The 144179-nt window shown below is 41.6% G+C and overlaps 4 protein-coding genes and 2 pseudogenes across 11 annotated transcripts in view; 3 read left to right on the top strand and 3 right to left on the bottom strand.

Moving 5' to 3' along the window:
- SRPK2 (SRSF protein kinase 2) overlaps nt 1-600 on the bottom strand; it is a 246250-nt gene extending 245650 nt beyond the window's left edge. For 3 of the 6 annotated variants that reach the window (XM_073898682.1, XM_025872746.2, XM_073898690.1), the window contains exon 1: nt 361-600. Coding sequence is in view for 4 of the 6 variants with exons in the window: in XM_025872746.2 (XP_025728531.1) it covers nt 361-431 (71 nt within the window). In the remaining 2 variants the exon portion in view is untranslated. Of the gene's footprint in view, nt 1-70; nt 89-360 lie in introns of those variants that run through there. The other 3 variants (XM_025872743.2, XM_025872749.2, XM_073898688.1) reach the window with 1 other exon arrangement.
- Nucleotides 601-13661: 13061 nt separating this feature from the next.
- LOC112825202 (LIM domain and actin-binding protein 1-like) lies at nt 13662-24775 on the top strand (annotated as a pseudogene).
- A 22652-nt stretch (nt 24776-47427) lies between these two features.
- Nucleotides 47428-103712, bottom strand: PUS7 (pseudouridine synthase 7). Of its 2 annotated transcripts, XM_025872739.2 has the most exons (16): nt 103482-103712; nt 93117-93549; nt 92172-92256; nt 91938-92039; nt 88052-88196; nt 80697-80808; nt 78797-78874; nt 66901-67029; nt 66113-66238; nt 58470-58531; nt 57106-57266; nt 56024-56150; nt 54081-54182; nt 50983-51112; nt 49294-49385; nt 47428-48526 (listed from the first exon to the last, which is right to left on the bottom strand). In XM_025872739.2, exons 1-16 carry the CDS (start codon nt 103606-103608, stop codon nt 48390-48392), a joined length of 2148 nt encoding a protein of 715 aa, XP_025728524.1. In that variant the 5' UTR covers nt 103609-103712; the 3' UTR covers nt 47428-48389. The 2 variants fall into 2 exon arrangements, with proteins under 2 accessions (XP_025728524.1, XP_073754775.1); XM_073898674.1 differs by lacking the exons at nt 66113-66238; nt 66901-67029.
- Nucleotides 97844-98764, top strand: LOC112824808 (EKC/KEOPS complex subunit TPRKB pseudogene; annotated as a pseudogene).
- Nucleotides 103713-107483: 3771 nt separating the features above from the next.
- RINT1 (RAD50 interactor 1) lies at nt 107484-134506 on the top strand. 2 transcript variants are annotated; one of them, XM_025872737.2, is made up of 15 exons: nt 107484-107656; nt 108103-108148; nt 113509-113693; nt 117080-117321; nt 119951-120124; nt 120224-120373; nt 120928-121084; nt 122489-122599; nt 122697-122922; nt 123434-123571; nt 124638-124837; nt 130145-130359; nt 132871-133051; nt 133126-133244; nt 134155-134506. In XM_025872737.2, the coding sequence occupies exons 1-15, from the start codon at nt 107615-107617 to the stop codon at nt 134342-134344; spliced, it is 2376 nt and encodes a 791-aa protein (XP_025728522.1). In that variant the 5' UTR covers nt 107484-107614; the 3' UTR covers nt 134345-134506. The 2 variants fall into 2 exon arrangements, with proteins under 2 accessions (XP_025728522.1, XP_025728520.1); XM_025872735.2 differs by having other exon boundaries at nt 108103-108214.
- Nucleotides 134430-143594, bottom strand: EFCAB10 (EF-hand calcium binding domain 10). Its single transcript, XM_025872738.2, has 4 exons — nt 143442-143594; nt 136149-136313; nt 135948-136035; nt 134430-134526 (listed from the first exon to the last, which is right to left on the bottom strand). Exons 1-4 carry the CDS (start codon nt 143548-143550, stop codon nt 134490-134492), a joined length of 399 nt encoding a protein of 132 aa, XP_025728523.1. The 5' UTR covers nt 143551-143594; the 3' UTR covers nt 134430-134489.
- Nucleotides 143595-144179: the final 585 nt, after the last annotated feature.

The raw sequence follows: 144179 nt of genomic DNA, 5'->3' as shown, positions 1-144179 counted from the left end.
GCAATTTCACCCAGAAGTTAGTGCACAGTGCAGTAGACCCAGACTGGCAGAATTTAAATCCTAGTCTTACCATTTACTAGGTACACCTCGGGCTGGGTAACTTGGGCCTGTTACTCAGTTTCTCTGTGCCTCAGTTTCCCCTGCTCTGCAAAATGAGGATAGTAATATTAACTACCTTATAATCTTGTGGTGATTCAATGAGTTGTTTCATCTAAGATGCTTAGAGAAGGATCTGATTGTTCAATAAATATTAGCTGTTCTTATGTATATGCACATCAAGACATGTCTTACTAATCTATAGCTACAAAACAAATTTCTCCAAATTTAGCAACTTAAAACAATAAACATTTATTATCTCACGATTTTTGTGGTCCAGGACTTCGGGAGCTGTTTGGCTGGAGAGTGAAGTTGTCACCTGGGGCTGCAGTCATCTGGAGGCTTGAGGAAGGCTGAAAGATCTGTTACCAAGATGGCTCACTCACATGGCTGTTAGCAGGAGCCCTCAGATTCTCACTGGCTCTTGCAAGGAGGTCTCACTTCCTCAACCTGGATCTTTCCATAGGGCTGCTTGGGTGTCTGGCCTCCCCCAGAGAGCAAGGAAGAAACTTCACTGCCTTTTGTGACCTACCCTCAGAAGTCACAATCCATCATTTTCACCACATTCTATTCATGAGACGCAAGTCTAGCCCATGCTCAAAGGAGGGGCATGAAACCACTTCTTGAAGGAAGAGTGACAGAGAATATGTGGACATATTTTTTAAACCACCACAAGGGGTCATTCCTTCTTTCTTTTAGTGGCTCTGATTTGCAAGCAAGAATCCTTACAGACCCCTCATTTGGCTATTGTCTAAACAGTAGAAATGAAAGAGAATTTTCAGTCCAATGTTCACACTAAATAAAAAAAAAAGGGAATGTAGTCTAGATTATCTAGGGAAAATCAACAATAGGAATAGATGTGTTATAAATAAAATGCCTACTGTATATAAGACTCTTACATAAACTAGGGCTTATGGAGCCAGGTTAAAAATGGCTCCTAAAGATCTGCCCAGGGCTCTAGTAGTAGGGATTTAGAATATTGACTAACATGCCAGCATATATCTAAACAAATTAAATGGTCTGGCCATAGTAAACTATGCTGAACTCTCGCATCATGGGCCCCATTTCTTTCAGGCATTTGGACATGGATAGAGCCATGATAGAATACTTGTTTCTCAAATATATGAACTCTGAGTATAAGAATTCTGTTTTCCATTTTATGGTAACTGATTTAAAAATCCAACATAAAATCCAATGTAAAAATAAACTGAATATGATTTTTCTCAGAGTTAAACATGAATTCTGTTCCAGCATAATTCACAATCAGTTGTTCAAAAATGTGTATTTATAACTTTCAGGTAGATAGAGACATTGTGTATGGAGATAAAATATACTTTATCATTAAGAAACAGCTTTCTAGGGGCACCTGGGTGCCTCAATTAAGTGTCAGACTCTTGGTTTCAGCTTAGATCATGATCTCAGGGTTGTAAGATCAAGCCCTGCATTGGGCTCTGTGCTCAGCATGGAGTCTGCTTAATATTCTTTCTCCCTCTCCCTCTGCCCCTCACACTTGTGTGCTCTCTCTCTCTAAAATAAATATATAAAGCTTAAAAAAATGGCTTTATAGTCGGGGTACCTGGCTGGCTCAGTCAGTGGAGCATGTGACTCTTGATCTCGAGGTTGTGAGTTCAAGCCCCATATTGGGTATAGAGACTACTTAAAAATAGAATCTTTTTGGGCGCCTGGGTGGCTCAGTTGGTTAAGCGACTGCCTTTGGCTCAGGTCATGATCCTGGAGTCCCGGGATCGAGTCCCGCATCGGGCTCCCTGCTCGGCAGGGAGTCTGCTTCTCCCTCGGACCCTCCCCCCTCTCATGTGCTCTCTCTCTCTCTCTCTCTCTCTCATTCTGTCTCAAATAAATAAATAAAATCTTTAAAAAAAAATAGAATCTTTTTTTCATTTTCTAAGGCAGGGGAGGGACAAAGGGAGAGGGAGAGAGAATCCTAAGCAGGCTCCATGCCCAGCACAGAGCCCAAGTTGGGACTCAATCTCACAACCCCAAGATCATGACCTCAGCTGAAATCAAGAGTCAGATGCTTAACTGACTGAGCCACCCAGGTGCCCCTAAAAATAAAATCTTTTTTAAAAGATTTATTTATTTATTTATTTATTATTTATTTGTCAGGGGGCGGAGAGAACACAAGTGGGGGGCATAGCAGAGGGAGACAGGCTCCCCACTGAGCAGGGAGCCCGGCGAGGGGCTCGATCCCAGGGCCCTGGGACCATGACCTGAGCTGAATGAGACAGCCAGGTGCCCCACATTGGTTTCTCTGCTCAGTGGAGAGCCTGCTTCTCCCTCTTCTTCTCCCTCTGTGCTCTCTCAAATAAATAAATAAAATCATTTAAAAAACAATGTCCCTCCTGTCACTAGTCCCACCCAGGTAACCTCTATTCTAACTACTAACACTGCCGATTAATGCTGCCTAGTTTTTAGGTTTATGGAAATGAAATCATACACTAGGCCTTTGCATCCGCTTTCTTTTGCTGGACCTGATGTTTGTGAGACTGAGCCATGTGTTACATGCAGTAATACTTTCATTGTTATAGAGTGTTCCATTTTGTGAATATACCACTTGTTTTTTAAATCCACTGGTGCCATTTACTTATTTCTTTTTTTTTTTAAGATTTTATTTTAAAGTAATCTCTGCTCCCAATGTGGGGTTTGCACTCACAACTCTGAGAGCGGTCACATGGTCTACCGACTGAGTCGGCCAGGTGCCCCCACCGGCACCACTTACTAAACTACCGTGTCTTGGTGGGCGCCCGGGTGGCTCAGTCAGTTAAGCGTCCACTCTTTTTTTTTAGATTTTTTAAATTTATTTATTTATGAGAGGCAGAGAGAGAGAGAAAGAGAGAGAGAGAGAGGCAGAGGGAGAAGCAGGCTCCTAAGGAGCAGGGGAGCCCGATGCGGGACTCGATCCCAGGACGCTGGGATCATGGCCTGAGCCGAAGGCAGACGCTTAACCATCTGAGCCACCCGGGCGCCCCGAAGCGTCCTACTCTTGATAACGGCTCAGGTCCTGATCTCAGGGTGGTGAGATTGAGCCCCACCTCAAGCTCCACACTGTGCGTGGAGTCTGCTTAAGATTCTCTCTCCCTCTCCCTTTGCCCCTCCCCACCACACTCGCTCTCTCAAAAAAAGCAAAACAAGGGGCACCTGGGTGGCTCCGTCAGTTAAGCGTCTGCCTTCGGCTCAGGTCATGATCCCGGAGTCCTGGGATCGAGCCCCGCACCGGGTTCCCCGCTCCGCTTCTCCCTCTCTCTCTGCCCCTCCCCCTCACGTGCTCGCGCGCGCGCTCTCTCTCAAATAGAATCTTTTTTTTTTTTTAATCTTATTTATTTATTTGAGAGATAGAGAGCACGAGAGGGAAGAGGGTCAGAGGGAGAAGCAGACTCCCCACTGAGCGGGGAGCCCGATGCGGGACTCGATCTCGGGACTCCAGGATCATGACCTGAGCCGAAGGCAGTCGCTTAACCAACTGAGCCACCCAGGCGCCCTCAAATAGAATCTTAAAAAAGAAAAGCAAAACAAAAAAACAAGTCCTGTGTCTTAACCCCAAACTTGCCCTTCTACTCTCAGCTTTGTAATGAGGCGTCTGTGACTCAGCCACAGACTACAATTAGTTCTGCCAGCTGGGGGCGCTAGAAGGAGCCTGGAGGATGGAAAAAGGAGAAAGCGCTTACCCCTTCCGGTCGGCGGGCGGGTCCTGTCACCTGTCACAACAGCAGTGGGTTTCAGTCTCAAGTTTTATAGTGCCCCTCAAACCAGCCTCATGGTGTCCCCTTAGAACGACAGTCAACGCCAGGCAGTACCCCCTCCTCAGACCTCTGGGTCCCAGCTCCCTCCTCTGAGCTTCTGAGGTGGAATTCCCCAGCTCTGCACTTGGTTCCCCAGCCCTAGAGATGGGTGCTGCTTCCCGCATTATTATCGTGTCACCACAGTGCCCCCTTTATCCTTTTTTAGTTCTCCAGTACCTGCTCAACTGAACGATGCCTCGTATTCACTTTTTGGTTAAAGTAGCAGATCTAAAAAAAACAAAAAAAGTAGCTAATCTAATTGCAACAAAAAGGAATTTCTGCTTTCGCTCTAGGCTCTGCGGGACTCATGATTCTACCAGTAGCGGGTGGTTCCCATGTCTCCAGTACGGACTACTATGAGTAGCAGTGCTATGAACGTTCTCGTCCCTGTCTTTTGGTGAATATGTGTATATACCTAGAAAATGGAATTGCTAAGTCATAGGGTAGGTACGTGTGTGTTTACTTTTAGCACATACCACCAGCGTATTTTCCCAAATGGTTGCCGCAGTCTTCCCCGGCTCTCACACCTGATTCTCAGGACTTTTAAAAGTCAGTAAGTGCCACAGTATTGTAAGTTACTCTCTACGTCAGGATTTTTACACTGCAATGCTAAAGAAAACTAGACTCTTGCTTAAAGAGGGACTGTACATCCTTAACTCCTCTGGGAGTGCCTGGCACGGAGTAGGTGGTGTTGAATCAATAATGAGAATAAAAGGAAGTTTAAGTCTCTCCCTTTGTACAGTTGAACTAATGTGAAACAGTAATGTAAATTGAGGTCAGTCCTACCCTAGGGCATACTCAGTAACCTGAGAACTCATTCGCCTGGGCAGCTGTAAACAGGCCTCGCTTTCCACAGGCAAGACCCATTTTACTGCTCACAGTCGGCTTAAATGAATTGATAGAGGAGCAGACCCAATGCAACAGTGGCAGGGGGACTGCTTATGGGCTGGGGCAGCCTTGTGTTTGGCACGTCAGTCTCACTGCTTAAACCCTCTCTCAAGAATCTTTTCTTGGGGGGCACCTGGGCGGCTCAGTCAGTTAAGTGTGTGCCTTCGGCTCATGATCCTGGGGTCCTGGATGGAGCCCCGCATTGGGCTCCCTCCTTCTCCCTCTCCCCCTGCTTGTTCTCTCCCTTCCTCCCTCTCTCTCTTTCTCTCTCTCTCTGTCAAATAAATAAATAAAATTTTTTCAAAAAAAAATTTTTAAAAAAAAAAAGAAAAACTTTTTTTTTTTAAAGTAAGCTCTATACCCAACATGGTGCTTGACCTCACAACCCTGACATCGAGAGTCACAAGCTTCACCACTGAACCAGCCAGGCGCCCCCTTTCTCAAAAATCTTTAATGGAGATTCCAAACTGAATTGAATCCCCTGGAGATTTATTCTCAGAGCGACTCAGACTTCAGGGTGTTCCCCTCAAACTTCCTCAATGTCTTAAGAATCACCAATACAAGTCCCGAGGCAAACAACCCACATCTGCAGACCCCACCTGAAACCTTTACAAGCCAAACTCTGAAGAACCAACAGGTTTCTAGCACCTGCTGGGAATGCAGGGCTCCTGACTTCAGCTGCTCATGGAGAAACAGTCGCAGCTTGCTAGAAAATGTTGGTACAGGAAGCTGGCCACTATCTAGCACTTCAACCTGCTCAACAAACATCAGGGCAAGGGAAAGGAGGAGGAGTGAAGGCAACATACACATTTGTTTATAAAATAACTTTTTTTTAAGATTTTTTTTTTTTTGACAGTGAGAGAGGGAACACAAGCAGGGGGAGCGGGAGAGGGAGAAGCAGGCTTCCCGCTGAGCAAGGAGCCCAATGCGGGGCTGGAGCCCAATGCGGGGCTCAATCCCAGGACCCTGGGATCATGACCTGAGCCGAAGGCAGATGCTTAATGACTGAGCCACCCAGCGCCCCAAAATAACTTTTTTAGAAGTAATCTCTACACCCAACATGGGGCTGGAACTCACAACCCTGAGATCAAGAGTCACATGTTCCACTGACTGAGCCAGCCAGACACCCCTATCAAATCATCTTTATGTGTTCTAGAACAACACAATTTCCAATGGCATAGATCTATTTTTATATAATATAGGATTGTTAGAGTGATATTCCTCTGACTTTACAAGTAATATAACCTTATTGAGGTTCTATTAATAGAATAGTCAAAACAATCCATAAAGTGGGGATTTTTCATTTGACAAACTGGTGAGGAAGCAGATATACCTAACTACGAATTAAAGACAGTGGTATAGGAGCACCTGGGCAGCTCAGTCAGTTCAGTGTCTGCCTTCGGCTCAGGTCATGATCCCGGGTCCTGGGATCAAGCCCCACATTGGGCTCCCTGCTCAGTGGGGAGTCTGCTTCTCCCTCTCCTTTTGCCCCTCCCCCTCCTTGTGCTCACACTCTTTCTCTCTCAAATGAATAAATAAAACCTTTAAAAAAAATAAAAGCTTAAAAAAAAGACAATGGCATTTTGGGGGGCACCTGGGTGGCTCAGTCGGTTAAGCACCCAACTCAGGTTGTGATCTCAGGGTTGTGAGATTGAGCCCCACATCGGACTCCATGCTGGGCATGGAACCTGCTTAAGATTCTTTCTCTCTCCCTCTCTCTCTGCCCTTCCCCACCACCACCCCCTGGGCATGCTCTCTCTCTCTCTCTCTCTCAAAAATACATACATACATACATACAATGGTATTTTTGAATCTCTGGGTATGTAAGGAATGTTTTTGTGATTCATGATAGCCAGTGACGTACAGCAAATGGATGTCTCTTCTCATGTACTATTTGTCACCAGAGAGGAAGCCAACATGTTCTGTTGTCATCGTGCAAGGTGATTGTAAGTACCTCCTATTTCTGACTCAGACATTTCTTCAGGTCTCACTTTTTCCTTCTCCTTTCCCCTTCTTGTCTAATGCTAGATTCACAGACAACTAACACCTAAAGAATCTGGTCATCTCAAGTTGAGAATGGACTCAGTTGTCTATTACTGCATTAAAAAAAAAACAACCCCAAACCCTAAAATTAGTAGCCTACAATAATGATTTCTTATTTCTCGAAATGTTGTGGTTCACTAGTCAGTTCTTCGGGTCTCATCTGGGCTCACTCATGCTGCTGTATCCATCCAGTGGGTGAGCTAGAGCTGGAGGGCCCAAGATGACCCCATTCCTATATCTGAGGCCTTGAACAGACAGGAAGACTGGGACTTCTCTTTCTCCGTGGGGTCCTTTATCATTTACTGGTCTAGCTCAGCTTCCTTGGATGGCAAGTCTCAAGAGAGTGAAGGCAAAAGCTGTGTAGGTTTCAGAAAACTCACACAATGTCATTTCCACAATATTCTATTGCTTTAAGCAAATCCTAAGGCCAGATTTATTGCAAGAGGCAATGATACCAAGGTCGTAAATTTAGGGAGGTGTGATTCACCAGGGGCACTTTATAGCAATCTAACATAGGGGTGTGTGTGTGTGTGTAAATACCTTTGGACTTCATTTGAGGCATGCTTGCCAATGCACTTAAACCCCTGCAAGGTCAATCCGTCAACAGTTTTGTTTTGTGGAACAACCACAAGGAACAAAGTAATAGGCTTGGAATATACATTACATTTATCTTGCAATTTCTGGCAAAAAGAATGCTTTCAGATCCATTAAAAAATTTCTTCCAAATCCATCCTGTGAACTAGGTAAAGTGCATATCCCCATGATATAATAGGATATACATTTGGTATTTGATCCCAGTTCCTGGCTCAGAGCTTCCAAAACATTTGAGATTTCCTGAGTATGAGAAGTGTCTTTTGTTTTTCATGATGAATCCATTTACATCACACGTGGCCAACTTAGGGTAAAGCTCCTAGAAAGCCTCAAGATAAGGCTGGTCACCAGAAAGACCAAGTGATAAGAGGGTTGAAAGTTTCAGCCCGGGGGTGTGCCTGGGTGGCTCAGTTGTTAAGTGTCTGCCTTCAGGTCAGGTCATGGTTCCAGGGTCCTGGGATGAAGCTCCACATCCGGCTCCCTGCTCAGCGGGAAGCCTGCTTCTCCCTCTCCCACTCACCCTGCTTGTGTTCCCTCTCTTGCTGTGTCTCTCTTGTCAAATAAATAAATAAAATCTTTAAAAACGAAAAAAAGAAAGTTTCAGCCCTACCCCTGACCTCCTTGGAGGGAAGGATTGCTGAAGATTGAGCTCTTGAAGATAGAAAGTCTTGAATACAATTTGAACTTCCAAGCTGGTGAAGCATCAAGGTGCTGGGAGGGTGGTGTGACCAGAGAGAGTATGGAAGCTCTGTGCACCCCACTACCCGAACCTTGCCCTATGCCTCACTTCTGTTTGGCTGCTCCTGAGTTGTATCCTTAATAATAAATCAGTAAAATGCCCTCCTGAGTTCTCCGAGCCATTCTAGCAAATTATTGAACCTGAGAAGGGGGTTGTAGCAACCCCTGCTTTATGGCCAGTCACTCAGAAGCATGGGTGATGTCTCTAAGACTTGCAACTGGTCCTAAAGCCGGAAGGGGGGCAGTTTTGTTGGGTCTGCGCTAATCCCAGGTAGTTAGCGTCTGAACTGAAGTGAATTGATGAACACCCAGTGGGTGTCCTGAGAATCAGAGAGTTGGTTGTTGGCCTTGGAAAACACTCCAGAGGTCCCATTTTTGCAGTAGGTAGGAGAGCTAGGACACAATCTTTTGACCCAGCATATACTTTTTTCCACTTTGGTTCCTCCTCTTTAAAAATAAAACATTATTTTGGGGCTCCTGGGTGGTGCAGTAGGTTGAGTGTCCAACTCTTGGTTTCAGCTCAGGTTGTGATCTCACGGTCGTGAGACTGAGCCCTGCATCAGACTCCGTGCTCATGGCAGAGTCTGCCTGAGACTCTCTCTCCCTCTCCCTCTGCTCCTCTCCCCCTCAAATAAATAAATATATCTTTAAAAAAATTATTGGGGCACCTGGGTGGCTCAGTCAGTTAAGCAACTGCCTTCGGCTGAGGTCATGATCCCAGGGTCCTGGGATCGAGCGCCACATCAGGCTCCCTGTTCAGTGGGCAGTCTGCTTCTCTCTCTCCTGCTCCCCCTGCTTGTGCTCGCTCACTCTCTGTCAACTAAATAAATAAAATCTTAAAAAAACTAACATTATTTCATAAGTCATAAGACATACCCAATGCCCTCTCCCTATATGTAAAAGAACTAGAGACCATTAAACCTAAGACTGAAAGAGAAAAAACGAAGAACAAAAGTTCTCATGATAGCCACAACAATAGGCAGACTCTCCTGTTGCAGCAAAAATTCTGGAAGGAATCAAAACTCTTATAACCCAATCCAAAGTTTCAAGGAGAAAATTGAGTTGACAGTCATATATTTATATACATGCACATATAGCACCACTAGAAACGAGGCATCTAAACTGTCTGAAAACAAACTGAATATCATGACAGCAAACGTATCTGCTAATAGTTCCTGGCAAGCGTTAAAATCAATTTAGAGCAGATAGTGGTGCTGGATGTGTCCAGAAGGTGAGTTATGCTGAGAAATATAAAACAACAACAAAATGCTTCCTATAACATTTTCAGTGGGACAAGGTCTGAAAAATCAATCAGTATCTTCTAAAAAGTACAAATAGGCAGTTCTGTAATGACAAGCTACAATTAGAATATCGTGTTAAGTTCTAAATGCAATTTGGGAGCCCCTGTCACTTGCAGCACCTTGGACAGAGGATTAGCTGGTTTCCATTAGCTTCAGCAGCCTTCTGGGGCTCTTGTTTAGTATTATAGCTCAGATCCTACATGGGCCATGAACATGCTCCTTCACTTCTTCATTTTGGAGAAAAACCGTTTATTCTCCTACATCATTTTGCTCAACTCCATAAAATTATGATTTTTTAAAAAAATGTAAATGTGGGGCGCCTGGGTGGCTCAGTTGTTAAGCATCTGCCTTCGGCTCAGGTCATGATCCCAGGGTCCTGGGATGGAGCCCCGCATCGGGCTCCCGGCTCTGCGGGAAGCCTGCTTCTCCCTCTCCCACTCTCCCTGCCTGTGTTCCCTCTCTCGCTGTGTCTTTGTCAAAAAATAAATAAAATCTTTTAAAAAATGTAAATGTGTAATCCAGGGAAAAAAGGTACAAATATTTTCATACTTAATGCACTAGTTAACCAGTCTGCTAACACAGTCTTTCTCGCTACAGATATCCTGTGCTACTCTAACACGACAGCCGGACTTCCCTCATCCCCTGCTTCAGACTGGTCACTGCTAATCAGTCTTCTATAAACTCACCTCCCATAGCCATAATGGAAGAAAAAGCTTGCTTGTTCTTATTTCCCTTGAGCCATCCTTACACTTTCCCTCTTCTTTAGTCACATTCCAGATCCAAACCACCTTCCTTTGGTAGCAGTCATCATTGGATGCCTACCCATGAACCACTTCCCTTTTCCTCCATGCCGGCAGAGCTCTATTTTTTTGTTTCTGTGTCCACTATCCCTCCATTATTGGACTATATTTTGGTTGATCTAAGCCAGTGGTTCTCACACTTTTATATTTTGGTTGATCTAAGCCAGTGGTCTCAGGATCTCTTGACACTCTTTTTTTTTTAAGATTTTATTTATTTATTTGAGAGAGAGACAAAGAGAGAGCATGCACGGGTTGGGGAGGGAGGGGCAGAGGGAGGGGGAGAAGCAGACTCCCCACTGAGCAGGGATCCTGGCGCGGGGCTTGATCCCAGGACCCTGAGATCATGACCTGAGCTGAAGGCAGACCCTTAACTGACTGAGCCACCCAGGCACCCCACTTGATACTGTTAAAAATGGTTGAGAACCTCAAAGAACTTTTGTGTTATATGTCGCTGCTTACCATATTAGAAATTAAAACCAGAAAATTATTTATTGATTGATTTATATTAATATAATAATATGCCCAGTATGTGAATTTAATAAATATGCCCAGTATGTGAATTTAAATAACAACTTAATGAAACAATAACTATATTTTCCAAAATGAACTACTTAGTTAAAAGAGTGGCACTGTTTCACATTTTTGCAAATCTCTCTAATGTCTGACTTAAAAGAAGACAGAATCTCATATTTGCATCTGCATTTAATTCATTCCCATCCCATCTCATATAGCCTCTAAAGGACTCCACGGCCCACTCTTGAGAGAATGAAAAGGAAAAGGAAAATATAAACAATGAAAACAGTTTAAAATTACCAAAAAGGATCTCCCAGGCTTCCCAGACCACCTGTTAGGTTTAAACAAATCATGCAGGTCCCTTAGGGGTGAGCACGTGACCCAGTTCACCTGAATGAGGCATCTGATTCAGTTCTCAATGACACACGAAGGGACCTCTTCTAGAGAGCTTATGGGAAAGGCTTCTTTCCTCTTTAAAGGGAAAGAGGTATTTATCAGAAGAGATTGGTTTAAGAATAGAAACCACTAGGGGCGCCTGGATGGCTCAGTTGGTTAAGTGTCTGCCTTCAGCTCAGATCATGATCCCAGGGTCCTGGGATAGAGTCTGACTCCCTGCTTGCTGGGGAGTCTGCTTAAGATTCTTTCTCTCCCTCTCCCCCTCCCTCCACCCCCCCAATGCTCCCTCTCTTAAAATATAATAAAATAAAATGGGGTTTATAATAGCATCTATGTCAATGGGTTATTGAGAGGAATAAATGAGGCAAAATCTGTCAAGTGCTTAGAACAGAGCTGGGCACATACTAAGAGCAAATAAGCATTTGTAATCAACATTGGCATCATCAGTATCATTTCCTTGGCTCCAGTAAGCATTTAAGTTTACCATCCCTGGCTCAGATTCTCAAACTTCAATGCATATTAGAAGCACATACAGTTTAGCTTTAAATGCAATTTATCAGATCCCAACCCAGTCTTGTTCAGTAGCTTCAATTTGGGGACCAAGGGATGTGCATTTTTACAAGCAGCCAGATGGTCAAACATTTTTTTGATATTGTACCCCATCAGTAAACATTTCAATAAAGCACCCTCAACATAACATTTACTTATTTTTATGCAATTAATTACATCAATCACAAAACCAATATATTACTTGCATTATAAATTGTACAAAAACATTTTAGAAGGACAAAATAATGGTAAGATAATTTTAAAAATAACTCTATTATTCACAAAATCAAGACTTTTTATTCTTACTAAAAATATTGTCAGTACTAACTTTGTAGTGAGAGCAAAATGACTAATTTTAAAGGACCATAGTCCTTTAAAATTTTTTTAAATCTTGTTTTGACCCTGTGTGAGACAGCAATTCATAAAAACACTTCTAAGTTCAGGTTATTGTGGCATTTGATTTTAATGGCTATCAAAACCAAAAATATATTTCATAAAGATTTGATATATAATAAACACTTAGTGCAAAGTCTATCAATAATGATAAGGGATAGAAATCCTTATTTAAAATAGTCCTCATAATTTTCTGTATCTGGCCCAATTCTTGTCAGATCTGATTAGATCATCATTTTTATCTTGTAAAGTAGCTTTCTATGTGTCTGTCATTGTAGGTCATTTCCTTGTTGTTAGCTTGTGTCCACAATGTTAGTGTTATCTTCAATCTGTGATTTCTCAATTTTTTTGGTCTTGGAACCTCTTTCTACATTAAAAATTATAGACCTCAAAGAGATGTTTTTTGGTGTGGTTATATATCTATTGATATTTATCATACTGGAAACTAAAACAGAGAAAAATTTAAAAAGAATTCCTAAGCACACATTCCATTTGTAGCAGAATGATGACGTCATTCATGTCATGGAGCCTCTACAAACCTCACTGCATACTCGGGAGAGTTTGAGAGTGGAAACAGGCCCATAACATCTCAGTGCTATGTATCTGGGGCTCACAGATCTCCTGTGGGTCCCCAGACCACACTTTGAGAATCCCTGCTCTGCAGAGGGATTGTGTAGGGATCTTTTCTAGCACCTACACTTTTTTTTAAAGTAGGCTCCATGCCCAATGTGGGGCTTGAACTCACGACCCAGAGATCAAGTATTGCATGCTCCACCAACTGAGTCAGCCAGGCGCCTCTCTTGGGGGAATCTTTTTAAAGCCATAGATTAATTTTGTTAGGGTTGGTTTCGTTAAACTAGATAATACAACCTATAAATCTAGTAATTAGGCTTGTGTAATCTGCAATTGGCTCATTATTCTAAAGTGTGATGATGCCTCCCTGTCAGGAACTCCAAGTCTTTCCTTTTTTTTAAGATTTTTATTTACTTATTTGACAGAGAGAGACACAGCGAGAGAGGGAACACAAGCAGGGGGAGTGGGAGAGGGAGAAGCAGGTTTCCCGCGGAGCAGGGAACCCGATGCGGGGCTCGATCCCAGGACCCTGGGACCATGACCTGAGCCGAAGGCAGACGCTTAACGACTGAGCCACCCAGGCGCCCCACTCCAAGTCTTTCCTAAGAATAACATATTTGACACTGAATGACTGATGTATGAATGACAGGTGCCAGTGTAAAAAATCTACATACTAACTACTAATTGAGCTTAATTTGACATTTACACAAAAGTAAACATAAATACATGATATACTACTTATTCCAACATCCCAAGTACCCTACACTCCACTTTAGACCACTAGGTGCAGTTAGTGCACAGGGTACTGCCTAAGAGAACAGCCCAGGAGGGGCCGCTAGGGTAAGTTGAATTGGGTCCCCTGAAAAGATATTCTGAAGTCTGAACATACCCACTCTTCACCGCCATACCTGTGAATGTGACCTTACTTGGAAACAGTTCTTTGGAGATGTCATCAAGTTAAGATGGGGTCATACTGGACTAGCATGGCTCTGAATCCAATGACCGGTGTCCTTATAAGAAGAGAGAAATCTTTGGATACAAAGATACAGAAGACACAGAGACAGAGGGGAGGAGGCCATGTGACCTCGGAGGCAGGGGTCGAGGTAGTGCATCTACAAGGCAAGGAATGCCAAGGGTGGGTCAGCCACCAGAAGCTAGGAAGAAACAAGGAAGGATTCTTCCCTAGCACCTACACAGGGAGCATGGCCCTACCAACGCCTGGATTTCCGACTTCTAGCCTCCAGCCCTGTGAGGGAATACATTTCTGTTCATTTGTTGTTTTAAAGTAAGCTACACCCAATGTGGGGCTTGACGCCACAACCCTGAGGTCAAGAGTGGCATGCTCTTCCAACTGAGCCAGCCGGGCGCCCCACTATTTCTGTTGGTTTAAGCCAGTTTGTTTGAGTTACAGCCGCAGCAGGGAACTAATAAAGGGCCCCATGTCTGAAGAGGTCTTTTGGGTCTTTGAGAAAAAGATCGGAGGGCAGGGCCGGGAAAGACAAATTCAGGCGCTGTGGCTCAGTTTTGTCTTTCAACAATCTACTAGCACAACTCTTAATTCTGGGTCACATTCTTTTTCTTCTTTTTTTAAGATTTTATTTATTTAATTGACAGAGAGAGAGACAGTGAGAGAGGGAACACAAGCAGGGGGAGGGTCAGAGGGAGAAGCAGACTCCCTACTGAGCAGGGAGCCCGATGCGGGGCTTGATCCCAGGACTCCGGGATCATGACCTGAGCCGAAGGCAGTCGCTTAACCAACTGAGCCACCCAGGCGCCTCTATCTGTCCACTCTTTGACAATCAAAGCAAAAATCTATTTTTTAAATCTATTCTTTATTGTGTATTTCAGTATGTTGGTTTGACTCTGCAACTCTGAGGCTTTAGTAAATATTTGTTTTCTAACCAGTGTAGGAGATGGGGAAGGTCTTCTAAAGGATACATAACATACAAAGACATTTCTGCATCTTAGGGAGAGTCCATAAAAGAGAATATCCTCTTTTATGCTGGATGTGTTGACTTAATTTTTTGTTTGTGTGTTGACTTAATTTAATGTATCTTATCCATAAATTTGAATAGAAGCACTCTGCAACTGATAAGAAATTTTAATTACTTTTTTTTTTTTTTTTGCTTAGGGTATTTCAAAACCACCAAAGTGTTCAGATGACTTCATTGTTTAGAATACATCACATCTAAGTGTCATTTGTTTGAATGAAAAAAAGCATTTAAACATATTTCATCAATATGATAGCCCAAAACAGAGACCCTATTTTTATATGGGAGATTTGAAGATATTAAATTATTTGTTCAAAGCAGGTTTTTAACACTGTATGTTAACTATACTGGAATTAAAATTAAAACAAACAAACAGGTTTTTAAGAAAAAGTGCCCAATCTCTGATGATCCGTGTGCGTGTGAAGTTAAGCTTAAGCATTTTATCAAAAAAAGTAAGTGAATTCAGATGAGTTCCTGTAAATGGTTGTAAGCTGACAGCCAGGAGATGGAGAGTCCCATGCTCCCTTGACTGAGCCAGCCACGTGCCCCTGGGATCTCTTATTAATTAATTTCCCTGAGTTCTTCATAAATTGATATGGAATTTTGATGGTTATACTATCTCTACTAGTAACATGCTCCATAAACGTGCCTGTGTTATAAAGTAGTACTTCTGTTTTTTTTTATCCCTAAACGAACCCTTTCAATTTACAAGATTTTTCTCATTCTAATACTGTCATTGAAAAAATTATGAGGGGTGCTGTGTGGCTCAGTTTGTACAGCATCTAACTCTTGATCTCATGGTTGTGAGTTCAAGCCCCACACTGGGCGTGGAGCCTACTTAAAAAAACAGAAAAAGAAAGAATTATGAAATGATGTACTTAAGCAAAAAGAAAAGCAGATGCAAAGAAGAAATAATAGCAAGCTCAGATTGAAAAAATATGAATTGTCTTCTATTGAAATAATTATATATAGAGAGAAAATAAAAATGATTTCTTGAATTTTTGACATACCCTATAGTGGTCTTTGATTTGAAATAGAAGTTTTTATAATTCTTAGAGGCATATATATTTTATAATATATAATACATATGTATATGTAGGCATATATAATAAATAATGCATATATACATATATAATTCTTAGAGGCATAAAACATTTTAACCAGGAATGAGGTTTAGCTTATTATTCATTCATGAAAGAACCCTACAAATTGAGAATATTTCAATAAATGATGTTAAAAGATAAACTGAGGTACATGAAGATTTTGAAGAGTTTATATGAGCCAGTATCAATTTGATTGGGCAGTGCCAAATGAAGAATGGTTAAGAGCACTGCATTGAGGGCGCCTGGGTGGCTCAGTTGGTTAAGCGACTGCCTTCGGCTCAGGTCATGATCCTGGAGTCCCGGGATTGAGTCCCACATTGGGCTCCCTGCTCAGCAGGGAGTCTGCTTCTCCCTCTGACCCTCTTCCCTCTCATGCTGTCTCTCATTCTCTCTCTCTCAAATAAATAAATAAAATCTTTAAAAAAAAAAAGAGCACTGCATTGAAAGGAGAAAAGCTTTTTTTTTTAATTAAAGATTTTATTTATTTATTTGAGAGAGAGTACGAGCAAGTGAGCGAGAGAGAAAGAGAACACAAGCAGGGGGAGTGGGAGAGGGAGAAGCAGACTCCCCGCTGAGCAGAGAGTTCGATGTGGGGCTTGATCCCTGGACTCCAGGATCATGACCTGAGCCAAAGGCAGATGCCCAACCAACGGTGTCACCCAGGCGCCCCATGAAAGGGAAAGGCTTTTATAGAGCATGCTAAAGCAAAGCAAGGAAATTATTTGATTGGCTATAGCTTAGAGTAGCCTTATTTGGGAAAAACTACTTGGATTTGTGATTAGTTGTTCTTAGGTGTCGATTTCTTAACCCTGAGGCTTTTACAGGGCTTGATTCTGGCTTAAGCTTCCATTTGCTTATGTAGGTTATCAAGATGTTAGAACCACCTCAGTCTAATGGGCTCCGTGTTTAATTACTTTAATGATGGTAATATTACATAAAATATCTGAAAATCATCTGCTCTTCTTTAACTGAAGAAGCATTTAGCTAACAGTTTGGGGTAAATGTTGTGAACATCTAAAAATTACAATGACTATAAAAATTGTGGCTACAAAAATACTATGTCACCAAAGGTAGGTCACTCCATGGTGGTTTCAATTTGCCTTTCCCTGATGGTTATTAGTGAGGTTGAGCATCTTTATAGCAGCATTATTTACAGCAGCCAAGATATGGAAGCAACCTAAGTGTCCGTTGATAGATGAACAGATAAGGAAGACCTGGTATTCATATGATTTCACTCATATGAACTTAAACAAAACAAACAAGCAAAAAAAAAAAAAAAAAACCAGAGAGAGATGAACCAAGGATCAGACTCTTAACTATGGCGAACAAACTAATGGTTACCAAAGGGGAGATGGATGGGAGGAATGGGTGAAATAGGTGATGGGAAATAAAGAGGACACTTATTAAGATGAGAGAAAAAAAACAGGGAGTCTTGTGTTGATGGAAACGTTCTGCATTTGACTGTATCAATGTCAAGATCCTGATCATGATATTATAAGCATAACAGGTAAAGGGAGTATGGATCTCTCTGTATTATTTCACAGCAACATGTAAATTTATAATTAGCTCAAAATAAAAAGTTTAATTTAAAAATATAAAATTAGGGGTGCCTGGGTAGCTCAGTCAGTTAAGCGTCTGCCTTCAGCTCAGGTCATGATTCCAGGGTCCTGGGATCGAGCCCCACATCAGGCTCCCTGCTCGGCGGGAAGCCTGCTTCTCCCTCTGCCTGCTGCTCCCCCTGCTTGTGTTCCCGCTCTCATTGTCACTCTCTGTCAAATAAATAATAAATAAAATCTTAAAAAAAAAGAAAAGAAAAAGAAAGAGAGAGAGATAGGTGGGTCACCCCTTGATTTTTGGCAAGCTGTGATGTAATAGGACCATATTCTACAAAGAGTTCTGATTTAAGAAGCTGAGTGAAGACCAATATTATTCAGATGAGGGAATACATGAGGAATTACTTAAAGAACATGGCATAAGAGTGTTTTCGTAATATGGTGATTAGGGAGGAAGGAATGCAAATTGGTTCATTATACTTTTAGTTCTAATTGTTTATTTAAAGATTTTATTTATTTATTTGAGAGAGAGCAGGAGCAGGGAGGAGAGGGAGAAGCAGACTCCCCGCTGAGCAGGGAGCCTGATATGGGTCTCGATCCCAGGACTGGGATCATGACCTAAGCCCAAGACAGATGCTTAAGCAACTGAGCCACCCACGTCAGGCTTCCCACTCAGCAGGGAGTCTGCTAGAGATTCTTTCTCTCCCTCTGCGTGCTCTCTCACTCTCTCAAATAAATAAATAAATCTTTTTTAAAAATTAAATTTTAAAATTTGAGATTGTTGTAGATTTACATTCAGTTGTAAGAAATAATACAGAGAGATGGTATGTACCCTTTACTCAGTTTCTGCAATGGTAACATCTTGCAGGACTATAGTACAGTATCACAGCAAGGATATTGCCTGATAGAGTCAAGACACAGAGCATTTCCCTCACCTCAAAGATGCGGCATGCAGCCATGTTGTAGCCACACCCATTTTCCTCAAGACCGTCGCCTCCTTCTTGAGAGCTTGTTTGGAGGTTCTAGCAGGGGAGCGCAGCTACTCGTATACCCTTGACCGAAGAACGGTCCTCTCCTCTATCGGGGAAGGTCGTCCTCTTCGACCGAGCGCGCAGCTTCGGGAGGGACGCACATGGAGCGGTGAGGGAGGAAGGGGACACCCGCCTAGCCAGCCAGATCAGCCGAATCAACCCTGGCGATCAATGGGGTGACAGATGTCGCAGCCAGATCGCCCTCACATCCGCCGTCGCCTCCTTCTTAATCCCTGGCAACTATTAATCTGCTCTTCATTTCTGTTTTGCCATTTCAAGATTATAGAAAAGATGGGGCGCCTGGGTGGCTCAGACAGTTAAGTGTCTCCCTTCGGCTCAGGTCGTGATCCCAGGGTCCTGGGATCCAGCCCCACATCAGGCTCCCTGCTCAGCGGGGAGCCTGCTTCTCCCTCGCCCTCTTCCTGCTGCTCCCCCTGCTTGTACACTCTCTCTCTCTGTCAAAAATAGATAAAATCTTAAAAAAAAAAAAAGATTATAGAAAAGAATCATATACTATATAACCTTTTGGGATTTTTTTTTTTCATACAGCATAATTCTCTGGCATTTCATCCAGGTGAGATGTGAACAATCTTCTTCTTATTTTTTTTTTTGGTGAACAATCTTACTTAATTTAAATTTCCTTATCAAAAGGCCTATCAATACCCAGTTCCTCAAATACCCTTTGAACTAGCCTTATCATTCTGTTTGCTCCCTCCCTGATGAGTGGACAAAAACCTTCTCCCTGTGTTCAGACACATTACTTTTTTTTAAAGATTTTATTTATTTATTTGAGAGACAGAGAGAAAGAGTGAGCACAAGCAGGGAGAGCAGCAGAGGGAGAGGGAGAAGCAGACTCTCTGCTGAGCAGGGAGCCTGATGTGGGACTCAATCCCAGGACCCTGAGATCATGACCTGAGCCAAAGGCAGACGCTTAACCGACTGAGCCACCCAGGCGCCCCTTTTCCCTATGTTGGTTCTCTATTTGTAGGAGTCATATATATGTCATAAATAAATATATACATTGTTTAAGTATAGTTGATGCACAATGTTACATTAGTTTCAGGTGTACTGCATAGTGATTGGACAAGTCTACACATTATGCTGTGCTGTAGCTACCAGCTGTGCAACAGCTGGTTGGTGTTCCCCATGCAGTACCTTTCATCCCCATAACTCATTCATTCCGTAACTGAAAGCCTGTACCTCTCACTCCCCTTCGCCCACTTCGCCCATCCCCTCCCTGCCCCTCCCCTCTGGCAACCACCAGTTTGTTCTCTGTATTTATTTCCTGCAAGAGTCAGATTTTTGACTTTTTGAAAATAATACTTTGATGTAATTACATATCCAGTGCCTGCTCCCTAGAGAGAGTTTCCAGTTGGCTCAATGTTTTTTTACTTAGAAAACTTGTATCTAGTAGAAAAGATCAGATCACCTTTTCTCTCCTACAGCCAGAATAAAAATGTAATTTGCTTTGAGTTTCAAAGTTATGATAAGAAATATGTTCTCTCTCCAGTGACAGGTTATTTCTGTGAGATTTGGGGGTGAGTTAAGAAGAAAGAAATTTTTAAATAGCATTTTTATCCTATGCCACTGGCTCACTTTTTACTTTTTAAGCAATGATTCCAACAGCATATCAGTGTACAGATTTACAATTAATTGGTCAAAAAAAACCCCATGGGTATTTCAGACTTCAATTTTTTGCTTCTAGTGAGAAGCAATAGTTTATGATAGAGATCATCACTTAATAGAAAAGGTATGTTTTCTCAGATGAGAAGATTAGAAGCCACTTAGTCCACTCCACTGTTTTGGAGCAGGACTAAAATAATCTTTTTTTAAAAAACCAAACGAGCAACAACAGAAGTTTATTATGGGAAACCTCAAAATACACATGAATAGAAAGAATGGGGTAACAAGCCTCTATGTAACTGTCATTTAAATTCAATATATATATATATATGTATATATATATATTTTTTTTGACAGAGAGAGCGAGAGAGCGCATGCTCAAGTTGGTGGTGAGGGACAGAGAGAGGGAGAGAGAGAATCCTAAGCAGGGTGAATAAAATCAGTATTAGTAATATTTGGCTAACTTTGTTTCATACATACCCATCATTTCCTCCAACTCAGTAAATCCCAGACATCATATAATTTCATCCATAAATACTTCAGTATGTATCTATAAAAGATAAGACACTTTTTAACATAACAGTCCCCTTATCACACTGAAAAAATCGTAACAGTTCCTTAACATAATCTAATATCCAGTCAGTATTCAAATGTTCTCCAATGTCTCAAGCATCTTTTTTTTAAGGGGCAGAGGGAGACAGAGAATAGCAAGCAGGCTCCGCACCCAGCATGGAGCCTTACGCCAGGCTCAGTCTCACTAGCCTGAGATCATGACCTGAGCCAAAATCAAGAGTTGGACACTTAACTGACTGAGCCACCCAGGCGCCCCTCTCAAGCATCTTTTTACAAGTGATTTGAAACAGGATCTAAACATGATCTGTTGTGTATATTTGATTTTTTCTTTTTTTAAAATACCATTTATTTTTGAACAGCTTTATTAAGGTAAAGTTGACATACAAGTACATGTTCAAGTGTACAATTAGATAATTTTTGACATATTATTCACCTGAGAAATTATCACCACAATCAAGATCGCCATCACCCCGAGTTTCCTCATGCCCCCTTGGTAATCTCGTAATCCTGCCCTTCCAATGTCCCCACAGACGCCCATCCCCAAGCAACCACTGATCTACTTCCCATAGATTCGTCTGCATTTTCTAAAACTTCTTAAAAATGGAATCATGCAGGGGTGCCTGGGTGGCTCAGTCGAGCATCTGACTCTTGATTTTAGCTCAGGTAGTGATCTCATGATCTTGAGCTTGAGGCCCGCGTCAGGCTTTGCACTCAGCGCAGAATCTGCTTGAGACTCTCTCTCCCTCTGCCTCCCCACCCTGCTCTCTTGCTCTCTCTCAAATAAATAAACAAATCTTTTTAAAAAATAGAATCATATGTGTTCTTTTTAGGTGTGGTTTCATTCCCTCAGCATAATTATTTTGAGACTCATAATGTTGTCATATGTATCAATAGTTCATTCCTTTTTGTTGCCTAGTAGCATTGCATTGCATGGACATGTCACAATTTGTATATCCATTCACTTGTAGATGGATACTTGGGTTGTTTCCATTTTTTAGCTTTTACAAATAAGGCTGCTATGGACATTTGTGTAAAAGACTTTGTATGTACATGTGCTTTCATTTCTCTTTGGCAAATACATAGGATTTGGATCAGTGGGTCATAGGGTAGGTTCTGTTTAACTTTCAAGTAACTACAAAATTGTTTTCCAGAGTGGCTGTATCTGTTTACAGTCTCTCCAGCAGGAGTATGAGAACTCTGATGCTCTGCATTCTCAGTAACATTTGGTATGGTCGGTCTTTTAACTTTAAATATTCAAATTTTAAACATTCTAACAGGTGACGTCCCTGTTTTCCAACCACATTTCTATTTAAGGCCAGATCGTCTTTGTCATCTTTAAACAAACAACACATTGCAACAGATTGAATGCAAAAGCAAATATGAGAATCTATCTTCTATTAGATCAGACATCAGAGACTTGCCAAAATGTAAAAGTGTCATCCTTCTCACTTTTTTTTTTTGTCTTGGAAAATAGAGTTGTTTCTATAAAAATATAATATAAATGGGCTTACTATTCTTTTCTAAATTAAGATAAAATTCCTCTCCCGGGGTGGATGCTTTCTCCATGTGGCAGGGCTGTAACTGTTCATAGCTCTCTGGAACGCCAGGGGACCAGGAGCAGCTTAGAGTTTTAACTTTCATTTTACAAATAACAACATGTTTGGGGTGCCGGCTGGCTCCGTTGGTTAAGCGTCTGCCTTTGGCTCAAGTCATGGTCTCAGGGTCCTGGGATCGAGCCCTGTGTCAAGCTCCCTGCACAGTGGGGGTCTGCCTCTCCCTCTCCCCCCTGCTCCTGCTCTCTCTAACAAATAAACAAAATCTTGAAAAACAAACAAAAAAACAAAGAACACATGTTTAAATGTTTCAACAGGCAAGTTATAACTAGCACCTTCTTTTTTTTATGATTTTGTTTTATTTATTTGACAGAGACAGCAAGAGAGGGAACACAAGCAGGGGGAGTGGGAGAGGGAGAAGCAGGCTTCCCGCTGAGCAAGGAGCCCGATGCGGGGCTTGATCCCAGGACCCTGGAATCATGACCTGAGCTGAATGCAGATGCTTAACTGACTGAGCCACCCAGGCACCCCGCACCTTACTTCTTATTCTTCTAGAACACTGAAAATCTTGCCCAGCCCTTCAGGAGGGGGATCCTGAAAGTGGTAAAGAAGTGGGAGAACCCAGTCCTGGAACAGAGTCTCACGCAGACTCCCTGTGATCAGCAGCGCTGAGGTCAGACTCGGAGGCAGCCATCCTCCCGGTGAAGAGGTGAGAAACTCTGCCTCTGAGGCCGAAGCTGACCATGAGGAACGAGTCCACCCCAGACCTAGGCTCAGACCACCTCCTGAAGCCCTTGCTCAGTGTCCATATCCCTGCCTTGAGGGCAGTGAGCGTCTCAAAGACCACGCGAAAGAAAGTAAAAAAATGGAAACTTGTCTAGGAGAATCCAGGCATGAAGTAGGAAAACCTGAAATCAGTGAAAACACAGAAGGAGCAAACAAAATAGAGAAACACAATGTTCCACTGAACAGCCTTAAGATGATGTTTGAGGAGAGTGAACCAACTCCAATCAAGCAGATTCTTCGGGCCCAGAGCCGCAGGGCAGGTGGAAGGAGGCTCTCTGGAAACAGCTCTTCTCCAGATGATGTGGAGATAGGCCCAGGTCAGTTGTCTCTTCCACATTCAATGCAGAGAAAAGCAAGAGCGGGTGAAATCTGGACTTACAACACCTGTCAGAAACCTCCATCAAGGATTGAATGGCCAAGCACCAGGCAGCTGTGTCCAAGCAGAGCAGTTCTGCCAACTCTACAAATGACTTGAGAGCCAACGGTGGTGAAATCAAAACTCATAAATTGGAACAAAAGGAGAACGTGCCCCCAGATCCTGAGGTCTGGCATCTCCCATCAGGTTGGAGAAAAGGTGTCTGCCACTGAGAACAGCCTGGCAGTCCGTTCTGCCCCTGCTGAGGATGACTCCGTAATTCCCAGGTCAAAAGTGAGGTCCAGTGGCCCGTCCATCCCAAGCCACTAAATCCAGATGCTAGAGCCTCCAGCCTCTCTGAGAGCTCTCCTCCCAAAGCAGTGAAGAAGTTTCAGGCACCTGCAAGAGAGACTTGTGTGCAAGGTCAGAAGACAGTCTACCCGATGGAGCGTGTCTTGGCCAACCAGCAGGTGGTCCACGTCAGCTGCTTCCGTTGCCCCCACTGCAACAGCAGACTTAGTCTGGGAGCATATGCATCTTTACATGGGAGAATCTACCGCAAGCCTCACTTCAACCAACTCTTCAAAGCTAAAGGCAACTATGATGAAGGCTTTGGGCATAGACCACACAAGGATCTGTGGGCAAGCAAAACTGAAAAGGAAGGGACTTCAGAGAGGCCAGCCCAGCTTCCAAATGCAGGGGGAGATTCCTCAGAGCCCAGGGCTAGAATATTGCTAAGGTGGGTGTGCTGACAGCAAGTATGGAAGCCAAGGCCTCCTCTCAGCCAGAGAAAGACTAGCCAGCTGAAACCAAGAAGCTGAAGATCGCCTGGTCGCTGCATGCCCCCCCACCCCAAGAACTTGGTAGTTCAGGAGGGACCTTGGAGGAAGGGATCAAAGTCTCCTAGCCTAAGTGACCTCCTGAGGATGGAATCGGCAAGCCTGAAGCTCCCGAGGATGTAGATCTGGATGTGAAAAAGCTAAGACGATCCTCTTCACTGAAAGAAAGAGGCCGCCCATTATCTGTAGCAGCTTCATTTCAAACCACTTCAGTCAAGAGCCCCCAAAATCTTGTCCCCACCCCCCATAAGGAAGGGCTGGAGCATGTCAGAGCAGAGTGAGGAGTTTACAGGAGGAATGCCAGCAGAAAGGAACCAAGTGGAAAACGCCAATACCTCTGAAAAGAATGGTAGTGTGGGAAAAACAACTTGGCAAAAGCAGGAATCCAGAGGAGGGGAGACAGGGAGAAGGGAGATCGTGGTTTTGAGATGGGGAGTGAGAATCTTCTAGAAAATGGTGCAAACTTAGATGAGATGACAGAAACCTCAAACAGCACTCTCCACTAGAACCCAAGTCTACAAATTGGTCCAGCTTTGCAAAAAATTCCCTACCCAGAGTCAGAAATCCCAGGACGTGGGATTCTGGGAGGGAGAAGTCGTCAGAGAGCTGTCTGTGGAGGAACAGATAAAGAGAACTTGATACTATGAGGAGGATGAGGAATGGCAAACTGCCAATGGTGTGCGGCATTGAATTGGTGTTCGTGTTAGTGAGCCCCTGACCTCACAGTGATGCACGTACACAGGCATCAGCATAAACTGTAATGTACGTGGGAGTAATTTTGGAAGAGTTCTTGCTTCAAAACAACCCCATGCTGCAGCTTATGTGAACCAATTTTAAGTGCTAGAGATAACATTCCTTCAGTCCTCCACTTTAGCCATGATGGTATACACAAGGTGCTTTGAGGTCTTCTGGTGAGGGGGGCACTATGCCAGCTGATATAGTCCAGACTCCGCTGTATTCCCAAAAGGCAATACAAAAATAGGTGATTAGTAGCACACTGTTACACTAAAAATTCAATCATGGAATTAGGGAACATGCAGAAGGGGTTTAGGGACCTAAACATTATGACTGAATGCACTTTAGTATAAAGGGTACAGTTTGTATATTTTTAAATGAATACCAATTTATTTCATATTCATCTGTTAAGAGATCAAATATTTAATCTTTAAAACATTTTTTAGGTTAATTTTCTTACTCTGGTATATGTGGGAAATTTATTGCTCTGCATCCCATTGTCTAAACCACCTCCTGAACTGGATTATTGAGATACAACACAACCATTCTTTGGGGGCACTTTCTGAGCACATTTGGTGCTTGGAGAGACCCACTCTGGTGTTTGCCAATGAGTTTGACTACACCCCAGGGGATTGCTTTCTTCTTTGGTGGTATCTGTGCAGCTCATAATTTACTGAAAGCTGCAATATTTTTTAAGATCTTTGGTACTGTTGTTTGCCATGCTGCATGTTAAAGCGAAGTGAGGAGTTTAAAGGAGGAATAACCGAAGAAACTGCCTTAAACCACTTGAGCCCAGACCCCTAAACCCTATATTCCACTTCTGATCTCCCCTTTCTGGGACACTAGGTTTTTTGTTTTATTTATTATCTTATTTTTTTGGCAGACAGTATTCCCAGGGTGCAATTAAACCAATTATAGGCCTTTTTTGGGGGAGATGGTTTTCTAGTAAAGGTTTTGGAACATTATAAACTTGAGTACATTTGTTGTACATAATTGGGATATTCCAAATTTTATGTGGGGGAGAGAGGAGGCATTTTAAGCTATAAACTTCTTTGTACTGCATTCTTGAGATTTAGCTCTAATATTTTTTAGAGATGTAAAATATTCTGCTTTCTTACAGTCTTGCTTAGTCTGAAACAGTTTTATTCAATAAAACTTTTAATTTACATTTGAAAAAATAAAACTCTAAAATTCATGTAAAACAAAATTCACCATTTTAATCATTTCAAATGCACAATTCAGTGGTTTTTATTATATTCACAACACTGTGCAGCTATGGTAACTATTTAATCTAGGAACATTTCTATGCCCAAAGAGAAACCCCATAACTTCCAATTCCCCCTTCCCTATCCCCTGGGAACCACTGATGTACTTTCTGTCCCTGTGGATTTGCCCATTTTGAGCATATTTAAATGGAATCATACAATATGTGGACTTTTGTGTCTGTCTTTTTTTTTTTTTTTTACTTACCATTATGTTTTTGAGGTTCCCCCATGTTGCAGCATGTACTTTATGCCTCTTAATGGCTGAATAGTATTCCATGTATGAATATACAATATTTTGTTTATCCATTCGTCAATTGATAATTTTTGGTTATTATAAGTAGTGCTTCCATTAACATTCATGTACAAGTTTTTTGTTTTTAAGATTTTATTTATTTATTTGAGAGAGAGCATGAGCAGGGACCGGAGCGGCAGAGAGAGAGGGAGAAGCAGATTCCCTGCAGAGCAGGGAGCCTGACTCGGGACTCGATCCCAGGACCCTGGGATCACAACCCAAGCCAAAGGGAGCCACTTAACCAACTGAGGCACCCAGGTGCCCCTCATGTACAAGTTTTTGTGCAGACGTGTTTTCATTTCCCTTGGGTGTATAGCTAGGAGTGGAATTGCTGGGTCCTATGGTAACTCTGATGTTTAACTGTTTGAGGAACTGCCAAATTATTTTCCACAGCAGCTGCACCATTTTACATCCCACCTCCCAGCAATGTATGAGGGTTCCAGTTTTTTCACCTCTGTGCCAACACTTGTAATTATTTTTTAATTCATTTTTAAAAATTATAGACATCTTAGTGGGTGGAAAGTGGTATCACGTTGTAGTTTTATTTTGCATTTCCTGATGGCTGATGATGTTGAGCATTGTTTCATGTGCGTATCGGCTATTTATACTTCTTCTTTGGACAAATGTCTGTTTAGATCTTTTGCCGTCTTTTCAAGATTTTATTTTTAAGGGGCGCCTGGGTGGCTCAGTTCGATTAACTGTCTACCTTTGGCTCAGGTCATGATCTCAGGATCCTGGAATTAAACCCCACATCAGGCTCCATGCTCGGCAGGGAGTCTGCTTGAGGATTCTCTCCCCCTCTCCTTCTGCCTTCCTCCTTCCCCGCCACGCAGGCACATGCTCTCTCTAAAATAAATAAATCTTTAAAAAAAGTTTTAAAATTTTGGAGTCCATTTCATTAACTTTTTCTTTTGTTCTTGTGCTTTCAGCATCATATCTAAGAAACTGTTGCCTAATCCAAGGTAATGAAGATCTACACTTATGCTTTCTTCCAAGAATATTATAGCTTTAACTCTTACATTTACATCTTTAATACTTTTTGAGTTAATTTCTGTACATGGTGTCATGTAGGGATCCAAATTCATGCTTCTGCATGTGAATATTATATAAAAAAATTATTCTAGGGCTGCCTGGGTGGCTCAGTCAGTTAAGCATCTGACTCTTGATCTCAGTTCAGGTCTTGATCTCAGGGTCATGAGTTCAAGCCCCGCACTGGGCTCCATGCTGGACGTGGAGGCTACTTTAAAAAAAAATATTCTAACACTTGTTAAAGATGATAAGAAACACTCTTTTCAAGAGACAACTGCGGTGGGATTTTGCAATAGGAGAGATTGGGTTCAACTCCAAATAGGATAAGGAAAAGTGGGGATTGATAGCCAAAGAGCAGGGTTGGGGGGGATGTCAGTGAGTGGAAAATGACTAAAGGAAACATCAGGGGAAGGGGTGACTCTGCCTAAAGTGACTTGACAGGATTCTTGCTGAAGTCAGGCCAGCATGATCAGATACCACCCGGGGTTGGGTGGGAGAGGGAAGGGGAATTTGAATATATATTGAGTGTGGGGGTTCTTTCTGATCTGAATGAAAAGTTTCTTGCTAACCTGGGCGATGCAGGCCCAAGGATGAACACAGAAAGTGAAAGCCTAGAGGGATCAGAGGAGCCTGGCCAGAGTTAGGTCAAGGCGGGGGGAGTCTTTGCCAATATTCAGTTGTCTCAACACCATCTGTTGGAAGATTCTTCTTTCCTTATTAAATGAGCTTGGAACATTCCAAAAAGCAATTGACCATAGATGTTTGGTATGGATTTATTTCTGGACTCTCAATTCTGTTTCACTGATCTATACATCCGTCTTTATGCTGATAACACACCATTCATGTGCCATTTTACATTAGCTCTGTAGTAGGTTTTGAAATCTGAAGCGGGAGTCCTCCAACTTTTCTTTTTCAAGACTGGCCATTTGGGGTCTCTTGCACTTCTTTATGAACTTTAGGAACACTTTGTCCATTTTGCAAAACAATCAGTTAGAATTTTGGTAGGAATTACACTAGATTTACTTGGGGATTATTGCCAAAAGCTATTATTACAAATATTTTAATTATTTAAAAATTTTTTATCTATAAAGGAAACTCATTGATCATATAATTCCTCCTCAAGTAAAGTTTCATTAAGGATCAATATAATGCTCCAACTATATTACAGAGCTAAAATAAAGGAACTAGGTATTTCACTATGTACATGTCCAGATATGACCATATAGGAAGGCTGAAAAATCAGATATTTGAAACCTAACACAGAATCACAGTGAATGTGACAGCTATAAATGCTGAATAATATGGGAGCTGTATAGTAAGTCCAATATCCTGCATAGCGTTGATGTAGGCAATATGTTTTTCAGAAATGGTGACATCTCTTGCAAATGTTTAGAACAGTCAAATCTTCCGCTCATATTCATAACTGTATTATTAGAAAATTCAGGTATATTAACATGTAAAAAATTAACATGTTTATTTGTAAATTAAAGTTTTTTTTTCTAGGTTCAGATAATTGGAAACCGGTTTTGTACTCACACTGGATAGGACATTCGAAAGTTGTATGGGGTTGGGGTGGCTCAGTCTGTAGAGCATGTGACATTTGATCTCAGGGTCGTGAGCTCAAGCCCCATGTTGGGTGTAGAGATTATTTAAAAAAAAAGTTGTGTGGGTGAGGGATAAGACTTCAATAGGCAGGAATGTCCCTTTATTGCAGAAGCCTTCTTGGATCTTTGGTTTCCATGCATTAAAATGCCAGTAACCCGCCCAATCATTGTGACAGTCGGCAATGCCCTCTCACATTTTCTAAACACTGAGCAGCCAGAACTGCCCCTTTCAGGTACAGGGGAAAGAGCACTGTACTAGGAGTCAGAGATGATGTGGTGCTCATTCTGGCCCAAGTCAGTTTGCTGCTCTGGGTCCCATTTCCCTCATCTGAAAAATGGTCTGCATGGTCTTGGAGACCTTCTTACTGCTAGTTAAAAAAAAGCATAGTTGCTAACAGGTGGGTAGCCATGTCCCCCTCTGCTGGCCAGTTAGTATGTCATAAATGTCAACAAAAGATTTTAATCTTTCCAGTGTAGAAGTTCTCACCTTTTTAAAAGTACTTTCAATTTTATTTATTTATTTTTTAAAGATTTTATTTATTTATTTGACAGAGAGAGAGACACAGCGAGAGAGGGAACACAAGCAGGGGGAGTGGGAGAGGGAGAAGCAGGCTTCCCGCAGAGCAGGGAGCCCGATGTGGGGCTCGATCCCAGGACCCTGGGATCATGACCTGAGCCGAAGGCAGACGCTTAAGGACTGAGCCACCCAGGCGCCCCTCAATTTTATTTATGTAAGTCATCTCTACACCCAACGTGGGACTTGAACTCATGACCTGGAGATCAAGAGCCACATGCTCTACCAACTGAGCCAGCCAGGAGCCCGTCATTTTCTGGAATTTATAAACCACATACAAAATGTTGAGGAATTAAAAAAAGTACCCTGTATTTCAAATCTTGGTTACCATGTTCATTTTTCCAGGCCCTTTATCAATATGTCACAAAAAGTATCCATTTTCTCAGCATCTAAATTACATTTAGAAAAGCAGGTCAGATTTCAAGTGAAACTGACATATTGTGTTGGTCAAGGACTTTTGGCTAGAATGATTTGGCTCATTCTCTCAGATGTCTCCAGCAGATCATTATCTCCAAAGAGAGAATTTTCTGTTGGAGTTAGCAGAATTCTGAGAAATATTCAACAGAGCATTAATTTTTGAATGGCTAAGCCATGAAAAATCTGTCACATAGATCTTAAATAATTTTTAAATACTAACATTGCCCAAGCTTCAAACTTCCTGTAATGATTTTCCCTTCTTCTCGAATTCATCTCCTTGTTACTATTATTATTGTTTGTATTTTTATGTTACTTGAAATGCTTTGGGGAACAAAACAGGTGCTATATTATTTTAAAGATGTTTAAAAATATAGTTATGCAAAAAAATAAAAATATAGCTATGCAAAGTAAAAAGAAAAGGCAGAAAGAACTAAAGTAGAACAGAAGGTAGGAAATGAAAAATGAAAGTCGAGGTCACATAGACAGACAACCACTGTTCATAGTTTCTGGCTTTCATTCTTTAGTTCATTATCCTTATAACATGAAATAAAATCCTTTCCTGTTTGCATCCTGACTCTAGGCTGTATTTTCTCTTTCCTGGTAAATAAGTGATTTATCACATTGACTCTTCTCACTTACTCCCAACAGTTCCAGTTTTGGCTTTTAATTCTACTTCTCCTACTGGTGGCTATCTTTCTGTCTTCAGATATTATGTGAAGTCATCTACTTCTTAAATTATAAAGGTCACATTATATCTACTAATTTCCCTCTATGAAAATGAGCAAATTAAAAGTTCTTTTAATCTCCTCCCAATTTTTGCTAGTTATAATATTACCTCGTCAAGACGAATATTTATACAGTTTATCCACTTAAATACAAAGCTGAATTTCCTCTTGGCTACAGCAAGCCATGTGTTTTTGCCTTGGAGGCTTTGTATTTGCTCTTCATGGCTCACTCCCTCACTTGATTCAGATCTCGGCCACCTCCCCAGACTTATTCTCTCCCCACGTGGAAGAGAGTAAGTCCATGTGGGGAGCTTTGTTGTCTTCGCTGAATGTTCCTAGCCAGGAACTGTTCTTGGCCAACAGGTGCTCAATAAACATTTTATTCATTCATTCATTGAAGATTTTATTTATTTGAGAGAGAATGAGCAGGGGGGAGAGGCAGAGGAAGACAGAGAGAGAGAAGATTCCCCACTGAGCAGGGAACCCGACGCAGGGCTGGATCCCAGGTCCCAGGGATCATGATGCAAGCTGAAGGCAGACACTTAACCCACTGAGCCACCTAGGTGCCCCTCAATAAACATTTATTGAATGAATAGATCCTGAAAGACCAAAGGAGTGTCATAAAAGCTGTGAATGTATAAATATTATTGCAGAACCAACTAGTGTATTAGAACCAATAACAAAAGGAAAATGTAACCCTAGGTCATTAACATTTTGGCAAAGAAGAATCTTCCACATATTTCCTCTTTTATTTCTAATATGAACTGTGTTGTACTTTAGTTTCTAACTGCTACTCCCACATCATCTTCCTTTGTTGATTATTGATTATTATTATTATTCTCTACACCCAACCTGGGGCTTGAACTCACCACCCCGAGATCAAGAGTCGCATGCCCTACTGACTGAGCCAGCCAGGCGCTCCTTCTGGATTTTTAAAATTTTGTTGGAGAATCTCTTTAAAAAATTTCCCATGCAGGGAATCTCTTTAATGTCCGAAGGTATCTTCATTTTGCCTTCATATTTGGTTGATGCTGCAGCTAAGTATAGAATTTTAGGTTCTAACACTTCTCTCTTGCATCTCTGAAGCCATTGCTTCCATATTCTCCAGCATTTGGGGAAGAGAAATCTGAAGTCGGTCTGATTTGGATATTCTGCAAGTGCCCTGGTTTTTCACCCCCGTCTTTGGAAGATTTTTGGTTCTGAAATCTCATCAGAATGCGTGGACCTTCACATCGGGCTCCCTGCTCGGCAGAGAGTCTGCTTCTCCCTCTGACCCTCTTCCCTCTCGTGCTCTCATTCTCTAATAAATAAATAAAATCTTTAAAAAAAAAAAAGAATGTGTGGGCCTTTCCAATTAGTCCTCCTTGACACTTGCTGAGTGGCATTTTCTTCAGTGAGAGGTTTTCTAGGATTTATTTCTCCATGCGCATCTTTGTTCTCCTTCTTTACAGCGACGTCACCTCCATCTGCTGTCTTTCTGATTTCTGTTCTGAGAGGCTTCCTCTACTTTGTCCTCCCAACCACGTGGCCTTGCGCCAGCCCACTCTATCATTCTTCCAATCCATTACGGTACTTTGGCAATCACTCTGCCGGTTGTCCAGTCAAGCCCCTTTCCTTGAAGACCGTTTGTTGGATTGATGCACCACCGTCTGAGGGTACTAATTAGGACAATTTGAAATCTCTTCCATTTCTAGAGTTATTTATGTCTCCTGTGGGGGCCATGATGCAGTTTGCTCATGTTGGCCCTTACCTTCCATGTTGCTGCCATGTTTCTTCCTGTCTCGTAAGCTTGGACATTAACTCAGATGTGGGTGCCAAGGCCTGGGTGCACAGGCTCTTACGGACGATGTTCTCTGGCCCCAGCTGGCCTCTCCCTACGGGGAGAGTGAGCTGCTTCCGAGCAAGTGGCAGAGCCCGCCTTCCAGCATGCCTCACTAAAAGATGTGTGGGTGAGGAGCCAGCAGGCAGGCCAGGGAACCCCACAATCACCAAATTGAAAAGGGTTGTACTTTAGATGGAACAGGTAAGTGTGTGTTCCTCTTAGGCAGCCCTGCCTCTCCGTCCTCCCCACACACACCTGCGGTGGCATTCTGAAGTCCGCTCTGGTGCTGCTCTCCTTCGCCCTCCTTAGGCCACCTGCTCACTTTCTTTACACAACTATTCACGGGCTTCATCCCAAGGGCAAAGCACTTGGAACAGAGCTTAGTCCTTTACAAAGTGCCCAAGAAATATTTGTTGAACAAACAAATGATGGGAAAGAGAGAGGAGGTAACCAACTGTCCTCACAATTCCAAGCATTCTTCTTTGATGAATGACTCTAAATATGGCTTCCCAGCCCAGCCCTGCTCTTTGTATTTGTTGACCTCAAGCTAGCCAATTGCCAGGATTCCTTAATTACCTACAGTGTGTTGGGCTAAGTGCAATTTTCTTTTCTTTTTCTCTCCCAATGTGATCCCACCTGCTCATTCTCCTAAAATTTCATACTTAAATGAAAGTAAGATGCATGTGTTCAGTCTGCCATATTAAACCAGAAATATATCTGAGAGTATAGCTACCAAAAAAATTGTATTTTGGAACATCTGTTGGACCCTCCCAAGATGTAAAGTGGAGAAAATAAATAGAGGTTTTTCTATTTATTATATGTTGATATTTTATTTGGAAATTAGGAAAATAACAATATAAGTTAATTAAGTACCTGCACAAAAATTAGGGGGAAATGAGTTTTTGCCTATGTTTTTTTTTTTTTTAAGATTTTTTACTTATTTATTTGAGAGGCAGAATGAGATAGAGAGAGAGCATGAGAGGGGAGAGGGTCAGAGGGAGAAGCAGACTCCCTGCTGAGCAGGGAGCCCGATGTGGGACTCGATCCCGGGACTCCAAGATCATGACCTGAGCCGAAGGCAGTCGCTTAACCAACTGAGCCACCCAGGTGCCCCTTGCCTATGTTTTTAATAGAATTACAAATTTTAACATAGCAGCTACTTAATACATTTTAAAAAGTTTCATTATTTAAGTAATCCCTCTCTACACCCCACATGGGGCTCGAACTTACAACGCCGAGATCAAGAGTTACATGCTCCTCCAACTGAGCTAACCAGATGCCCCTTAATAAATTTTTATTGGATAAAATGAGTGATTATGAATAATAGATGAAATTTCGGGAAAAATACAGTTTTGTCATTTGAATATAAACCTCATTTGAAATAAATTTAGCTTTTAAAAAGTATAGAGTATTACATGGAAAAAAAGTTGCAGCATAGTATTCACACCCTGATTAAAAATGTGTGTCTATATACGTGTGTGTGTATCTTTGTGTACACACACATACAGATATGTATATATACACATATACGAACACAGAGAAGAAATTAGAAATAAAAGCAAACTGTTAACAGTCATGTTAGGATGTTTAGAATTAATACAATGGTGATTGAGAAGCACCAGAATCGTGACATTTATTCCAAGCGAGGGGGACTATTTATTTTTTAATTAATTAATTAATTAGAGAGAAGAGAGCAGGAGCAGAGGGGAGGGGCAGAGGGAGGAGAATTTTTTTTTTTTTTTAGCTTTTTATTTTTATTTATTTGAGAGAGAGGAGAGGGATAAGCAGACTCCATGCTGAGCACAGAGCCCAACTTGGGTCTGGATCCCATGACCTGAGCCGAAATCAAAAGTTGAAAGCTCAAAGGACTGAGCCACCCTGGTGCCCTGAGAGAATCTTAAGCAGGTTCCATGCCCAGCACCGAGCCAATGCAGGCCTTGATCTCATGACCCTGAGATCATGACCTAAGCCAAAATCTAGAGTCTGATGCTCAACCAACTGAGTCACTCAGGTGCCCCAAGAGAGACTATTTATATATAATTATGTACACGTTTAATTTGAAAAAATACATACTGGGAGACTTCCGGTTTCAGTTCTGATATATAAAGAATTTGGAAGTTGTCACTCATGTCCTTATAAGAAAAAACCTGAACAAACTGAAAATCAATGACTTGAATGAGTTTTCTTGGAGCCATCAGAAAGAATTCAGGCTGCAAGGCAAACTGTCACCTCAGAATCTGGAGACAGGAAAACACAGAGAATCACAGATGAGATCAGCTTACCTGGGCCAAAAGCTCCTGGAGCCATAACGGTAACTGATGAATTGCTAGGGGCTGGGTGTGGACTACCATTAGGGCAGGAAACTCCTACCGGCTGTGGTCTTAGAGAGGCCTCCACATTCTCGTAGATTTTACTTCTAGAAACCCCACTAGGTTCTCATTATGAAGAACCAAGAAGAAACGTATTTCTGGCAGGGGGAGGGGAAAAGTGACCATTTTGATATATGCACAGACATGTGCATATTCATGACAAAAGCCTCTTCAGCAGGGTAAGTAGACTTTAACAGAGCTTTATCTGACTCTGGGGGAGGGAAATTACCCAAATCTAGCCCCCTCTAGCCTTCCTGTCACACCTAAGGGGGAAAATGCTGAGAGACACTTGTGAAAGTCACACCCAGGGACACAGACCCCCTAAAAGACTGAGGTTTTGTATACGATTTAGTATAGGATTATATCCCTTACCATGTCTACAGGGCTACAGAATAATAACAGTGGACTCTAGCTGAAAGAGCTGCAAAGGTGCAGATTCTGTTTAAGAAGGAATTTTCAGGGAATCACAAAGACAAGAGGGGAGGCAAAAACAAGGACATGAGAGGCAATGGAAGCCTCAGACACCTACAGCTAGAGCAAATATGAAAAACAGTCCAGCTCCTAGCCAGATAAACACTAAACCACACACTGAACACCTACTTATCTCCTATTACCCGATACATGAAGTCTGGCTTTCAACAAAAATTTACAAGGCAGGGGCGCCTGGGTGGCTCAGTCGTTAAGCGTCTGCCTTCGGCTCAGGCCATGATCCCAGGGTCCTGGGATCGAGCCCCGTGTCGGGCTCCCTGCTCAGCAGGAAGCCTGCTTCTCCCTCTCCCACTCCCACTGCTTGTGTTCGCTCTCCTGCTGTCTCTCTCTCCATCAAATAAATAAATAAAATATTTTTAAAAAATTTACAAGGCATACTAAGCTTCAAGGCAAGAAAAACCACAATCTAAAGAGGCAACCCAAGCCTCAAAACCAGACTCAGATATGGTACGGATTTTTGAGTTTAAAAGAACGACGATTACTGTTAAAGGTTCCAATGGAAACAGCAGATAACACTGATAAACAGATGGTTATATAAGCAGAGAGATGGAAACAGTAATAAATAAAAAAGAAATGTTAAAAAAAAAAACCCACTGTAACAAATGAAGAATGCCTGTGATGAGTTCATCAACAGACTGGCCACAGTCAAGGAAAGAATCAGTGACTTAGAATTCTATACCTAGTAAAATCACCAACTTAGAATTCTATACCTAGTAAAATCTTTAAAAAAAGAAGTTACACAGGAAACTTCCCAAACTGAAATGCAGAGAAAAAATAATGAAAGGTCAAAACAAAACAATCCCCACCACGCCCAGGATAGAATATCCAAGAACTGTGGGACAATTTCAAAAGGTACAACATATATGTAATTAGAATACCAGAAGAAAGCAAGAACAGAGCAAAAGAAATAATATGAAGTACTAACAGCCAAGAATTTTCCAAAATTAATGACAGACACCAAACGACAGATCCAGGAGATTCAGACAACACAACACCCAAGTAGGATAAATAGCATAAAAACCACAACTAAGCATATCATATTCAAACTGCAGAAAACTAAAGACAAAGAGAAAATCATCAAAGAAGCCAGAGGGGAAAATGCCTTACCTATAGAGGAATAAGGATAGAAACTATTTGGCTTTCTCATCAGAATCCATGAAAGCAAGAAGAGAGTGGAGTGAAATATTTAAAGTGTTGAAAGAAAAAACCACCAACTTAGAATTCTATACCTAGTGAAATCATCCTGTAAAAGTGAAGCAGAAATAAAGACTTTCTCAGACAAATAAAAACTGAGAGAATTCCTCGCCAGAAGACTTGTCTTCCCAAAAATGTTAAAAGAAGTTACACAGGGGGGTGCCTGGGCGGCTCAGTCGGGTAAGCATCTGCCTTGGGCTCAGGTCATGATCCCAGAGTCCCAGGATTGAGTCCCGCATCCGGCTCCCTGCTCAGTGGGGAGTCTGCTTTTCCTCTGCCCCTCACCCTCTGTGCATCTCCCTCTCTCTAATAGATAAAATCTTTAAAAAAAGAAGTTACACAGGAAGAGGAAAAATGATACAGGTGAAGAACTTGGATGTACCCAAAGAAAGAGCACTGCAAATGGAATAAATTAATGTAAAATATAACGTTTTACATTTCTTATTCTTTTTTATAAGCTATTTCTTTTTTTAAAATTTTTAAATTATTTTTTAAAGATTTTATTTATTTATTTGACAGAGAGAGACAGCGAGAGAGGGAACACAAGCAGGGGGAGTGGCAGGCTTCCCACTGAGCAGGGAACCCAATGCGGGGCTTGATTCCAGGACCCTTGGATCACAACCTGAGCTGAACGCAGATGCTTAACGACTGAGCCACCCAGATGCCCCTTAACATTATTTTAAATTATCTTTATTTTTTTAGAGAGAGTGTGTGTGCACAAGTGGGAGTAGGGGCAGAGAGAGAGGGAGAGAGAGAATCCTAAGCAGACTCCTCGCTGAGCCTGACACAGGGCTCAATCTCATGACCCTGAGATCGTGACTTGAGCTGAAATCAAGAGTCGGACACTTAACTGACTGAGCCACCCAGGCATCTCTTCATTCTTTTTTTTTTTTTTATGATTTTTTATTTTTAAGTAATCTCTTTACACCCAACGTGGGGCTCAAACTCACAACTCTGACATCAAGAGTTGCATGTTCTACCAATTGAGCCAGCCAGGTGCCCCTACATTTCTTATTCTTTTGTTTTGTTTTGTTTTCTTTCAAGGATTTTATTTATTTATTTGACAGAGACAGAGAGAGCGAGAGAGTGAACACAAGCAGTGGGAGTGGGAGAGGGAGAAGCAGGCTTCCCGCGGAGCAGGGAGCCTGATGCAGGGCTCGATCCCAGGACCCTAACGACTGAGCCACCCAGGTGCCCCAACATTTCCTATTCTTAATCAAGCAAATAGATAACTCTTTGTTCAAAATAATAATAGTAAGAGTGAATTGGGTGATTATGGCATCTGGAAAAGTGAAATGGATAAAAGCAATGTTATAGGGACAGCACAAAGTAACTGGGAGTACTCTATTATATGGTACCTGTACTATCCACAAAATACCTGTATTACCCATGAGTCAGTATAGTGTTGAGTGGATTGTATTAGTTATAAATGTATATTGTAAATTTTAGGACAGTCACTAAAATTTTTTGAAAAGTAAAAAATGATACACTGAGAGGTGAGAAAATGTAATCATATACAATGCTCATTTAAAACCACAGGAGGCACGAGGTGCCTGGGTGGCGCAGTCAGTTAAGCATCTGACTCTTGGTTTTAGCTCAGGTTGTGCTCTCAGAGTCATGAGATCAAGCCCCATGTCGGGATCTGTGCTCAGTGTGGAGACTGCTTAGGACTCTCTCTACCTCTGCCCCTCCCACCCACTTTCTCTTTCTCTCTCTCTAAAAAAAATAATAATAAATAAATCTTTAAAAATAAAATAAAATAAAATAAAATTGGGGCACTGGGTGGCTCAGTTGGTTAAGCATCTGCCTTCGGCTCAGGTCATGATCTCAGGGTCCTGGGATCGAGCTCCATGTTGGGCTCCCTGCTCTGCAGGGGGCCTGCTTCTCCCTCTCCTCCTGCCTGCCGCTCCCCGCTGCTTGTACTCTCTGTGTCAAATAAATAAATAAAATTAAAAATAAATAAATAAATAAAACCAGAGGTTTTATTTATTTAATGCTGTATTTAAAGGCAGAAAAAGAAGGTAGAGAAAAAAGGTACGAAGAACTAGTGCAATGAACAGAAAACAAATAGATATTAACCCTACTATAACAATAATCAAATTAAGTGTGAATGATATCAATTAATTTTATTTATTTAGTGCTGTATTTTAAGGCAGAAAAAGAAGGTAGGGAAAAAAGGTACGAAGAACCAGTGCAATGAACAGAAAACAAATAGATATTAACCCTACTGTAACAATAATCAAATTAAGTGTGAATAATATCAATTAAAAAACAGATATTATCAGAGTGGATCAATAAAACAAGACCCAACTGCATGTTGTCTAAAAGAAGTCCACTATAAATATAAAGATGTAAGTTAAAAGTAAAGTGATAGAGAAAGATATACCCTGCAAACACAAAAAGAAACCTAGAGTAGCTGTATTAATTTCAGATTTCAGAAGAAGGAAAATGATCAGAGATAAAGAGGAGCATTATGTAAAGATAAAGAGGTCAATTCTTCAAGAAGACTTAACAGTCTTAAACATCTATGCACCTAACAAGAGTGTGTCAAAATGTGTGAGGCAAAAACTGACAGAAATGCAAGGAGAAACAGATAAACCCACTACTGCTGCAAGAGACTCCAACACTCTTCTTTCAGTAATGAATAGATCCAGAAGGCAGAAAATCAGTAAGGATCTAGGTGACCTGAACATCAATCAACTTGGTCTGCTCGACATTTATAGAGTATTTCATCCAGGGGTGCCTGGGTGGCTCAGTTGGTTAGGTACCTGCCTTTGGCTCAGGTGATCCCAGGGTCCTGGGACCGAGTCCCGCATCAGGCTCCTTGCTCAGTGGGGAGTCTGCTTCTCCCTCTCCCTCTGCCTGCCACTCCCCCTGCTTGTGCTCTCTCCCTCTCTCTTTCTCTGACAAATAAATAAAATATTTAAGAAAAAGAATATTTCATCCAACAACAGAATACACATTCTTCTCAAGCTCACATGGAACACTTACCAAGATAAACCATATTCTGCCATAAAACATACATGAAGGAATTTTTTAAAAGAAATATATACAAAGTATTATTCTCAGATCACATGAATTTATTTACTTAATTTTTAATATTTTATGTATTTCAGAAAGAGAACATGACAGAGTGAGCGAGCATGAGCGGGGGTGGGGGGGGAGGGAAGGGCAGAGGGAGAGGGAGAAGCAGACTCCCCGCTGAGCAAGAAGCCTGATGCCAGGCTCAATCCCAGGACCCTGGGATCATGACTTGAGCCAAAGGCAGACGTTTAACCGACTGAGCCACCCAGGTGTCCCAGATCACATGAATTTAAACTAAAAACCAATTACAGAAAGCTTGAAAACCCCAAATATCTGGAGATTACACAAGACTCTTTAAATAACATACTACTCAAAAAAGAGGCTGCAAGAAAAACTTAAACATATTTTGAACTAAATGAAAATAAAAATACAACTTATCAAAATTTGGGAATGAAGTAAAATCAGTGCTTATCAGGACATTTATAACATTAAATTCATATTCTAGAAACGAATAAAGACCTAAAGTCAATGATCTAAGTTTCCCTCTTAGGCAACTAGAGAAAGAACAGCAATTTATGCCTAGAGCAAGCAAAGAAAAATAATTAGAGCAGGAATCAGTGAAATTGAAAACAAGAAAACAGTTGAGAAAAAGCAATGAAATCAAAAGCTGGTTCTTTGAAAAGATAAAACACATTGTAAATTCTTAAATATTAGCTTTGGTGATTTTGACTACAAAGACATATCAAAACTCCTTTAGAAAGTAATATGAAGGGGGCGCCTGGGTGGCTCAGTTGTTAAGCGTCTGCCTTCGGCTCAGGTCATGATCCCAGGGTCCTGGGATCGAGCCCTGCATCGGGCTGGCTCCATGCTCCGCAGGAAGCCTGCTTCTCCCTCTCTCACTCCCACTACTTGTGTTCCCTCTTTTACTGTGTCTCTCTCTGTCAAATAAATAAAATCTTTAAAAAAAAAAAAAGAGAAGAAAGTAATACGAGGGGCGCCAGGATGGCTCAGTTGATTAAGCGTCTGCCTTTGTCCTCAGGTTGTTGGGTTCCCTGCTCAGCAGGGAGTCAGCTTCTCCCTCTCTCTCTCTGCTCATGCTCTCTCTCGCTCTTTCAAAATAAATAAATAAAAAAATAAATTAACAAATAAAATCTTAAAAGTAACATGAGCTGTAAGAGGAAATCATCTAGTTTTTTGCTTTAACATTTAGTTTTGCCATTCATATTTTATTGGACCATAAATGGATATTCTCTGGTTTTATTATTATTTTATTTTATTTTTTTAAGTAAGTTCTATATCCAATGTGGGGCTTGAACTCACGACTCCAACACGATCTATTGATTGAGACAGCCAGGTGCCCCTCTCTGGTTTTAGAAGTATAGCTGGGTCAGTGTAGTTATGTCTTTCTGTTTAACTTTGTAACTTTGAGTATCGTTGACAATGTTACATTAGTTTCAGGTACACAACACAGTGATTTCAACTTCTCTGCATGTTCTGCTGTACTCACAGCAAGTGTTAGCTACCCTCTGTCACCATACGGCACTATTACAATATCAGTTATGTCTTTGTAATTATCTGTCTTTGCTGAGCCTAAAATTAGGACATTACACATTTAAGAACAAATATATCCTTAATGTCTTAAGTGTTACAAACTCTTCAAAGTTCTGTGAAAAACATCTCCACTGTCTCGTTTACTCACTTGACAAAGCTTCCATTTTCTGATTTACTTTCCACAGTTGTATTATGTTGCTGGGTTTCCCTTTTTCACCATACTTTTGGACTGTTTTTTCCCTTACATCAGTTGGTACACGCTCAGGAAGGAAGTACCGGACAAACTGACTTCAGGAGTTCCTTCGAGGCAAGGTCTACTTAAAGATAGCAACGCCGTGCTTTCTACACACTAGGAACGCAGTCAACACTTACGGAGTGAATGAGGCATGTTCTTCCTACAAAAAAGCTAGGGACGCCAGTAATAAATACAGCCAATACGTGCTGTATTTAAAGGAAACTTTATCTTGTGGGGGATGGGCAAAATAAGGGAAAAGGATTAAAAGCACAAACTTCCAGTTATTAAATAAAATAAGTGAGCCCTGGGGGTAAAATGTACAGGATAGAGAACAGAATTAATAATCTGTAACCACTTTGTATGGTGACAGATGGTAGCTAGGTGTATCAAGGTGATCACTTTGTCATGTATATACATGTTGAATCTGTATATTTTACACTTGAAACTAATACTGTATGTCAACTACACTTCAATTAAAAAAATAGACTATATCTAATTCTGGATTTTCAGTCTTTGGAGATCCTCACATTCTGACTTCCTCCTAATTAATGCACAGAGGCCCTGCCCTCAGAGGCCAGGATGGCCCAGCAACAAAGCTGTTAATAAAAACAAAAGCAAGTAAGACAAAAATCTAAGCCCTGCCTCAATTGCCTTACCACCCCCACACAAGCTGAATTCCCAGTTTATGCTAACCAGTCACATAATCCTCATTCTCATGCCCTGAAACCTCAATTTACATTCCACAGATTTGGAATTTAAAATGTAGATAGAGGTTGCGCTAAGGATTAGCTTCTCCATTATTTAAAGAGAAAATTCCAGAGTGTCATTGGAAGTGCTAAAGGAAAACTTCAAGCATTCTGAAATATTTCAAAATCTATCAATGATATTTATGTGCTCCCATAGCAAAAATATTTACTCCAAACACCATAAAACTTAATCTATTAAGCAATTCAAAATCACGTTTAATTAACTTTACTCCCAACCTACATATTCCCAATTTTACATATTAAACTGTAACCCTCAAGACAAATTTACCATCATACCAGTGACATGCAATAAAGAAGGGATCTTTCTAGAACTTCACTATCCAATATGGTAGTCATTGGTCACATGGGGCTACTGAGCACTGGAACTGTGGCTAGTCCAGGTTGAGATCTGTTTTAAGTGTAAAATACACACTGGATGTTAAAGATTTAGTACAAAAAGGAGAGTGTATTTAGCTTTTATATACATTTTTTTATTTTTTATTTTATTTTTATTTTTTTAAAGACTTTATTTGAGAGAATGAGAGAGAGCACATGAGAGGGGGGAGGGTCAGAGGGAGATGCAGACTCCTTGCCGAGCAGGGAGCCCGATGCGGGACTCGATCATGGGACTCCAGGATCATGACCTGAGCTGAAGGCAGTCGCCCAACCAACTGAGCCACCCAGGCGCCCTACATACATTTTTTTTTAACATATAACGTATTATTTGTTTCAGAGGTACAGGTCTGCAACTCAACAGTCTGACACAATTCACAGCGCTCACCATAGCACATACCCTCCCCAATGTCTATCACCCAGCCACCCCATCCCTCCCACCCCCCACCACTCCAGCAACCCTCAGTTTGTTTCCTGAGATTAAGAATTCCTCATAGCTTTTATATTTTTTTTAAGATTTATTCTTATTTTTAAGTAATCTCTATACCCAAATGTGGGGCCAGAACTCACAACCCCGAGAGTCACATGCTTTACTGACTGAGCCAGCCATGTGCCTGTTTTTAGCTTTTAATATTAATTACATGTTGAAGTGATATTTGGGATATATTGGTTTAAGTAAAATACATCAAGTTAATCTCACCTCTTTTTACTTTAAATATTATTTTTATTATTTTTTATTTTTTTAAAGTAATCTCCATGCCCAACATGGGCATGAACCCATGACCCCGAGGATCAAGAGTCACATGCTTTACCAACTAAGCCAGCCAGGTGCGCCTCTTTTCACTTTAATTGAAGTACAGATGACACACAGTGTTACATTAGTTTCAGGAGTACAACACAGTATTTTGACAAGTCTATACAGTATGCTGTGCTCATAAGTGTAGCTATCATCCATTACCATACAATGCTATTACAGTATTATTGACTATATTCCCTAAGCCGTGCCTTTTATTCCCATGACTATTCCTTGCATAAAACTGGAAACCTGTATCTCCCACACCCCTTCACCCATTGTCTATCCACTACGTCTCTCTCCTCTGGCAACTATCAGCTTATTCTCTGAAGTTATGGGTCTGTTTTTGCCCTTTTTTATTTTTAGATTCCACACATAAATGACTCATACAGTATTTCTTTCTGAGTTATTTCACTTAGCATTATACCCTCTAAATCCATCCATGTTGTTGTAAATGACAAGATCTCATTTTTTTTAAGACTATTCATTTATTTGAGAGAGAGAGAGAGACAGAGACAGAGACGCACAAGCAGGGGGAGTGAGAGAGGGAGAAGCAGGCTTCCCGCAGAGCAGGGAGTCTGATGTGGGGCTCGATCCCAGGACCCTGGGATCACGACCTGAGCCGAAGGCAGACGCCCAACGACTGAGCCACCCAAGTACCTCGATCTCATCCTTTTTTATAGCTGAGCAATATTCCATTGTGTCTTTATCCCTTCATCTATCAATGGGTCTTTTTACTATCTTAATACGGCTACCAGAAAATTTTAAATTACATATGAGTGGACATTATATTTTTCTTAGCATTGTTCTAAAGCAACATTTGGAGCTCTTGATGTCATAGGAAGTATACATTAGAAGATAAGGGGTCTTGAATAACGTCTCCCATTACAGTTCCCTGTTGCTATCTCTTTTACATACTGATCACTTTCCCGGAGTCTTCAGCACAGGTGGAAAAGCTGCCACACAAAGTGATCACTGTACTCCTGTGGGACATCAAACCACATGGACTCTAACCATCCTTGCTTTTTACAGTTGATTTCATTAGAAGCTACAGTGCATGCCAGCCAAGAAGGAACTTTTTTTTTTTTAAGATCTTATTTATTCATGAGACAGAGAGAGAGAGAGGCAGAGGGAGAAGCAGGCTCCCTGCTAAGCAGGAAGCCCAATGCGGGGCTCCACCCCAGGACCCCAAGATCATGACCTGAGCCAAAGGCAGACACTTAACCGACTGAGCCACCCAGGTACCCCAAGAAGGAACATATTTAACTGCAGCACTTAAGACTTTTGGGGGGATGATTGTCCCAAGACAGGGTTGACTAAATCTTTGCACAAGGTATCTAGACCAAAGCAAGGTCAGAAGAGAAGGAAAACAAGATCACAGGTGGTCCTGGAGAAGACCAGAAAATGGAAACAAGTTTAAGGAATACTCTTAAGGTGATCTATATCAAGGGGGAACTCTTAAATCATCAATATGAGCCCTGGATCTAATACAATGTCATCCCACTTGCACATGCTGAACATGTACAATGCGCCCTTAATCAGTAGGACCACTGGGTATCACCTGATCAACACAGACTCCAGTGTAGCTCAGTGACTGATGTGTGACTGATGTGTGATATCTAGAGTAGTGCCATCCAGTACAGCAGCCACTGCCCATACACAGCAGTGGAACTGTGCCTAGTATTACTGAAAGCTCAATTGTACATTTTATGTAACTTAAAGATATTTGGGGGGGGGCGCCTGGGTGGCTCATTTGGTTAAGCATCTGCCTCCGGCTCAGATCATGATCCCAGGGTCCTGGGATCGAGCCCCGTGTCAGGCTCCCCGCTCAGCGGGAAGCCTGCTTCTCTCTCTCCCTCTGCTTGTGCTCTCGCTGTCTCTGTCAAATAAATAGTAACATCTAAAAAAAAATTTTTTTAAGTTAACTTAAATTTAAATTAACCCTCTGTGGCTGGTGGGGGTTGCACTGGCCACTCCAGGTCTAGAGCCTTGCTTCCCCAAGTGTGATACGCAGACTAGCAGTGCAGGACCCTCTGGGAGTTTGTTAGAAATGCAAAGTATTTCCGACTCCACCCAGAGCTCCTGAAGTACATCCCACAGTGTACAATATTGCCAGGTGGCTCCTATGCATATCCAAGTTTGGAAAGCCCTTTAGAGTACAGGGTCTTATTTGAAACTGTGTAAATTGTATACAAAGTTAGCATATCTATGTACACGTAGCTGTGTGTGTGTGTACACACTTGCCCTCTTTCCTTCCTCTGGAGGCAACATCCATACTTTTTCCTCTGATTTTTCAAGTTCATGATCCAAAACTGAGAAGTTTTAGCCTATAGGACTAGGCCCTATAAATTCAGAAAGCAGATTTCACTGAACAAAGAGAACAGTGAAGTGATCCTTGGCTCTGCAGGCACACTCTTCCATTTATGGAGGGCAGAACCGGGCCATTCACAGCTCTTGAGTTCTTCCGCTGTGCTTTCTTCACGTGTGGGAACGACACGGCATGCTGTTTCTGCTTCAGAATACCACACGTATATGTATCAGTTCAGACGAGAAGTTCATACCCATAAGAGCATTCCGGCACCAACTGCAGCTTGTGCTCATTTGTACTGTGTGGCACAGCCAGTCAGGTTTGAAGTACCCCTGTATTATTGCAGGTGCTACCAAGTTTTTGGTTGGATTCATCCAGGAAAGTTTTTTTTTTTTTTAAATAAAGTTATGCTTTAATTTTAAGATTTTATTTATTTATTTGACAGAGAGAGAGACAGCGAGAGAGGGAACACAAGCAGGGGGAGTGGGAGAGGGAAGAGCAGGCTTCCCGCAGAGCAGGGAGCCCGATGCGGGGCTTGATACCGGGACCCTGGGATCACGACCTAAGTTGAAGGCAGATGCTTAAGGACTGAGCCACCCAGGCGCCCTGGGAAATGTTTTTTTTTTATTAGTGTAATTAATGGCTGTCTAGTTACTATCTGCAACATGAAACCATGAATAAAAACAGTTGGTAATAGGAGTATGAATATTTAGCTTCTTAGTTAATAGTGCTGGGTTTACAACTTAATAAAAAATAATGGTCTTTTATTATTTCTTTTAGGCAAAAACTGAACATAAGGCATATTTATGTTGAGGATGAGGCTGCCTTCAGGCTTATAAATTTGCCTCAGAGAAATGTCTTCCCTTTGTTAAGATCAACAAAATGTCCTGACGTTGATGCTAAGGCAATGATTTATTCCAAGCTGACAAGTCCCTGGCGTTAGATGGGAGGTCTCCAAGTCTCAAAATGGCGCTAAGACTCTGCCTTGAATCATTACTTCCCCAGTGGTGTTTAAGAAGAAACATGCACAAACTGGCAGTTGGCTAATGCAGTGGGAAAATGGACTCATCCCATAGGAAAGTAAGTATTTCCCAGATGAAGACAACATTTCTAAGTTTAGCCTCACTTTTTTTCCCAATAATGTAAGTTTATAAACGCAGAGCTACTGAATGCACTTGCATTAGGCAGTTAGGTCCTCTTCATGAGCACTTTTTCACTCTTCAGTCTGATGAAGGAAAGTAACTCGCTAGCAGTGGGAAGTGCAAACAGTCCAATATACATTTAACAAATTTGGCTTTGGTGGGCTAGAAGATTCTTTAGAAACTAGCCAGCTGAAAGAGTTCTTTCCCACGAGATTTCTAATCCTTCTTCACCTCTGCAGTGTGACGGACGCCATTAAAATACAAGGGATGAAAACCAGTTCTCAGTCTTCCACTGCCGGACATGCGACAATCGTCACCCACACCGCCATGGTGGGGTGTTCCTGGTAGGGAAGCTCTTCTCCATTCTTCCCTCCAGAAAGCACGCTGGGAAGCAAGTGAGGGGTGCTGCTGGAAGAATAAGCCCGAATTCAGTCCAACACGGTCCAAGAGCCATAGAGCCTGACACTCAACTGTATTATTCTCATGACATCTCACACCCGAGCAGGACACATCTTTGTATCGACACCATCTCTGAGGATCCCTCATTCACTTCATTCCTTGCCCTCAGTCTGGGCCAAGGTTCTCATTTGCGCTCGGTTTTAGATAATTTATTTGATTAACATAACTAGTAGAAAGGAGTTTTAAAAAATATTTATTATATTTTGTTTTAGAAATGGTAGAAAATAAAAATTGGCGCACTTACGTCACACACACACGCGGAAAGGCCTATTTAACCTTCCACGCCAGAGACAAGTTTTACACAAGGGCCCGAAACGGAAACACCTACACCGAAGGTGACGAAGGCTGATGCTGCTGATTGGAGGAGCCCTTGGAAAGGTTTAAAGTTTTTTTTTCTCTGCTGTCATTCATCTTGGGACAAATAACCAGTCCAGTGGAAGGAGTTCTGAACATAAAAGGCACCTAGAGTAAAAATCAGACCTTGACTAATAAAAATAGCTGCACGCGTTTACATCGAGAAAAAAAGGTCCTATCAATGCAACTGTCCTGCAAGGCAATGAGAATATAAATGCAAAGCTACTGCAACTAAAAGATCTATCAACACTTACCTAAACCTGGTATAGGAGTTAGATGATTGACACAATCACTTTTGTGTTTATAAACCTTAGATGTTTTATCATCATTTAAATAAGCATGAGTCCTGTACTTGTATTGATAGCTAGGGGTGGGGTATTCTATTTATTCATAGTCAAGATTTGTTTTGTTGCATTTTCTCTTAAAATGCGTCGTTGCATACTCCATTCATGGACACATTAAAAATTCATGTTGTCCTTTAAGAATGTAGCAAAACCTAAAACTGCAACGTTAAACCAAAGTCCTTTTAAATTATGATAAAGCCAGGAAAGCTGACATTTTACTATGACTTAAGCACCTGAAATATACTCTGATCAATTTATATCCTCTGAGCTAGAATTAGGATCCTCAGGATTTGTATATGTATACAAATATTGCAAATTAAGCTAATAAAAACCTGAAAAAATACAAATAATCTTGAACTACAAGGATCTAAAGTACACCTATGGGTCTGAACAGGAAGCTGGCGGACACTGGATGCATCTTATCATCTGGGGAAAAGGGCTCAGCGGAGCCAGGTGGTATTCAGCTGGGTCTGGTTCTTGATGCTGGTATCCACTTTTAGCACTTCGCGAATGGCCATGGTAGCGTAGGTAGAAGGAGGGAGAGAAAAATCCATCTTCAGAGCTCTGTATTTGCCTTCTGCCAGGCAAGAGAGAAGAGAACGGTCAGAAAAGGCAGGCAGCAGCAGACAGAAAGGAAATAACCATGCTCCTTTCCTTGGGCGCCACTTCCCATGGGGCCGCAGAGAGCGAACCGTGGAAGTGAGGCCTGGGAGCATACGATCCAGCTGAATTCCTATGGTAATTCTACCCGGAACCTTCATAAGAAGGGCAGACAACACAAAAGCAACAGGGTGAAAACAGACAATGGAATGGCACCAAGAATTTGACAATGACAATGCAAATTTCATGTGTTAGACTCTGTTTGTGGCACCTGTGTTAACTCGGGGGGTGGGGGTGTGGAGGAAATATCTGATCATCTAACACCACAATCTTCTGTAATGTTCCTTCATTTTCAGCGAAATCTACCATTTTAATTATCAAGCTATAACCATGAAACTAAGATGACAAAACACAAAATAGAAATCACCGAGCTGGTGGAAGGTGGTGGTGATTACAAGAGTTTTTTTTTCTCTTTCTTTTATAGGACTTTATTCATTTATTTGAGAGAGAGAGAGAGAGAGAGAGAGAGACAGAGCATGAGCAGGGGGGAGGAGGCAGAGGGAGAAGCAGACTCCCCGATGAGCAGGGAGCCTGATGCGGGGCTTGATCCCAGGACCCTGGGATCATGACCCGACCCGAAGGCAGATGCTTAACTGACTGAGCCACCCAGGCGCCCATAATTTATGTTTTTGATTGAGAAAACATTTCACAGTTGACATAGAACTGAGCGCTGAGTAAACTTACCAGAAGCAAACACTGGTGGTGGTTTCCCTTCCAGGTTGTCCACATCTGTGTTGAAGAGTGGAATTTTAGGATCATCATATGCAACGACTTCCCTTCAAAACACATAAAGAAAGAAAAGTGTGAATGTGAACTGCCATAAACGGTACTAAGCTGCTCGTTGCCATTTGCTTAGAAAGGAAAACACACAGGCCTGTTGGATATAATTCTGGGTGGGACCATTTGATAACAGGATAGGGCCAGATCATATATGTGAGTATTGCTTTTATATTAGTATACAGCAAAGTGACAAAGGACGCCAACCTATATTAAAAAAATGTAAAATGCTTCCTTAGGATAGAAATTCTCTTTATATGTACTTGATAAGTACTAAACTTCACTTTGCACAGATGCAAATGAATTAATAATGGCATTTATGTTTTCTCCAGAGTGGTTTTCACTACTAACAACACTGCATTGCTCATGAGGCACTGCTCTCTGGAGTGGGGAGGACCAAGTCCAACCCTGCCAACCTCATCACACAACCCAGAGAAGAGGAGGGAAGGTACAAAGGGATAAAGAGATGGAGAGAGGGAAGAGAGAGAACTTCCTGGCAATGGACAGCTAACTGAAGATTTCGTTTTAAAAATTATCAAATAAAGCTTTAGTTTACATTAGGTACTGAAATATTTTAAATGAGTTAATACATGTTTATTTTTCTCTTTAGAAACATGACATTAAACAGATCCGTGTTTGGAACTCACAGCTAATTCTGAATAAAGGTAGCTTGCTCAGGGATAGCTCTGTAAGCAAATCTCAATTTTTAAAAGATCTCTTTCTGGGGCACCTGGGTGGCTCAGATGGTTAAGCGTCTGCCTTCGGCTCAGGTCATGATCCCAGGGTCCTGGGATCGAGCCCCACACCAGGCTCCTGGCTGAGCGGGGAGCCTGCTTCTCCCTCTCCCTCTGCCTCTCTCCCTGCTCATGCTCTCTCTCTCTTTCTCTCTCTGTATCTCTGGGTCTCAAATGAATAAATAAAATCTTTAAAAAAAATTAAAAAAAATAAAAGATCTCTTTTTATTTATTTTAGAGAGAGAGAGTGGGGGAGGAGGGGCCCTCAGGCAGACTCTGGAGCCAGATGCGGGGCTCAATCTCACCACCCTGAGATCATGACCTGAGCCAAAACCAAGCTGCACGCTTAACTAACTGAGCCACCCAGGTGCCCCAACAAATCTCAATTTTTTAATAATAGGGAAAAAGTCTATTCTCTGCACAATTCTTCAATAATTTAGCAAGGTCAATAAAATGTAAACCTAACCACTTTCACTCATTTGTTTCCTGATGATTTGAAAAATCCAAGTAGCAGCAATAATAATAATAGTGACAACAGCAAGGAGCACTTTTTTTTTTTTTAAGATTTTTATTTATTTGAGAGAGAGAGAATGAGAGATAGAGAGCATGAGAGGGAAAAGGGTCAGAGGGAGAAGCAGACTCCCTGCTGAGCAGGGAGCCCGATGCGGGACTCGATCCTGGGACTCCAGCCAGGATCATGACCTGAGCCGAAGGCAGTCGCTTAACCAACTGAGCCACCCAGGCGCCCCAGCAAGGAGCACTTCTACACCAGGTTGTAAATACTGGAAAATATACAGGTGATACAAAAGCTTTCAATCTCACATAATAATTCAGTTCTATTTTATTCCAGATTATCACTCACCAACTGACATTCTGAGGACGAATAATGATCTTTCGGTAAGCTCCTGATAAGGAATAATCTCGAATTTTGTGTCTCATGTTGTCAATATCCAGATTGTCTGCTGTGAGCATTTCCCTGTAGGCTTCACTGACTATAAAATACAAAAAGTTAGTCAGAATGCAGCATGCCAGCAAGCTGAAGCTAGACTACAAAGAGAGTAACATGTAAATTCAGTTAGATCATCCTAACAAAACCAGTCCCTCTAATTTATAATCCATCCTGTTCTCTGTAATCAAAATTTAGGGACTTACTCCCAGGACTAGGTGTCTCCAGCTTAGGTTGGACCAACTTGTAAGTTATCTCTTGCAAGCAGCCAGAGTATCTGGAGCGTAAGGTTCTTAAGCTAACTACAAAAAGCATTTATTTTTTTTTAAGATTTTATTTATTTATTTGACAGGGAGACACAGCAAGAGAGGGAACACAAGCAGGGGGAGTGGGAAAGGGAGAAGCAGGCTTCCCACTGAGCAGGGAGCCTGATGCGGGGCTCGATCCCAGGACCCCGGGATCATGACCTGAGCCGAAGACAGACGCTTAATGACTGAGCCACCCAGGCGCCCCTACAAAAAGCATTTCATCAGAAGTTATTCACCTACAATATACACATTCTCAGAGTTGGAAGAGACCATGTACAGAGGCCTCAAACTCTTTCTGGAGGAAGGGAGATATAAATAATATATACACATAAAAAGAGAAGACCCGGGAAAACCATCTGGGCTCAGCCTCGCACCTGATGTGGACTCTGTTTTGTAACACCCGAGAGAGACAGTCATCTAGCCTTTGCTTGCTGGGGCCAGTTACAGGTAACCACTTCTTCGTGAGAAACACAAATGTTAGAAGTTCCTTATTCCAAGCTGAAATCTGTCTTTCTAGAACTTCTGTTGACTGGTTTGGAACACGGCCGACTCACTGCGCTCTTCCACATGTACTCACGAATACTGGCCCTTTAAGCCGTCTCTTCTCTAGGCCACCCACCGTCCCTCTGCCATTTCTGTATTCCCCATAAAACACTTCATCGGTCTCAGGGTAGCAGCCTGATGTTCTGTAAGAACTCCAGATACTTTATGTAGACTGTCAAACTAGGCCTTTACAAAATAACAATTTACATTTAACCCTATTCAATGCCTTCTGTGGTTCTTTTAAAAAAACCTATTTTTCATATAATTAGTATTAACCATTCTGGGTAACATAATTTCCAAACATGATAAACAGATTTCTTTATTCAAGTTATTCATAAAAAATACTGGGTAGACCAGGGTGAAGGAAAGACTCCCTCACAGCACACCTATAAGACAACAGGGGTCCCAAATTGAGCACTGCGGGACACCGAGTGTGCGTATGTCACCAACCCACAGGCCCAAACCACCACCCATCCAGTCCGTGAGCCTCTGTCTTAGTCACAAGGTTTTCATGAATGGCTTGGTCTACGACTGTGCTGAATTTATAGATTAACTGGTATTAGCCCACATTTCTGATCCTGAGAGGTACAAGAAAGAATAGAATGTTTACTTTCTCTTTCTTGGAAGCTCTGAGCATCTTAAGTGCTTTCCTTCTCACTAGTTCCTGGAATCAGTGTCTCCTCGGGGCCTAACGGCATCATCAGAGTAGGAAGAACTTCCCTGCCCCTCCCTCATCTCCCTTGTCATTTTCTCCTCGTCTCTACTCCTGTCCCTCAGTGGAGTCAACCTCACATAAATATTAGAAGCACAGCATTTTGATTGTGTTAATCAACATGGAAGTGGCAGATGACTAACTTTTTTAAGTATCTGCATTATCAAAGAAGGGTGTTAATACCTAATCATTCTATAATTCAAGGAATATAACATTGACAAGGAAAATTCATTCTCGTCCCTTGAGAGAAAAGATGGTTTTTGTTTAAGTAGGTTCCACGCCCAGTGTGGAGCCCAACATTGGGCCTGAACTCACGACCCTGAGATCAAGACCTGAGCTGCGATCAAGAGTCAGATGCTTAACCGACTGAGCCACCCAAGCGCTCCAAGAGAAAAGATTTTTTTACAAGAAGAAATAATCTCCCACAGACCAGTTCTGGCTAGGAGTAAACTTCCAGGGTCAGATCCACCAAGCTGGTCCCATGCTCAGAGCTGCTTTCTTTTTTCCAATTTCTGAATCCTTGAACAATGAAAGTTCCAATCCACAACCTCCCCAACCCTAATCCATGAAGGTAACGGAAGTAATTCATAACAGCCTGTGGGGAATGGGAAATAAGGGTAGAGAATTCTAACTTTTCACTCTATAAACTTCTGTGCTCGTTGACTTTTAAAACATAGTAAGCAGGTATTACTTACATGGTGTCAAATAAAAAAGGCTAAAAGAAGCAATGTTAAAGTAGAACTATCCATTCACTTTCTCAATGACTTTTTCCAAAGCCTTCCTATCCTTAATAAGAATTAGTGGACTTCAGAAATTTAAATAACGCCAGTAGTAAGAGCAACCCTGGTAACAACACCAATACTACTACAACTACCACTAGTACTGCCACAATTTTGTTTCTTAATTTACTCCTCCGGGGGCGCCTGGCCGGCTTAGTTACTGGGTCATGTGACTCCTGATCTTGGGGTTATAAGTTTGAGCCCCATGCTGGGTGTAGAGATTACTTAAAAATAAAAAAATAAAAAAAAAATTTTTAATTATCCCTCTGAATACATCCCTTCCTGGGGGGCTTTATACATAAACATGATTTATAAATGCTTGAAATTGAAACATTTTCAAGCCTGATGGAAATCAAAGTTCTAAAATTATATTTCAAGTACTGATTCTTTCCCCCCTCTCTCTACCCTTGGCGGCCAGTGGCTTAAATACGTCAGACTTTTTTTTTTTTTTTTTAAGATTTTATTTATTTATTTGACAGAGATAGAGCACAAGCAGGGGGAGCGGAAGGCAGAGGGAGAAGCAGGCTCCCTGTGGAGCAGGGGGAGCCCAATGTGGGGCTCGATCCCAGGACTTTGGAATCGTGACCTGAGCCGAAGGCAGCTGCTTAACCAACTGAGCCACCCAGGTGCCCTGTCAGACTTTTAACTATTTTCCCCAGACAGGGAACTTACTTTTATGCTTTGGGTAGATAACATCAAAGCCCGGCAAGGGCATTACCACATCATGGATGGAGTAATTATTAACATCTTCTTCATCAATGTAGGTGGCTGTAGCTGCAAAGTCACAAATAGAGAAATTAAGAAAAATTATGAAAATAGGTATATCTGCATGAGCCTGATCTTCTAAAATTATACCCATCTAAGAAGTCAGAAGTACAAGCTGACATGGCTGAGTGGTCTACAAAGCTTAAAGAAATGAAGTTAGAGATCTTTTTGTCCTTTCTTTATTTCCCAAGAAATAAAAATCATGGACTGAGATAAGTGGAAAGTAAAAAAAAAAAAATTATTTCTCACCCTCAATTTTCTAGAATGTTTACTTTTTTTTTTAAGATTTTATTTATTTATTTGAAAGAGAGAACGAGAGAGTGCATGAGAGGGAGGAGGGTCAGAGGGAGAAGCAGACTCCCTGCTGAGCAGGGAGCCCAATGTGGGACTCGATCCCGGCACCCGGGGATCATAACCTGAGCTGAAGGCAGTCGCTTAACCGACTGAGCCACACAGGTGCCCCTAGAATGTTTGCTTTAAATAATCAGCGCCTTTTTCCTTTTTAAACAACACAAAAAAATACTATCTAGAACGCTATCATCAATGGATGCATTCTGCTAAGAGAATAATTTTTTTTTTTTAAGATTTTATGTATTTGACAGAGAGAGAGATAGCGAGAGCAGGAACACAAGCAGGGGGAGCGGGAGAGGGAGAAGCAGGCTTCCCGAGGAGCAGAGAGCCCAATGTGGGGCTCGATCCCAGGACTCTGGGATCATGACCTGAGCCGAAGGCAGACGCTTAACGACTGAGCCACCCAGGCGCCCAGCTAAGAGAATAATTTAAAAAATCCATCTGCATTTAGAGAATGAAATGGGACATCAAAATACACTGGATGTAATCAACACTGGATGAGGTTAAAAACTATTAATTCAGCTTAATAAAAATTTCTCAACAGAAACCTTAGTGGATTTACTGGGCATATGTGTAGATGAGCAGGCTATGTCTTCAGATAGTAGAAGGACAGCCGGGTATGCCAGAAGAACATGGACTGTGGAAACAGGCAGACTTTGACTCTGAATCCCTGCCTTTTCTTTTTTTTAACCAGCTTTGGAACCCTGTGAACCTCGTCTGAAGAACAGAGAGAATACCTCACAGAATACTATGAGCTTTAAACCGGAAGATGTAGGCAAAGGGCTTAGCACAAGGCCTGGCCCGTAGTGAGGGCTCAGCATCGGATGGGATCATCTGTGTTTTATGAATGCTGAGGGCACAGGGTATGCACTAAATGTGTTATATCATGGCCTGTATGTAAAGTGAGCTCCAGTTGAGTGTTGACTTAAAGAAACTCTTTAAAACTGGCAGACAACAGCTGAGAGGCCAAGGTATGTCCAGAAGTAGAGAGGAGTTTGCAAGACCCAGATTATAGTTTGGAAAAAGATTTAAGGCAACACTGAGTCCAAATCTTATTCTAGTTGAGAAAATGGAGGCCCAGAGACCTCCAGAGAGAGTTAGGTGCTTACGCAAATTGGATATATATTTTTTCTTTTTTAAAAGGCTTTATTTATTCATTTGACAGAGAGAGACAGACAGAAAGTGCAAGCAGGGGGAGCTGCAGGCAGAGGGAGAGGGAGAAGCAGACTCCCGCTGAGCAGGAAGCCTGATGCGGGGCTCCATCCCAGGACCCCGGGATCATGACCTGAGCCGAAGGCAGATGCTTAATTAATTGGTGCCCCAAACTGGATATATATTTTCATTAAAGACACAGAATCAAACTGTTCAATCTGAGTTTACAATGTCTTTCCACTTCAACCTTACTAGACATCTCTCTAAGTAGTGGCCAGGCTGGATTTTAAGCACCAATGTCAAACAACTCTAGTTGGGTGGAATAATGAGGATATCTGCCTTTTTACCTCCTTTGAGAACAAGGTCACCTGGAACGGGCTTCAGTCCGTACTCTTCTATTCTCTTGCTTACCATGTTATTCCATACATAGCTTTGGTAGCTATGAATATACATTAAGCGATTATTTCTTGGTATCTGGAAGGAAGGAAAAAAATACATATTCTGAATATTAAAAGTACTGTACTTTCCAAGATATCTCACTTGTTTAGTGGTGACCCTAGGATAAGCAGCTCATACCTTGTCATTTTTCTAATGGCTGACAGAAACAGTGACTGACGTGCAGCACCCAGTGTGAGAGACAGAACTTCTCTGACTCTGACTATGGGTATTCACAGTCAGCTCCGAATGCAGTGGTTGCCATGCATTCATGCAAACAAAGCAACTCTGGGAGAACCTCTACCCTGAATCAAAGACACAGGGCTCAAACTGTAGAAATTTACACATCACTTACAGTGCAAACAGTGCTTTCTTCCTGATAATTCCATGGAAGGAGAAAACCTAGATGACCGAATGGACAACTAATTTCACATAGCAAAAATTCTGTTTTGTTTGCCCGGGGAAGCATAAATAAGACTGAAGTTGAAGAGTTATAACCAGTCTATTCTGGATTATAGATATTTGAATACTAGCACAGGCCACACGTGCCAAGATAGGACCCACTGTTGAACCACCACGAAGAAACCAAACAAACGCAATCATTTAAACCACTTCTCGTGCAACCCCTTACTTAGGTAGGTTACAGTGCTGATGCTGGAGAATGATCAAGAAATGACCTCTAAGAAGGACTGTGAATTTCTAAGTACTAAGACGCTTAATTTAAATTTCTTTGCAGACAATATTTCCACTTTAATGCTTTTCTCATGCCCTCAATGTTAATAACTATTGCCAACATTTCCCCCACCCACCCACCACCCCCATCGCCATTCAGGGTACAAACAAGGATCACTCAGGTAACGCGGCACTCAGAGATCACCAAAGGATCCTTATTTCCCTTCTGCTCTTTCAAAATTTAGTAAAATATTTAAAGATAAAATTTAAAAAGCATTAAGCCACCTCAAGTCATTCGCCTGACTTTACAAATAGCACTCACTATGCCAAATGCAGAGACTATATTCTTCATTCCATATTTTGAAAGTCCTCGAAGCAGCTGCCCTTCCACACACCTTTTGACGGGAAGTTTTCTGAGGGCAGCAGCTGGGTCTTTGGTCTTCGCCCACTCTTCCCTGCACTTAACCAAGTAGCCCTTTTCGGCTGGGGGAAAAAAAAGCTGTGATTGAAACAATTTATCGAATAGACAGATTTCCATAACTTAATGTGCTTCCTAGAGAACACAAAATTAGAAAATGCTCTTTGTAATACAGGTACTCTGAACAGCTTCTGTTCACCTGCGAATACCCATCAGAATGTGAAATGGCGGGACAGGCAGAGTGTACTGAACGAGCCGGCTTTGTTCACCTACTGCCACCCCAGGATTTTTTTTTTTTTTTAGATTTTATTTATTTATTTGACAGACACAGCAAGACAGGAAACAGGCAGGGGGAGTGGGAGAAGGAGAGGCAGGCTTCCCCGAGCAGGGAGCCCGATGCGTGGCTTGATCCCAGGACTCTGGGATCATGACCTGAGCCGAAGGCAGACGCTTAACAACTGAGCCACCCAGGTGCCGCCACCCCAGGATTTAAAGACCATTACTATTCCATGATCATGGCTGATTCAACACAAAACAAAACTCACGTAGTCCTTTCTTCCTTCTCTCTTTCTACTGTGTTGGCAAATTTAATAGGCCACTCTCCTTAAAATTAGACAACTTTATCTCTCTTAATTTGCAAATGAATAACTACCCAAAGGGCATAATTATTTTGATAATTTGTACAGTTTTTTTTTTTTTTTTGAAAAGCTCCATGCCCAGCACGGAGCCCAATGTGGGGCTCAAACTCACAACCCTGCGATCAAGACCTGGGCTGAAATCAAGAGTCGGACACTCAACTGACTGAGCTACCCAGTGCCCTTGTACAGTAGTATTTAAATCTTTTTTTATACAGTACGAATATAGAGGTACTTTCTGGGGAGTTTTTTTTTACAAACTCTTCAAACTAAAAACCCTCAACATTTTTTGGCCCAGTCTTTACATTCTATTACGCTATGCTTTAACAAACTAACCACAAGTGAAATGTGTCTGGATTCCTGCATGTTCAGAGATTTAGTAATGCATGCGGAAAAGGAAATAAATGTATTAATTTATGAATGAATAAATTAGATGAAAGGATATAAATTATAAATCTCAAATATATAATTTGTGAAAAAATGAACTATCCTTTTTATTTTACTGTAAAAAAAATCTTTAAAATTCTGAAATAACTACCCCCAAAAGGCACACATACTTTTTATTCAAAGCAATTCCATGAATACCTAACAAGATATTCTATTTTTTTTAATTAACATGAATATTATTCTCACCTCCAGAACGGGGTTTCAATATTAAATCCATGACTTCAGTCCAGGAATTCTGTAGGATAGCTCTAAAATTAAACATCATTTATTTTACTTAATTTGGCAGTACGATGAATTTTATATGTCAAAATCGGTGCAGTAACAAATCATGTTCACTTTATATATTTTATTAAATGTAAAAGTAAGTTGAAAAACTAATATAATGATAAAGGTTTCAAATGTAAATGCCAAAGGAACTTAAAAAAGAGAGAGAACAAAATGAAGAGCATGTTCACTCATTAACATTTAGTATCACATCAGTTTTTAAAATGCTAGTATAAATCCTACCAACTCATTAAGCTGTTATACATGGTATTATCTGTTTAAATCAAAGTCTTTCTGCACTAAAACTTATTTGAAACTTCTCAAGAAATGTCTCCCCCTTGTTAAATACCTTTTTGCTTAGACAAACAGAATAGGGGCACCTGGGTGGCTCAGTCAAAGCATCTGCCTTCGGCCCAGGTCATGATCCCAGGGTCCTGGGATCAAGTCCCACATCGGGCTCCTTGCTCAGCAGGGAGCCTGCTTCTCCCTCTCTCTCCCTCTGCTTGTGTTCTGTCAAATAAATAAAATCTTAAAAAAAAAAAAGACAAACAGAATAAATAACACTTTATCCTTCCCTATTATTCTTGCCAAAATGGAAATATCTTTATTTTTGCTGATTATAATATATGTTTTTTTTTTTAAAGATTTTTATTTATTTATTTGAGAGAAAGAGACACAGCGAGAGAGGGAACAAGCAGGGGGAGTGGGAGAGGGAGAAGCAGGCTTCCCGCGGAGCAGGGAGCCCGACGCGGGGCTCGATCCCAGGACCCCTGGGATCATGACCTGAGCCGAAGGCAGACACTTAATGACTGAGCCACCCAGGCGCCCCGAGATTTTTTTTTAAGATTTTATTTATTTGAGAGAGAGCGCAACAGAAAGTGAGAGGGAACGAGTGGGGGGAGGAGGGCCAGAGGGACAAGCAGACTCCCCGTTGAGCAGGGAACCCAAAGCAGGACTTGATCCCAGGACTCAGGGATCATGACCTGAGCCAAAGGCAGACGCTTAATTGACTAAGCCACCCAGGGGCCCCCTTAAAGATTTTAAGTAATCTCTACACCCAATGTGGGGGCTAGAACTCACAACCCCAAGATTAAGAGTCACGAGCTCCCCTGACTAAGCCAACCAGGCGCCCCCATGACGTTTCTGATACATCTACAAGCATATCCAATTTTTCCTTTAACTTTTATTACATTATATTTTGCCATACGAAAATTCTATTCTTTGCCTATCTGAATTTTTTTTTTCCAATTAAGATTTCTGGTGTTGGGGAGTCATGCTTAGAAAGGCCTTCTCTTGGGCCACCGGGGTGGCTCAGTTGGTTAAGTGTCCAAATCTCGGTTTTGGCTCAGGTCATATCTCAGGATTGTGGGACAGAGCTCCACAGGGAGCCCCAAATCGGGCTCCATGCTCAGCGGGGAGTCTGCTTGAGATTCTCTCTCACATCCTCCCCTACCCCCCGCCCACTCACTGTCCCTCTCTCTAAAATAAATAAATAAATCTTTAAAAAAAGGCCTTCCCCACAAGAATATCGAAATCCCTTCTACTAATTTTTCTCTTTCTTTTAGTTAACTGGGATTTTTATTTTTCATATTTAAGTTAACCTATATGGGATATTTTTACATATTAAACTGTATAAAATGCTGCTTGGTATCCAATGATATGATCATATGGATTTTTTATGTACTAGTGCGATTAATTACATAACAGATTTCTTACTGCTGGCCATCCTTGCAGTCCTGGAAGAAGCCACACTCTACCAGTCTTTCAATATTCTCCTGGGTGACACATTATGGAGTGGGCTAGGCTATCCGAAACACCTCTAGAGAGCGGAGAACTAGTTCAGGCCTGGGCACTGGTCTATCAGGTATCATAGAAGATGTCTGTGTTTCAAAAACCTCTGTTACCTGGCTGGCCACTTGATTTTGTGACTAGGTTTCTGTAGAACACCTGTGCTCATCTGCTGACACATTGCATATGACTTTCACACTGTTGTAATGGCAGCGCTGAGCACATGCTATGAACACCCCATGGCCCACAAAGCACAAGGTATTTACTGTCTGGCCCTTCACAGGAAAAGTCTGCCAACACGTGGTATAGTTTCTGAAGATGCTACCACATACAGGAAAGTTCAGTACATACTGCCATATTAAATATGTGCAGATTTCAATTACAAGAGGCCATTCTACCTGGACCTCTACACATTGAGATGTTTTCTATTTTTCTTACATCATCTTTCTTTCTTCCAGCTTTTTTTTAATTGTATAAAATACGCGTAACATGAAACTCTTAATTTGGGCCATTTTTAAAGAGTACAATTGTGCAGCACGAAGTACATTTATACTGTGTGTAACCATCAGGACAACCTGCCCCCAGAACTTTTCATCTTCCTCAACTGAAACTCTGTACACATCAAATAACTCTCATCTCCTGGCAACTACCACTCTACTTTATGTATGAATCTAACTACCCTAGGTACCTCGTGTAAGAGGATTTACACAGTATTTGTCCTTCTGTGCCTGGCTTATTTCATTTAGCATAGAAGTCTTCAAGGTCTATGCATGTTGTAGCATGTGTCAGAATCTCCTTCCTGTCAAAGCTGAAGGATTCTCCATTGTATCTGTGTAACATGTTTTGGATCCATTCATCTGTTAATGGACACTTGGTTGCTTCCACCTTTTGGCTGCTGTGAATAACACTCTTAAGAACAGGGGTGTGTAAATATTTGAGTGTTCACTTTCACTTTTTGGGTACTCAAAACCGGAATTTATGGATCACATGGTGATTCTATATTTAATGTTTTGAAGAATTATCATATCATTTTCCACAGAGGCTGGTCCATTTTATATTCTCACCAGCAATGCAGAAGGGTTCCCATTTCTCCGTATCTTCACCAACACTTGTTTTTCTTTTCTTAATAATGGTCTTTCTAATGGGTATAAAAAATTATCTCATTGTGGTTTTGATTTGTACTCAATGATTAGTAATATTGAGCATCTTTTCAATTAGTTTATTAGTCATTTGTATTTCTTTTTTGATGAAAGGTCTCTTCAAGTTCTTTGCCCATTTTTAATTAAGTTGTTTTGTTATTGCTGAGTTTTAAGGAACTCTTGTTTGTTTTGGGTATTAACCCCTCAGCAGATATATAATTTGCAAATATTTTCTCCCATTCTGTGGACTGCTTTTTCGTTCTATTGATAGTATCCTTTGTAGACAAATATTTTTAATTTTATGAAACCAACCTATTGTATCCTAAAAATTGTCAATCAAATATCATGAGGTTTTCCCCTAATTATATAGTTGTAGTAGGTTCAGGTCTTGGATCTATTTTGAGTTAATTCTTGTAAATGGTGTGAGACAACCTGTGATGGTGTGTGGGGTCCAACTGCATTTTTTTATGTGTATACTCAATTTCCCCAACATAACTGGTTAAAAAGACTGTCCTCGGGGCGCCTGGGTGGCTCAGTCGTTAAGCATCTGCCTTCGGCTCAGGTCATGCATGATCCTGGGGTCCTGGGATCGAGCCCCGCATCGGGCTCCCTGCTCTGGGGGAAGCCTGCTTCTCCCTCTCCCGCTCCCCCTGCTTGTGTTCCCTCTCTCACTGTGTCTCTTTCTGTCAAATAAATAAGTAAATCTAAAAAAAAAAAAAGACTGCTCCCCTCTTTGAATGGTCTTGTCACCCTTGTCAAAAATCATTTGACTACGTATGCAAGGATTTATTCCACTTAAAAAAACAAACAAAACAAAACAGCTTTACTGGGGTATAATTCATATATCCATATAATTCATCCACTTAAGTGCATAATTCAATGGCTTTTGGTATACTCACAGAATTGTGTAACATTACACAATCATTTTGGAACATTTTTAGCACCCAAAAAGAAATCCTACACCCAGCAGCCGTCACTCTCCATTGCCCCTCCCCCAAATGTAGGCAACCACTAATCAACTTTCTGTCTCTATGTGTTTGCCTATTCTGGATATTTCATATAAATGAATTCTGTAATATCTTGCCCTTTGTGACTAGCTTCTTTCACTTAGCGTGTTTTCAAGGTCCATCCATGTTGTAGCAGGTGTCAGTACTCCATTCTCTTTTATTGTTGAATAACATTCCATTGTACGGATACATCACATTTTGTTTATCCATTTATTAGTTGATGGGACATCTGGGTTGTTTCCATTTTTTTTGCCTGCTATAAATATTAAGTGTAAATTCTTGTTTTCAAAAAATTGGTGTAAAACACATTTTCAATTCCTAAGTATATACCTAGGAGTGCAACAGCTGAGTCATATAATAACTCTACACTGAAGCTTTTGGGGACTAGCCAGGCTGTTATCCAAAATGGCTATACCGTTTTACATTTCTACCAGCAGCACATGAGGGTTCCAATTTCTCCACATCCTCATCAACACCTTGTTACTGTCTTTTTGTTTTAACTATCATAGTGGATCTGAAGTGATAGCTCATTGTGGTTCTGAATTGCTTTTCCCTAACGATTAGTGATTCCCTGCTGACGTGGAGCATCTTTTTGTGGGCATACTGGCCATTAGTCTATGTTTTTTGGAGAAATGTCTACTCAGATCACTTGCCTATTTTTAGACTGTTATTTGTCTTTGGTCTTTGAGTTATGAGAGTTCTTTAAAAAAAACTTTAGATATAAGTCATTTTTCCATCTTTAATCTATAAACTGAGGGTTGTTTTGTTTTTTCCTTAGGAGATCCTATGATGGTAACAGTGGGCTGCTCTGAAGCTAGGAAATATTCTTATGTTATGGAAACTGTTGGTTTGAAATCTCGAATGGACTGTATACTGACTGTATACTTAGGGTCTACAACGCAATTTTTGTTCCCTTCTGTTTGTTTTTGATAAATCTGATCTCATTTTCATTAGCCATTTTATATTATCTTTGGAGTACAAAATTTGCAGGGTCCCATGGCTGTTCTTCTGCCAAATTAACTACAAATTCAAAAGTTGATACAGGGGCACCTGAGTGGCTCAGTTGGTTGAGGGTCTGACTCTTGGTTTCGGGTCATGTCATGATCTCATGGTCAGGAGACTGAGCCCCGTGTAGGACTCTGCACTCAGGGCACGGTCTGCTTGAGATTCTCTCCTCCACCCACCACCCCCCTACTCTGCTCGCGCTTGCACGCTTTCTCTCTAAACTAAATAAAATATTTTTTAAAAAGTTGATACAGCCTGCGGCGCCTGGCTGGCTCGTCAGTGGAGCGTGCAACTCTTGATCTCAGGGTCATGAGTTCAAGCGCCAAGCTGGGCATGGAGCCTACTTAAAAAATAAATGCTATTTAAAACAAAACAAAACAAAATTTAAAAAGCCAAAAGTTGATACAGTCTTCCCTTAAACACTGAAAACATTATCATTTATTATCTAATAATAAAGATTACTACTTTAGTTTTCTTCTCAGCAAAAATTCTTTCTCTGGTTAGTATGCTCTATCTATCTATTTATAAGATCTTATTTATTTATTTGACAGACACAGCGAGAGAGGGAACACAAGCAGGGGGACTGGGGGAGGGAGAAGCAGGCTTCCCACTGAGCACAGAGCCTAATGCAGGGCTCGATCCCAGGACCCTGGGATCCTGACTAAGCCAAAGGCAGATGCTTAATGACTGAGCTACCCAGGGGCCCCTGGTTAGTATGCTTTAGTATTAAAATATTACTATCTGCTTATTGAGCACCTATATATGCTAGATATAACAACAGGTGCTGCATAAATATCATGGCACTTCATTTTCACCACCCTGTGAAGTTAGCATTATGATCTCCATTTGACAGGTGAGTAATCTGAGGCTCAGAACTGCCTGAGTTTTTAACCTTCTCAATACTGCCTCAAAGAAATAGAGGAAATACTCTATGACAGATTTTTATCATTTTGTGCTTTTCTAAAACTTTATTTTATTATTTTTTAAATATTTTATTTATTTATTTGAGAGAAAGAAAGCGTCTGAGAGCAGGGGGGAGGGGCGCAGAGACAATCTCAAGCAGAGTCTGCACTCAGTGCGGAGCCCTACGCAGGGCTCGATCCCACAACCCTGAAATCATGATAAGAGTCAGACGCCTAACCAACTGAGCCACCCAGGCACCCCAATCATTTTGTGCTTTTAAAAAAATGCATGAACAAATGCAAGTTCATGTAGTCAGCTGCTCCAACCACGCACAGGAAGTCAAGAAAAGTCCTCTGTTCCTAGGATTACAGGGGACCAACTAGTGGTTGGCTCCAGCAGACCCCCAAGCCTAAATTTCACCTTTGCTAGAACATGGGTTTGAAACACAAGGAAGAACACGAACTACATAATCTCTCAGATCACTTCCAACTCATGACTTCTGTAATTCGAACTCCCATGAGAATGATTATGTAACAACCTACTGGACAGCAAGACAGCATATGATGGCTTAGGTTTCCAAATCCAAATAAGTATGTATGTATGTATGTACTTAAAGTTTATTTATTTGGGTGCCTGGGTGGCTCAGTCGGTTAAGCGTCTGCCTTCAGCTCAGGTCATGATCCCAAAGTCCTGGGATTGAGTCCTGCGTCAGGCTCCCTGCTCAGCGGGGAGTCTGCTTCTCCCTCTGCCCCTCCCTCTGCTCATGCTCTCTCTCTCTAATAAATAAAATAAAATCTTAAAAAAAATAAATTTATTTATTTAAGTAATCTCTATACCCAATGTGGGGCTTGAACTCATGACCCCGAGATCAAGAGTTGCACGCTCTTCCAAATGAGCGAGCCAGGCGTCCCTTTTAAGGTTTTTTTTTTTTTACGTTTATTTAAGTAATCTCTACACCCAATGTGGGGCTCCACTGACCTCAAGATCAAGAGTCCAAGTATTTATTGATAGGATTCCCACCCTAGCTTACCCTAGAGGGATTCCTTATTCCCTGAAAGTGAATCAGAGTTCTTAAAATAAATTTTACCTTGTTATTTCCATCCTACACCACTTTAAGGGCGGGGAAAGTGCAGATGGAAGTTTAATAAACTGGAAAGCGCTTGTTAACAGAAATCACAAACTGCGTCCTGTCAGGCTATGCAACAGCTTACTGTACTGAGCCAAGAGTTACCTGTAAAGAAGGAACTAAAAACAGAATCCCTGGATGGGTTATCAGGAATGAGAGAAAAACTTACCTTTCAGGTTATATTCTTTTGGAACACTGAATTAATTTATTATTATTATTTTTAAAGATTTTATTTATTTGACAGAGAGACACAGTGATAGAGGGAACACAAGCAGGGGGAGTGGGAGAGGGAGAAGCGGGCTTCCTGCTGAGCAGAGAGCCTTACGTGGGGCTCGATCCCAGGACCCTGGGATCATGACCTGAGCCGAAGGCAGACGCTTAACGACTGAGCCACCCAGGTGCCCCAATTTATTATTATTATTGTATTAATTTGTATTATCTTAATACACAACAAAAACTAGAAGGATGCTATGGATCAGTTGATGCGACACACTGGTTCATTTGGACGAAACATGAATAATTAAAAGCAACAGCAACAAAAAGTCTGTCTTCTTTTTTTAAGTGAACTCTTTCAGACAAAAGTTAAAAAATACGCACCTTCCAACCTGATATGTGGGGACAGCTGTAGTTCCAAATCTTTGCATTCCATAGTAGTTAATAAATCCAATCTCCTTGAGAGAGTTCATAGCTTTCTGAACTTGGTCATCAGTTCCTGTTATATTTCTGTAGGAGCCCAAGTTACCCAGAGAAGAAACTGAGTCAAACACATTCAGGGATGCATATCATTAATGATATGGCTTGGCTTCCATGTCTTTCCCTTAGCCCCTGCAGCTCTCTCTCTACCTGCTGGGGACTCTGTGTTTTGTTTTTTTTTAAATTGTGGCAAAATATACATAACATTAAATGGACCATTTTGGCCGTTTTTAAGTATACAACATAGTGGCTTTAAGTACACCGACAACGTTGTGCAACATTACCCACTATCTACTTCCTGAACTCTCTACTCTTCCCAAATGGAAACCCTGTACCCATTCAACAATAGCTCCCATGTCCCCCTCTTAGGCTCCCCTGCCCCAGGTAACCTTGTTTCTACTTTCTGTGTCTGTGAATTTGTCCATCCTAGCTACTGCCTGTAAGTGGAGGCGCAGGCTCTTCGTCTCTTAACACTGTGTTTGAAGCACAGGACTCCTTTCCAGCAGAGGTGCTGAGTTTTGAGAGGTGAGAGGGTGTCGGTGCCAATTCTCCAGCACTATTTGCTCTCCCAGCCCTATCAGACTCCGCTTGGCCTTCCCTCGCTGCCACACCTGCTCGAACCAGCTCACCTGGATTAGAAACTGATCCGAACAGACCCTCTCTGGTCTGCACTCCTCCCTGCCGGTCTTTACCTGAGGACAACAGTGAAGTGATTCCCTTGAAGCTCTCCCAGTTTCAGAGGGTTTTTCTGATAGCTGAAATTCCCCAGTTTAAAGTTCATCAAGCACTTGTTCAAGTGGGCAAGTCTTTGAGCGGTTATTCTAAAAAACAGAAAATAAAGAAGGAGCACAAAGAGGATCACGAAATACTGCCTGACTGAAATAGTCTCGGGCACCCTACTACAAGAAACGACAGCTCAAAACAAGACCGCACACCAAGCTATGAGGAGCGAAAACACAAGCACCACGGCAGGTGGGCTGAGCACACTTTTCATTTCCCTCTGGATTGTTCCTCCAGCAAAATGATACTGGTTCGACCTTACTGGATAGATTAACCTGGGCCACATTTATATTCACAAAGCCTCGTGTGACTTGTAATGATTAATGGAACAATCATATCTACTTTTTCTGAGAGGGAAGGGGGATAATAACAGAGCAATCCCATACAACCGTAAAGACTGTTATTAAACGTTTTAAAGAAGAGTTAGTCCTATTTTCATCTATCAGAAAAATACTGTAATCTAACTAAGGAAACTTGAAAACAGAGAGAGAAAAGAAAAACAATGCAGTTTCATCACCTGGAAAAAAAATCTGCTAATATCTAACTTTGCATTTCCTCCCATTCTTTTTTTAAACACATTTTATAGATAGAGATGGCATTCTACCACAAATGTGTAACTTACTATCATTTAAAAGGTATAAGAATGGGGCACCTGGGTGGCTCAGTTGGTTAAGCGTCTGTCTTCAGCTAAGGTCATGATCCCAGGGTCCTGGGATCGAGCCCCGGGATCGTCATCATAAAAGGAGTTTCTCCCTCTCCCTCTGCCCTTTCCCCTGTTCTCTCTTTCTCACTCTCTCAAAAAAAAAAAAAAAAACACCCCACCCTTTAAAAGGTGTAAGAAAATTTTCATGAAAAATTCCTTAACTTCTTTAATAGTAATTTATGTAGAAAAACAAACTCAGAACTGAAAAACCTATGTCCTATCTCTATCCCTTGACACCTCTCCCCACCTGCAACCCATGTTAACAGTTTCTTGTGCATCCTTCCAGAAACAATTTTTGTATATAGAAGCATATATGTACCTACAGTCTCCTCCCTTTAAGGAATTTTTTGGTAAGTTCTTTATATGTTGTTTATATGGAAAAATACACAACTCCTAAGTGTTCTGCTTGACGAACTTTCACCAAGTGAACACAACCATGTAACTAGCACCCAGATCCTCCCCCTCTTTTGTTACATTATAAATTGTTCAGCATCTTGCCTTTTTTTTTAAATAAGATTTTTAGAGAGCGAGCGAGCGAGCGAGAGTGAGCAGGGTAAGGGGCCGAGGGAGAGGGGAAGCAGACTCCCTGCTCAGTGTGGACCCCGATGTGTGGGCTCGATCTCCAGACCAGGGGATCATGACCTGAGCCTAAATCAAGTGTCAGATGCTTAATCGAGCCACCCAGAAGCACCAGCATTTTGTTTTCCACGTAAAAATGCATATCCGAGATTTGCGTTATCCACACAGACTTCTGAGGCTGCTGCATTCTTTGTCCAGTCGCATGGGATGGCTGCTGTCGTGCGTATATAATCCTTTATCTGACCCTCTTTGATGGACATTTAAATTGCTAATCTTTTGCTGTCACAAACAAGTCTAAAGCAAACACCCTTGCACATACTTCTTTGTGCATCTATACAGGTGCATGCTTGGAATAAATCCCTAGCCGTGGGAGGTGTGGATTTTAAATTTTACTGCCTACTGCCCTCCAAAAGTGTTACCAATTTATGCTCACACCATCAACCCCTAAGTGCCTACTGCCTCATCCCTGTGTCTCCTGCCATAGCCTATTATAAACCTTTCTTAGGTCTGCCAGACCATTAAAAATGCTATTTCCTTGGCTTTTATTTGCACACTTCCTATTGTGAGGTTAAACATTTCTACAGATGTTGGCTGTGAACTGCCTGTTTCTCCTGTTACCTATTTTTTACCTATTTTGGATTGTTATTATTTTTCTTAATGTTTTCACAGAATAAGGAAATCTGTCCTTTCCCACACAGTTTGCAAATATTATCTCCCATTTTGTGAGTTTAGATTATTTATTTATTTTTTAAAGATTTTGACAGAGAGAGACACAGCTAGAGAGGGAACACAAGCAGGGGGAGCGGGAGAGGGAGAAGCAGGCTTCCCCCGGAGCAGGGAGCCTGATGTGGGGCTCGATCCCAGGACCCCGGGATCATGACCTGAGTTGAAGGCAGACGCTTAACGACTAAACCACCCAGTGGCCCCTTTATTTATTTTTTTTAAAAAGACTTTATTTATTTGAGAGAGAGAGAGAGAGAGAGAGAGAGAGAGAGCGAGTGAGCTGGGGGGAGAGCTGAGGAGGGAGCCTGATGCGGGGCTCAATTCCAGGACCCTGGGATCATGACCTGAGCCAAAGGCAGACACTTAACTGAGCCACCCAGGTGCCCTGAGTTTGGTTTATTTATAGTAGTTTATACCTTAGAAAATTTCCCTCCACCTGTTATATTAAAAAAAATTCAGAACTGGAGAAAAATGGCAACACTGTACCTTATACTTCCCAGGAGATTTACCAATTGTTAACTCCCACCCCCCCGACTCTATATATCTCTTTCTAATCTATGAACACCCACACATTACACACACATGCACACATGCATACACACAGACACAAATGTGAAATCTAAATACTTCACTGAACAATTCTGAGTGAGTTGCAGACATCACACCTTACCCCTAGTGGCCCCCGTGTCTCCTAGACCCCTACCCAAGCGGGTCACCCTCAGGAAGCCTCACATGAATTCGACACTACTGACAGGCGGTCCACATCCACACTCACCCCATCACCCAATAACAACATTTTAAGCTCCCTGAATTCAGGCTCTAACTAAGGACCACATACTGCCGTTGTGACATCCAGTTAGCGTCCACTAAGCTGCTTGGCTCGGCCCAGCCTCTGCTTTCTATTGGTATCTGACTTTTAGCAGAATCCAGGCCAGCCGTTTCCCACCGTGCCTTTACATTCGGATCTGACGATTGTTTCCTCGGGATTAGACTTAGATAAACACATTTCTTAGGTGATGCAATGGCCTTTTCAGCGTATCCCAGCAAAAGGCAATAATGTTCAGTTTGTCCGTCACTGATGGTGATAAATTTAATCACTGCGTTGGGATGGGAGGAGTTAGGCTTTTCTACTGTAAAGGGACCTTTCCTCTTGGGTGGATTACCCTATTCCCATGGTCCTTCATCTGCCTGTTCAGGTACCTAGGAGTCTTACTACTTCAAGCAAAAACTAGCGTTAATGTGAGTGTCTCTATCTACCATTCCTTCTGCCTTAGGTGGCATTCTTTTGTAAGTAAGGAATATAGAGTAAAATTTTAGTTATGTTCATGAATCTTTTTTTTTTTTTTAATAGTTCTGGGATTTAGGGTTGCCTGAGTGGCTCAGTCGATTAAGCATTTGCCTTCAGTTCAGGTCCTGGGATCGAGCCCCATGTCGTCGGGCTCCCTGCTCCGGGGGAAGCCTGCTTCTCCGTCTCCCGCTCCCCTGCTTGTGTTCCCTCTCTCGCTGTGTCTCTCCCTGTTAAAAAAAAAAAAAAAAAAAAAAGAATAGTTCTGAGGTTTAAGGCATACTCAGAAAGGGTATCCCTAGCCAGAAATGATTTTTTTTTTAAAGTTTCCCAAATGTAAATAGAGTACTTTTACAGTTTTATTGTTTTGTTTTGTTTTCAGGTAAAAAGGGCACTTTTCTGTTGTTTGCTTTTGGCTTACAGTAGTGATTACTTTTTTTTATCACACCTCATTTAGAGCAGTGCTAGCCTCTGTGCGTTCACCAACACACCAAACTTCACTACTGGGGTTTTCTAAGTTTACGTCGGTTGTGGAGAAAAATAAAAGACCTCCGGGCACTGCTGTTCGAGGGGCTCTGAGTGGGAGCTCCTGTCTCTCCTTCCCCAGTCCACCTCCGATGCCAGACGTGGGGCACTTACAAAGGAGGGGGACACGGAACAGGTCATGCTGACTCGGGAAGGTCTTCCTGCTCTTGCCCCTGGCTTTAAATCATGGAGTCTCCTCATCCTAAGCAACAAGGAGGTGAAGGAAAGAAGCGGGAGAGTGTTTTTCACACACAAACTGGCAACCTTGTCAACAGCTAGCTACTCAGTGGCGTGGGCTCCACATTTTAGATTAACGGGGTCACACGTGCCTTTCTGCTTTATGGCCTTTTAAAAAAGCAGACCGTGGACTATAAAAACTACACCAAGGACCTGGCTACAAAAAAATAAATATTTACCTATCGGTATTGTGTGCAGTGGCACTGCGGCTGGTGCCGGTCTTTGACCAGCTTTGCAAGCCTCTCCCGGTGATCTTCTTTGCTTCAAACGAAAGTTTTCTTTGTGCAGGGGGGAAAAATCTGGCAAAGCACTGCCACTTTACCCACTCAGGGGAGACATACAAAAACGTCAGCACGGATTCTTTCATACACTGTTTTTTTTTTTTTTAAAGATTTTATTTATTTAATTGACAGAGAGAGAGAGAGACAGCGAGAGCAGGAACACAAGCAGGGGGAGTGGGAGGGGGAGAAGCAGGCTTCCCGCGGAGCAGGGAGCCCGATGCGGGGCTCGATCCCAGGACCCTGGGATCATGACCTGAGCCGAAGGCAGACGCTTAACGACTGAGCCACCCAGGCACCCCATACAGTGTTTTTTTTTTAACGTTTAAATTTTTGATTCACCTGGAATTTATTTAGAATAGGGAACTGACGTAAGGAGCCAATTCTTTTTTTCTTTCAGATGGTTTTTCAGTTATCTCAACAACATTCATTGGCTCAACCATCTTTTTTCTCTGATTTTATTTTTTTTTAAAGATTTTATGTATTTGACAGAGGGAGACAGAGCGAGAGAGGGAACACAAGCAGGGGCAGAGGGAGTTGGAAAAGCAGGCTCCCCATTGAGCAGGGAGCCCGATGCGGGGCTTGACCCCAGGACCCTGGGACCATGACCTGAGCCAAAGGCAGACGCTTAACAACTGAGCCACCCAGGTGCCCCTTTTTTTCTGATTTTACGTACTACTTTGAATACATTCTAAATCTGTGGATGGATCCAGGTCTCTAATTACTCTGTTCTACCGATTTATGTGCCAAGATCAAATTGCTTAAACTGTGATATTTCTATAATATGCTTTAATATATACTGAGGTTAGTCCCCCTTTGTTAGTGACTTTTTCCAGAATTTTTTTTTTAAGATTTTATCTATTTGACAGAGAGACGGAGACAGAGAATAAGCAAGGGGAGCAGCAGACAGAGGAAGAGGGAGAAGCAGACTCCTCACTGAGCAGGGAGCCCGACGTGGGGCTCGATCCCAGGACTCTGGGATCATGACCTGAGCCGAAGGCAGAAGCTTAACTAACTGAGCCACCCAGGAACCCCTATCTTGTATAACTTTCAGTCAACTCTTTTGAGTAGAAATAATCATCAATGATAAAAACTACAATTTGGCCATCTCCTTTCTAATTTTTACACTTATTTCTTAAAAAAAATTTTTTTAAGATTTTTTTTTTTTAAAGTAATCTCTACACCTAATGTGGGGCTCGAACTCACAGGCCCAAGATCAAGAGTCACGTATTCTACTGATTGAGCCAGCCAGGTGCCTCTTCTTAATTTTGTTTGTTTGCATTACAGTCTGTCCAGAACAACAAAAAAAATATTGGTAACAGTATGGTCATCTTTATTTATTTTGTTCCTGACTCTAAATGAAATGTTTCTGGTATTTTCCCAATAAATAAAACACTGGCTTTTCATTTGAGATTTTCATATTTTGTCATGCTCCAATATTTTTATATTGTTATGACAACTTGCATCTCTAGTAGAAAGGGGTTTTTTTGTTTTTGTTTTTTAATTAGAAATAATCTAATATGGTGCACCTGGGTGGCTCAGTCAGTTGAACGTCTGCCTTTGGCTCAGGTCATGATCTTGGGGTCCTGGAATTGGGCCCCTCGTCGGGTTCTCTGCTCAGCAGGGTGTCTGCTTCTCCCTCTCCCTCTGACCGTCCCCCTGCTTGTGCTCTCTGTCAAATAAGTAAAATCTTATTAAAAAAAAAAGAATCTAACATGGTTGAAAGCAATGCACCAATTGAAACTTATTTAACCATCTTATTTAAGATTCTCCAATTTGGGCCATTTGGGTCATTCATAATTTTTCAAAATCACAAATAATGCTGCGTGGTACATCATTGTGCATAAGGTGGTTTTAACTTTCTCTAAATTCAGATTTCTTCTGAAAAGACGTCTACTCTGAGAACTACAACACAGGGTGTTCGTGCTTCACCTTGTGGAACGATACACTTTACGCTCTAGACTGTTTTTCAGCACTAGTCCTTGAGCTCATTCCTGCTGTCAGGAGCCGTGCTCCAGCTTTGGCCTGGAAATGCAGGCGCTGGGGGTGGGTGTGTGCCTGGATGTGGAGCAAGGGCCCCAGGGCCGGCACGAAAGGCCAAGCTCTGCCCAAAGTGCCTGGTCTATCCACCCAAAGTAGCTCATCATGGAAGCCGCCCCACACAGGTGTGGGCAGTCTCTGAAAAACTGACGGGCAAAGTTTATCTTACTCCTTAGTTAAAAACATGCTGTCTACTGAGTTAAATAAATTGTTTAAAATTCATCTATATAATACCAGCTTGCCAATTCATCTCACGGAACTCTCTTTTTCGCTGAAAATTTCCCTGTACTTTATGAAGACATTCAATCATCTCTTCACTGCATATCAATCAGTTTGTTTCCTAGCTCAGTATGTGCAAAAGCAGCCTGACCAAATTTCTTGAGAAAAAAAAAAATCTGCCATTGCCCCATTAATTAATACAAAATGTAGGAAGCTAGCCAGAGAAGTTGGGAAATGGGCAGAGCTCCTACTCCATTACCCTCCCTCACCATGTCCAATCCGAGGACCAAACAGCATAAAGCAGGTCTAGTTCAGCCTTGGGCCAGCTGTCAGAGGCAGCAGGTCCAGGAGAAAAGGGCACCAGGTCCTTATCTGCATATGTATGCAGACAGTGATAGAACCACAGGGCAGAAATTAATCCAGGAATTATATCCCAAAGAATCCAGGAAGCAGAGGATCAGGAGGAACAGAATATTTAAGTCAAAAGGAAAAAAGTAATCAGGCAACTTGGCAGCTCTGAAGAGAGTCTGGAGAATATTCTCTGATAGCCATGGAAGTACCTGACAGCTTTGTTGTTTTCTTTTTTTTTTGAGATAAAATTAATATAACCTAAAATTTATCACTTTAACCATTATAAAGTATACAATTCAGTGGTTTTTAGTATCTTCACAATGTTGTACAACTGTTACCACTATCTAATCCCAGAACACTTCCATCACCCCAAAAGAAACCCTACACGTATTAACCCCATTCCCTCCCCCTGCAGCCCCTGGCAACCACTTATCTACTCTATCTCTAAACATTTCCCTATTATGGACATTTGATATAAATGTAATCGTATGGCCTTTTGTGTCTGACTTCTTTTACTTAGCCTCAAGTTTTTAAGATTCATCCATGTTGGGCGCCTGGGTGGTTCAGTCGGTTAAGCATCTACCTTCAGCTCAGGTCATGATCCCAAGGTCCTGGGATTGATCCCCGCTTTGGGCTTCGTGCTCAGCGGGGAGTCAGTCTCTCCCTCTGCCCCTTCCCCCTACTCATGCTTGCTCTCTCTCTCGAATAAATAAATCTTAAAAAAAAAAATTCATCCATATTGTAATATGTATCAGTACTTCATTCCTTTGTATGGCTGAAGCATATTCTGTCGCCTCTTCTTGAATACCTAACAGACATGTATTTCTGAATCCCACTGGCACAGCAGAAAGCAAGAGGTATACTCATTCGTATAGGATGGGTGCTCCCTGAGCAGAGGTGGAATGGTGTTGACAGTATCTTCATGATACTGTTCACAGTTTTAATTCTGATGATCTTGGATAGAGCTCTACAGTTGTAAATTCACAGCGAATTCTGTGACTAACTTGGGACTACTAAAAATCTCACTTTTAAACATCAGGAGCCAACCTAAGCAACACGTTGCACAAAAAGCCTTTATCAACAAAGCCAGTGAAACACTGGCCCAGGCTCAGAAAGGAGACTGGCAGGAAGAGGCAGGAAAAGAAACAAATCATTCTGAATGAGGCTGTTCCTGCTGGAGATCCTGTTAAAATTACGAGGTGGCTGGAGAGTTACACAAAGCCGAAAGAAATGCTGCTTATCCCCAGGAATGAGCGATTCAGCAATAATTAAAACTCCGGTGTGGCAGAGTGGGTTTATCCTGTGTACCCGTTCTCACGGGAAAGGCCAACCTGCCCGGCCCAGTGTATCCATTAAGTAAACGAAGGGTGTCGCCTGCATCCGCGAGATAAGTGCTATGCGCTTTCCAAAGGCCAACACTTAGGGGTCTAATATAGTTTCTTACGAAGTCAACAGGAAGATGAGAAAAGCAGCAAAGGGCTATGAAGACAGAGCAGCACTGTGATCAACTATGACACCTGGTGGCTGACCAAGAAGAGAGAGAAATACCTTCACTCCAAATAGTCAAAGACTTCACATCATATAATGCAATATAAAATAATGAGATGCCATTTTTTGACCCTCAAATTAGCAAAGGATTTTAAAAAAAAAAAAAACCTGTAACACCTGTTAAGTAGGGAGGATTCTGGGGAAGTAGAATAAAGGTGACAAATGGTACCATCTTTCCACAGGACAACTAGGCTTTGCTATCAAAAGCCTAAAACCTAGAATTTCACATTCCCTTTAAGTCAGAATTCCACTGCTAAGTTTATCTTTTTTTTTTTTTTTAAGATTTTACTTATTTGACAGAGAGAAAGCGCACAAACAGGGCGAGGGGTAGGCAGTGGGAGAGGGAGAAGCAGGGTCCCTACTGAGCAGGGAGCCCGATGCAGGGCTCGATCCCAGAACCCTGGGATCATGACCTGAGCCGAAGGCAGATGCTTAACGACTGAGCCACCCAGGCGCCCCTCTCTGCTAAGTTTATCTTAATGAAGTTTTCACAGACGTATGCCAAGATTTAGCTACCAATATGTCTGTCATGGAATTGTTTATAATAGCAAGAAATGGGAAACAATGTCAACATCCAAAAATACAGTAACAGTCCAGAAATTACAATTCACCATATTTTAAATATCTTTTGCATTTTATATAAATATTTTGGCTCACAAGGAAAAAAGAATCCCCCACAAAAAATATACCAAGCTGTGAACAAGGCAATCTCTGAGGGAGTACAATTATGGCAGAACTTTCATTTTCCACCTCGTCCCTTCTGTGAGGAAAATAAAACTAACTTATTTATTTAATTTTAAAAAGACGTTTTTACATAATCTCCACACCCAGCCCGGGGCTCAAACTCACAATCCGGAGATCAAGAGTCACACGCTCTACTGACTTAGCCAGCCAGGTGCTCCCGAACTTACTATTTTTTTTTTTAACTTATTTTTAAATTTGGGTGAAAAAGATTGCAGAACCAGCCAGAAAGCACAGGAGTTGACTACAACGATATTTTAGAGGTGAAAGGAAGGATGGAAACAGAGGATGGAAACACCTGAACCCTTGAGCCACTGCTGTTCCTCCTAACCCTTCAGAGTTTCTGGCTAGCCCACTGGCCTCACTACCCGCAGAGGTGATTTCAAATCTTCACACTCTTTTCAAGTTCCCTTCCCCACTCCTGCCCCACCCCACTGCTCTCAGCAGATGACTCATTTTGTGCAACATGGGAAGAAAAAGAACAGGCCACCGTGTAGGAACATCTTCAGGGGTCTCCTGCCGCTCTCTTTCAAACACATTCACACAGTTAGTGGAGTCACGGAGAGATGTTCTTACAATGCTTTCATGACACAACATACCTCCCGAAGGTCAAAGAGGAAAAGGGCTGGAAAATCCATTAGGATGCAACCAGATGCTTAATCCCGACACCATTTCAAGTGAATCAGAATAGTCGTGGGAAAGAAGCAAACTATAGGGGATTGTGGGGTAAAGAGAGGCCACCTCAGATTCTTTATGAAAAGATAAGCATATGTATTTAAATATATGTATTTAAGTGGGGACAGCAAGCACAGATGACTTCATTTGCCATTACAGTATAATTAACATGCGGTAAACTGTACATATTCAAAATGTACAAGATTTGAGGTGCCCGGGTGGCTCAGATGGTAAAATGTCTGCCTTCGGCTCAGGTCATGATCCCAGGGTCCTGGGATCGAGCCCCACGTCGGGCTCCCTGCTCAGCGGGAAGCCTGCTTCTCCCTCTCCCTCTGCCTGCTGCTCCCCCTGTGTGCTCTCTCTTTCTCTCTCTCTCTCTGACAAATAATAAATAAAATCTTAAAAAAACGTACAAGATTTACCATGAGAGTAAGCCCATGAAACCATCACTATATTCAAGATAACGAACATACGCATAACCCTGAGAAGTTTCCTCCAGCCCCTTTATTTCTCCCTCCCACCACTCCTTACCTGGGGGGTGGGGGGGTGGGGGTGTGTGTACACACAGAAGACGAAAGCCTGAATTTGTCTGACTTCACGAGGCTATAAATTCATCTTTTCCCCTTCCTTTCACTAAACCTTGTAGGTTCAGAGCCCCCAGGACACGGCAGCAGCCCCAATCTACACGGTCACCCACCTGCTCCAGTCACAACCCCTACTCCTGCCTCTCTGCACAACCTCGTCTGTTTTAGATCATGGTCAAGTCCAAGATCCTCACCATGACCTACAGGGCCCGAGGATCCTGATTTCTTGCTAGCTCCCACAAGACTAAAGTACCTGCCAGGTACCAAATGTGCTGTGCTCCCCAACTCCTTTCCAGCATCTTTTCACGAGGTATTTTCTTGGTTCAAACAAGCAACCCTAGACCCTCCATAGCCCTAGGAAACTCCTACTTGTGCTTCCAGAATCTAGACCAGTGGTTCTCAACCATAGGAGATTTTGCCCTTCAAAGGACATTTGGCAAAGTGTGGAGACATTTTTGGTTGTCACAACTGGAAGGTGAAAGGCTAAGGGGGGGATGTTACTGACATCTAGTGGGTAGAGCCCAGGGCTGCTGCTAAATGCCCTACAATGGCTCAGGATAGCCCCCACAACAAGGAATTATCCATTCCAAATTGCCGTTGGTGAAGGCAGAGAGGCCTTGATTAGATTAAAACTCCAGCATCCCATTTTCTGTGAAACCCTTCCCTGGCCTGCCCTAATTCCCCCAGCATACCTATATTTTAGCATTTATGTCACTGTGTGATAAGCTCTCATTTACTTGTCTGTCTGCTCCATTAAATTATAATTGCTTCAAATGCACAGACCATCTTTTCATCTGTATAACCCCAGTGTGTAACAAAAGAGCTCATTCACTGTTTTGTATTAAATTTTAAATAACTTATATTTAATAATGAATGAACAAAAAAGGACAGAGAGAAGGAAGCACTTATTCTCTTGGCTCTACCACAAAAGTCCTTTAAAAATCACACAAACAATACCTGTTTGCTCCAAAAAACATTAGGAAATACAGATATGCAAGAAGAAAAAAAATTGTTTTTTGAATAGGCAGAGGTACCATTTAAAGAGAGAAAAGACAGGGCTGTATGGGTGGCTCAGTTAAGCATCCGACTCTTGATTTCAGTTCAGGTCATGATCTCAGGGTCATGAAGTCACTTGCGCTCAGTGTGGAGTCTGCTTGTGCCTCTCCCTCTGCTCCCCCCTCCCTACACTCTCTAACAAATAAAAATCTCAAAGAAAAAAAAAAAAAGAGGGAAGAGATAAACCCCACAGCAAATCTGAGAACCGTGGAAGGTGGTGCTAGGGTTTTTGTGAACAAATTCCGACATGTACTCGGTACTTACTTGAGAACAGCAATCTCTTGAACAGTTATGGCCCTTTTATCTTTGGTTCCCATGTAGGAGAATATGTTTGGTTTGACTCTGGTAAGACAAAAACAAAACCATATGAAGTTGCACACCATTAGGAAATTGTATTTCTCATGCTTTAAGGTTCAAAGTAAATAAAATCATAACAGAATGGGAGCAGAGTAAGGAGAAACTTGATTTAAAAATGTACCCAGGAAAACATAATATGCCAAGCTAAGGAAGTAAACGATCCCTGGACAGCAACCTTCTTAGCAGGGCTTGACTTAGAATGTTTGTGGCTATGAGTGAAAAACCTGCCATTGGAAGACTTGGCTAGCCAGTAACCAAAAAGGAAACAACGTACTTCCTATCGATCATAGGCCATTCGCTAGATGACATGAAAGTGAAGGTAAAGAGAAATTCATTCTATATATATAATGGACCACTCTCAAAATTTTATTATCTTCAGTTTTTAAAAAGTGAATAATGTCAAGTTTCCATAAATATTTCTTTGCATAAAAAAAGCCAAATACTAAAATAGGGATCTGAATAGTTTTGATACAAAGATCTAAGTAAGCTAGTTAACGAAGAATTATTTTATAGAAACTGCTCCACATGAAAAGGAAAATGACAGGACAAATTTCTTGAACTCTGAGCGCTCCCCAACTGCAGAGCTCAGAGGAAGTCCCTCCACAGTGGTCTATCCTCCCAGGATCAGGTACAGACAGGCCCCGCCGACTCTCTCCCAGAGAGCTAGCAACTAGAGTAAAATAAAATGACCCTTACAGAATACTGCACACTACTGGCTGAAATATGGCCCTACTAACCCTGACCCCCCGTACCTCAGAATGTAGCTGCACTTGGAGAGGGCCTTTAAAGACGTGGTTCAGTTAGAATGAGGCTGCTGGGTGGACCCTTATCTGATCTGTTCCAATAAGAAGAGAAAATGTAGACACACAGACTCCGGGGACAAACACGGAGGGAAGACCACGGGAGGACACAGAGAGAAGGTGGCCATCTATAAGCCACGGAGAAGCCTCAGAAAAAAACCCAAACCTGCCAACACCTTGATACTGGGACTCCTAGTCTCCAGAGCTGTGAGAAAATCGGTGTCTGTTATTGAAGCCTCCCAGTCTGTGATATTTTGTTAGGGCAGCCCCAGCAAACTGACACACTGTCCACCATGTTTAAACTGGGTTAAATATGTATCAGAAAGTAAATTCCAGGGCACACAGATTGGCTGCAGTGCCTGTACCCATGACTGAAAAACAATTCTGCAGCACCTGGCCCATCCTCAGAGACTCAAACTGCATTATCTGCATTCCCAGGAGGAAATCCTACTGGTCTCAAGTTTTCAATCGAGTCAATCTCCAAGAATTAAGAGTTTACAATCTAGTTAAACAAATCCCTGCAAACACATCCAAGTGTAGGCTTTCTAGGAAGCAAGTTAATTTTTATTTTCAGCTGGATGGACCAACATGTGAACTATTCATTTATAGAATTTCCATCTTGAATCACTAGCAATATGCACGGAGGTAAAAAAAAAAAATTAATTCACCTATTGTCTAAGGAAACTGGGGGGCACATTTACTATCCGTTTGCCTATTTTCCCGCTATTTTTTTTTAAAGATTTTATTTATTTATTTGACAGAGAGAGAGACAGCGAGAGCAGGAATACAAGCATTGGAAGTGGGAGAGGGAGAAACAGGTTTCCCGCTGAGCAGGGAGCCCGATGCAGGGCTCGATCCCAGGACCCTGGGACCATGACCTGAGCCGAAGGCAGACGCTTAACGACTGAGCCACCCAGGCGCCCCCTGCTCCTTTTTCATTAGCACAGAAAGAGAAAAATAAATTCCCGTGTTGTCATTATGTGTCAGCACAAGAACAAGATACTAACCGTAAATATTTGGACAGCACATTAATAGCATCCATGGTGTCTTTGTTTTCCTTGTACAGTACAAAGTGGCAGTAACTTCCCCTAGATTTTGGCCAAGAATGTTTTCTTGGATCTTAAAAACAAAAAAATTAAATGTTATATAGACCATAACAAAAGTGATCTAAGCTTTAGCTTATGAAACCTACAAGGTCATTTTTTGCTAGAGAACATCTGAGTGAGAAATCCAATCTAGTCTGACAAGAAATACATGTTAAGTGGTTACAGCTGTGTGGACTACAGGTATTACACCTCCTGCGACTGGAGACTCAACATTATCTGTCCACATTCACAATCAAAAGCTGAAAGGCAGGCTGTGTGACAAATGAGTAAGACTAACAGGCAATCCTCACACAGAGGGGTCCACCACTCCCCAGTGCATTTACTTCACAAGCGCGTGTCTTGTAGGTGGGTAACTGGCTTTCTAGAACACATGTGGTCCAGAGGAAAGGAGCACTCCAATAGGAATCTGTAAGCCTTGCCTCATATCCCAAGCTGCTCACACATACAGGTTGGATGCCTCTGCAAGGGTGGGGATAAAGCTTGTGAGGAGTTGCCTCAGTGACAGGTTCAAGTTTTCCAAAGGCCGCTTCCTTCACAAAAGTTGAGTTAATCCTGGGTGGTTTACAAATGTTTACCTGACAGAGTGCAGCTCGCATTCAAAATGGAATGGTCATTATTCTTGGGGAAAAGGAGACTCTAAAAATTAAGCCAGGTTAAATGTCAAATTTCAATGTGAACTTCTGAACTACAGTTACTTTGGTTCTTCAACTTTCTGAAACTGACCAACATGTCCGGGCTTTGGAGATCCTTTAAAAAAGTGTCCTTTTAAATGAACATTTTAACTGTACTATAAACCAGAGATATATTAAAAAAAAATTAGAACTTAAACTTTAATTTTGAAAAATCAACATATTTTGGGAAAAATATGTAAGCCAGAACCCCACTTCCAGATGCTGCACAAGATACTCCTGAGTCTTGAGCAACACAAAGCTGCAACTGTTATCTGAACACATCTAATTCACTTATTTCTGTAACTCCATGAAATAAAAACTGTGAAAAAATACTTCATAGAATCCCTAGAATCTTCTTCTTTTAAAAATGTTCCTTTGTCTTTGTCCCTAAAATAATCCTTAGCATGAACTCATGAATCCGTCCTCTTCACAGACATAAGAAACTTCTGGTACTGAAGTTGCTGGTACACTTGGCTTTGTCAAGGCAAAAGGCACTCTTGATAGGTCAGTTATTTATGCTACAATGTAAAGAACAAACAAATCAATAAATCACCTTGGAAAACTGCCATAGCATCTATGCTCAGCGAACTGCTTTTCCTTTCTGAAGGAATAAATATGAATGTGAGTCTCTTCTGTCTTGGAAAACAAAAATATTACAAGTACTTCTTTGGCTCTTCATGTGAATTCCTCACAACTCATGCTCAGAAAATCGTGAATAAGAGTATTATTTTTGGCTTTCCTTCCAGCTCACCACAGTTAAGTAAAATTTTCTTCTACCTAGCACTTGGGAGAAAAATCATTGGCATTTCATTTTCTCTCCATGAAATACCAACTGCTCTTACCTGCTGCAGTTCTGACCTCTGTCCGAATGCACAGCATAGAGAGCACAAGAGAGCAATGTTTAATTTATAATAATATTAAAGTGCTTTAGAGGTGAACATGCAAATGATCGCATGGAAAGTTTCTACCAAGGACTGCTACAGCACCTGGTAGTTATGTGGTGGGTGAACAGCCATTCAGACATTAACAATGGAACGTCGCAGAGGCACACAATGAATGAGGAGGTAACTCACCTACAGGTACCAGCCTCCCTGTTTCAGTCTCCTCACGAGGGCATGTCAGTTCACCCCCAAAGCTGCACTGTCCGTACCCACAGGACGCAGCACGAGGTTTACGACTGAATACAGTATGTTGTCTACCTGACACTAAAATTACCCTGCATGTTAGCTGGAATTTAAATAAAAGCCTAAAAAAACAAAAAAGAGACCTAATACAAAATGCTTCCCCATCTAGAGATTTGTTTTCACAGAGTGCTACTTTTGATTATCTTTTAGTGGTGATGCTGCATGTAATTATTGTTTTGCTTTGTGTTTTTTGGAGGTTTATGAGTTTCCTGCATTGAGTTATAAAGATTTTTTTATTTGATAAAAATTTGAAAAATCATTACAGAAAATGGTACTTGAACTGATAAATTAAAAGGGATTTGAGATGATTTAAGAGACTTATCTATTTATACAAATGTAGGGATCGAAGGGGTATGTGCACCCCAATGTTTATAGCAGCAATGTCCACAATAGCCAAACTGTGGAAACAGCCAAGATGTCCATCAATGTCCATCGATCCATCGATGAATGGATAAAGAAGATGTGGTATTATATATGCAATGGAATATTATGCAGCCATCAAAAGGAATGAAATCTTGCCATTTGCAACGACATGGATGGAACTGGAGGGTGTTATGCTGAGCGAAATAAGTCAATCAGAGAAAGACATGTATCATATGCTCTCACTGATATGAGGAATTCTTAATCTCAGGAAACAAACTGAGGGTTGCTGGAGTGGTGGGGGCGTGGGAGGGATGGGGTGGCTGGGTGATAGACATTCGGGAGTGTATGTGCTATGGTGAGCGCTGTGAATTGTGTAAGATGAATCACAGACCTGTACCTCTGAAACAAATAATACATTATATGTTTAAAAAAAAAAAAAAGATGACAACAGCAGGAGGGGAAGAATGAAGGGGAGTAAACCAGAGGGGGAGATGAACCATGAGAGACGATGGACTCTGAGAAACAAACTGAGGGTTCCAGAAGGGAGGGGGGTGGGGGGATGGGTTAGCCTGGTGATGGGTATTAAAGAGGGCACGTTCTGCGTGGAGCACTGGGTGTTATACGCAAACAATGAGTCATGGAACACTACATCAAAAACTAACGATGTAATGTATGGTGATTAACACAAAAAAAAGAGACTTATCTATTTAATGCAATGTTCAGACCTTATTTGTATAATTGTTTGACAAGTCATCTATTGTAAAAGACATTTTTGAGACAACAACGGACAAACTGAACATGCACTGGGTATTAGATATTAAGAAATTATTGTTCGTTATGTAGGATGTGATAATGGTTTGGGGTTTTAGTCCTTAGCTGCTAAATACATACTGAAGTATTTGAGTGAAATGAAGTGCTGCGTAGAATTCTCTTTAAAATACTCCAAAAGAAAAGTAAGTGGGAGGAAAAGATCAAACAAAAACAACAGAATGTTAATAATCTTGAAGGTGGTTGATGGGTACACAGTGGTTCGATATAGTACACTCTGTGTGCCTGTTTGAAAATGTCCATAAAAAAAGTTAAAAAAAAACCTGTGACCAGAATTGATGAAGCAGAACTCTATCTGTCCTTCATGGCCCCCTCAGGAACATTCCCAACCAACTATAATGGCGAGAAATAAATGAAGCCACAAGGCTAAAAAACTAAATGCTATCATACCTTAAGAGAAACCATGACAACCGAGGATGAGTTTTGGCTCACAAGCATGCATCTTTTATTAGCAAATCCAAGCACTGAGCATGCATACAATTATCTCCTCTGTTGATAACAGATACAAGGATTCTTTTTCTAAAGTGCACTCAGTATACAAAATAGTAAGCATATGCATTAGTTAACTGGGAATATTTTGAATAATGGAAAAAATCAATGAGACTCAACTTATTCTGGGCAATTTGACTTTCTAAAACTCCAAATCCTTAGAATGCTAAGTAGCATGTATGTAGCTTTATAATTTAAGAGAATTTAAAATGACTTTTTTGAGACACACTGATTTAAAATGCGAATGCAAAGAATTCTCAGGCCGAGATCACAGGAAGCAACCTTCTGATGGTCTGATATGGCAGCACCAGTCCAGTCGAAATAGAAACCAGAGAGAAAAAGAAACCAAATTCAGGACGGTTCAGGTATTGAGCACAGAGATCCTCATGAATAAGGAAGGAAAAATGTAACTAGAGAAAGATGACAGGATGGGGTAGCATGCAGAACATTCTTTCCTTCCTATTCAAGGCCATTTCCAGGACTGCATCCCTGCACACCGACCTTCCAGCTTCCTCAGGATCCTGCGCCAACCACTACCATTTTCCTCCCAGAATTTCTGCCGGCCCTCTCCACTGACTCTTTCCCTTTAGGATATCAATATGCCCGGGGCTCTTCCATTTTAAAAGTCAAACTTATGCCTCCCTCTCAACCATGGTGCTTTCCTTTCTCCTTCTCTTTACAGCTTATTTTTTTTAAGTTTATTTATTTAAGTAATCTCTACACCCAACATGGGGCTCAAATTCACGACCCTGAGAATCAAGAGCCACATGCTCCTCTGACTGAGCCAGCCAGGTGCACCGTTACAGCTTACTTCGAACAGCATTCTGTAATTAGTGCCTTCTATCTCAGCCTGCGGTGTAAACTGGTTTCCAACCCTATTCTACTAGAGCTTCTATGGCAAACACACCAATGATATCCATGTGGCTAAAAACTGATGGATATATTTCAGAGTTCTTATCTCACTAGACCCATCTGTATATTTTCCACTGCTGATCACTTTATCGGCATTCCCTCTTCCTGTGGATTCCACACCACCAGTCTCTCCTGGAGAGCTTCCTTTTTATCTTCTGGCCCTTCCTCTGGCGTCTCTGTGGATTACTTGATCTGGGTATCCCTGCTGGGGCTCATTCGTTTCAGAAAGTATGGAAGAAACCTCTATATATCACATGGCAGATTTTTTTCTTTTTTTTTTTTTTTACTTCAGTCTTTTTAAAAAGATGTTCTTAGAGGCATCTGGAATATATACTATCTATCTGAAAATATAAATTAGTTTACCCGATTACATGGCTTATAGTAATTACATGATATTTTCAGAAAAATACTGTAAGCATGGTTTGGTAGGTGAATCAAGGGGCCGTCTATCAGACAGGATTAACAAACAACATCGGCATCAAAACAGCTGGTAATTTGTGGTGTTTGGGCACCATGATTTAGAATCCACCATGCCTATGTTTTAGGATGCACGGCTCTAGCTGAGAGAAGTTTAGGTGCGAACACTGCAATCGCTAGATAATGCGTGTAACAATCTATACCAGGGTATGGTAGGAAAGATCTAAAAACACTATAAACTTAGTTTTGTAATAAAGCTTTAGAAGCTAATTTATTCATATGCTAGTCAAGGTAGTCCAAAGGGATAAGCTATAATTGGTATTGGATTCTATTTGCAGGGGCATGAAGTGTAGTCTCTGGATCCTAGCTCTCCCAACTTTTCCAATGGTGTTTAGCTAAGGCACTCTCAGTGCTGGGGATCTGCAAGTGATGAACACAGGCCCTCCAGGGTCTGTCTGGGTCTACGAGGAGGTGGGAGAGAACAGGTCAGACCTCTAGCCCACTTTGACCAAATGCCAAAACACCTCAAGCCCAAGAGGTTTAGAACTCTATGCTAGTGATGATGCAATGTGACCTGCCTTCATGCTTCCTGCTAAAGTGAGAATTCCTATTTTACTGAAGATGTGCAAAGGAAATAGGGAGGGTAGTTCATGTCCTACAGAGCTCGGCATCTCACCCGAGAAACCTTAAGGAAATTTTTTATTTGGTAAAAAAGGAAGGTGGGTACGGCTTAAGCGTAGAAAATGTGGATAAAGACAGAACCTAAGAGATCTGGTACCACTCACTTGAGGGGGAAGGGGGAACTGTAAGGGCCACCGTGGCGTGCAAATGAATGCCCTAACACCCCTCCCTGCAGATCACAAAAGCAGGCATCCTCTAAGGAAGAAAGATCATTTCCAAGAAGCAGTCAGTCAAAACAATACAGGTTTTGCCACTCTGCTTCCTCATCACCACACTCAGCAGAATTAAGACCTTGCCTTGGAAGGAGGGCAGCTGACCAACGTGGATTGCCTCTCTACAAGAAACAGCTCATTAGCAGCCATCCTCAGCCTTGGCTCCTTGAGAGAATTGAGACTGAATGCACCACAGCAGCCTCTCTACATCTAGGATAGTTATCAGCCATCTGCCAATCTTGGGAGAAGGCAAAAAAAAAAAAAAAAAGTCACTCAAATCACTTTCCACTGGGATTAACGCTCATGAACAGCCCTGGCTGGAGTACTATTTTATACTGTGACTCAGACATTAAAGAAATGTACAGCAACCAAGCCATTAGTGTGTGGTTTGAAGTGTGATTAACAACCCATGCCCTCAGCTGTTCCAGAACACATCATCTCTTTTTCTTTGTGGTATCCACTGAGAAGTGGCCTCCAATGTCCACCTTCTTCTCCCCACCTGCTCAAGATTTCGGATTTCTGTGTCACTAACCAGACTTACTGAATGGACGTTATTTTTTTCAGGCACTGCTAAACCTTATTTCTGCTCCCATTTTTCTTATACTGCCCTCATTTCACTAGAATCAGTTACAATTAAGGTTTCATCCATTCACAGCGTTAACCTACAAGAATACTGACTCAAGCACTAATAGCACGAATAGTCTTTTGTTACAGTCTTGGAGTTTTGCTCTGACAAATGTATCTAGAAATAACTCTTCCCTAATAGAAGCCATCAAGGGTAGGAGACGAGGGTGAGGAAATATCTTTTTCCCACTGTCATTTTCATTACAGTTTTGTCTGCTGATTTGGCAGGTAAAAGAAGAAAAATTACCCAATTTTTCTTAAGGCCATATGCAAGTAGAAATTTTCATGGCTGTAGAAAACACATTAGAGCATAAATATCAAAGAGATTCACTGACAACACACTCGTTTCAGATGAATGATTTACAACGAAAGAGGATGGGCGAAGGGGCGCTTTCCTGCATATTCCATGTTGTTTTTTTTTTACATGTGGTAGAAAAACTCACAGTTGGAAAGCAGCAGCTCATCCAATATAGGGACTTTGCAGCAAATATGCCACTGGGATTTTGGGTTCATCTGAAAGCTTTCTTTCCTCCATTAAGACACAGAATGAGCAACAGCCTTCCATTTTCTTCTTGAATTACCACTGAGCCCATTCTGCTCTTCAGGGAACATTATCAAATTCCTAGGACTGTCTCTTAGGCACCACTGTAACTAGGGCAAATCTTGACTCCCACAGGAGCCCTAGTGTTCCTACCAGACACAGTCTGCAGGACTGATGTGAATGTGAAAGCTATTATCCACCTTCTCTGAAGGAGTGACACTATCAATACCCTCTCCTGCCTAACAGCCCTGAAACATGAACAGGCACGGAGCAGGAGTGGGATGCCATCTGTGGCCACGGGACAGAAGAAATGCCAGGTCACTTGCACACTTACTTGCCAGAGCCTTTTTCCCAGCTGCATGGTAGGCTACAATATATTTCTTCCCCTCTCTGTCCTCCGTTTTTGTCTCTAATCCTGGAAACAGAGATTTAATCGCTTGATGGATGACGGTTCTTTTCTCTTTGGTGTCCTCAATAACCTATTAAAAACAGAAATAATGCAACTACTGATTTAACAAACACCAAATAGGGAGATAATACTAATGAGTCAGTAAAAACACGAGTCATGTTATCAACCGTGCAAAGTAACAGAAGTCCACGGGTAGGATTTCAGGATCTTTCAGAGCTTCGTGATGCTGCACATCTTAAGAGCCCGGTTACTGAGCATGACCGTCTGCCAGGCACTGTACCAAGAACTTCATAGTCATCGGCTTATTTAATCCCCATCATCTCCTTACCATGCCACCCCTACACATACCCAGAGAGAAGGAAAACAAGGCTGAGAGAAGTGAAGGAATGTGTCCCGGGTCACACAGCTGGAGGACGGTGGCGCCAGATGTGAAATCCAGGCTGTGTGACTCCAGAGGCTCCCATCACTGACACTCCCACTCAGGGACTCAGGGCTCACAGATGGCAATGTCGGCAAGCTAGGCCTTTTGGGAGGTCAGAAACTCAACTCTCTTGAACAGTCCAATCTACAACTGCCCCACAAGGAATCCTATTTTATACTGAATTTTTTTTATTTTAATTTTTTTTTAAAGATTTCATTTATTTGACAGAGAGAGAGAGAGACACAGCGAGAGAGGGAAAACAAGCAGGGGGAGCGGGAGAGGGAGAAGCAGGCTACCCACTGAGCAGGGAGCCCGATGTGGGGCTCGATCCCAGGACCCTGGGATCATGACCTGAGCCGAAGGCAGACGCTCAACAACTGAGCCACCCAGGCACCCCTATACTGAATTATTTTATAATGACATTCTAAGCACATTCGTCCACAATAAAAAATAAAATCAACATCAAGAAAACGGATACTTATTAGCTATAGAACTATTGTTCAGGGTGCCTGGGTGGCTCAGTCTGTTAAGTGTCTGACTCTTGATTTCAGCTCAGATCATGATCTCAGCGTCATGGGACCGAGCCCCATGTCAGGCTCCAGCTCTGCACTGGGTATGGAGTCTGCGTAAGATTCTCTCCCTCTGCCCCGCCCCTCCACCCCGTGCTGCACACATGTTCTCTCTCTCTCAAAACAACAAAACTGTTGTTCAATTTCTGAATGTGTCTCAAACTAAGAAATACATTTCACATCTGGATTCAAAAGCCAGAAATATGCATGTATATATGCCTTACTAAAGACCTAAAAAAATTTTACGAAAACAGTATTTATCCTTAATGTGTACAATGCACTGTTATTTTCTGTTTTATCGTATTGCATTTACACAAATGTTGGTTAAGATCTACTAAACTGATTCCATGATCCACTGAGGATTGCAACCTGCAAGCTGAAAAACACCAGGATACACTAAACTACTTGTTAAACTTCATATTTTAGTAAAATTAAAAATATAAACGAAAACAAACTATGTTATAATTACAGACATGTGACTTTTTTTTTTAAAGATTTTATTTATTTGAGAGAGAGAATGAGAGAGAGAGAGCACATGAGAGGGGGGAGGGTCAGAGGGAGAAGCAGACTCCCTGCCGAGCAAGGGAGCCCGATGCAGGACTCGATCCAGGGACTCCAGGATCATGACCTGAGCTGAAGGCAGTCGCTTAACCAACTGAGCCACCCAGGCGCCCGACATGTAACATTTTCCTATCAAAAATTAGTCTAGATCTGGTTATTTACTGAGAACACTGAGTTGGAATCAAACTTTGTGCATATGACTGAACACATAGTTAGACTTCAAAAATTCGGCAAGTCTGTCCTCATTTTACAAACAAGGAAACTTGCCCAGGGTTTATTTTTAAAGGTAAAAACTTTCAGTAGATGGCATTTTTAGTATATGTGCTGCCGAAGCAAGCACTCAGTAGATGGCATAACTATAGTTTTTCAGATGACAGCAAATTTTGCCATCTACTCAGGAAAATGCACGTTATGGGGGCTGAGATCCGCCATTGTGCTGCATAACCAAGAGAAACCTGGACCATCCTTCTAGGCTGCTCTCAAAAACAATTCTTAGTTTTCTCTTTGGCATTGGTGAAGATTTTGTCCATAGGTAAATTCAGTAATTGATGAACCCTAAAATTATGTTACACACTTGTGGGACGTTTAGGTGGAGGGGAAGAGGAGATACGGGTTGGGGGCAAATAATGAAGTCTGAAAAGTTATGGTAAGCTCTTGTTAACTGGGAGCAATGGAAGGGGGAATTTTTTTATTTTTATTTTTTTTAAAGATTTGTTTATTTGACAGAGAGAGACACAGTGAGAGAGGGAACACAAGCAGGGGGAGTGGGAGAGGGAGAAGCAGGCTTCCTGCCGAGCAGGGAGCCCGATGTGGGGCTCGATCCCAGGACCCTGGGATCATGACCTGAGCCACTGAGGCGCCCCGGAAGGGGGAATTTTAGACAACCCCAAATCAAGTAGGTCATTAAACTATGGTACAAAAAATTTAACATAAACTTAAAATTCTAAAAATCTTGTTATCAACCTAGAGCTGCTCTGTCCCATGCGGCAGCCCTGAGCCACACAGATGGCAACTGAGCATGTGGCTAGTCTGAACTGAGCTATGTTACCAGCATAAAAGAACACCTGATCCTGACGACTAAGTAGGGAAAAAAAAAAGAATGTAAAACATCTCATTTGTAAAATAAAAAAAATATTGATTACCTATTAAAATATTTTATATTATTTTTTTAAGATTTATTTATTCTAGAGAGAGAGAATGTGAGAGCGAGCGACAGCAAGGGTGGGTTGGGAAGGGCAGGAGGAGAGGGAGAATGTTAAGCAGTCTCCCAGCTGAGTGCAGAGCCCAACGCGGGGCTGGATCTCATGACCCTGAGACCATGACCCGAGCCGAAATCTTGAGTCAGATGCTTCACTGACTAAGCCATCCAGGTGCCCCAAAATGAGATTTTTAAATGTATTAGGGTAAATAAAATATATTGTTAAAATTTTCACCTCTTTTTAAGCTTTTAGGAGATTTAAAATTAAAAACATGGCTCACATTATAAGTGCACTGGACAGTACTAATTGGAAAATAAAATTTTCATAACAAAAGGTTTTGAAAAGGCATCCATTGAGAAGCTGAGCTCTCCTTTTCCTCAACAGCAGGAGCAGACTCAAGTTGAGCAAAGAAATTTCCCTTCTCTTTCCCCAATTCCTCCCCCTCCAAAGACCCACTTGAGACCCAGAGGCTGCAGGAGGCAGAGTGAGAGCCACGACCACCCAATCCGGCCACACACCTGACTGTCCGGCGGTCCTAATCCTCTGGCTAAGACACCATGTGACAGAAAGGTTACTCTGTGGTTCCAAACAACACATTTCTTTGATTTGTGGTCATGTATAAAATTTTCTTAAAACAAAAACATAACTTTTTTTTGCTACAGTTTATCTGGATACTGGTTATCTGCCACTGATAAAAATTTTTTTTTAAAAAAAAGGTTTTATTTATTAATTCGACAGAAAGATAGAGCCAAAGAACACAAGGAGGGGAGCAGCAGAGGGAGAAGCAGGCTCCCCATGGAGCAGGGAACCCAACCTGGGGCTCAATCCCAGGACCCTGGGATCATGACCTGAGCCGAAGGCAGACACCTAACTGACTGAGCCACCCCAGGTGTCCCGATAAAAACATTTTTAGTGTAATGGTCTTTTAGATCAAACAGAGCAAGGTCATCCTTTTGTTAACTATTGTAATTTTTCTAACAGACACTTAAGATATGTTCACCCAAAAAAGAAGCAATCAAAACCCTAAAAAAAACTTTTCCATACATTTTTGTGCTATTTACCTCGATGGCAACACTGGTTTCTTTATTCTTAAAAAGCTGGAGCTCTTCTAAACGCTGCTTTTCTTCAGCTGTCAAAACCGTAAATACATCTTCTGAAGGATCCTTGAAAATAATGATGAAACTCCCAGTGAGTCACACACAGAATTCGAAGCTGTTAAGAGATCTATATTTCTAGGATCTCTAGGAAATGCTATTTTATACAGAAAGTGACTTTTGCTGGACGGCTGCTCTTACCTCCTCATCCACGGGCACGGACAAGTCATCCAAATGGCTGATCTGTCCATCTTTTCCTATTTCGTGAACAACGAAGTCGGAGTATCTGATGAAAAGGGAACACAAACTTTCAAAGCATTAACATTTTACTTCCTGTTAAATTGAGGAGAAAGTTTATCAACATCAAGCTTTGCTGCTGTACAAAACAAGGATTTAAAAAAAAAAATCTTCAGTACAAAGTTCATATGGAGTTATTTCTTCTGGTTTCTTAATAAATTCCAAGCCACAGCTTGGCTTTGCATTAGAATGTAAAGAAAAGACCCTCTGAACTTCTAGAATATTCTTTCAGAGAAACGTATAAATCAAAGCTTAGTAATGCTATAGAGACAGTCCATACTAAAGTGAATCCTAAATATGGCATGGTTAATTAAATCAGAACCCAATAAATCTACCATGAACCAACCTGAAGCTTCCCTTTATGCTAAATACACACATTATTTAAAATCCTCTCAAAAACCCCAAGGTGGTATTGGGACCCATTTTTTGGACAAGCTACCAAGGCTCTAAGATACGTACCGCAGTGACTGGACTAGATTCACACCCAGATCCATCTGGGTCCAAAGATTACCTGCTTTCTACCGCAGATGTGGCACACTCAGGTGAGAGAGCTGAGTTTAAGATTTAAAGACCAATTCAAGAGAAAACTCAAAAACCATTTAAAATAAGGTATTTTAAAGAAGTGAACAGCACTCATTCACATATGAGCAAGGCAGGCCACACACATTATTTTTAGTTACTCATTTTATCTTTAAATGGCCTATTTAGGCGGCTCTGCTGCATCTTATTCCTTCGTGACCATCAGTAAACAATCCATGGGGGTAGAAAGCTAAACAGAAGAACCTACTGCTGATTTCTTTCTCAAGAACAAACAGAATGAAAATAACCTGACATGTAAATGAAACATACCTTTCTTTCAAGATGCCTGAGAATCCCTGATGACAACTTACAAACTTGGTGATGCCAACGTCAAGTTCAGTGAGGCCGTGCTTCATCATGTCTGCAAAACTCTCAGCTTCCTCCTCCTCCTCACCCTCCTCCGAAAGGCCATCTTCTTCCTCCTCTTCCTCTTCTTCCAACTGCACATCAGAATTCTTTCCACCCTCTCTGGCACTTACGGCCGCGGGTGGCCCAGGCACGTGCACACTGCCAGGCAGAGAGACATGCTCCAGCCCATCCTGACCTGTGGTCAGACAGCTGTCCAAGACCTTCTGTCTTTTTGCCTCCTCAGCTGGGGCCACACTGTCATTATCTTCGACAGCATGAGACCCACGTTTCAGCGACACACCAGTCACTTCTGTCAGCTCCATTTTTAAGGCTCCAAGAAAACATTTAAGAGAACCTTTTAGGAAGGAAGAGAGGGCAGGAAGTAACTAACCATCACTTCAGTTAAGAGGTGGGTTTGAGCAAACAGAGGCACAGTTAACTTTGTTCCTAGGGTCCTAAAACTCATTTATTAAAATAATTCTTCCTAATGCTGGCACAGAAAAATGGCACAACACTTCTGCATAGAATTCGAGAGTGTGCATCAAAAACCTTAAAAAAAATATATGTCCTTTGACCCGGAAATACTACTTTCAGGGAGTATCCTAAAATAATTAAAATAATTAAAGCGCTTTTGTTAAGTGCTTCAAGTTCTAGCTGTTAAGGATACTCATCTCAGTGCTTTTATATTACCAAAAAGCTAAGAACAATGATGCCGGGGTATGTAAACTAAATAATACATAGAAACCGTGTGGATAGAAACTGGGCAAGGCGGTTACTTCTAGGACAGGGTATGGGTGGCTGGGTACAACAGGCAGACCTGCTGCTTTTACTGAATACTATAGTCAGGTCACTTGAACTTTGTTTCACGAAGATTATTATCCTTTCAAAAAACTGATTAAATAAAAATAGTGCATAAATTCACTTACATGAACGCATACTCATACCATACTAAAAAAAAAGGCAAGGGGGATGCAGCGTTGTTTATTGGGTATAGAGTTTCAGTTTTGCAAGATTAGAAAGAGTTCTGCACACCTGTTGCACAAGAGTGCAAATGTACGCAACACTACTGAACTATATGCTTAAAAATGGATAAAATGGGGGCGCCTGGGTTAAACATCTGCCTTTGGCTCAGGTCATGATCCCAACATCCTGGGATCAAGCCCTGCATTGGGCTCCCTGCTCAGGGAAGAGTCTGCTTCTCCCTCTACCCCTCCCCCCCATGCTCTCTCAATAAAAGTCTTACCAAAAAAAATGAATAATGTTACATGTTCTGTGTATTTTGCCACAGTTTAAACAACACAGATTATCATTTAACCAGCCCACACACAATGTAATGAGGGAAAGTCTAAGAATCCATACATACTTCCCAGTACTGAGCAGCTTGCCCAAGGGGTAACATGTGGCAATCAAAATAAATACATTTATCTAATTTGATCTTACTTGGTGCTCTTGGTGAAATAAGGATAAAAGTTTTCCTATGCTAATTATATAGGGAGATGATATAATTAACATGCTATGAACTTAGTAAACAAACTCATAAAGAACATAAATGAGCAGAAAATTAATATTCTAAGGTTCTCCAAGGCCTAGTTAACAAGAAACCTAACTATGGAAGCATCTACAGCAGAATAATAATAACAATGAACTAAAGTTTAAGAATCCACATTTGCGGGGTGCCTGGCTGACTCGGAGTGTGAGACTCTTGATCTTGGGAGTCATGAGTTCGAACCCCACGCTGGGTGTAGAGATTATGTAAATAAATAAAAAATCTGATCTTGCCTCATTGTCAAAAATCTAGAATAGAAAGAAAAGAAAAAGACAAATACATGCACAAAATGAAAGAAAAGATGATGGTGACTACAAAAAAAAATGGGAGAAGAGGTACAGAAAGATACCAATAAAATAAATTTCCTTTCAAAGACAAAAATTTAAATAAAGAAAATGGAAGAAAGTAAGAAACTGAAACAAAGGTTGATCATAGCTAGTTATACAAAATTACCTTTAATTCAAATAAGAAAGCATTTACTCATTTGTTCTAAGCAACGTATAATAAAAAAGGAGTATTGGCTCATGAAATGCTGATGCTCTTTCACGCACACGTTCTGTCACCAAAGCTGCCCTCACAGGGCCTACAGGCCAGTGAGGGAGACACAAAGGGCACAGGGGGTCACTTGGGGGCTACAGGAACACACAGAAGATTTCAGAGGGCGCTGGTGGTGAGGGTGTCAGAGAAGACCCCTTTCCTAATGGAAGATCAGAAATGAACACCTGAGCCAAGTTTTGAGGACCGGGTAAGGTCACAGAAAGTGGGGAGGAGGCTGTTTGCAGGGGTAGGGGTAGGGGTGGTAGCAGGGGCAGAGACACGGAGGCATGGGAGAGCAAGGAGCACTGGAAGAGGCCCAAGGAGCTCATCACACAGCATGGAGGGTGAAACACACAATGAGAGTCTGAAGCCAAAGCTAGGGAGTGAGCAGATGCCACCGCAGGCAGAATGCAGGGAATTCCATCTTGAAAACCAAACCACCACTGGACTTGTGAGTTCGGAAGATTTCATGGCACCTCTTTAAAGGGAAACGGGTTAGCTGGAAGACTAGGTAAGAGGCTACAGCCAAGGGACGCCTGACTGGCTCAGTCAGAAAGGCGTGTGACTCTTGAGCTCCAGTTTGTGCGTTTGAGCCCCATGTTGGGTGTAGACATTACTAAAAAAATAAACTTAAAAAAAAAAAAAAAAGGTAGAGCCAAAATTGAGCCAAGAAATGAGCACAACATGATCTAAAGCTGAGGCAAGGGCGACAGAAAGGAAGTTTGGATTCAGGGACATTTAGGAGGTGGTGAGAACAGGACTGGATGACAAATGTGGGCAGCAAGAGGAAACACTGGAGGATGACTCAGGTTTGCTGCCTTGGGGACCTGAGGGGCCAGGGGAGCTCCTCCTGGCACAGAAACCCCGGGCAGAGAAGCAGGTGGTGGGAGAAGACAAGCCCACTTATGGTACTGTGGTGTCGAAGGTACCTTGGAACATCCGGAAGCTAGGCACTACACTGTGTGACCCATATTCCTACCCCCAACCTGCAACGGCTTCCCAGTGATGACACTTATATCCTAGCTGGCATGCCAGGCTCCACCAGGAGATCCCCATACCTTCCCAGGCCTGAGCTCTCAGGAGGGAGGAAGCACAGCCAGTAACAGCCACTTCAGCAGCCTGGCTCAGGGACTTTAAGTCAGCAGGATGTCCCCCTCCTTCCCAGAATGCAGAGGATTCATCAAGCTCCTTCTCCACAACTGACGGTCATAAGCCTTGGTGGGAACACCACCAATTTCCTCTGCAGAAATGTCTGCGCCATCCTGCATTGGCACCGCCCACCATCTAGAGATCCACTCGGTACCATGATCTCCCACAGGCCTCTGACAACTCAGTCCCTGCCCCAATGGGTGCCTGTTTTCTGCCTGACTGCTCATGAACTCTCTCTGGATACTTTGTAGACTTCTTCGAACAGGTGCTGAAACTGTTCCCCACCTACAGAGATCAAAGACACACCAAACAGCAAATTTCTAAGGAAACAGTGGACCCGGACAACCAACGACTGGACCCGGACAACCAACCACCATGAATGGTCACTAACATCACAACAAAGAGACAACCAGACACACTGCATGCCCCTGAAAGCACATGCTATTATCTGTGCAGTATTTTTTTTTTTAATTCTTATTTATTCGACAGAGAGAGAGATAGCTAGAGAGGGAACACAAGTGGGGGAGTGAGAGAGGGAGAAGCAGGCTTCCCACTGAACAGGGAGCCCGACCGTGGGGCTCGATCCCGGGACCCTGGGCCAAAGGCAGATGCTTAATGACTGAACCACCCAGATGCCCCTGTGAAGTATTCTTACTGATTGTAACTCGATGTCTAGTTGGTAGGTTAGATGGCATACAGGGACAGAGGTTTTAAACACCACCACAGGGAAGAAACCAGCAAAATTCTGAACGTGGGAAAACTCTACAAGGACAAAGACAGTTCCTTCACTAATAAACAAGAAGGGGAAAAAGAGGGAGGGGAGCTTACAGACAAACCTATAAAGAAATGCAACGAGTGGATCTTTCTTTAAACAAGTCAACTATTTAAAAAACTGGGACAATCGGGGATGCAGAAATACTGGGGATATTAGATGACATTAAGGTAGTATTGCCAATTTTTTTTTTTTTAAGAGTGAGAGCATGAGCGTGCGAGAGTGTGCAGAGGGAGAGGGAGAATCTCAAGCAGGCGCCTCGCCCAAGTGGAGCCCAACATAGGGCTCTAACCCACGACCCTGAAATCATGACTGAGCCGAAATCAAGAGTCGGACAAGAGTTGGACACTTCGACTGAGCCACCCAGGCACCCCAGTATTGTCAACGTTTGAAGGTGTGATTATGTTACTGTGGTTACAGTTAAAAATAGACTCCTTATGTTTTAGAGATACAAACTGAAATATTTAGGGTTGAAAAATTATGAAGTCTGGAATTTGCTTCAGAATAATTTACCAGTGGTGAATGGAAGTGGAGCAGGTACAGATTTGAAACCAAGTAGGTAATTACTGAAACTGAGTGATGGGAACATCACACCTACTTTGAGCTTTTATTTTTATTATAAAAAATTTCAAACCTGGGGCGCCGGCTCCCTGACGTCATGAGAGGTCCAAGGAGCGCGTCTCAGAGGGACCTGGACCCCGGGCGCCCTGGTAAATGGACTCTTAATGAAAATTCAGAAATACATTTTTTAAATAGAAGACAATAAAAATTACCAATAATCCTACCACCCGAGATGGCCGTATTTTGAATCCTGCTTGTCTGAAATGCAGTTAACACATCAGCTGGACCTATTTCCCGAATGCAGGGTGACCCTTCTGTTATTTAAAGATGTAAAAAATGCTGGAGACTTGAGAAAAAAGGCCATGGAAGGTGCTATTGAGGGTTTATTAATAAACCGTAAGGTGATTGTTGATCCATTTCAGATACTTGTGGCAGCAAACAAAGCAGTTCATCTCTACAAACTGGGAAAAATGAAGACAAGAACTCTATCAACTGAAATTATTTTCAACCTTTCCCCAAATAACAGTATTTCAGAAGCTTTGAAAAAATTTGGTATCTCAGCAAATGACACTTCAATTCTTATTGTTTACATTGAAGAGGGAGAAAAACAAATAAATCAAGAAGACCTAATATCTCAGGTTGAAGGTCATCAAGTTTCTCTAAAAAACCTTCCTGACATAACAAATATTACAGAAGTCAAAAAGATATATAAACTATCTTCACAAGAAGAAAGTATTGGAACATTATTGGATGGTATCATTTGTAGAATGTCAACAAAAGATGTTTTGTGAAATGACAGAAGTCTTAAAAATTTTCAGCATTTATAAAAAAACATGGATTTTTCTTTGTTGATTATAATATGTTCAATCATAGAAAACACAGAATGGTACAACAAAGAAAAAAAGCCACTACTAGTCTCTCTTAATATTTTAAAAGATAGCCACTGTTGCTATTATGTGTTATTGTCTTCTAGTCTTCTGTTTCTCTTCAAATATATTTCATCTTTATGTAATTGGGAAGAAAAAAAATTTCAAACCTATAAAGTATAAAGAGATACGCAAACTATTCTGTTCCAATCAAATCACTGATTTTTTCCATTCTTCTGTTCCTCCCTCTGCCATCACCTCTTCTTCAAACATGTCCCAAAAAACCGACGCTCCCATGCTCGCTTCTTCAAGTGCCCCAAGCCTCAGTAGCTGTGAGCTACCACTCAACACTCCGGCTCACTGGTGCTGCTTAGGGTCCTTGCTAGCCCCCAACCAAGTACCAACCCTGCTGTCTCTGTCTGTGCTCCTGGTTGCTGCTGGAGAAAATCACACCCGGTCAGGAGATTCCTCTCTTACAACAGCCATCCCGGGTCAGGGCAGGCTTCTCCCAGTCCTGCTGGCCATCCGCAAAGAAAAGGGGGATCCTCTGACGGACACACCTCTTTCCGGCATCTTCACAAGACCACTTACTGTAACCATTTCCCTAAATATGGCAACCCTCTTAAAAGAATCCACAGTCACTTTAACACTCACTTGCTCCTCAGCACCGCACTTGACCCCCTCAACAAACACTCACCCCATGCACCCTGCACCCGGCATTCTTCCAGGCACTGAGAAAAGACATTGTGGCAAATCAAACTCATGCCCCGCTGGCGCTGGCGTGGAGCTAACATGTGGGGGAAGATCTGGCTTCTGCCTCAAATTGTTTCTTTAAAGTTCAGCGATGGCTTCCTTGTGCCAAAACCACAGCCACTCCATCCTGGCTTTAACCGACGTCTTTACCCAACAGGACATGGCTCATCGTTTCACTTCCTTGAAACTCTGCTTCTCCTCCTTGCCTTTCTCCTGCCTCCCAAGCTGCTCTTTTCCCTTCCTTCTCTGCTGCCACTTAAATGTGGGCATCTCTAGCTTCCTACCCCACCCAGTCTTGTTCCCTGCTCACGCTCCAATTTTCCCAGCCAAGACCCATCTCCAACTTCCTGCAACAGTGATGGCAGCTAAGCAACGGCAGAGGTGGAACGGGAGCTCATTCAAGCCTCTCCTTGACCCTGTGGCTCAGAGAGGGTCATGAGCATCCCCAGAGATTCCGGATCTGGCTCCAGCTTACACGGCTCCGAAGAGCTGAACCAAATGCTCAGATTCAACATGCCCTAAACTGATCTTATCATTTCCCACCATCAACACACATTTTGTGCGTGTTTATATTACGCTTCTTACCTCAGGGGATGTTACCACCGAAGTCAGAATATGGTCATCACCTCAACTCCTTCCTCTCCCCTCTGCCCACATCAGTGATTTCATGAATGCAATTCTAGAAGGTTTAGAATAGCATTGTCATGCCTACCATCCCTGGAATGAGAATATAGGCAGATAATGCCTACAAAGTATCACCCACTGGTTTCAAACCAATCTAGGTTCTGCTGTTTACTACGTGGGTTACTCGCCCTCTCTAGGCTGAGGTTTCTTTCTCTGTAAAGCTGAAAATTGATAACTTGCTCAGAGGTCTGTAATAGCTGTTCCTATTCAACTGTTGGTCATTAATATTTATTATGGATGGTTTACACAGCAGAACTGTATTGCTGAGTCTGGGGAAAAAACAAAGCTTCTTATGCTTCTTTTGTTCTCTGGGCTAATGATTAAACATGGTTTCCTCCTTCAAATACCATTTAATTTTAAGAGACCTCCCAGTACTGCCAACACACCAAATAAACAGGCCTTTAATATTTTTTGGCAGTCTTTTTCTTGATACTTGTGGACACTTGCCTAACCTCTTTTTCTTATTATATTTAACTGTGAAGATGAGCTCATTAACTAATCTCACTTTTGTGTTTCAAATTAAATTATAGTTTTCATTTGGTTTAGCCAATGGCCCTATCACAGACATTAATTATTGAAGTATACATAGCACCAATGACTATAAATCTGGTAGTATATATTTTGCCCAATTCTTTCAGTGGGCCTTGCAGACGAAAACACATTTAATAGAACAGCTGTGCAAACTTCTGGGCTAGGAGAGAGAGAACTCAAATTAGTATCGTTTTCATGAACAAGAACTATATACAAGGGAAGACTAAAATGCAATATAATTTTTAAAATGGGGGGAGGGAGGGAGCAGATCTTGTGAACATGGAAGAGGCTGGGAAGAATTCAATCAGAAAGATAAAACCACCCTGACTGCCCAAGTATGATTTTCCTAAGGAAATCAGTTTTGCATTCAGGAAAATCCAAATATACATATTCAAGCACTGTACCTCACAGCTGTAAAAAAATGAAAGGCTTTTTAAAAAGGCGAGGAAGGGTGGAGGGTACAGCCTCATTAGTTTTTTAAATGGTATTTAAAAAAAAATGTTTTTAAAGAACTGTTAGGATGCACAAATACATGATCCAGAATAGTAATCACAGTCAAGTAATCTAGACCAGAAGCTTGCTTCTGGAACCGAGAAAGAATCTACTGATACTTTCCGATGAACTTCAAAGTCCTACACAATTTTTTGAAGGGAGTACTAAAAAATGGGGTTTTGTGCCTTTATACTCCAAACGACCCAAATGAGATAAGGAATATTACAATTTTAACAATATTTTAAAGTCTTTTTCATTAAGATTAGATTCACCAATAAGCTTCCCTTTACACCCACAACAAAAATGTTTAGCATTCTCAAAACTGTAATACAACACTGATAGTCCCTTAACGTATTTCTTGCAAAATGAACATCTTAAAAAGGCCATATTATTACGGGCGCCTGGGTGGCTCAGATGGTTAAGCGTCTGCCTTCGGCTCAGGTCAAGATCCCAGGGTCCTGGGATCGAGTCCCACATCAGGCTCCCTGCTCCTTGGGAGCCTGCTTCTCTCTCTGCTTCTCTCTCTCTCTCTCCCTCTCATGAATAAATAAATAAAATCTTTAAAAAAAAAAAAAAAGGCCGTTATTAGTCTTAATCCTATCTATGTTCAGAATACAACATCCACTTTTTAAATGCATCCATCCTCTCTGCAAATTGTCAATAATCCCTTTAGCTCACAATAAACAGAGCAGAGCACACACTACACTCTAATATGCAAAATCATTAAGTCCATTAGATTCATTAATTCCACAAATATCTGTGCACCCATTATGAGTCTGGCACTATTCTAGGCACTGGGGAAAAAGGGACAATTTCTTGCCCTCATTAAGTTTACATATATTTAAGGATATATCAGTGAATAAAATAATAATCGCAGAAACATACATGCAGAAGAGCTACAAATAAAGCAGAGTAAGGGGAAGGAGAGGAAGAGGGGTGCTCTTTAGTGAAGCATCTCTAAGGAGGTGTCCTGTGAACCACGACTTGAAGGAAGAACTAGACATGAAAAGATGTGTGTGGGGAGAGTCCAGGCAGTGGGGCCACCACAGGTAAAGGACCTGAGTCAGGAGCAATCTTAGTCAACAGATCAGCTGGACTGTAATTTCTGTCTCCTACTTGGGGGCAAAAGCCTATGTTTTATTAATGCCTGCATCACCCCACCTTCTACCAAAAGTTATGTGCAAAAGGAGTTGTTAGGGGCACCTGGGTGGCTCAGTCAGTTAAGTGTCTGCCTTCTGCTCAGGTCATGATCCCAGGGTCCTGGGATGGAGCCCTGCATTGGGCTCCCGGCTCAGCGGGGAGTCTGCTTCTCCTTCTCCCTCAGCCTGCTGCTCCCTCTGCTTGTGCTCTCTGTCAAATTAATAAAATATTTAAAAAACAAACACACAAAAAACAAAAGTTGTTAAATTAACATATACAGACTCTTGGCTACTTGCCTAATGACTGAACAAAATCACTGCCTATCCGTCCCCTTTCGGTATGAGTGTACCGGTTCTTTCTGACAGATCCCTCAATTGTCAAGGCATCCCCAAACCAATGGGGCATGCCCGTTTTCACAGATCAGATTGGAGACTCGAAACAAAAGCCCTTCGTAATCCTGTATTTTCGGAATGAAAAAAAAAAAGTGGTCTGACAGCGCGATCAAATATTTGACAAACGAAATTCTCCAAACCCTACTTCCTGGCAGGCGCTAATAACCCAGGCAATAGGATGTCCTTCTAGCCCTCTCAGTGCAGGGCTGGCGGTAAGGACTCAGTGCGGATGAGTTTTGATTCAAAAGGGCAGCAGCACCTCCAACATCCACTCATTAAACACGGACCCGGCAGAGGGCTAGAGAGAAACACTCCTCGGCCCCAACCTGTTCGCTCCTACTCTGGGAAACGTGTACAAAACAAGCAGTCAGCTGAGTGCCTCCCTGGCGTGCAGTAGGCTCGCAGTAAGTAGTGATGGATGAAAACGAGGAAGAAAGCACGTGGGCTTTACCGGGCAGAAGACCCGCCCGGCGAAACACCGGAGCTCTAAGGTCCGGGATAGATGCCGGTTTTCTCCCCAGCGAGAAGAATTTAGGGAGCGTCGTGACGAAGAAAGGGAGGAGAGGGGCCTGGACTGGCGGGCGGCCAGCGGCGCCGGGAGCGGGGAGGCGGGCGGGCGCGGCGCCCCCTGGCTACAGGCCCCGGGATTGGGGGGGCGGGGCTGGCACCGCGGGAGCAAAGCCGCGGGGCTCCAGCCGCGCTCCCGCGGGCACTGTCCGTAATGGAGGCGCCGCGGGCGCGCCACGGGCTCAGGCCGCGGCCCGGACGCCTTCCCCGTCCGCACTGCCCCTCGAGGTGGGGCCCTGGGGCCGGGCCGCCGGCTGGCCGCTGAGCCGGGAGGTTGCGGCGAGGCCGCGCACTTACCCGGGGCCTGGGAGCGCGGGCGCGGCACGGGCCGGGCGGCGAGGGGGCGGGCAAGCTGCTCCGGGCGCAGGAGGGCGGCGGCGGCGAAGGCCACTCGGAAGAGCCAGCTGCGAGGGCGACCAGGCATAGGCAGCGCGGACACTGCCTTCAGTCCCCAGGGCCCGGAGCGCGCGGGTGGACTCGCCGGCGGCCGAGCTCTCACACGTGCCGCGCGGCGACGCGCCGCCGCTGATGCGCTCCACCCCCGGGGCGGAGCCCAGCCTCCGCCGACGGCTCCGCCCCCGCGCCAGCCCCGAGCGGCGAGGTCCCGCCCCCTCTCCACCGCCCAGTGTCCCAGCGGCCTCGCGAGGAGGAATCTCGCTGTAGCCTGCGGCATGGTGCGCTGCGGGCTGGGGAGACCTCTGCGGCCCGGGGAGACCTCTGCGGCCCATTCGCCTGGGCCTTGACCCGGGCAAACAGTGATTTCATCGTGCACCAGAGTCCTTTAGACAGTTTTTAGGACTTCCAAAGTGGCGATGGCCTTACGAATGTTTGATGTATTTTAATAAAGGTTTCTTCCACATAGTAAGGCCCTTTTGTGTTGCTCTCCACACTCAGCTAACTTAAAAGAATAACTTTAGGGACTATATTGTTCTATATATAATTCCTTCAAAGTGCAGAGAATCCAAGAGAACAATTTCCCCACTTCTTCGATTTACCCCTCCTGCTTGACGGCTCCTCAGTAGTATCTGCTTCAGGAAAACTGATCAGTAGCAAGTTTGTGCTTCTGTGTGAATCAAAATCAAACCCATTACTCCTTCCACGCTCTTCAAGTAGCACACGTTTTGCAACCAAATCCAGGCCTCTAATAGCTTTTGCACATTTAATATTTTGCCAAATTTCAATCCTTAGTGAAAAAGCTGTGTTATTTCAAAGTCCTATTTCTGTTAGATTTGTGGGGTTTTTTTTAATTGTAAAATACAACATAAAATCTACCATTTTAACCGAGGTAAAAGTTTACAGTTCAGTGTTCAGTTTAAGTGGACAGTTCAGCGGCATTAAGTACATTCACCCGGTTGTGTAACCATCACCTCCATCCATCTCCAGATCTCCTTTCATCTTGCAAAGCTGAAACTCTCTACCCAGTAAATAACAAACTCCCCGGTCTCCCGTCCTCCTACCCCCTGGCCAGCACCATTCCACTTTTTGTCTGGGTGAATTTTACAATGTAGGTAACTCATGTAAGTGTAATCATACCGTATATGTTCCTTTGTGATTGCCTTATTTCCTTACTGTTCATCCATGTTGTAACCTGTGTCAGAATTTCCTTCCTTTTTAAGGCTGAATAATACCCCATTACATATTTCTATAACCACATTTTGTCACTTCTCATCACTTGCATTGCTTCCACCTTCTGGTTATTGTGAATAATGCTGCTATGAACATGGGTGTTCCAATAGCTATTGGAGACCTTGCTTTCAATTTTTTTTTTTTTGTGGTACATACCCAGAAGTGGAACTGATGTATCATATGGTAATTATATTCTTAATTTTTTTGAGCAACGCCACATCGTTTTTTATAGCATCTGTAGACTTGTTTTTAAAATCTGGGCTTAGGGGCGTGTGGGTGGCTCAGTCCTTAAGCGTCTGCCTTTGGCTGCCTCTCCCACTCCCCCTGCTTATGTTCCCTCTCTCGCTGTCTCTCTTTGTCAAGTAAATAAAAAAATGTTTAAAAATAAATAAATAAAGATAAAGTCTGGGTTTATATTACCCATACTCAGCATGGATAATTCACTCAGACTGCTAGAATTCTATATGGCCTCTCTCTGAGATCAGTCACCTCAATTAAGTACAGTACCATGGACAGTTTTGTCTCTAATGCAAGTATAATCATATGTCCTTGGGCTATGGCTAATTCATAGGCTAATGTCCCAATGACAGCAACTGCAAATATTTTTACCACAGCCACAGTAAAGATTCAATCCTGAACTTGAAATTTTTGTATACTTTTTCTCTGAGATTGTGGCCCAACTCCTCATAAATGCATATGGAAGGAAAGAGCATTCCTTTGGCTGTTACCTAGGTCCGAGGTCAAAATTTACCCTTTTTGCATTTCAGCCTAAACTGCCTTAGACAAGGTCCAAGTGAAACATGCATTTTTACTTTTCTGTTTTCCAAAATGGCAGCTCTTTATTGGCTTTTATACTTAAAATAATACAGAATCATTCAAAGCCTGTCCCCAATTCTAACTCCCTCTTATAATCATTTAACAATTTAATGTTCTCCTTGACTTTCAAATTACATCCTAACATGTATATTACGTATACTATTCGGGATCCTGCTTTTAACCCCCGCCAGCACTATGCATTGCTAAGTGCCTAACACACACAATGTATCTCTTGTTTCATCCTTATTATTGCCTCGTATTCTGTCCATCTTAGACTGCCTCTCTCCACTCCCCAGACAGTAGTCAATTGTTTTCTGTGCTCCCTCAGTCATTGCAAACATTTCTGTTGTTGAGCCTACTGCTTTCAATCTTAAATATTTATTTTCATTTCTATTTCCCTTACCAGAAAGTGAATTCTTCAGAAGCAAAAATTTGGGTTTACAGCAATCTTTTTTTTTTCTTTAATGTTTTTATTTTTATCAGAGTTATGCATGTCTGTGATTTAGAATCAAATAATCCGGTAGAAATCTTGTAAGTTGCAATGAAAGAGCAAAGACTGCACCCACCACCCTCTCTTACCAATTTTCCGCTCCTCAAAGGCAGTCATTTAACTTTAAAAAAAAAAAGATTGATTGATTGATTGATTTTAGAGGGGGAGGGGCAGGGGGAGAAGGAGAGAGAGAATCCCAGGCAGGCTCCCTGCTGAGTGTGGAGCCTGAGGTGGGGCTCAATCCCACAACCCTGAGATCATGACCTGAGCCAAAATCAAGAGTCAGACACTTAATGGACTGGGCCACCCAGGTGTCCCCATTTCGCCTCTTTTAACTGGTTATTTACCTTCATTTCTCTATATAAAATGTTTACATAGTTATTTCTCAGTTTTTCACTTTTAAGCATTATCTATTGACTTCACTAAGTGGAAGATGAGTATTTAGCTCTTCTTCCTTTCCCCATCCCTTCCCCCACCCCCACCACACTTTTCATCTCTATCTGCTCAATCTAGTTATACTGTCCTTTTTAAATAGGTTTGTGTTTACTTCATTATGACTAGGTAAACATTACTTACATCTTTGGTGAAGTAGTATACTATGATTATTTCTCTTTTCTTGTTCAGCCTTTTGTTTTTCTTGCAGTTAATAATTATCTTATTTTGATTTAGTACTCATCACTAAGCCAAGTCCAAACTTTTTAATGATTGTTTCAATCTCTGCCTCCCAAGATTTAGATAGGTGAAGAGTTCTATCAGTTTCATCTGTCTTAAGGAGTCTCTCTCTCTCCTGGAGCCTTCTGGACCTGCCATGTCTGGTGACGACTGTTGTCTGAGACTCTCAATTCATTTTTCTCCTGCATTGTATTTTCTGTTTCCTATATCTTATGTCTTCTTTTTCCTTTGTTTAGTCCCTCATTTTAGTAGAGCACAACCTCCAGAAGCATCCTGAGAAAGGAGAAGTAAATGAAAGGGAAAGGACAAAGAAGTGAAAAATAAGAAAGAAAAAATAAGAAATTAGAGGACCACTCCAGGGAATCCAAAATCTGAAAAATAAGAGTTCCGAAAGAACAATACAACAACAGGGGTTAGGGAAGAAATGGTCGTCAACAAAAAGTTCAAGAAAACGTCTCCAAACTAAAAGCCATGAGTTTCCAGGTAAAAAGGGCCCACTGAGTGCCCAGAGAGGTGGAGGTTTTTCCGAGGTTGAGAAGGACCGCCCCCCCACCTCCTTTCTCCGGAGAGTCTCCGGCCAGCGCCCACTTTCTGAGCGGCCGGGCAGGCCTCCTGCCAGCAGGGGGAGCCACGGCGCACGGCTGGCGACTGTGCGGGCAGGGCCTCTCTGGGAAGAGAGGAAGAAACCAGAGAGACGGAGGGGAAGTAGCGGTGGCGCCCAGCCCCACAGTCCCCCAGGCTGAGCGGGTGTGTGGTCCCTGGCCGCCGCCGAACTCTGCAAGCCACGCTGGCTGCGTATGGAGCCGAGGACTCGCGCGGAGGTGGGATGCCCCCGGCCGGCGAGATCGGCGAGGCGCCGGCAGCCCCGGTGAGGCGGCCCTGGTGACCCGGGGAAGGGACACTGGTGACCCAGTGAGGTGGCACAGATCTCCCAAGGGAGAGTGTGTCTGTCAGGTGGCCCTGGCGGCCTGGGGACGGGGTTTCCGTGGCCCGGGGGAGACAGCCCTTGCAATCTGGTGAGGGGGCACGGACCTCCCAGGGCAGGTGGTCCCAAGGCGGTAATTCTGGCGAGCCTGGTGAGATGACACAGATAGAGCTCTCTAGGGACGTGGCCCTGGAAGCTGGGCGCGGTAACTCCCGCCGTCCTGGGGAGGTGGCAGTGGTGGTCCCAAGGGCCACCTGCATCAGATGGCCCTGACCCCTCAGGGAGGTCCCAGGGACCTCGTGGGGCTCCAGTGGATGCCCTCTGCGAATCTTGTATGAGTTCCCCCTATATCCTCAGTCTTACTGTGTCCGTTACACCTGTTCTTTTAGTGCTGCTCTGAACGTGCTGACGAAAGGAAGGACGTCGAGGAGAAAAGTAAGCGGACTCCAAACACGTTAGCATTCTCTACCCAGCCATCTCTCCAAAACTCAGCCCTCCACGGTCTGCAGCAAAGCGCCTTGGCCTCTTATCTTTTAGATGAATCTCTCTCTCTCTTTTTTGTACAATATGCTTGCATAGTATTAAGTACTGATTATCATTATATACGTATCTTTCTTTCTAAAATTGTAAAATATGGGATGATTTGGAGATAAGCACTTCCTGATCCCTACTTAGTGCAGGGACTGATGTGGATTTACTGGAGTGCTGTCCCTCATACTGGATTCAGAATAATTGGGGCCTGTCTGTTATTTTAATGAAGCTTCAACTTATCATGCATCAGGAATTTAGAGGGGCTAATGATCTAGGAGAGATGATCACCACTTTAATTAGAGTCAAAATGGTAATTGCTTAGTTGTACTTTACCTTCAGTGAATTTACCACTAAAAGTTGATCTGGGAAGAAGAGTACAAGCAATAACTTATTTCCTGGATCTTGGTCTGGACAAAGAAGAGGGAAAAGGTCAATACCTCCATTTCCTACCTAGGACAGGAGCAGGAATGTCAGGAATGTGGACATTTGTCATTTTACTTTAATGAGCTAAGCATGGCAGTCTTTTGGAAATCAAGGAGTCTTCAGGGACGTTTAAAGTGAAATTTATTATCTGGGCGCCTGGGTGGCTCAGTTGGTTGGGCGACTGCCTTCGGCTCAGGTCATGGTCCTGGAGTCCCGGGATCGAGTCCCACATCGCGCTCCCTGCTCAGCGGGGAGTCTGCTTCTCCCTCTGACCCTCTTCCCTCTCGTGCTCTCTGTCTCTCATTCTCTCTCAAATAAATAAATAAAAATAAATAAATAAATAAAATAAAGTGAAATTTATTAGGGGAGGAAGGGGAAAGGCATGTAACAGCTATTTCATCAGAGGGTTTTTGGTTCTTCTGACCATGGCAGGTAGTCTAGGAATGAATAGTGGTAGGAGGAAGGGTGTCCACATTACTACAGTGGCTTTAGGAGTTAGGCTTGCCCTTAACATTGCCTGCTGATACAGTCTGCCTCAGAAGGAAAGTTCTAAGTAATCCATAGCACTTGACAGGCATAGCTCTCACAACTCAGCTCCTTTGTTAAAGGATGGGAGAGTACCCCATATCTTTGCATTAAACCCTTCCCTTTTCCACCTTTGCCCATTCAGATGCCTGGAAGTTGATGCCTGCTGAGCTGCCATTTAGTAGAATGAGAGGCACAGATTATAGACTTTGTCCTTGTCCCTCCTTTGGTGGCTTGGTCAACTTCTGTGCAATTAGGAGTGCTCATAACAAAAAACAGAGAAGAAGAAAGTCATAAAAACCTCGCAAATCATTGGTGTGTCATCTTATTGAATATCATTTGGGGTACCTGGGTGGCTCAGTTGGTTAAGCCTCTGCCTTCAGCTCCCTACTGAGGGGGGAGTCTGCTTCTCCCTCTTCCTCTGCCCCTCCCCCCTGTGCTCTCTCGCTGTCAAATAACTGAATAAATGAATCTTTAAAAAAATATATTATTTGACTAAGAATGTACTGTGCTGTATTTAAATGGTGATGTCAAAAGAATATAATTTAAAGTGGCGCCTGGATGGTTCAGTCAGTTAAGCATCTGCCTTCGGATTCAGTCATGATCCAGGGATCCTGGGATCGAGCCCCTCTTTGGGCTCTCTGCTCAGCAGGGGTCTGCTTCTCCTTCTGTCCCTCCCCCTGCTCATGGTGGAGTTCGTTCACTCTCTCTCTTTCTCTCTGAAATAAATAAAATCTTTTAAAAAAAGAAAATCTAATTAAAAAAAGAATATGATTTAAAAGTAGGTGAAAAAAATTTTTTAATTGAAAAAAAAAATAAAAGTAGGTGAAGATAGAATTTGCTCCCAAAGCTACAGCAACCTTAGCATTCACCAGACAGTCCCTCTGCACATAGCCCTGCCTATAGGTGTCTGCAGATGCATCACACAATGCATTTGTTTTTTTTTTAATGTATTTGTTTTATTTAAGATAAAAAAAGAGGACACTGTGACTAATGTACATAACGGTAGATGGATTTCTGTATTAATAAAATTTGATGCAGACCAGCCAATTCTGCTCATATTTGAAGGAGGAAAATAAATAAGAAAATTGGGTTGAAAGTCAGGAAACATGAACTTTAATCCCATTTATAACCTTTAAGTATAAGCTGGGCAAATGTTTAATTTATAGTTGGGAAGTTGAGGCATAGATTTATGCTAGTTTTGCTTCTACTTACTAGTGGGCTGCTGGTTCTCATAGCATACAAACAAGCTTTTAATTCTTATAAGTTGAGTAGAACAAAGGAAAATTTGGTTTTTGGGGAGCTGGAGAACATTCCCAGTCCTAAACACATTGGTATATATTCTGTTAATCTTTTTTTTTTAAGATTTTATTTATTTATTTGAGAGAGAGAGTGAGAGAGGGAGACAGAGCACGAGACGGGGGAGGGTCAGAGGGAGAAGCAGACTCCTCACTGAGCAGGTAGCCTGATGTAAGACTCGATCCCAGGACCCTGAGTTCATGTCCTGAGCTGAAGGCAGACGCTTAACCGACTGAGCCACCCAGGTGCCCCAACAGTTGTTTTGTAATGAGGCTGATTATAACCTCTTGCCTTTCTCTCATTGCTGCTTTCTTAAAACTTCATTTTTGGTAAAGAGCCAAGTTCTACAAGGGCAGCTCCAGGAAGAACAGAGGCGAAGTTCAACCAGTATTGCTCCCCAGGAGGTTCTGTATTGTTCCCCCAGCTTTATCTCTCGTGCACATACACTTTTCTTTTTTTTTTAGACATTGCTGTAGTCTCTGTAATTAAACATATGCTAGTACAATCAAGCTTTTTTTTTTTTAAAGATATCATTTACCTATTTGACACACAGAGACAGCAAGAGAGGGAACACAAGCAGGGGGAGTGGGAGAGAGAGAAGCAGTCTTCCCACTAAGCAGGGAGCCCGATGTGGGGCTCGATCCCAGGACGCTGGGATCATGACCTGAGCGGAAGGCAATCACTTAAGGACTGAGCCACCCAGGCGTCCCTACAATCAAACTTTTAATTTGTTTATAACTTACTGTGAATGGTTTGTTTGAGAGGACCAAATCCTTTAGTTAAACCTGAAGTAGAGAAATACACTGTATATTCAGGTTTATTCTAAGGTTTGGTTTCTAGGAAGTCTGCTTTTTCTCTGGGGCCTTATTTTATAGCACTTATTTTCATCTGGAGATCTTACAGTTTTACATTTTTTTAAAGATTTTATTTATTTATTTGAGGGAGAGAGAGCACAAGCTGGGGGGGGGCTGCAGAGGGGGTGAGAGAGACACAAGCAGACTCCGCACTGAGCATGGAGCCCGATGTGGGGCTTGTTCTCACAACCCCAAGATCACGACCAGAGCTGAATCTAAGAGTCAGACACTTAACTGCCTGTGCCACCCAGGCTCCACCCCAAAACCTTTTTAAAAATCTGTTAGTACTACTCAAACCTAGGGAAATTAAGCCCTGTCTGTGGGATAATTCGAATACCAAGTTTCCTAACCTTCTCCAGGAAGAAGCATATCACAAGTAAGCAAAAGAAACAGACACTTCAGAGGAAACGGTGTATATAACACGCAGGGCTGGAGTGGAAAGAGCTGTGGCAGCATCTGCCTATCACGGCACTCCTGCCTTCTTTGCCAACACGCCTCCGTGGCTTCAGGTTTCCCTGCGGTGTAGGCATGTCCAGCCTGGCACAGACGGTCAGGGAAGGTAGAGATGGAGGAACTCTACAAAAGAGGAGCAGTGCTGTTGGTCCACAAATTGAGGACAGCGGAAGAGAATTTGATTTCCTGTGAAGTGGATTAAGTGTTTACTAGAAATTTGTTTCTTTGAATAAAAATTGAAAATCTATTATTTATGTATTTGAATCTTGCCTCATTCCATAAGGAATTAGAGGCAGCTTAAATTGCTTAATTCTTAAGCATCATGGATAGTGGAAGAAGGTATGGATGCTTGCAGAGTGAAAAACTGACTCGGAAATGATAGGAAATGATCAGCGTTCAAATGTAGAATAAAGAATGGGCTCCTTGGGAAATCCCACCCACTGAAAGGGGTGAGAGCAAAACTACACAGTGTTCCTGTTTTCACTGGGCATGGTTTGCTCCATCACAGGCCATGCTGCCTCTGCTACCCCTCTTCCCTAGAAATGACTCTGGGTTCCAAGTCACCTGCTTTTGTTTGTTTAGTAAGTACAGTGTGCGTCGGTCCAAGTCTAGTTTATTGGCCATGGAAGGAGTCTTACTTCAGACTGTACAACTTAATGGTTGCACCAGTCATTTTGAATTTTTCTTAGTAATTTGTATTTTCTTTCACACTTCCTTTTATTCTTTTTCTGACATGGGCGTCTTTGTACAATGGCATTTGAAGCTTTTAAAACATTTTTACTCTCTTTCAAAGAAGATTTATTCATTGTTTATTAGAGAGAGAGTGTGCACATGCATGAGCAGGGGGAGGGGCAAAGGGAGAGGGAGAGAGAGAATCTCAAGCAGTCTCCTCACTGAGCATGGAGCCCGATGTGGGGCTCGATCTCATGACCCTGAGATCATGACCTGAGCCGAAACCAAGAGTCAGACACTCAACCAACTGAGCCATCCAGATGCCCCTAAAACTTTTTTACTCTTACATAAAAAGGAGGAGTTTTTATTCATTGGTCAGCCTTTCAGTTTTTTTTCATATACTTGAAATCTTTCAATATTTTTCCTTTTTTTTAACATTTTAAAACCAGGGTCCTCCTTTGGTGTTATTCTAGACCACATTATTTGTTTCCTTACAAATTTTAAAAATATATTACTACTTTAATAAAAACCACATTAATAAAATAAGATTTGACCTTTTTTCCCCTCTACTAATAAAATAGATTTGTAAGATAAAAGTCTTCTGGAAAAGTTTAATATCTGCTTGTAACTGCATTGTCATGCCAACATCTGTTGAAACCCGTGGTTACTAGGACAGACTTCAGGAATTTTCCTTCACTCTGAATTTCCTCAGCTCCTAAGCGTTTTGTAGTACTTGATTGATAGCTTGCTTTATAGCTATTCATTTGGGTGTTTGTGTGTGTGTGTGTGTGTACAAAAAAATTCCAAAAAATCCACATATGTGCATATAGATCTATACATACTGTATATTCATTTTGGTATTTTTGTGTGTGTTTATATGGTATATATATACATGAACATATATATGCATACCATATATAGTGTTTTCTTTAAATTACTAACTTTTGAAGGTAGATATATTGCTTTGTATTATCTTTTGTATTTCCTTTAGTCCCGTGGTACTTAGTAAGTTGAATAATTGTTATTCTTTTGTTTTAGGTGACATAAATATTACAGCTCTTGTTGGAAATGAACAAGTCAATGAAGATGCAGATAATGGTGATCTCCCTTCTTACGTGTCTGCATTTATAGAAAAGGAAGTTGGAAATGACCTTAAATCTTTAAAGAAACTTGATACACTCATAGAACAGATGACAGAAAATAAAATGCAATTAGAAGAACAGGTAGGTATTAAAACTCATTGAAGTAATATCAGAAGTATACACATACTATAATATAAACATAACCATTATTGTACAGGGAATTTTGAAGATACAGCTTGTGACAAATAGTCTAATCATTTAAAACTGTTTAATAGGTTTTAAGACTTACAGTGTGCTAGATATTTTATGAATTATGTAAAAGAGAAAGATCTTAAGGCTGCCTGGCTGGTTCAGTTGGTAGAGTGTGCGAATCTTGATCTCGGGGTTGTGAGTTTGAGCCCCGTGTTGGGTGGAGAGATGACCTAAAAATAAAATCTAAAAAAAAAAGAGTTCCTGCTGATATTATTTAGGTCTTAAAAATATGACAGCTAACACTTTAAGTAGATTTTCATACAGTGACTTTTAAAGTGCTTCTATAACTAAGTCATTTCATTGTATACAAAAATGTTATAACACCATCATTCCAAACTTTGTATGTACTCACTCATAAGGAGAAAACATGAAAATGAATATAACATAATAGTGGTTATTTCTGAGTGGTGGGTTAACAGTTGATTTATTTTCTTCACATCTTTCTGTATTTTCAAGTGTTTTCTTTTTACAGCGAACATATTACTTAAAATAGTTTTTAAAACACCCAATGAATGTAATCTTAAAAAAATAAGTGGATCCCTGTACTTGCAATAGAGTGTTTGTCAAGGATAACAGGTTTACATCCTGTAACTACTACGCTGTGGTAGAGCCACACACTGTGTGTGGCTATGTTGGTGTTAGCCTCGGGTTGTCAGTCGTCCTGTGTTCCCACCCCCAGCACCTCAGGCCTCCCGTCCTCCTGTCTTTCCTTCCCTCATGTCTTCCACGAGTCTCTTTAAGTATGGCCCTGCCCCGTCCACCTCTTCCACTCTGCAGGCAAGCTGTCTCTGCTGGGCTCTCTCGGAGAAATCACACAGCGGGGAGCACAGATGCCAGCCCAGATGAGTGGTCTTCAGCCCCACCTGGCAGTCCGTCCATGGCTCTTTCCCTGGGAAGGTCGGCTCCTCTGCCACTCCCCTTGCTGTTCTTCTGAATTCTGCCCCAAGATAACTATCCCATCTGGCCGTTCTGTCTTTTCCTTTTCCCAAAAAGAAAAAGTAAGAGCACTTAGCATGAATCCATTGAACAGTCTACCCCACATCCTACAAACCTATTTGCCATTTCTACTTCTTAATTCAGCAAAGGATCACTGCGAGACAGTCCTCATGGCTCAGATCCTACCTGCCACCTGAGTGAGCTTGCTTCACACTTCTGTAGTTTGCTCCTCTGCCCCTCAGCCAGTCCTCTCCCCTCAGCATAGGGACACACACACATGTTTTCCTTAAACCCAAACAAAAAACCCTCCCCTCATCTTTTACTAGGTGTTAATTCCTTCCTTTTACTGTTAGGCTTCCTCAGAAAGTCATCTTTCTTTATGTCTATCTCCACTTCCCCGTCAGGCTCGTTTCCCTGATGACCATGGAAGCTTCTGCCGAAGTCCCTAACTGAAGCTTAAATTCAGCATGTCTGTCTCTTCAAATGCTCGGGCCTGAAACCTAGGAGCCCTCCTAGATTGCCCTTCATCCTGCCTCCACTACCCCATCACCAAGACATCAGAGTTTTGCCCCCCTTCACCTCTCTGGTGTCTGGGTCTGCCCCCTCGTTCCCACCCCTGCGGCCACCACCCCAGTTTAGGGCTAAGCCTCTCCTGCACTCGATGGCAGTTTGCCCATCTTCCGCTTCCTTCCCTCCCCACAGTAACTATCATTTGTATTCTTTACAGAAACTGTATTATGTGTAAATAAGCAAATATATATAAAATGTAGTTAAAATCTTTTATGTGTATATAAGCATATGTATACTTTAAATATGCATAGCTTAACTTTTTATAATTAATATACTACTTTTTTCATGTCAGTGTATATAGATCTCTCTTTTTTAATGGTTTTTGGTATTCAACTATGGCTGTATGTAATTTGACCAGGCCCTTATTGGTTGACATTCTTGCTGTTTCCAGTTTTTATTATTGCAAATAATAGGAGAATAAACATAATATTTTGTCACTTTATGTTCTAAATCATAAATCTAAAGGAATGATTCCCTTGTTAAAATCTCTTGGGGCGCCTGGGTGGCTCAGTTGGTTAGGCATTCGACTCTTGATCTCAGCTCACGTCTTGATCTCAGGGTCATGAGTTCAAGCCTCACGTTGGGCTCCATGCTGGGCATGGAGCCTACTTGAAAAAAAAGAAAAAAAGAAGCTCTTACTGGCTTCCCATTGCCTGTTGGGAAAAGCCCACATTCTTCTAAGGCACAAGATGCTCCTGTGATCTCGTCTCTCCCTACCATCTGGACTCATCTCTTCTTTCTCTGTTTTTTTGAACTGTATTCTGTGCTTTACCCGACTCTTTGCTGTTCTCTGATCATGACTGAGCCGTTCCTTTTGCCTGGAATGCGCTTCTCCTTCCAGAGTTCCCAAGAAAATTCACGCCTGTCCTGCGAAGGTCTATGCAGGAGCGGTGCAACACAATTGCCTCGCACCTCAAAACCTCGATATCCAAAGTGTGGGAGCTTGTTAGACACGCGGAATCTCAGTCCCTGCTTCAGACCTGATGAGTTCACATTGGCATTGTACCAGATCTCTAGGTGATTGCTATGTACGTTCAGGTTTGGGAAGCACTACCTTAGTCACCATTACACCTAGCATCTCTCTTTTATTGCGGTAACCCCATAATACAGGAGGTATTTGCTTCCATTTCTCTTCCACACCAACTGAGCTTTAGGGCAGATGCTATGTCTTCTTTGTCTGTCTATTCCTAGCACAGGGCCTTGTGCAAAGTGTTTGATTAAACCGAAATTCCCCTATAACAGTCTTTATATTGTATTGATACCTAATGTTTGTATATGTTTTTCCATATGCTATAAGAAGAATTAATAAATACCATATCTCAAGGCATTACCTGGTTATCATCTTAACAGGTCAGTGGTTCTCAACCTGGACTTAAATCAGAATCACCTGGGTAACTTTTGCGACATACAGATACTCAGACTTTTAGAATCAGAGCTTCATTTGTTTTTGGGGGAAAGTATTTAGTAGATAAAGCGTAAAAATATTCTCGGGCTGGACCCTCTAAAAGCACTGAGCTTCATGTGAAGGCAGATCCAGAGGTGCTTACTGGGGCAATAGTCTGCTCCCCACCCATCTCCGCATATAGCATTTCGTGTTTAGGTTTGGTGGGTACGGGATGCAGAAATCCCACCTTTCTTTTGAAGCTTATAATTGACAATTTTCAATTCTGTTAGAACAAACATGTATTTTGAAGGTAATAGTTTAAAAAAAAGGGTTATGAAAATTGTATCTGATTGCTGCTGTTCTTTTTTTTTTTTGGTATGGTCAGGTACTTACAATTTCATCAGAAATCCCTAAAAGAATTCAGAGTGCTTTAAAAAATGCAGAAGAATCAAAGCAATTCCTTAATCAGTTTATGGAGCAAGAAACTCATCTCTTCAGTTCCATTAACAGCCATTTGCTGACCGCACAGCCCTGGATGGAAGATCTTGGGGCCATGATCAACCAAATTGAAGAGATTGAGCGCCATCTTGCTTACCTTAAATGGATTTCACAAATTGAAGAACTAAGGTAAAAAGGGCCTCTTTGTTCTCATAATTATTATTTTCCTTTGAGGCCCTGTCTTACCGAGTGTATGCATGCCATTAAATAATTGAGTTAATTAAAGATTATAATAATGTAATTTTACCAGTTGTTATGAAAATAGCATTATGATAATGATTCTTTTCCTTTATTGTGAATGAACATAAACTTTTCAGGGAGCTTAATTTGCATTTGAAAGAAAATAATCTAAGTAAAAATTTTAAGTCCTATAGTTGTGACTACATGATAACTTTTATAAAACCAAATTAATAAAACAACTCTTCAGTGTGGTAATATTCTCTACTTTTACCTTTCAGACATGGTCACTTGATGAAATGGATTGCTTTCTCTAAAATTTGAATCATTTTTTTTAAAGATGTTTATTTGAGAGAGAACACGAGAGAAAGAGAGAGGGAGCACACAAGCAGGGAGAGAGGGAGAAGCAGACTCCCCACTGAGCAGGGAGCCCAATGTGGGGCTCCATCTCAGGATACCCCCTCCCCCCCCTCCCCCGCGGCCTTGGGATCATGACCTGAGCTGAAGACAGATGCTTAACTGACTGAGCCACCCTGGTACCCCCAATGGAAATCATCTAACAAAAGCTACACAGTATTCTTAGATGAGTAACAGAGTTTTGCTACCTGTGGGTAGGGGGAAAAGAAGTACATACTTCGTTCTGAATTGAATGTGTATTACTGGTGTTGACTGTGTCTGATATTGCCTTTCAGACAAGCTAAATTAACATTTCTGCCTACATTGGCAGATTATTTGGTTTCATGATATAGTCCCCCAGCCCCTCCAAACTGCATAGTGCCATCCTGCTTTGTTTTAACTACTCTTGCTTCAAAGCTGTCAGCAGCCATTCGTGTTGTCTGGAAGACTTGAGGAAGAAAGGTCATACAAGAGTCTTAATGTCCCATTGTAAATGTATCACAGTTAATATACTTTGTTATGTCTTCCAAAGAGTAATGTGGTATCATTTTATCCTGCATGTTTCTCAATATTTTAAAGAATTTTACCTATCAGTACAGTGTGAAAATCTTTGTTTTGCATCTGAGTTTTACATTTACAGAAAGAGTGATAGTGTTACCCAAGATTGTAGTGTTACCAGTGATTCCAGAAATCGGTTTAAGCTTTTTAGACCATCTTCTTCTTGTTTAGATAAATTATTTGCAGAGAATGAATTTTAAACCTTGCTTCTTTTTATTTCAGTGTCCCTTGCTCCTCTGAAAGATAATACCAATAAGGAGCCATAACCTTATTAAGTAGAATAAATTGTTTAAAAGCCTCACTCTTGTAGTAGCCAAGGTAATAGATTAATTAAAATAGGATTGTGGTTATGGATAGCTTTTATCTGATGTTGGAATTGTTTAAAAGAAATTTGGCCTGGAAATCATGTTAGAAATAGGAATCAGATTCATAATCAAGTGGAGCACAGCTATTTCTCTTTACTGACATGCTCTTTTCTCTAGGTCTTCCATTCATGAATGTCTCTTTCTGGCTTCCTTTGGGCTTCTGAGATTTTCCTCATCGCCTAAATTCTCTCTAATATTAAACTGCTTTTCATTCTGTGGCGCTCTCTTTTTTAAAAGAGCAGTGTTCTGGGGCAGCTGGGTGGCTCAGTCAGTTGAACATCTGATGCTTGATTTCTGTTCAGGGTCCTGAGATCAAGCCCCTTGTCCAGCTCTGTGCTCAGCGGGGAGTCTGCTTGAGATTCTCTCTCTGTCTGCCCCTCCCAATTGCTCTCTTGCACTCTCTCTCAAATAAATAAATCTTTAAAAATTTTTTTTAATTAAAAAGTTTTTTTGTCCTTATTTTTAGATGGTTTAAGCAATGGAATATGTTATTTTTAAAAAAATTTGAAAGAGAGTGTGAGCCAGGGATGGGCAGAGGGAGAGAATCTTAAGCAGGCTCCACATCCCTGCACAGAGCCTGACGGGGTCCATCTCATGACTTTGAGATCATGACGTGAGCCTAAATCAAGAGTTGGATGCTTAACTGACTGAGCCACCCAGGTGCCCCTAGAATATATGGGGGTTTTTTTAAAGATTTTATTTATTTATTTGACAGAGAGAGACACAGCGAGAGAGGGAACACAAGCAGGGGGAGTGGGAGAGGGAGAAGCAGGCTTCCCGCTGAGCAGGGAGCCAGATGCGGGGCTCGATCCCAGGACCCTGGGATCATGACCTGAGCTGAAGGCAGATACTTAACAACTGAGCCACCCAGGAGCCCTAGAATATGTATTTTTTATCAAAAGAAACATCTCAATTTTTTTATTTTCATTTTTTATTGAAGTATAGTTGACACACAACATCTAATTTTTAAGTAAAGTGTTTGCTTTATAAAGTCAAATAAGCAAAATGGTAGGTAGCTCATGGGATCTATTTGGCTGGTTTCATAGAATTTGATTAATTGGTTTTACATGGAAATCTTGATTTCTCGCTTTCCTAGAAAAATTATAAGCTTTGGCCACATTGGTAAAAAAACCACTTCTAGCTAGTGCTGCCTTTTTCCTGGTATGTAACTTTATATACAACAGGAGGGAGAAGCAGTTTTTCAGCATTTGGAATTATTTTGAACAGACTGTCTTTGAAGTTTGCTTGGCCTCATTTTGCAGCGATAACATTCAGCAATATCTGATGACCAATAATGTCCCAGAGGCAGCCTCTACTCTGGTGTACATGGCAGAACTTGACATCAAGCTTCAGGAGTCATCTTGTACTCATCTTCTTGCTTTCATGAGAGCCACTGTTAAATTCTGGCATAAGATTCTCAAGGACAAACTTACAAGGTAAGGAATTCACCCATATTTCATGGTAATTGCTTTCAGATGGACATTTAGTGATTGTTGTATTTTAACTGAAACACGTGTGTTACTTTTCTGTTACAGTGATTTTGAGGAAATTTTGGCCCAACTTCATTGGCCCTTCATCACACCCCCCCAGTCTCAAACTGTTGGCTTGAGTCGACCAGCCACTGCCCCTGAGATATACACTAACCTGGAGACACTGTTTTGTCAGCTTCTGAAACTACAAACCTCGTATCCTTGTTGGAGTTAAAACTTACTAAAATTGCTTTTCTAGAGTGGATTCATGGATTACTCTCTAGTAAAACTTTTTGAAAGTGGCCAAGAAGCCAAACAGGAGTACTGGGTTTGGTCTTGATCTGTATATACCCATGGAGTGGTGGATTGTTCTCCTTCGGAGTGAATTGCATGTGGGGCTGGGGAGGGTCAGTCTGAAATACGTGTGACCCAAGTTTACATCACACATAAGTTATATCGCACGTAGGTCTCTTGGGATTAAAAATGGCAATTGGGAGGAGACCTTAGTAACTTCGTGTTACTTTAATATGATAAAGTGATTACTTGAATGTGTTTCCTTCCTTCCTACTATTTTTTATTTTAGGAAAGACAGATTAATTCTAATAACATTTTTGGTGCACTTTTTATTGAAATCATATGTAACATAAAATTATCTGTATTACAGTTAATTTTAGTGTCATATATTTGTTGGAAAAATATATCACGTATATATATGTATATACACACACATATATATGTACTTTTCTTTTTCCTTGACTCGACTATGTCAGAGATGAATTACTTACTGAGCCAAAACAACTTCCAGAAAAATACTGTCTTCCTGCCTCCCCGTCTGTCATTCTGCCCCTCCAGATCATGCTGACGCCCCTTCAGAAGAGGTTCAGGTATCACTTCAGAGGGAACCGCCAGACTAATGTCATAAGCAAGGTGTGCTTTCTCAACTCTTGTCCTTGGTTTTTATTAATAGCAAATGTGAAGTGTTCTATACTTTTTCTGGTTTAAGTTAAAATCTGATTCCATTCACATTTCTGTTTTTTCTCTAAAGAGCTAAATTCCTTTTTTGTCACTGCTCTTAATAGATCTTTTTCCAGACTTGTGTTGAGAGGTTGTTGGAATCCGCTTGCTTATTAGCATGTCATGCCCATACGGCCATAAATCATTTTAGCATCAACAGTCCATTCAAAAGCTAATACTCAACTATCTTGACTTCCACTTCTCTTTCTGATATATTTGTAAACCCGAAGGAGCAATTTGCACAGTGAAACATGGGGGCCCAGGTGTAAACAGTGCCCCACAGATGCCACAGCACTTTTTTTCTGGTTCTTAAATTTAGCTTATCCTTTGTATTTATGGGACTGCCCCTTTTTTGCATGGGGTGTTGGTGGAAAGAAGAGTAGAACGAATTAGTAAGTAGTAAGTGAGACAAAGCAATAAACCTGAAGCTGTAGAGAAGCAGTGAGAAAGGTAAGAAAATTGTGAGTTATGTTGACTCCTTTCTAAAGTGTGGTTCTGCTCTGTCATCAAGCCTAAACTACACAGTCCCTGAGATTACAGATGCCCATTATTCATGTTTGTATTTACAGCATCTAGCACACAACAGGGATTTTACCGCTCAGTAAATGTTTTTGAATACCTGCCCAAGAAAACACGGAAGGTTTGTAGAATTGGCTCTAGGGACAATTTTAAAAGCTGCTACTTACATTTACTTTTCTATGATTATACCTGGTTTAAGGCATGTGTTGTTTTGTTTGCTTTCTTAATTTACCTTTTCAAAAGAGAGAGCAGAAGAAAATCAAGTTTAAAAGTTATTTTGGAATGTTATGGCCAAAAAACCCAATTTAAAGGCCATCAGCTCTTTGTAATGCTCATCATTTTACATATTTCCAAAGAGCTATATTTTTTTATTTTATTTTTTAAAGATTATTTATTTAAGAGAGAGAGAGGCAGACTCCCTGCTGAACAGGGAGCCCAATGTAGGACTCGATCCCAGGACCCTGGGATCATAACCTGAGCTGAAGGTAGACACTTAACTGACTGAGCCACCCAGGCTTCCCCAAAGTGCTGCATTTTCAATATATATAGTATTGTAAATTTATGAGTTTATTGACTTATGCCACGTTTGGGAATTTGTTGGGAGGACATTGGGAAACATTTGATTATTAAGCCTTGCATGACCTTAAAGTTCAGAGTAGAAATTGCATTCTTACATACAGGAATTTTCAACTAATTTTTTTCTAAGTGCTGCACGTATACAATTAAATGGAGCCCTTTATTTGTAACTTTCTAGGTGGAATGACTTAAGAATTCAAACTGTTTTACTTCTTTCCTTAGCCTGAGTGGTACCTGGCTCAAGTACTTATGTGGATCGGGAATCACACTCAGTTTCTGGATGAGAAGATTCAGCCAATATTAGACAAAGTGGGCACTTCAGTAAATGCTAGGGTAAGAGACTCGGTCCTAAGCATTCCAATTTTAGAGTTGGATGTGTCCACAAATAACCTGTCATCTACATTACCTTATGCTTACGAATTTATTTCAGCTCGAATTTTCCCGGGGCCTTATGATGCTCGTTCTTGAGAAGTTAGCTGCTGATATTCCATGTCTGCTCTATGATGACAATCTCTTCTGTCATTTGGTGGATGAAGTGCTTTTGTTCGAAAGGGAGCTACACAGTGTTTATGGCTATCCTGGCACTTTTGCCAATTGTATGCATATTCTATCAGAGGAGACCTGTTTTCAGAGGTGGTTGACTGTGGAGAGAAAGTGTAAGTGTTCATGTGGCCATCGGGTGGGGAGAATTGTCTCCTTTTGTGGGTGTTAATTATTGGTGTTTTTCTCCACCAGCTCTGGTAGAAACTAGAGTCATCTGAATTTTTCTTGGTCAGAGTTTACCAAGGTGCCTTATTTGCTTCCCATCAAACTTCAATTTTTCTTGAATTTACACTTGCACGGTACATGTTTCCAGAGTGCACCAGTCAAGCCAGTGGAGTATAGTATTAGCTGTCCTACAGATGGTACTACACTGTTTCGGTTCTTGGTAGAAGCTGTTGGATGTAGTTTGTCTAATCACTTTAAATATTTTGAAGATTTGAGGTAGGGGTGGCGGGGAGAAGTCAAGTATCTTGTCCAACCCTAAACCAGAGCATGTTAAATATAGTGCAACCAGTATGAGGTTGTGGGTTTATTTTTTACAGGGAAGTCATTCCAAAAAAACTGCTGAAAATTAAGAATGAGTGTAACTACTAAATTGACATATTCCCTTTTTCTGCGTATCAGTTGCTCTTCAAAAAATGGACTCAATGCTTTCATCAGAAGCTGCCTGGATATCCCAATATAAGGATATCACCGATGTGGATGAGATGAAAGTTCCAGACTGTGCAGAGACTTTTATGACGCTACTACTGGTGATAACTGGTAAGTAGAAGTCTTTTAAGATATAACTTTGTTTTGGGGCACCTGGCTGGCTCAGTCGTTAAGCGTCTACCTTTGGCTCAGGTCATGATCCCAGGGTCCTGGGATCGAGCCCCACATTGGGCTCCCCCTGCTGAGCGGGGAGCCTGCTTCTCCCTCTCCCTTTGCCTGCTGCTCCCCCTGCTTGTGCTCTCTCTGTCAAATAAATAAAATCTTAAAAAAAAAAGGGGTGCCACCTAAGCACCCCTTCCTCCTGTTAAAAAATGTCATGTTTTTGTTGAAGAAATGGGATGATTTTTGTATATACAGATCTTTGACTTATGTGGGGCTATAGCCTGATAAACCTATCCTAAGTTGAAAATATTTTAAGTCAAAAATGCATTTAATACACCTAACCTACTGAATATCACGGCTTACCTAGCCTACCTTGCCACATGCTCACAACACTTACATTAGCCATTAGTTGGGCAAAATCATCTAACATGAAGCCTACTTTATAATAAAGTAGAGACTATCTCATAATTTATTGAATACTGCACTGACAGCGAAACCCAGAATGGTTGTGCGGGTACAGCCATTCTGTAATGGCAGTAAGCTCACCGGTTGTTTGCCCTCACTGTCCCATGGCTGACAGAGCTGTGGCTTGCTCCCACTGCCCAGGGTCACAAGAGGGTTGGACCCCAGATTGCTAGCCTGTGAAAATATCCAAATAACAATTTTGAAGTAGTTTCTATGAATGTGTATGGCTTTTGCACCATTGTAAACTTGCAAAATCTTAAGCTGAACCATCATAAATCAGGCACCATCTACAAGTTCCTCATGCCTTAAAAAATTTGAGATGTAATTTATACGCAGTGAAAAACACAAATCTGAAGTATACATTTCAGTGAGTTTTGACAATACATGTACTTGTGAAACCCACACCCCTGTAAAGTGTAGAAGTAGGTCCATACCTGAACGGTTGATAGATTTTTTGACAAAGGCACCAAACAAGGTCAGTAGGGAAAACCTATAACTGTGTCATGAATGGAACCCAAAACTTCATATGTCTTACTAACTTTCTCTACAGACAGATATAAAAATCTTCCCACGGCTTCCAGAAAGCTACAGTTCCTGGAGTTACAAAAGGACTTAGTAGATGATTTTAGGATACGATTAACTCAGGTGATGAAAGAAGAGACTAGAGCTTCCCTTGGCTTTCGGTACTGTGCGATTCTCAATGCCGTGAACTATATCTCAACAGTACTAGCAGATTGGGCTGACAATGTTGTAAGTTAATGTACTTTTATTCATTTATTTTATCATTTTTTAAAGTTTATTATTATTATTATTTTATTAATCTCTACACCTAAGGTGGGGCTTGAACTCATGACCCTGAGATCAAGAGTTATGTTCTTCTGGCTGAGCCAGCCAGGCGCTCCGTTAATGTGCTTTTATATTAAATAATAGATTAGTAGTTTTAACAGTTTTACCTTTGAAATGTTGAATTTATAGCAGGGCAGAAAGTACACATTAGGTAGAATATCAATTAGGCCAAATAATGTATGATTAAATAACATATTTTTCTCAATTAAGTCTCAAATGGTTAAATAATACCAATATTTTAGTCATTAGAAAAGAAAGCCAACTTTTCAGGAAATAGTTGTCTATAGAATGAACCTTTTTCTTCTATGGACTTGGGAAATATTCATGTATGGTAACTGCCATCTCAGAAAAAGCTAAGGTTGAATAATGGTGTCAAAATCAATAAAATCCAGGACTTTAAGAAAGATAAAATAATAGCATTGGAGGGGTGCCTGGCTGGCTCAGTTGGTGGAAAATGTGACTTTTGGTCTTGGGGTCGTGAGTTCGAGCCCCACATAGATTACATAAAAAAATAAATTAAATAAAATAATAATAATATTGGCTACCTTTTGAATACCTTCAAAACGAGTAAATAGAAGGGCACTGGGTGGCCCAGTTGGTTAAGCGTTCGACTCTTGGTTTTGGCTCAGGTCATGATCTCGGATGAGATTGAGCCCTGGGTCAGGCTTGGGATTCTCTCTCTCTACCCCTGCCCCTCCTGCTTGTGCTCTTGCTTTCTCTCTCTCAAATAAATAAATCTTTAAAAAAGAAACAAAACATAAGTAAATAGAATAATAAAAGGGACTCCCATGTGCCTATGACCCAGCTTCTTACACCAATTTTTTTTCTTAAGATTTTATTTATTTCTTAGCACAAGCAGGGGGTAGGGAGAGGGAGAGAAGCAGCCTCCCCACTGAGCAGGGAGCCTGATGTGGGGCTCAATTCCAGGACCCCGTGACCTGAGCCGAAGGCAGACACTTAACCAACTGAGCCACCCAGGTGCCCCGCCAATTTTGTTTTATTTGAGCTGCTTCTCCATCCCCCACCCTTGATTGTTTTGAAGCTCTTAGATATATTTCATGATAAGTACTTCAAAATGTATCTCTAAAAGAACTCCTTTAAAAAAAAAATAACCACAATACCATTATCACATCATCCAAAAAAATTAATTTCTTATAGTGAGAGGTATTTTTCAAATAAGTCTAAAAATCAAAACCTTGGGTCTGTTTAGCAAGTATTATAAGGCCTTTTACATCCAAGAATTTTATTTATCTTTCCTTTTCCACACAATTCTGTGTGTTGACAGATTTGGTGCACCTAAATTAATTAATTAAAAGATTTATTTGAGAGTGTGTGAATGCTTGAGAGCAGGGGGAGGGGCAGAGGAAGAGCGAGAGAAAGAATCCCAAGCAGACTCCTGCTGAGCACAGACTCCGAGCTCCATCTCATAACCCTGAGATCATGACCTAAGCCAAAACCAAGAGGCAGTGGCTTACTGATCGTGCCACCCAGGCGCCCCTGTATTTACGCATGGTTTAGAGGCATCCCAAAGGTATCAAATATTATTTTTATTTATTTTTTAATGTAATCTCTATGTGGGGCTCAAACTGAGCCCACCCAGGTACCCCTGCCTAAATATAATTATTAATTAGTAATTTCTGTTTACTCTTTTTTATTAATCCAAGGAATATATTGGCTATCAAGGCATTTGGTAGCCAGGTTTTCCAATATGTACTTCTGGCCAAAAGTGAAGAAACTTATTTAGCCTTTATAGCCTTAATGTAGATTAATTCCTTTGGATATTTTACATATTAGATTGATCTCAGAGGGTCTCCAGGAAGTCCCTGGACAGGGTGCCCTTGGGTTTGGAATCACTGTTGCATGAGTTTGGGTACAGAAATCAGCATGGGTGCTCACCAGTGTGTCCCATGAAGTAGGTTTGATGACAGGTAGTGTTCTCAGAGAATTAACATGACCATAAAACAGTGAAATATATGTTAAATGCTAAAAAAGCTATACTGAGATACATTATAAAGTATTATATGATTGTGTCATGAAATGAAAATAGGAAAGTAAAACAACAGAACAACTATAACTTTAACTCTAAGACTTAAAAATACCACTTATAAAAAGTAGTAGGTAAAGTGGGAATTGAAAAATTCCAGTGTAAAATAATTAGAAAGATTGATTAAGGATTGGTGATAAGTTCATAGGATACTAGAAAACATAATTTTTGAGTGTGTACGGATGAGTCACAAAGAGGGACAAGGTGAGTTAAATGTCTGTACCTTGTCAAATCTTAATACAATAAAATAAAAAATAAAAGGAGAAATGAAATATAGTCAAACACAGGCATTTAAAAGTATTCAATGCCTGAGTTAGAGAGTCTGGAAAATGTACCAAGGATATATTTTATTTGTTAGCTTTGTTGTCTTAAGTTTTTATTTAAAACAATATATTTTAAATTAAGAATTTATGACAAAAAATTGTATAATGCTAGTGCATTATATAGAAGAAAATGTGTTCCCTTACTGTGAAAGAACAAACGAAACAAAAAAGTCTTCATCTTAATTAAATGCAGGGTAATAAAGCAAAAAAATAGGAAACAAAAATAAATATAATAATAACAAATATAAACAAGATGAAAACCTGAGAAACACAATCATAGTTTATTCTAATCTGGACTCTGGCTGGGACAACTATTTAAAGCCTTTTTTCTACAAAGACGTTAACTGAAATCCATGTATGTAATATCCTTCTGCTAAGCAAGGAATATAAGACACAAAATAATTATTTCACAGGATGAATATAATGTAGAGTGTAATGATCAATGCATTTGTTTATAAAGTCACCTAATTAGAATACCTTTTTTCATTGTGTACTTTCATGTGTTGTTTTCCTCATTTTCCTAATTTCTTCACTCAGCCCCCACACTGCTCCATTTTCTGCTAAGCTTTGTCATAAAACAAATTGTCATTCCTGATTCTTGTGCCAGATGATCTAATAAGAGACTCATTCAAGGCCAGATTTTTAGCCTCAGCGAATTATTTGTGGAACATCATTAACTACTTTACTTGGTGCCATAGTCTGTTATCAACAATGAATTGGCCATCTTCCCTCTCCTTAGGAAATTTATAATCTGATAAGCTGAATTAACTGGGTCCATCAACAGAATAACTGAGTTTAGACTTACTCTTCAAATCATGAATGAGTTCTTTGTCCTTGTATGTTTTCATAGTACAAATTTTGTTTAACATCAAAAATTATTTAACCAGGGGCACCTGGGTGGCTCAGTTGGTTAAGCGTCTGTCTTTGGCTCAGGTCATGATCTCAGGGTCCTGGGACCGAGCCCCATGTCAGGCTCCCTGCTCCGAAGGGAGTCTTTTTCTCCCTCTCCCTCTACTGCTCCCCCTGCTTGTATTCTCTCACTCTGTCAAATAAATAAAATCTTTAAAAAAAATTATTTAACCATATTCATGGTCCTTCAGCCCGTAAATGCTTAACAGTAAAATTAAAGCTCTTGTATTCCTAGACAGAAAAAAGAAGAGTGAAGAGAGTTCACCTTCCATTCATTTAGATTCTATACTAATAGCTGTCTGACTATTGCCAGACTGTGCCAAGCCCGACATACCCAGCCCTTCAGAGTCAGGAATTTTTGAGTTGTAGGTGACAGAACCCCAATTCATGCTGGCCTGAGTGGGGGTGGGGGGTTGGAGGGAGGAGGTGAGGCATTTGTATAACTGAAAGTATTAGGCATGGCTGCCCTAAACTCGTTCACTTCTGGCTTCATTCTCAGGCAGGCTCTGGGAGGTGTGGCCACAGGTAACAAGATACTCCAAGCTCACATTGTCCTTCAGCAGCCTCAAAAGGACAAGTGCCTCTTCTCAGATAGTTGGAGCAGAAAATACCACCTTGGCTTCTCACATGTCCATCCGTGAACAGTCACTAGTGTGGCCATATCCAGTCCCCTGTCAATGGACATTTAGGCTGTTTTTAATCTTTTGCTAATTATCTACAGCATTATTCATATTAGAAAAAACATTTTTTCTACCCTACAGAAAAATATGAATTCTACTGAAAATGCCACTGTAGAAATGACATTTTAATTTTCTTAACTCTCATAAGTCTGCTGGGTTTACTACAATTCTCAGTCTGTGTCCAGAAAAAAATGAGTACCCAAAGAAGTTAGCCATCAGGCAAATGCAAATTAAAATCACAGTGAGACCTCTACCTCTGAAACCAATAATACATTATATGTTAATTAATTGAATTTAAACAAAAATAAATCAAAAATAAAATCACAGTGAGATGGGGTGCCTGGGTGGCTCAGTTCGTTGAGCATCCAACCCTTGATTTTGGCTCAGGTCATGATCTCAGGGTCATGAGATCCAGCTCCACGTTGGGCTCTATGCTGGGTGAGGAGTCTGCTTGAGATTCTCTTCCTCTCTTTCCCTCTGCCACCCACCCCCACTGCTCACACTCACTCTTATCTCAAAAAAAAAAAAATCACAGTGAGATACTACTAAATATAAACTAAGATGGCTATACTAAAAAAGATAGTGTTATTAGTTCAGATATGGAGAAATTTGAGTGGTCACACATGGCTGGTGCAGTCACTGGGGAAAATAGTCTGTCATATCCTCAAATAGTTAAACAAAGAATTACCATCTGATCCAGCAATTCTACTTCTAGGTATATCCAAGAGAAATGAAGACATATATCTACACAAAAGCTTACACACAGATGTTCATAGCAGTATTATTCGTAAAGACAAAAAGGTGGAAAGAACCCAATTATCTGTCAACTGATGAATGGATAAATAAAATAGATATATATAAATAAAATGTAAATGTAAATAAAATGGAATATTATTCAGTAATGAAAAGAAATTAAGTACTGATACATGTTACAACATAGATGAACCTTGAAAACATACTAAGTGAAAGAAGCCAGTCACAAAGAGCCATAAATTGTACAATTCCATTTATCTGAAATGTCCAGAACAGGCAAGTCGACAAAGACAGGAAGATCAGTGGTTGCCTATGGTTGGGGTATCTTTCTGGGTAATGAAAACATTCTAAAATTGACTCTGGTGATAAATGCACAACTCTGAATATACGCTAAAAGCCAATGAATTGTCCACTTGAAATGAATGAGATGTACATGAATTATATTTCAAGCTGTTAAACAAGAAGTATCTTAAAGACCATATTGACCTATTTTTGCTTTCAGTTCTTCCTACAACTTCAACAGGCAGCACTGGAGGTCTTTGCAGAGAATAACACCCTCAGTAAGTTGCAGCTGGGACAGCTAGCCTCGATGGAGAGTTCTGTCTTTGATGACATGATTAACCTGCTAGAACGTTTAAAGCATGACATGTTGACCCGCCAAGTAGACCACGTTTTTAGAGAAGTTAAAGAAGCTGCAAAATTGTATAAAAAAGAAAGGTGAGTCCTTTTGTATTTGCTGACAACTATCAAATCTAGTTTGCTAAAAATTGAATGATAAATACCTATTTTTCTCAAATTATTCCAAAAATTAGAAGAGGAAGGAAAACTTCCTAATTCATTCCATGAGGACAGCATTACCCTGATACCAAAACCAGATAAAGCCACCACAAAAAAAGAATTACAGGCCAATCTCCCTGATGAATATAGATGCAAAAATCCTCAACAAAAATACTACCAAGCCAAACCCAACTGTCCATTAAAAAAAAAAATCATTCTCCACGATCAAGTGGGATTTATTCCTGGGTTGCAAGAGTAGTTCAATATTTGCAAATCAGTCAGCGTGACTCATTTACATCAGTAAGAGAAAGGACAACCATATAATCATTTCAATAGATGCAGAAAAAACATTTGACAAAGTATAACATCCATTCATGATAAAAACCCTCAACAAATTAGGTTTAGAGGGAGCATACCTCAACATAATAAAGGCCATATATGAAAATCCCACAGTGAACATCATCCTCAGTGAGGAAAAACTGAGAGCCTTTACCCCTAAGGTCAGAACAAAACAGGGATGTCCACTCTCACCACTTTAATCAGCCTAATACTGGAAGTCCTAACCACACAGCAATCACACAACAAAAAGAAATAAAAGACATTCAGATCAGTAAGGAAGAAGTAAAATGTTAATTGTTGATATGATAGTGTATATAGAAAACCTGAAAGACTCCACCAACAAACTGCTAGAACTAATAATTCAGTAAAGTCATAGAATAACGTACAAAAATCTGTTGCATTTCTATACACCAATAATAAAGAAGCAGAAAAAGAAATTAAGGAAACCATCCCATTTACAACTGTACCAAAAATAATAAGATAAACCTAACTAAAGAGGTGAAAGACCTATACTCTGAAAACTATAACACTGATGAAAGAAACTGAAGATGGCACAAAGAAATGGAAAGACATTCCCTGCTCATGGATTGGAAGAACAAACATTGTTAAAAAGTCTATGCTACCCAAAGCAATCTACACATTTAATGCAATCCCTATCAAAATACCAACAGCATTTTTCACAGAGCTAGAACAAACAATCCTAAAATTTGTATGGAACCACAAAAGACTTCAAATAGCCAAAGCAATCTTGGAAAAAAAAATAAAAAGCATAGCTGGAAGCATCATGATCCCAGACCTCAAATTACATTACAAAGCTGTAGACATCAAAACAGTACAGTAGTGACACAAAAATAGACACCTAGATCATAGAACAGAATAGAAAATCCAGAAATAAATCCATGATTATATGGTCAATTAATCTTCCACAAAGCAGGAAAGAAAAATGGGAAAAAGACAGTCTCCTCAACAAATGGTGTTGGGAAAACTGGTCAGCAACATGCAAAAGAATAAACTGGACCACTTTCTTACACCATACACAAAAATAAATTCAAAATAGATTAAAGACCTAAATATGAGACCTGAAATCATAAAAATCCTACAAGAAAACCATAGCAACATTTTTCTAGATGGGTCCCCTGAGGCAAGGGAAACAAAAGCAAAAAATAAGCTATTGGGACTTCATCAAAATAAAAAGCTTCCATACAGCGAAGGAAACAGGAAAACTAAAAGGCAACCTACAGAATGGGAGAAGTTATATATCCAAAATACATAAAGAACTTCTAAAACTCAACACCCAAAAAACAAATAGTCTAATTAAAAAAGGGCAGGGGTGCCAGGGTGGCTTAGTCAGTTGTGTCTGACTTTTTTTTTTTTTTAAGATTTTATTTATTTGACAGAGAGAGACAGCGAGAGAGGGAACACAAGCAGGGGGAGTGGGGGAGGGAGAAGCAGGCTCCCCGCCGAGCAGGGAGCCCGATGCGGGGCTCGATCCCAGGACCCTGGGATCATGACCTGAGCCGAAGGCAGATGCTTCATGACTGAGCCACCCAGGCGCCCCAAATATATTTATTTTCTGAGACAGCTTTTCATGCTGGGTGGTACATCGTTTCTTATCCAAAGTGAACTTCCCCGAATTTGAAAGAATCTGTTAAACCTTTAAAAACACCACGTTTTGAAAATCTTTTATTTATTTTTTATTTTTTTTTAAAGATTTTATTTATTTATTTGAGAGAGAGAGAATGAGAGAGCACAAGAGGGAAGAAGGTCAGAGGGAGAAGCAGACTCCCCGCTGAGCAGGGAGCCCGATGCGGGACTCGATCCCGGGACTCCAGGATCATGACCTGAGCCGAAGGCAATTGCTTAACCAACTGAGCCACCCAGGCGCCCGAAATATATTTATTTTCTGAGACAGCTTTTCATGCTGGGCGGTACATTGTTTCTTATCCAAAGTGAACTTCCCCGAATTTGAAAGGATCTGTTAAACCTTTAAAAACACCACGTTTTGAAAATCTTTTATTTTTTTTAATTTTAATTTTAATTTATTTATTTTTTTTGAAAATCTTTTAGTCACACTTAACGTGCCACAGGCCGCGCTGCTCTTGTGTCTTGCAGGTGGTTGTCCTTGCCGTCGCAGGCCGAGCAAGCTGTGATGTCCCTGTCCAGCTCGGCGTGCCCACTCCTGCTCACACTCAGAGACCGCTCCCTTCAGCTGGAGCAGCAGCTCTGCTTCTCCTTGTTTAAAATTTTCTGGCAAATGCTTGTGGAGAAGCTGGATGTATACATCTACCAAGAAGTAAGTAAGAGTAGGCCGCACGTCAGGGCTTTGAGGATCAAGGCGACCGTTACAGGAACTGCTCTTTGTTTCAGATCATTCTTGCTAATCACTTCAATGAAGGAGGAGCGGCTCAGTTGCAGTTTGATATGACTCGGAATCTGTTCCCCTTGTTCTCCCACTATTGCAAGAGACCAGAAAATTATTTTAAACAGTAAGCTCAATATTTAACAGTGACTACTAAGCATTTAGACGAGGTTGATTCCTTTTTTTTTTTCTAACAACTCTCCGGTTCCAGTGATGTTTGGTAGGATAAATAGAGCATCAACTGAAATTTAAAAACATGCGCTGTGTGCCCAGATAATCTAAGATGTGTTTCATGATTCCCCAAATTTATCAGAAATGGATCTAAATTACGTGTTGGGCTTTTTGTTGCTTGCATTTGGTTTAATTTTGCAAAATGCAAAATTTTGCATTTTGCCTGTTCTTGGAGAGAGAAAATGCGAACAAGTGCAGTTCTGCCACATTCAAGAAGTAGAAGAAATTAAAAATATGCTTAGTTCCTAATAGTAAGCCAGGCCTGAAGAAAATTTGTTTTCCTAAATATTTAGTATTAATTTTGGTTCTAAGCATAACTATAAATGTATGTACAAATAAGTCTTAGGAGTATTTTTAGAAATTGATTTAAAATTTAAATTATTGGGGGGAATTTGAGATTATAAAGTATTCCTTTTAAAGTTATAAAATGAAAGATTTATTTTTGCTCATTTTATTAAGTTATCTGATTCTTTTTTTTTGTTTCTCTTTCCATATTCTAATCTAGCTAAAGTCTTAGCTACATTTAATAGGCTATTGTGTTAGTATCATTATTATATTTTGGGAAGTAATAGAAAACATATTGAAAACAATGGTCCTGTTACATTATAGTAATCTATTAAATATAAACACTGTACAAATACATAGTCCTAATGTGTTAAAAGAGCCAAATAAATCCATCAATACTTTTTACAGAGGGCATATGGACAGTGCAGGGAAGCTGTTTAGTTTTGAAAATATTGTGGAATAATGTGGATGATACAGATAATGGATATCTCATTTCCCGCCTACCTTTTTTTTTTAAACAGTGTAAAAGAAGCCTGTATTGTTTTGAACCTGAACGTTGGTTCTGCCCTACTTCTGAAAGATGTCCTCCAGTCTGCTTCAGGGAAGCCTGCCACAGAGGCATTAAATGAAGTTGGAATTTACAAATTGGCTCAACAAGATGTTGAGATTCTACTTAATTTGAGGACAAACTGGCCTAACACTGGAAAATAATGCATCATTTTTTGTTTTGGAGTTTTTGTTTTTAACAAAGAGGAAGCCAATTGGATTTCAAGTTATATGATGACATTCTGAATTAATGAAACTGGACAATTGAAAACTTTATAGAACCATTTATTATCTTGGACTTAGGGTGTTATTAAAATGCTGACCATATTTTCTCAGTCCTCTTCTTCCTAAGAAACCAAAAACAGAAAACTCAGAAGCCAGGAAAACTCAGAGTAATTTCATTTACAAATACAAATGCTAAGTAGGTCTGTTGAATAAGATACAAGAGCAGAGATAATAAATTACAACGAATTTTCAATTTCCTTTGCTAATTAAGGGAGACTATTATAGATAATCAAACGTAGCAAATAAATTTTTAAAACGTCAATTTAAAATGCATGTTTATAATTGAAGTTCCTGTTTGGAAATTCACTCTATTTCCTGTAAGAAAACATATGAGATGGTGACTAAAACAGAATTGCTCTCATTTTCCACAACTGTCCTTACATTTAAAATCCTTCCTAGGAGCGCCTAGGTGGCTCAGTTGGGTGAGTGTCAGACTCTAGGTTTCAGCTTAGGTCATGATCTCAGGGTTGTGGGATCAAGCCCCATGCACTGGCCTCCATGGTCGGTGGAGAGTCTGCTGGAGATTCTCGCTCTCTTTTCTGCCCCCCAACTCTTGTGTGCACTACTCACTCTCGCTCTCATAAAGAAATCTTTATGAATGAATGAATGAATGAATGAATGCCCTTCCTAGTTCCATTCCATATGACAGTAGGCAGCCTTTCCGTTTGGAGGACACATTTCAGGCCAAAGCGCTGTGTCTGTCTTTCCCCTGGGGTAGGGATGGAAGCTAAACAGTTTTTGTTTAATATTTATGTAAGTGAGAATGAGATGGAAATCTTTAACTTTTTTTTCTTCCGACTTTTCCCTGGCTCTGGCCTCTGTTACATAATGATTTCTTAATTAATAAATACTCAGAGAACAAAATAAAGGAATTGAGTTCCATTGGTTAGAAGCCTTCTACAACTGTCAAATTTTATTCCTTTTTTTTTTCCTGACTTTGCATTTAGTTAGTACTTTTCAAACTGTAATACCTCAAATCTAAAATTGTTGGGCTGTCATGCAACCTATACTGTCTTGTTTTTGGTTTTTTTTTAAGTAAGCTCTGAAGTAAACTCTGTGCCCAACGTGGGGCTTGAACTCATGACCCTGAGATCAAAAGTCTCATTCTCCACTGACTGAGCCAGCCAGGCGCTCACAACCTATACTACCAATAAACATTTGCTTGGTGATAAATAACTTTGAGGAAATACTCTGAGAGAACTTCTATTGCTCCGTATTTTATTGAGAGATTTTCCAACTAGTGTATTGGGAACAAAGCTTTTCTGTTAGTTCTAGCAGACTGGAGCTTCTCTCCCACATTCTTTGAGAACTGCTGGGCTTTCCCATTGAGAAAAGAATTAATCTGCCCCAGGAACTTCCTAATTCCAGACTTGACTGTCATTCCTTGCTTTCTAGATAGCTAAAAGTTTCAAGGGAATGAAATGTTTCTGTCAAAAGGTAGGAACTTCTGTTTTAAATATCAGACATGTAAAAATAAACTTACACTTCAGATCTGAATTTTTCCAAAGTTATTACATGTCCATCATCTTTTAAAACTTCATCTTCATTCAACAGACCCAGGGTTTTTAGGCCTGTAAAATCAGAATGAGAAGAAGGGAAAATTTACGAAGTGAGCATTATTTTCAACTAGGGAAAGTTAAGAAATGAGCACAAACTGTTAGTTCAGTGGGTAGAGGATACTGACCTTCTTTGTACTGCACAAATGATATAGTGCCTTTATTTGAAGTGTCCATCATCTCAAACATAGACACAATGTTAGAGTGATCCATAAAGAAAGGAAAAGCCACGCCTGTTGTTTTGGCAATTCTCAGTTGTTCCAATAGAGATATTAAATACTCTCTTGGCTTTTCTGTAAAAGAATAGTTTCAGTTCTTTCTGATATAAAATTAAGATATATCACAAATGGAAGCAATCATTTAACAATTATTAAATAACTGTTCAAAGTACTGTACTAGGCACTGGGGTCATAGACCTTGCTTACAAGAAAAACAAGACATCAGACAATTACATATATAAAGCACTCTACCCCAGATTTGGAACCTGAGCATTTTTGAAAAAAGCTCCTCAGGTGATTCTAATTCACAAACAAGCATCGAAAACCAAAAAAAAAAAAAAACAAAAAAAGCACAACATGATGCATGGAAGAAGGTAGCCAGCTAAAAGGGATAAAATATAAATATAAATAAAAACAGAGACTCTCAGGGGCACCTGCGTGGCTCAGTTGGTTAATCGTATGCCTTCGGCTCAGGTCATGATCCCGGGGTCCTGGGATCGAGCCCCTCATCGGGCTCCCTGCTTGGCGGGGAGCCTGCTTTTCCCTTTTGTCCGAACTCTTGCTCTCTCTCCCAATCTGTCTCTCTGTCTCTCTCTCTCAAATAAATAAATAAAATCTTAAAAAAAGAGAGACTCTTAGAGTAATATAGTCTTCCAATTAGGAGGCATGAATGTTCACTTCTAACATAAAGGCAGTATTTTGCATAAGTAGGATGTCTTTCATTTAAGCAACATGGAAGATGAAAAAAGAAGATCAATCCACTTTCCAGAAATAATGCAGGTCAGTTATGATGAAAAGAAGCCAAAAGAAGATGGAGCAGCTTAGATGATGACTGCCCCTCACTACACACAGACACAGACAGACACACACACTGTGATTATATATTTCTTTTAAAAACTTTTCTTGATGGGGTGCCTGGGTGGCTCAGTCGGTTAAGTGTCTGCCTTCGGCTCAGGTCATGATCCCGGGGTCCTGGGATCGAGCCCCACATCGGGCTCCCTGCTCAGTGGGGAGCCTGCTTCTCCCTCTCCCACTCCCTGCTGCTCCTCCTGCTTGTGCTCTCTCTCTGTCAAATAAATAAATAAAATCTTAAAAAAAAGACTTTTTCTTGAGAATTTCATAAATATATAAAAGTAGGAAAGTATAATGAACCCATCAACCAACTTTAACCAATTTGTGGCCAGTCTCATTTCACCATCATCTCATCCAGGTCCCCTCTTCCTGTATCATTTTGAAGTCAGTTACAGTGACAATATTTCATTAATAAATATTTGAGCATGTATCTCTAAAAGATAAGGACTTCTTTTGAGATATAACTGACATGTAGCATTGTGTGATACATGTAATTACATAACCTGTTGATTTGATACATTTATAGTTTGCAATATGACTGTCACTGTAGTATTAGCTACACCTTTATCACATCACATAATTATTTCTTTTTTGGGGCAGGAATAATTAAGATCTAGTCTCTCAGCAAGGTTATAATGTTTATTGTACAGTAATACCTTCTGTAAGCACTATGCCGTGCATTCGATTTCCAAGACTGACCTACAAGTTGCAGGTACATACCCTTAAACAACAGCTCTCCCACTCCCCCACCACTCACCATTCTACTCTGTTTTTACAACTGGCTTTTTTAGATTCCCCATATAAGTGATACCATGCAGTATTTGTCTTTCTCTCACTTAGCTCACTTAGCATATCCTCAAGGGGCATCCATGTTGCAAATGGCGGGATTTCCTTCTTTCTCATGGCTGAATAATATTCCATTGTATAAATATACCACATCTTCATTATTCATTCATCTGTAGACAGACACTTAGGCTGTTTCCATATCTTGGCTATCATTAATTATGCAGCAATAAACATGAGAGTGCAGATCTCTCTCTCAGATCCTGTTTTCATTTCCTTTGGATATATACCCAGAAGTGGAATTGCTTGGGCATACGGTAGTTCTGATTTTATTTTATTTTTTTGAGGAAACTCCATACTGTTTTCCACAGCGGGTGCACCAATTTACATTCCCACCAACAGCGCACAAGGGTTCCTTTATCTCCACATTCTTACTTGTTATCTTTGCCTCTTTGATACTAGCCATTCTAACACATGTGGGTGGTATCTCATTTTGGTTTTGATTTGCATTTCCCTGATGATTAGTGATGTTAAACATCTTTTATTTTTTTTAAAGATTTTATTTATTTATTTGACAGAGAGAGACACAGTGAGAGAGGGAACACAAGCGGGGGAGTGGGAGAGGGAGAAGCAGGCTTCCCGCCGAGCAGGGAGCCCGACGCGGGGCTCGATCCCAGGACCCTGAGATCATGACCTGAGCCGAAGGCAGTTGCCCAACCAACTGAGCCACCCAGGCGCCCTGATGTTAAACATCTTTTAATGTACCCGCAGGCCGTTGTATATCTTCTTTGAAAAATGTCTATTTAGTTCCTCTGCCCACTTTTTTTAGTTTATTTTTTTTTTTTAGTAATCTCTACACCCAACATGGGGCTCAAACTCATGACCCCAAGATCAAGAGTCCCGTGCTCTCTTGACTGAGCCAGCCAAGCACCCCGCCTTGCCCATTTTTAAATCAGATTTTTTTCTATTGAGTTGTAGGAGTTCTTTATACATATTAGATCTTAACTGATATATAGTTTGCAAATATTTTCTCCCATTCTATAGGCTGGCTTTTCATTTTGTTGATTCTTTCTTTGGTGGTACAGAAGCTTTTAAGTTTGATGTAGTCCCAGTTGTTGATTTTTTTATTTTGTTGTTTGTGCTTTTGGTGTCATATCTGAAAAATCATTGCCAGGACCGTGTCAGGGAGCTTCTTTCCTGTGTTTTCTTCTAGAAGTTTTACGGTCTCAGGCTGTCTCACAAATTTCATGAATTGTGAACACTTTTTAAAAATAAAAAAGTAGGGGCGCCTGGGTGGCATCTGACTTCAGCTCAGGTCATGATCTCAGGGTCCTGGGATCAAGTCCCACGTCTGGCTCCGTGTTCAGCAGGGAGTCTGCTTCTCTCCCTCTCCCTCTGCCCCTTCCCCCTGCTCATGCACTGTCTCTCTCTCTCTCTCAAATAAATAAAATCTTACAAAAAATAGTAAAGAAAATTTAAAAAGTAAATTTCAACACTTATTGGGCGCCTGGGTGGCTCAGTTGGTTAGGCGACTGCCTTCAGCTCAGGTCATGATCCTGGAGTCCTGGGATCGAGTCCCGCATCGGGCTCCCTGCTCAGCACGGAATCTGCTTCTCCCTCTCGTGCTATCTCTCATTCTCTCTCTCAAATAAATAAAATCTTAAAAAAAAATTTCAACACTTATTCAAATAACATCCACACATTGTGATTATGTTTCTAGATCTCTCTTGTGTCTTTCTGTACAAATTTTAACAGACTATAGAAACAAATGGGTTACTAAAGGCAATCACATCATGTATGTAGTCTTCTGTTGCTTCTCTCTGACCTATTTATCAAATTCAGAAAGAGAAAAAAGGCTAAGTTTGAATTTCAATTCACTACTTTTCTTTTTAAGGATGGAGCAAGTAAATAATCGTAATAGAACTTGGTGTATTTCTCTGATGAAGGATTTTTACTGTATATCCTTTAGACTATATGGGATGCTATAATGTTTATGTCTGAAGTCTATAATTCATACTTTGCCTGCTTCTAAAAATGTTTTTAAAATGCTTACAACAGAAATAATAAAGATATTAACTTTAAAGAGGGGCGCCTGGGTGGCTCAGTTGGTTGGGCATCTTCCTTTGGCTCAGGTCATGATCCCAGGGTCCTGGGATGGGAGTCCCACATCGGGCTCCTTGGTCAGTGGGGAGACTGCTTCTCCCTCTCCCTCTGCTGCTTCCCTTGCTTGTGTGCTCTCTGTCTCTCAAAAAATAAATTAAATTTTAAAAAGATATTAACTTTACAGAAATATTTTATTTTAAAGTAATCTCTCTACCCAACATGGGGATTGAACTCACAACCCCGAGAACAAGAACTGCATGCTCCACTGACTGGGGCAACCAGCCGCCCCTAAAGATATAACTTTTTAAAACATGAAGTGGAGTGCCTGGCTGGATCAGTTGGTTGAGCATCCGACTCTTGGTTTTGGCTCAGGTCATGATCTCAGGGTCCTGGGATCGAGTGCTGTGTCAGGCTCCGCACTGGACTTGGGAGTTGGCTTGAGATTCTTTCTCTCCCCTCCCCCCTCAAGTGTGCACCCTCTCTCTCTCTCTCAAATAAATAAATCTTTAAAACAAAATTAGGGCGCCTGGGTGGCTCAGTTGGTTAAGCAACTGCCTTCGGCTCAGGTCATGATCCTGGAGTCCCGGGATCGAGTCCTGCATCGGGCTCCCTGCTCGGCAGGGAGTCTGCTTCTCCCTCTGACCCTCCCCCCTCTCATGCTCTCTCTCACTCTCTCTCTCATTCTCTCTCTCAAATAAATAAATAAAATCTTTAGAAAAAATCTTCAATAAAAAAATTAAAAAATAAAACATGAAGGGAAGATCCAAATGTTACTAACCACCTAAGTTATATAAATGTCAGCTGATAATGACAATCAGTTTTTCAAAGGAAACAAAACCTCAAGTTCACATCTTAATAACAGCAGCTAATAATTATTGAGCCCTCACTCTGTATGTGCCTGGTATTCCTCATAACCATCACTTCCCTAAGACCCACAGCTAGTATGAATCCAGGCAATGTGTTCCCTAAAATTTGCAGACTCTTCCACACTCTACTAACTCAAATATGGGAAGTATCTGGAACCCCCAAACCTAGTCAGCCGTGATGGTCTCTACTGAGTTCTTCCTCCTCTGTAACTCTCAAAGATATCTTATCCCCCTTTAACCATTCCCATAGCAGCATCTGTCATCTGGGTTACAACTGTCTCCTTTTTAAAAATGAAAGTCTAATTTTATTAAAGGCCTCCCCTAAGCATTTATTCTCCCTCCCTCCCTAGCACAGAATTGTCACTGGGAAGTGACACATTTTCCTATCGAATGACTTCAGGTTATGTTAGATTTTGCTGTTAAATGAGTTGTGAAAATTTGTTGGTTTTCAGGGCTGTTAGAATTTTGGAGTTGAGGACGTGGGAGCTGAGGGACTATTCCCTCAATAGTAGTAATGCAATCCAACTATCTAGTCTTATTTTCCATAAATCCCTCACGATCCAAGCTTTTCAAACTGGGATACATGTCATAACGCCAGAGGCTTCATAAAGACGCGAGGTGAAGACAGTGCTTCTTCCTGAGAGTCAGTCATACTCTGGTGAGTAGTATGAAACATTTATAGTAAGAAATGGATATATCTGTAGAAGAACAAAACTCGTAAATTTTTATGGTAAAACAGGTGACTCCAGAGAAACTTGTCAGGCAGCATCAGGCTAAGGTCTCAGACACCAAAGGTACAAGTCCCCTCTTCTTTGCCATTAAGAGGATCTGGGCAGGGAACTTGGAGAGGCATTGCCCTGTACCCTGGACACCAGCCAAACCCTTCCTTAGCTTCTCCTCTGTATTTCTTCACCTTTTCCCTGCCCCTCCCCACCCCCTTTGTAGTTTGTAGAGATGTTTCAAGAAGTTCACATTGTAGGGCGCCTGGGTGGCTCAGTCGGTTAAGCGTCTGCCTTCAGCTTGGGTCATGATCTCGGGTTCTGGGATGGAGTCCCCGCATCAGGACTGCTCAGCGGGGAGTCTGCTTCTCCCTCTGCCCCCCCACCCCCGGCTCAGGTTGTGCGCGCATACACTCTCCCTCTCTCTCTCAAATAAATAAATAAGATCTTTTTATAAAAAAAGTTCACATCGTTACAGGGGGTAACAGCATCCCATTGATAATTAGAAGACAAAGGGGCAACGCCCTCCAAACTCGGAGAGCAGTATTTTCTAACCGGGAATTGTATCTACCCTAGTTATCATCATGTTTGAGGGGAGGATGAGACACTTTCATATACGTGAGTTCTCAAAATATTTACTGCTCGAACAAAGCACACTCTCTCAGAGAACCACTAGAGGATGTGTTCCTCTAGAAGAAGCGGGGAAAGCAAAAAAGAGGGAGACCCAGCACCATAAAACAAACAGGCTGTGAGCGCAGGAGAGAGGTGAAGAGGATTAGGGTTAGATAGAGGGAAACCCCCGAATGATTGCCACACAGCACAGCAGGGCAGCTGGGCCATCGGTCCAGCCTGGAGCAGTAAGACAGAAAGAGCCGGGGGATGTGCTGGGGGTGGTGATTACAGGATGAGTCTCCTTTTCCTACTGAGAGGCGATCTCTGCTTGCGACAAAAAGAGGATATCGATAAATCAGTAGTAATGACACAGAAAATTTAAGTAAACATTTAAAATGTAGTATTATTAATTCCAGGGAAATCAGCAAAGGAAATATAATCATAGCATGCTATATGGATTAGCTGTGGATATTTGCCTAATAGTAATGTAAATTCTGACTACTGGTCACACCAAAACTGAATTCTAACCTTATTGGGAAGGTGGGGATGAGTGGGGACAGGTGTGAGTGTGTGTGCGCGCTCGAAGTTTCCTCTTACGTGGTATGAAGCTAAATCTAAACCTGGGGGGTTGGGGGAACATTAGTAAGTAGCAGTGCAAGTCTGTGATTTAGAAATATCAAGGTAAATAGCTAAAGGAGTTGGGAATCATTCTGTAGAGTAGGAATCTGGGACAGGGAGGGACATGCTGTTTTTTACTATAAGCCTTGGAGTGCTTTTTGATTTTTAAACCCCATACGTATCCTTTTATAAAAAATCAAAATGAATGGTGGTTGCCCCGCATAGGGTTAATTTACGTATTACTCATTTAATCTTCCCGACGTGTCCATAAGCTCGGTACTGTTATCCCCATTTTCCAGAAGAGGACACTGAAGTGCTGGCCCTCGCCCACGCTCCCCTAGTCCTAAGGACGACCCTCCCCCGAGCCTCTCTCCCACCCGCCACGAGCCTCCCCCTGCGTGAGTCCCGCGCCCCTGGCCAGTGGGAGACACAAAGAGGCCGTTCAAGAAGTACTCGTTTGAGGGCCACGGCGCGGGTTGGCAGAAGGGCTCAGGCAGCCGAGAGGCGGGGGCGAGGGTGCTGTGGAGGGGGGTTACCGGGGAGCAGAGCGGGCCGGCGGCGCGGGCGTGCAGGGACGGCTGTACCGGGAATTCCCGTCCGGGCGGGGAGGCGGGTGGGACCGAAAGCCGAGTTCTAGGCCAGACCCTTACCTGGCCGGGAAAAGAGCAGGGCGCTGGTGAGATAGTTCAGCAACTCCATAATCTGATGTTTTTCCAGGTAATTCTTGGCCTCCAGCTCCCTGTTGCCGCCCGCCTGCATTGTTCCGCGTGGGGGCGTTGCTAAGCGACCGGGCGGCGGCGCGGCCGTCGGGCTCCACCCCCTCCGCCCGGCGCGGTCATGTGACGCGCCCCCCTTACGGGGCGACCAGGGCCTGGAGTTCAGGACTTCGTCACCGCGGGGAAGCCTGGGGCGGCGTGGGGTGGGGCCCGCGCCGAGGCCGACGGTGCGCGGTGCAGAGGCCCTGGTGGGCGGATGGGCGGGTTCCCCAGCCCGGCCTGACGGCTGCGCCTGATGCGCTTTTCCTGTTTTCGTCTCTAGCACCTAGCGCAGTACTTGTTGACCCAATGAATGAGACCTCAGGTTCTAATAACACAGGATGAACTCACCACAGAAGGAACCTGTGGAATTTTAGAGGATACAGTGGAGAGTCCTAAGTCCCATCTTCAGTGGGAGCAGCCTGCAGCACAACGCGGGCGACCGGGCAGCAAGACAGCCGGTTTTCTCCCCTGGATCGTGGGTCAGGGAAGCATGCTGGGATCCTGAGCTCCAACCTCGACTGCTTAACTGGGCTGCGTGGAGCTGGTCGTATCGGCCAGAGACCCTCCGACAGTAGTTTTGAGGGTATGTCGCTGAGCAAGATGGGATGCAGGTGCCTAGGAGGGCCGCTC

The sequence above is a fragment of the Callorhinus ursinus genome, unplaced genomic scaffold, assembly GCF_003265705.2.
Source record: "Callorhinus ursinus isolate GAN/ISIS: 27379988/994484 unplaced genomic scaffold, GSC_fseal_2.0 scaffold12, whole genome shotgun sequence".
In the NCBI taxonomy this organism is placed as follows: domain Eukaryota; kingdom Metazoa; phylum Chordata; class Mammalia; order Carnivora; family Otariidae; genus Callorhinus; species Callorhinus ursinus.
This window is presented reverse-complemented; position numbering and strand designations above follow the sequence as displayed.

Excerpts from the sequence above, each read along its gene's own strand:
- RINT1 (XM_025872735.2), top strand. The coding sequence starts at position 107,615 with ATGCCCCCGGCCGGCGAGATCGGCGAGGCGCCGGCAGCCCCG. Across the intron at positions 122,923-123,433 it reads GTTGACTGTGGAGAGAAAGT|TTGCTCTTCAAAAAATGGAC; the intron begins GTAAGTGTTCAT and ends TCTGCGTATCAG. Across the intron at positions 133,052-133,125 it reads ATGTATACATCTACCAAGAA|ATCATTCTTGCTAATCACTT; the intron begins GTAAGTAAGAGT and ends TCTTTGTTTCAG.
- EFCAB10 (XM_025872738.2), bottom strand. The coding sequence starts at position 143,550 with ATGCAGGCGGGCGGCAACAGGGAGCTGGAGGCCAAGAATTACCTGGAA. Across the intron at positions 136,314-143,441 it reads CCTGCTCTTTTCCCGGCCAG|AAAAGCCAAGAGAGTATTTA; the intron begins GTAAGGGTCTGG and ends ATTCTTTTACAG. Across the intron at positions 136,036-136,148 it reads ATTTGTGCAGTACAAAGAAG|GCCTAAAAACCCTGGGTCTG; the intron begins GTCAGTATCCTC and ends CTGATTTTACAG.
- PUS7 (XM_025872739.2), bottom strand. The coding sequence starts at position 103,608 with ATGCCTGGTCGCCCTCGCAGCTGGCTCTTCCGAGTGGCCTTCGCCGCC. Across the intron at positions 58,532-66,112 it reads CCCACATATCAGGTTGGAAG|AGCTATCCTACAGAATTCCT; the intron begins GTGCGTATTTTT and ends GTTTAATTTTAG. Across the intron at positions 54,183-56,023 it reads TGACCTTGTTCTCAAAGGAG|CTACAGCCACCTACATTGAT; the intron begins GTAAAAAGGCAG and ends GTGACTTTGCAG.